Source organism: Molossus molossus, unplaced genomic scaffold, assembly GCF_014108415.1.
Source record: "Molossus molossus isolate mMolMol1 unplaced genomic scaffold, mMolMol1.p scaffold_m16_p_22, whole genome shotgun sequence".
Classification (NCBI taxonomy): Eukaryota; Metazoa; Chordata; class Mammalia; order Chiroptera; family Molossidae; genus Molossus; species Molossus molossus.
The window spans coordinates 9,963,861-10,075,099 of NW_023425358.1; the positions used below are offsets into that span (position 1 = coordinate 9,963,861).

At 43.4% G+C, this 111,239-nt stretch overlaps 1 protein-coding gene across 4 annotated transcripts; it reads right to left on the reverse strand.

Annotated features, from left to right (window-relative positions):
- Positions 1-14,438: 14,438 nt before the first annotated feature.
- APLP2 (amyloid beta precursor like protein 2) lies at positions 14,439-90,238 on the reverse strand. 4 transcript variants are annotated; one of them, XM_036277324.1, is made up of 18 exons: positions 90,047-90,238; positions 48,934-49,107; positions 47,949-48,072; positions 38,375-38,487; positions 37,394-37,593; positions 36,815-37,023; positions 35,497-35,664; positions 32,322-32,452; positions 31,339-31,413; positions 29,714-29,872; positions 28,724-28,852; positions 25,087-25,186; positions 23,393-23,545; positions 21,924-21,959; positions 19,040-19,125; positions 18,259-18,333; positions 17,874-18,029; positions 14,439-15,855 (listed from the first exon to the last, which is right to left on the reverse strand). In XM_036277324.1, the coding sequence occupies exons 1-18, from the start codon at positions 90,230-90,232 to the stop codon at positions 15,754-15,756; spliced, it is 2,376 nt and encodes a 791-aa protein (XP_036133217.1). In that variant the 5' UTR covers positions 90,233-90,238; the 3' UTR covers positions 14,439-15,753. The 4 variants fall into 4 exon arrangements, with proteins under 4 accessions (XP_036133217.1, XP_036133220.1, XP_036133218.1 ...); XM_036277327.1 differs by lacking the exon at positions 35,497-35,664; XM_036277325.1 differs by lacking the exon at positions 21,924-21,959.
- Between the last annotated feature and the right edge of the window lie 21,001 nt (positions 90,239-111,239).

The following is a 111,239-nucleotide window of genomic DNA, read 5'->3' on the forward strand; positions in this document are numbered from 1 at the left end:
GCCGCTTCGCGGCTCCCGCCTCCCGCGGAGCCTCGGGAGCCTCCCCCCTGCGGGACAGGGGAAAGAGGGCCACCGGCCTGAGGGTGGCGGAGCGTAGCAGGGGCCCCCTAACTGCCGGTGGCCATTAGCGCCCACTGTGCCCGCACGCAGGGGACGGCGCCTAACAGCAAGCTGCCCGCGCGCTCGTTCTCCCCGGGAAGAAGTGCCTTTTCCCTTCTACCCACTTCCCGATGCCAACCATGGTTCCTCTCCCTCCCTCTTGAAACTTCAGCCTCCACCGGCTGCATGGCTAGGTCTCGATTACCACCTCTCCAAACCCAAACAGAACCGGACTGCCCGGGCAGCCGCCCCGTGGCCAGCAGCTGCCCCTTTGTCATTGTTAGAGGCCTGGCTGGCCTGCTTCCAGCGCTCCCCGGGGGAGCCACCCGAATCCTCAGCTGCCCAACCAAATGCCCTCTTGTCTGTTCCCAGCGTCCTCCACGCGCTTGCAGCATCTGACAAGGATCGATCCCATTCTCCATGCCCACCCGCCCTGGATTCTGGTCCTACTCTCTGGCTGCTAAACCCACGATTTCCAAAGTCCCCACCCCCCTCCGGTTCCTCTACACATTCTTGGTTTCTCCTCTTACGGCTTCAGCTAAGTAACACTGCCTTCCTAGCATCAACACCATGAAGCACTGGCGATTCTGCACTAACGATGGCCTGGGAACCTCTCCATTTGTGTTCTACTGGTATTACGTAGTCAACAAATATTATTGAGCACATATTATATGCTAAGCACTCTTCCAGGTGCTGGGAAACAAGAGTAATTTTTTTTTTTTTTAATCCTGCTTTGTAGTCCACAAGCCCGGGCTTCCTTTCCAGGTTAGCTAGCCCATCTTTCAGTTTCCTCTGGTTAGAATAGCATCATCCCCATAGGCTCAGAACCCTGGAATCATCTTTAACGCCACCTCCTCCTTACATCTGCTTTTGTTGTTGTTGTTGTTAATCCTCACCAGAGGATATTCTTTTCATTGAGTTTTAGAGACAGTGGAAGGACAAAAGGAGAGACAGAGAGAGAAATATTGATGTGAGAGAGACACATCGATTGATTGCCTCCCACATGCTCCCGGACCAGAGCCAGGGATCTAACCTGCAACTCAGGTATGTACCCTTGACCTGGAATTGAGCCCTTGACCTTTCAGAGCTCGGGCCAAGGCTCCAATCACTGAGCCATACCAGCCAGGAACCCTTTACATCTTATATCCAATGAGTCCCAAAGCTGGTCCAGCCTTTCTCTCAAGTAGCTGATATGTGGAGGTCCCCCCCCCATTTAGAAGACTCCTGTTTACACCCTCATCACCCTTTGCCCAGAGTTGTGTAAGAAGCAGTGGATCTGCCTCCAGCTCGCCGCCCCCTGATCTCTTCTGCACACAGCAATCAGGTTCATCTTCCTCCGCCACAGCTTCTTGAAAACCTTCAGTGTCTCCTGGATCAAGGCCAGCCTCCTCAGTAAGGCTCTCACAGTGTCACCTGCCTCCTTTTGCAACCTTGCTTCCCAGCATTCCTAACTGGGCTCCTCTGCAGCCAGGCTCTCCCACCTGTGCACCTTTCCTCATGCCTCTCATTCACTGGGAAGCCCTCCTCCTCCACAGTCTCCTCGGCGTATTGAGACAGTCACCTACGGTAGTCATCAGCAGTATTCACTAATAGTTTCTAGCTTTCTACTTTCTGGGCACAGGCTAGGATGGCACTCCCTCTCCTTTGAAGTTAGGTGTGGCCATATGTCTAGCTGTGGCCAAGGAAATGTCAAATGAAGCGATACACACCACTTCCAGGGAAGAGCATGAGGAGGCAATGCATAATCCTACTCCCCTTCCCCGTGCAAAGTCAGCCTGGGAACACATATTGAGGTAAAACTTCTATGGCCCTATGACCCTAGGTAGCTGCAATGTGCAGAGACCTCCATGCTGTGCACTGGACATGTAACATAAGTAAGAATTAAGCTTCTGGGACGTTAAGCTACTGAGAGTTGAGGGTTGTTCATTATTGCAGCAAATCTAGCCCATCCTAACTGATATTCTGTCTTCTCTATGCGGTTTTCCTTCCCTCTAAACCACAACTAGGTCTGTTTGTACCTCTGTCGTGGAATTTGTCACCTTTGCGGTCCTGTCAGTGTCTTACTCATTCTTCGAGTCCTCAGAGCCTAGCACAATGATTAGCATAATAAGGTATGTCAGTTTTATAATAGAAAATAAACCTGCTACCTTCCATCATAGAAAGCATTCCAAAACTAAATAGAAGATATTAAAAAATGATTTTCTGTACATTGAGACAAAGTTACTTATGGTCCTTCGTAGGTAGTATGTTGGTACAACAATTACCAATGGCATAATAGCTTCCAGTTAATGTGGATGATTGACAGTAGCTGGTTCCAACGTAACATGAATGAGGTGTCACTCAGGGCACTAACCTGCTGCTCTGCTGCCAAAGGAGTGTCTCATATTGTCTCCCAGGTTCCTAGGGCGTCATCTTTTATCTCTTGGAACTAATAAATGCCTTGCATTTAGAAGGCACTCAGTGCTGTCATTTGGGTGCAGTACACATGCAATGCATTTACCGCGAACCCAGATGACAAGAAAATGGTGCAGGTCATGACCCTTCCCCTATGGCCACCATGTTATGTCCACTGACACTAAACCCATTTGGTTTAATCCTCATAACATTATATATGTGAATTAAGTACTCTTATTTCTAAACTGTAAGTGAAGAAACCTGAGACCACAGAACCTAAAGGACTTAGCCAGGTTCTCACAGTCACAGGGGTAGATACAAACTCAAACCCAGATTTCAACCAGAGGCTCGTGTCATTTGTAGGCAGCAGTGACCAATTTGTACAACCTCCATCGCCATTCTCCTCTATGCCCCCAAACCTGCCATCTCTCGGATGAGTCCTTCTCTTCCCTTCCCCAGGACTCTGCCTGCTGGACCCCCTCAGAGGGCTGCTCCAACTGGCCCCTATGACTTTGGGACCAGGGCCTCTTACAGGGTGTACGTAGAAGTGTGGACCTGACCACAGACCAGAAGACACCAGCTTCTACTGGTAGTAACGTGGGAGGGTGGGGCACATCCGGTAGACCCAGCCCAAGTTTGAAGTCACAGAGCTCTGTGAAAGGGCGGCAAATCCTGCTCCCGCGAGAAGTCTGCAGACCAGGGGGGTGGAGAGGGTTGGAATGAACGGGCAAGGCAGAGTGAACTAGTTGTGGGGCTATCACCCAGGAATGCATCTACATCTTCTGGAACAAGGTTTATATGTTTGACCTGCCCAGTGGAAGGTGCTTTGTGGAAGGTAAAAATGCACTTTTTAATACCAGTTGTTTAGTAGCGACGAGGGGATGCTGCCTTCTCCCTGGAGGACCCCAGCCACCATCACCCAGTGCACAGCTGGAGGAGACTGAACACTGTCCCAGGGCCCCGGCCTCTCCAGTGCCAGCCCATCGGCCTGAATCCTTCCCACTGCACTCCAGGCCGCTTTGTCCCTTCTCCCAGTGAAATCCAAACCCGGCTAAAACATCACTTCTGCGGCACTTTCTTCCTAGTACATCTCTTCTCAGTTCCCGGGAAGCAGTTCAGCCCTCAACCACAGCTCATGTTACCGGCACTCCTGATACACACAAGAGCTCTCTGAATAATGTTGCAAAACAAATGGGTGAGGACAGTCTGTGAAGCCGATGAGCACGTTGTCAGATTAAGCGTGATCTCAGACTTGTGTTCTTGTGTTTCTTCATTTAAAATGTAAGAAGAAAAGCACTTACCTCATATGTCATCAGTTTATGAGGATGCCCTGGCCAGTTTGGCTCAGCGGTTAGAGCATCGACCTGCAGTCCAGAGAGACCCGGGTTCGGTTCCCGCTAAGGGCATGTACCTTGGTTGCAGTTTGTCCCTGGCCCTGGTTGGTCGTGCAGGTGGCAGCCACTTGATGTGTCCCTTTCACATCAATGTTTCTCTCTCTCTCTCTCCCTCCCACTCTATCTGAACAAAAAATGGAAAAAAATGTCCTCGGGTGAGGATAAAAATAATAATAATAATGTTTATGAGGATTAAACGGAATGGGTTTAATGGAATGACATATTGTTACACTTCCTCCTCTGTCACACACACAGCACGCACTCAGTAAGTTGACCTGACTCTGTGGTCACAGAGGAAGGGTCCTGACCGGTGCCACTCTCTCTTCGTCTGGATTGGTGGCGAGTGCGTTGCACGTGCACTGCACCCAAATGACAACACCGGCACCTTCTGAGTGGGAGGCATTTATTAGCTCCAAGAGATAAAGGACGATGCTCTGGGAACCTGGGAGACGATCCGAGACACTCCTTTGGCAGAACAGCAGGTTTTAGTGGCCTGAGTGGCACCTCATGTATGTTACCTCAGATCCAGCCGTCTTGGTAAATGGCTTCATCACCCATTGAGCCAAACAGTTCTAAAGACAGCACTGACTTCTTATGCCACCCCAAACAAACAAACAAACAAACAAACAAACAATCAGATGTCTGTCAGCTCCATCTCCAGAATACGTTTGGGATCTATCTACTCCTCTCTTTCGCTACTGCAGTCTCTCTTTCCCAGCTGCCATCACTTCCCCCGGACTCCCATCGCCTCCCGAAAGCTCGGCCTCCTTCCACTGGCCCCACTCACCGCGGTCGCCGTGGAGGACACGAGGCCTGCCGCCCTCCCCTTCGGAACACAGGGCTCCTGAAGGCAAGGACCAGTACCTGTTCCTTTCTCCAGCTCGTACTCTTCAAGTGTTCATTAAATTATTAAAGGAACAGCCTGGCCGGTGTGGCTCAGTGGACTGAGCATCGTCCCATGGACTGAGAGGTCTCAGTTTGATTCCCGGTCAGGGCACGTGCCAGGGTTGCGGGCTTGATCCCCAGTGGGGGGTGTGGAGGAGGCAGCCAATCCACGTTCTTCTCTCTTTTTTTTTTTCCCTCCGTACGTGCCCCCAGCAGAAACCAAACCTGGGACTCTCTGGTCCGCAGGCCCACACTCCAGCCGCTGAGCCAAACCACCCAGGCTCGATGTTCCTCTCTTATATCCATGTTTCTCTCTCTCTCCCTTCCTCCCTCTAAAAAAGTCAATAAAAACATATTTAAAAAATAAATCATTAAAGGAAAAAATGATTCAGTGAAAATGTAAGCAAATGTTTTGTTATCACTTAAAACTTTTTAGTGTTAAATGTAACACAAATATAAAAAATGTTAAAACAAACATACAGCTTACTGGATTACTCTAAGGCAACACCCGTGTCGCCGCCATTCATGAGAGGAAGCTTGCTGACCGCAGCCTCCCATGTGCTGTCCCCGGGACAGTGAATCTCCCGTGGGAGTTACTGTCTCCTTTTTCCTTCATGTGGTTTTATTATCCAGCCCCGAATCTCTACACACTGCGGTTTAGCTTCGGTCTGCTTTTTGTCTGTCTGTTTAAATACATCTGTCACCTCTCCTTCCCTGTACTGTTTATCTCCAGAGGAAATCACTTCTTCTGCAGACTCCCCGCAGTCGAGTTTTGCTGGTTGTGTTCTCAAAGTGCAGTCTATTCAGAGAGTTTCCTGGCCCTTTGTAGTTCCTACAAATTGTAGTATTTAGAGGCTTAATCAAATGGTTTGATTTTTTTTTTTTTTTTGGTCAACAGTTGAGCCTCGTTTGAGCGTTTTGTTCTGAACTGATTTTAGAGAGAGAAGAAAGGAGAGGGAGAGACAAACATGGAGGTAAGAAACATCAATCAACTGCCTCCCATATGTGCCCCAACCAGAGATCGAACCCACAACCCAGGCATGCGCCCCAACAGGGAATCAAACCAGCAACCCTCAGTGCACAGGACGACGCTCAACCGACTGAGCCACTTTGGCCAGGGCAAAGGTTTGATTTTTTTGGAAGACAGATAACTTCATAGGTGGTGGTGTGGTTTCAGCATGTGGCACGTACCTGGCCATCTCCTGGTATTTCACTAGCTCCATGCTTCCATCCTGATTTCAGTAGGAAATGTGAACATAGCATTTCCATTTATCCCTCATTTTCTTACTTGCAGAATACTTCTATGAAGAGAAATTTCTCATCTGTGTAGTAACCCAGTGGTAAAGTTTATATAGAAAAAGAAAAAAGAAAGGCCAGAGTCTTTCCCTTTATTTAGCAGTTTTCAAAATAGTTAATTTCCTAACATCTTCCAAAGGGAGCAATTGGTTTTTGCTAATTTTTGTGTTATTATGAACTGGATTTATGCACGTTTGATATGTTTTGGGCCATTGCCATGTTTACGCTCACTGATGTTCAGAAGTTCTCTTTGGCCAGTGGGCGCCTCCTTCAGTTGCTCTGAATCCCTTGAACCCAATCCTACTCAATTTTGATGGTTTCTGTGCTTTCCGGTAAGGTGTGCCAGGTTCAGCTTGCACCTTTCTTGCCCAGGCATGTAGTTAGCCATTTCTGCAAGACATTCTACTGTCTTGCAATGGAAAATGGTATTTCAAGACAATTTTGGCACAAGGGATGTTCACTACTGAGCTGGTCAATGCTTCTGGGGCTCTTGGTGGACAAATCTAGACATTTTTAAAAGAGATGAAATACACAACTTCATATTGATACTTTCAATTCAAATATTGACTGAATTTATTCTACTTTGTGTCTGTATTTACTTTTTCCCACACTGAGAGTCTTTGTTCTCACATCACTTTTTTTTTTTTTTTTTGTCATTTCTTTAGTCCTGTCTCCTTTTTTTTTTTCCCTTTATTTATTTGAGAGAGAGAGAGAGATAGAAACATCGAAGAGAACATCGACTGGCCGCCTCCTGCATGTCCCCCACTGGAGATCAGGCCCACAACCCGGGCATGTGCCCTGACCGGAATCGAACCACACCAGCTGGACTTGGCCCCATCTCCTTTATTAAATGACAGCAACCGGTGCAATTTTCTCATTAGAGTTCAGTGAATTTACCCCTCATGGAGTTTTTGTCAACTTGCCAGCTCACCAACAGCAGCATATTCTAACTAATTTGAGCAAAAAAAAAAAAGGGGGGAAATTATTAAAAGCTTCTTAGGAACCTCACAGAACCTCTGGGAGGACCAGAAAGGCCAGAGGGGAGGAGACGCAGCCAGGAACAAGGCCAGTTAAACCAACCGCAATGCTGCTCCCCAAGCCCCCACTTATCCCGTCCCAGGGAGACACCCTACAGCTCGTCCCAGTGAGACTCACCTGGACACCAGTAATGCACGCCTCTAGCCAGAGTGGCCTGTGTTCGTTCTTTGTTCCCTCTTGAACACGTTTCCTGTGAGTGCATCTCATTGGCCTACCTACAGCCTGCGGAGAAGTCAAGTTCTGGTTCCTGCCTCGGGTAGGCAGAACTTAAATACGGAAATCCTCCAAATATACGAGGGCTGTTCAAAAGACACCCTGACCCACGGGGCCCGCAGGCACTTATTATTATTATTATTTTAAATCTTCCCCCAAGTATAATTTTCTATTTATATTCAGACAGAATGGGAAGGAGGGAGGCAGAGAGAGAGAGACACATGGACTGGTTGCCTCCCGCACAACCCCGACCAGGGCCGGCGACCGAACTGCAACCAAGGCACGTGCCCTTGACCAAATCAAACTGCAACTCTTTGGTCTGCTGGCCGATGCTCTAACCACTGAGCCAAACTGGCCAGGGCTACAAGCGCTTTTTAATGATCAAAGTAGGCTGACTCATTTGCTTACATTCTGAGCTCAATGCTCAAGTGCTGGTTAAAGGAACTTAAGTTTTTTTTTTAATTTTGTATTAATTTATTTTTGTTACAGATGTTTCTCCTTTTTTTCCCCATTGACACCCTCCTCCCCACCCCATCCCCGGCTTTGTTGTCCATGTCCATCGGTTATGCGTACGTGCATATAAGTTCTGTGGTTTATCTCTTCCCTCCCCTGACCACTTCCTCTTCTGAGGGTTGTCAGACTGTACCCTACTTCCACGTCTCTGGGTCTACCCAATTTCTCAGACTGTTATGTTCATTATATTCCACAAATAAGTGAGATCATGTGATATTTGTCTTTCTCTGCTTGGCTTGTTTCGCTTAGGATAATACTTTCCAGGTCCCTCCATGTCGTCTCAAAGGATAAGAGATCCTTCTTTCTTACAGCTGCATAGTACTCCATTGTGTATATGTACCACTGCTTTTTTATCCATTCGTCTGATGGACACTTGGGCTGTTTCCAGATCTTAGCTATTGTAAATAGTGCTGCTATGAATATAGGGGTACATATATTCTTTCTGATTGGTGTTTCAGGCTTCTTAGGGTATATTCCTATAAGTGGGATCATTGGGTCAAATGGAAGTTCAATTTTTAATTTTTTGAGGTAACACCATAGTGTTTTCCATAGTGGCACCAGTCTGCATTCCCACCAGCAGTGTACTAGAGTCCCCTTTTCTCCACACCCTCCCCAGCACTTGTTGTTTGAAGGAACTTAAGTTTTAATTAAACAATGTAAATATGTTTGTCTAGATTTTAAAAATTCTTTCAAAGTACTGTCTTCACTGTGATTGAATATGAATACTGCAAGCATAGAACAAGATGGTAACCAAGGCTGATATTTCTACTCCTCGTACAAGCTGTTATGAAGTTAAAACAATTATCACCCAATAAGTTGGCAAAACATGTTTTAAATTAGCAAGACCACAAATTTACATTTACAACCAATAATCACATTACTCTCTCAAAGTGTACTTTGGGTTCTGAGTTGTTAATGAGTATTATGAGGCCAACCTCAATAATGAGACTTGAAAAATATCAAGTATATGAAGACAAGCCACTATAATTTTTTCAGTGCTTAAAGTGATGTGATACTCAATTTAGTAAGTTACAAAATATCATTTAAGGAATAATGTACAGCTTGAGGTTTCTTAATTATAAAAGCCAAAAACCACTACAGAAGCATTTTTCTTGCCACAGTACAAGTGGCTGAAACAATGCAGAGAAAACAACATGGCAACATTGTGATCCATTCTTGTCAGAAAATGCTGTTGGAAGATGCAGAGATTTGAAGAAACTAACAAAAACAATGTTAGAGTAGGAAAGGTTCAAGTAAAAGTACAGATGTTTCTATTGTTGACCCCAAGAAAGAAAATCATTACAAATAAGGGCTCCTGGTGGCTTACAGAGCTCAAATTTACAAACAGAGCCTAGGAGGTGTTGCTAAGCAGAAGCCTCTCATGTAAGCCTTGCTTTGGGGAGAAAGAAACCTTGCTGCCTGCCTGTCCTATGGCCCTGCCTTCTGAGCCAATCTTTATTAAGGAGTTCCTGGAATCATATTTCAACCAATAGGACTGAGACTTTCCCCATCCAATCAGACCTGCGCAGCTGTATCCTCATTAACATGTTCACTGACCAATCAGAGCTGCTGCCTCTGAACAATCAGGAGTGCCTTTTGGACCAGTCAAAATGAGGGTGTGGAGTTATTTGCATGAGGACAGGCCAAGCAGGGACCGGGGGCAGGGACTTCTATGTGAGTGGACTGTACCTGAGCAGGGCTGAGCTGTCTAGCTGAGGGGGCCTCCTCCTAGCTGCCTCAGTTTCCTCACAGCTGTGCTGCTGTTCCAGTCATGCAGTATCACAACTGAACTGTTTGTACTGAACACACTGCTTTCTTCACTGCACCTCAAATTTAAGATTCCTGTTGACACTGAACTGGTGCCAACGACCAATGGTTGACACTCTCACAGCTCAGCCAATTGTATTAATCGTGAAGTACACAGTACCGATTTTTTAGCGAGCACTGGTCACCAGTCTAGGTTTAGGAGCTTGACCGGTGGGTTACTCCCTCCTCACCAAAGAAGTAAGTACTATCGCCCTGGTCGGTTTGACTCAGCGGTTAGAGCGTCGGCCTGCGGTCCTGAGAGACCCGGGTTCGGTTTCCGCTAAGGGCACGTACCTCGGTTGCAGTTTGTCCCCAGCCCTGGTTGAGTCGTGTGGGTGGCAACCACTCGATGTGTCGCTTTCACGTTGATGTTTCTCTCTCTCTCTCTCTCTCCCTCTATCTGAACAAAATATCGAAAAATGTCCTCGGGTGAGGATAAAAAAACAAAAAACAAAAAATAAGGCACGGGGAAGCATAACTCTCCACTCCTTAAGTGTGGGAGGCACAGTGACCTCCTTCCAGAGAAGAGGTAGAGGATAACCCGCACAGTGGAGACACTGACAAGCACTGTTTCCCTTCTCTCGCTGTCTAAACCGAAGTCCATAGTTTATTCAGATTTCCTTAGTTTTCTCCTGATGTCCTTTTCTTTAAAATATTTTTTTCTATATTGTTTAGAGAGGGGAAGGGAGAGGGAGATAGAAACATAGATGAGAGAGAACATCGACTGGCCGCCTCCTGCATGCCCCCCACTGGGGATCGGGCTCACAACCTGGGCATGTGCCCTGACCGGGAATCGAACCGGCAACCTCTTGGTGCATGGGTTGACACTCAACCAGGGAGCCACACCAACTGGGCTCTCCTGATGTCCTTTTTATGTCCAGGATACCAAATTACATTCTGTTTCCATAAGCTCCTGTGGAGTGTAGCAGTTTCTCACTGTTTTGGATGATTTTGGCCATTTGCAGGTGTACTGGTTAGGTATTTTGTAGGAAGCCCCTCTTTGGGATTTTTCTCCTGACCCTGGGGTTATGTTATTGGGGAGGAAGACCACAGAGGTAAAGTGCCATGCTCATCACACCGCATCAAGGGTACACGCTGTCACCAAGACCTGTCACAGTGGAGAGACTGGCCTTGACCACCTGGCTGAGCCAATCACTTTGCTGGACTAACTGGTAATATTTCACTGGACCCAAAAGGCTTTGTATCCCAAATAAACTTTAGGGGAAAAAATAATCTTTTTATGTTTCCCTAGTTTTTATTTATGATAGTACATGTATATAATTTTAAAATAACAATACATATAAAGTACATACTAAAAGTGTTTTATTGATGGAGGCTGCTGCTCTAATCACAAAGAACCACTGATTTAAGTATTTTAATTTATTATTATTTTTATATGTTCTTACTGATTTTTTAGAGAGGGAGGGAGTGATAGAATTGGCTGCCTCCTGCACGCCCCCTACCGGGGATCCAGCCCGAAACCCAGGCATGTGCCCTGACTGGGAATCGAACCAGCACCTCCCAGTCCATGGGATGATACTCAATCCACTGAGATACACCAGCAGGGCTCAATGTTTTTATTTCAACCAGATCTGGGTGAACGTGGCCAAAGAACTCCCAGATTCCTCAAGAAAGTCATGCCCCCACCATTCTAGAAAAAAAATTTAATTATGTCTCCTGTCCATTTTCTGCATTCTGGGGCTACTCCGCAGTGGGGACACACTAACCATCTGCGACAGTGAAGCCTTGCTTGATGTTAAGTGCCCAGAGAGGACTGACACAATTTCCCCCTTTTTCATAGTAGGTAACAAGGCAAAATACTGTCCTTCCTATTTTAAAAGAACTTTACCCTTAGTCTCAGGAACAGAACCCATTGCTCATATCAGACTTTGGCTCTGTGTGGCCAGTATAGCTGTAAAATGAGAGGACAAGCCATACGGGCCCTTCTAGTTCCTTCCATCCATTTTGTCTATCACTTCCTCTAACGAGTAACAAGAGACAGTAGAGTGGACCCCCGGACCTCCCCAAATCTTAGGGACTCGTCACATCTGAATGTGGGTCTCCTAAAATAAGAGTATCAGTGTCAGAGCAACCGAAACCAGAGCACATCACCAGGACTCCGGGCTGGCTCCGATCTGTCACCGCAAGGACAGGGAAGTGGGAGGACCTCGTACAGTCAGCTGAGAGCTGCCGGCAGGGTGGGCAGGACCACATTCCACAGACCGCGGAGCTGAGTCACCAGGGCAGAAACCAGCTGAGGAGGTTTTTCTCAGTACCTGATGAGGGGACCGAGTGGGGCTGGTCTAGAGCTAAGCATGCTAGCCAGTCCCCTGACTTTAATTTCCATGGAATTTTCTTTCAAAACTAAAAATAAAAAAAAGGACTTTCTCTCTCATAGCTGCAGTCCTGTTACCAATCCAATGTGGGCCTGGTTCAGCTCTAACCCTGAATGCCTCTGTACTGACCCCGTCTGGGTAGTGAATGTGTATAAACAGAAGTCACTGCAATTTCACCAGCCCCAAACTTCTCCAATGTCCTTCATCAACAGCAGTGTTGGTGATGGATCAAAGTCCATCATTGACCAGTGGATAGGTCCTAGTTGACACTCACCAGCTTGTAAGATGACTGACACATGTATACTGCACAGGGGACTGATGACAGCTGGGTTGGGCTCTCTGCTCCATCCCTTACCCCCAGACCGGGAAAACCTCAGCTTTCTGTACAAGAAAGCCTATGCTATACCGGTTAAAACAATTAAATGAGACACTTCATCATTTTTGTGCTAGCAGGTGGCAGGCACGAAAATAGATGAAGCTGGCCTGTTAGACTTGGAAGAATGATGCTGGATCTGTACGTTCCAGCTGGTTTTGCACAGGGTTAAGTGGCTACACTCTTCTGCACTCTGGCAGACACTGGATTCAAAAAGATTTTTTAGCCCTGGCCGGTTTGGCTCAGCGATTAGAGCGTCCGCCTGCGGTCCGGAGAGACCCGGGTTCGGTTCCCGCTAAGGGCACGTACCTCGGTTGCAGTTTGTCCCCGGCCCTGGTTGGTCGTGTGGGTGGCAGCCACTCGATGTGTCCCTTTCACATCGATGTTTCCCTCTCTCTCTCTCTTCCTCTCTCTCCCTCCCACTCTGTCTGTACAAAAAATGGAAAAATGTCCTCGGATGAGGATAAAAAAAAAAAAAAGATTTTTTAGCTCAGCCAGTGTGGCTCAGTGGTTGAACGTCGATCCATGCACCAAGAGGTCGAGGGTTCAATTCCTGGTCAGGGCACATGCCCAGGTTGTGGTCAAATCCCCAGTGGGGGGGCATGCAGGAGGCAGCCGATTGATGTTCTCTCTCATCAATGTTTCTGTCCTTCTCTCCCTCTCTCTTCCTTCCTCTAAAATAAAATAAATTTTGTTTTCAAGTTTCCTCTTTTCCACGACCTTCCTGGCAGCAACTTGGTGGCCAGCGCAGGAGGGAGAGGCAGATGAGGAAGTACTGATGGTTCCAAAGAACCACCTGTTTAACTGGTTTGTCTCAAGGTACTTTCTGCCAGAGGCTCTGAAAATGCACCCTCCCTATTCCACTATCCTAGGGAAGATATGCCGCGTGTGTACACACATTTACACAGGCACGTATTTGCATTAACTTCACCACATATGTGAACGGGCATTACACTCAGCACGACTGAAGACTCTGACTTTAGCCCGATTTCAGTCCCACACACTAGCTGGACTTCAGAGATGGACGGCACGGTGAGAACCGCACCCCGGCACACCGTGCAGAAAGCAGCGGTCAGTACGCGGACCTCCTCCAACAAGAACACATCGCCTCCTAATGGCAGGTTGTTTAAAAACTCAGGAATGAAAATACTGAATGTCAACTGTAATTGAAAAAAAAAAAAACCCTCAGAAATGGAAGCTGCAAACATTTCAGCCACAAGCCCTACTAATTGTGTCCAGTACCAAGAAAAATCTCATATTAATAAATGAATAAATGTTGCCATATGAAACTCTTGGCTGACTTTCTTATTTTATTTTTTTAAGCTAACTTGTATTCTATTATTTTTTCTTTATTTGTTTTTAGAGAGAGAGGAAGGGAGAGGGAGAGACAGATAGAAATTATCGATGAGAGAGAACATCGATTGGCTGCCTCCTGCATGTTCCCCACTGGGGATCTGGCCCACAACCTGGGCATGTGCCCTGACCAGGAATTGAACTGGCGACCTCTTGATGCATGGGTCGATGCTCAACCACCGAGCCACACCAGCTGGGCTTATTCTTAAGTTTGACCAAACAAATAATTGCTACACATTTACAATAGCTCAAAAGGAAACAAGTAATTTAGAGAAGGAAAAAAATCTTAAAAAATTTTAACACATACACTCAGATGGATTTACCATCATAAAAGAAGGAATGTTCGTAGAAATAGTAGAAGAAAGCAGCTCTTAATATGATGACTAAATTCACTAGAAACGATGGAAGACAAAGGAAAGGGACCATTCAGATTATACAACAAATCTAAAAAGAAACAACTAGGGAGGTTCAAGGTCAAATCAATTAGAACTTTAGAAAATGTATAAAATACAGTGGAGGAAAGCATTAACAAGAATGCAAGAATATTTCTCTGAGAGTCAAAAAAGACACCTGCCTTATGTTGGAATCACTTTCCCTGTTATTTGAATGGACCTCAAACCCAGGAGCCCCACCTGCTCGGCAATCCTGCAGGGAAGGGAGATTCCCATCATCCTGGAGGCAGGAGGGTGAAAACCTCATCACAGAGCAACGCCAGGCCAATAAAACAAGGAGTCTTGGTGGAAGTTAAAGTATTTATTGATGTGTTTAAACTCTGTACATTCTCCACAGATCAGATTAAGGAGTTTGTAGGTGAAGTTTATCTGTGCATAGTGGGAAGAAACATGGATAAGGTGAAGGGAGGAAAAAAAAAACAGTCACAGGGAAATAGAAAAAAAATACACCACAGGTTACCAGAACCTTCAGAATAAAAACAAGAAAAGGCTGTGAGCATCAACATCAACTATACAAGCATTACAAAGACTCGTGGGAAGAAAACAAAATCTCACCGCTTTGCATGGTGTCTACGGACCATCTCAATATCCTCCCACCACAAAAGCAAACCTCCCACGGTCTCTCCTGGGCCACTGGCACCTGCGACAGTAGTCTTCTGCGTGAACACCAACAAGGCTGGTGACGGGAGGGGAGGGCAGGGAAGTCAGGTACGGCAGGAGGGATGGGATCAGTGCCTTCAGAGGGAGATGTCCAAGGAGGTAAAGACAGCACATTCGGACATGACTTGGGAGGGAAGTGAGCTGTAAAAAGCTATGGGAAGTCAACAGTGGACAGTGAAGAAGGTCATATACAAACTACAGGCTAATATCCGTGGAAGAACTGGATTCTGAAGGAGAGCAGTAGTGGACGCCCTATTCTGTATACATGAGGCTTGCTACAAGGTGCGGAAACGCAAATGCTTTTAACCTGCTTGGTGACAGGGCTTATGTGGAAACACCAAGGTACCCAGCAGTGGGAACACCAGACTCCCAAGAAACTGGTCCTTTAGAAAAATTTTGGGAGGGCATCAGATGTGCTCAATGGTCTTACAGTTCCCTACTTTTCTTAGTTTCTCAGCAACTTTCTGAGAGCTCATTTAAAAGGGAAATACTGCCTTTTAAAAAAATAGAAACCAGGACAGGGAATGAGCCTTAGTGGACTTATACAATGCAACTGGAACAAACGACCTGCATGTACAGTTTATCACTGCAAATCAGATGTCCATGTCTACAGGGCATGTGTGAGACAATACGAGAGAAGTGGGATGCCTGATTAATTTAAAAAAGAAAACTACATCAGTCAAATATCTGCAATAGATCATTTTCTCATTTCACTTAAGGTTTATATATCATATATTGTTATATTAACATTTTTTCACCCATTTAAAAGAATGGAAATTGTGATCCTACAGTAGTACTTTATAGTCTTAATCATCCAAGAGGTCTGAACGTAACATGAAATCCTCTGGAAGTAACTGTTGGTCAGCAGTCGATCCAAAACACTGGACCTTCTGGCCCACTTGCACCCCAACTCCAATGGGGGGATGTGCGCCTTCTCCCACTTACACCTGCATCTGCTCCAGATACTTGTAGGTCGGGTTTTCGTAACCATGGTTCTGCATCTTGTTCAGGTGACGCTCTTCAGGGGTGAGCATTGGGTCGACCTGGAGGAGCAAAGGTTGTGGATCATGCAGTGAACCTCAGAGAATGGCAGAGTCCAGACCTGAGCTGGTTGCTGTGCCAGCCCCTAGGGACCAACCAAAACCAGCCCAGCATCCAGTTTCTTTCTTTCTGTCTTTCTTTCTTTTAAATATGTTTCTATTGATTTTTTTTAGAGAGAGAGGAAGGGAGAAACATTAGTCGGCTGCCTCCTACACACCCCCTACAGGGGATCAAGCCCGTAACCCAGGCATGTGCCCCGATCAGGATTTGAACTGGGACCTCTCAGTCCATGGGACGATACTCAATCCACTGAGCCACACCGGCCGGGCTCAGCGTCATTTCTATTGGGTGAACCAAACAAGTGGAGGTGAGGACACAGGATGAGGAAAGAGAGGAGGGTCCGAGAGGCAATGCTTCTGAAAGCTAGAGTTCTGAAAGCTTAGTCCAAGTTGGAGAACACAGTGAACTGAATTTCCCAGCTCCACAGTAACAAGCAAGTCTCAGTTCTGCTGCTAACCATCTGGGGCAGCCTAAGTGAGCAGCCCTATAAAACAAGGACTGAGGCTGGATGATACAGGGCTTTTCCAGCTTTGAAATTCTAAAACTAGGTCCCTACCCAACAGGAGACGAACCTGATAACTAAGACATACATCTGAACTAATTTTCCAGAGCACACTATATTCTTCTTCTTCTTTTTTTAAGAGGAAGGGACATGGAGAGAGAGAGAGAAAAAAAACATTGATTGGCCGCCTCCCGCACACCCCCTACTCGGGACTGAGTCCACAACCCTGCCATGTGCCCTGACCAGGAATCAAACTGGTGACCTGTCAGTGCACAGGTCAATGCCCAGTGAACTGAGCCACATGGGCCAGGGCACTATATTCTTTTATTTGAACCCTCACCCGAGGACATTTTTGCATTTATCCTCTGAGTGGGAGGGAGAGCGAGAGGAAGAGAGGTAGAGAGAGAAACATCGATGTGAGAGAGACACATCAATGTGCAAGAGACACAATGAATGGTTGCCACCCACATGACCCCAACCGGGGCTGGGGACAAACTGCAACCGAGGTACGTGCCCTTAGCGAGAACCGAACCCGGGACTCTCTGGGCCGTGGGTCAACGCTCTAACCGCTGAGCCAAACCGGCCAGGGCACTACATTCTTTATTGTATTCATTTTCTAGAATCAAGAGACTGAACATTTCCACTACCCACGAAAAACAAGTGGTAAGCAATTCTAATTGCCAATCAGCAGAAGATGAAAGAGAAACAGTCTGTTCTGGCTTTCTAAATTTTCTGTTCCTTTTTTTCTCCTTTAAAAAAGATAGCCCTGGCCAGTTTAGCTCAGTGGTTAGAGCGTCGGCCTGCGGTCCAGAGAAACTCGGGTTTGGTTCCTGCTGAGGGCACGTACCTTGGTTGCGGTTCAGTCCCGGCCTGGTCAGGGTCGTGTGGGAGGCAGCCAGTCAGTGTGTCTCACAGCGATGTCTCCCTCTCTCCCTCCCACCCTTCCACTCTATCTGAAGATAAATGGGAAAATATCCTCAGGTAAAGATTAAAAAAAAAAAAAGACTATTAGTCCTAGTTCATTTTTTAAGATTTAGCTCTCTCATGAGTGTCATTGTTGCCTGATCTGTCACAGACCTGGTTTGTTCCTTAAACAAGTCAACAACAACAAAGAAGGTATTACAGCCTTTCCTTCTCAAATATCTAACATACCTGGAAAACGGAAACGCTAAGGAAGTAATCCGAGAAAATAAACTCTCTGCAACATAAAATGCTTTTATGATGTCCTCACATTCACAGTCAAAGCCCAAAATTAATATTAAAAGTCGGCAATAGCCCTTTGCCATTGAATCAACATAATTCATTTGGGGCTGACTTCTAAAACGTGACCAAAATCCAGAGAGTGATCTAACTGCCGCGAAGTACCCCGAACAGACACCGGAGCCCTGTAAGCTCCCGACAGCAGCGAGCGGAGCTCGGCCAGCGCAGGCCAGGTCGGGAGAGTGCCCAGCTACTCACTTCCACGATGCCATGGCTGATGGTGCCGTACTGTCTCTTCCTCAGCATCACCAGGCTGATGACTATGACCGTAGCAATGGCCACCGCAATGACCAACAGGCCGATGAGGGCACTGCTGCTCAGACTGAAGTCCTCTCGCAGTGGCCCCACAGATTCCTAAAATAACAAAGGAGATGAGCTGCAAAGCCCGGGGACCATCTGCGCAGTGTGAGAGGCAGCAGCCCAGGGACAGGCTCACGCAGGGCCGCGCTCCTTCCGTCGCGTCTCTAAGACCCAGGGAGCTCCCAGACCTGGCTTTCCAGGTAACCACCCACAAGGGAGAACCCCGCTGTCCCAGTCTCCATGGAGATTAACCTGGCATTGGGTTCTGGAGCTAAACACATACCGGCTCTTCCTCAAGGCCTCCAACTCTCTCAGAATTGAAAATCATTTCCTTAACATCCAGAGTCTCGTCAATGACCTGAAACAATATGAAAGTGTCAGCAAGTGGGTGGGAGGGGAAATCAGTGTGAACAGAAATCCATGTGTATCTGGTGGCGGGAAGCAGACACCGACGGGCATCCACTACCCATCAGTTCCGTCACACCCATCTACATCCACTCACCAACCCCCACAGGAAGAAGCAAGTGTGATGCGAGAGTACGTAAAGCAACGGGTCCCTTGAGGGCCTCCGCCTGCACTTTCCTTTAGGTCACTATTGTGGAAGAGTATTTCAGGACAGATTACCAGGAAGCCAAGTTGAAACATCAAACTCAGTTAAGAATAATCCGGAACTGTAAATGCTAGAAAATGCCCGAATAATTAACAAGAGGTATAAACCTAAGGCAGTAATTAGAATCAACACCAGTTCTACTCCATGTTCAAGTTATGAAATCGCCACTCACTTAAAAATGGCCTCTCATAGTTTATTCATCTCTTTAGTTGTAAATATATTTTCCCACTTCATAGTAAGAAATGAGCTACTACTGAAAAACACTTCTTTATTCTGTTTCATACCCAGAGGCTAAACAACAAGCAAACCTGTGGGAGCAGCTGGAGCCCGCCCACCTCCTACCACATGGACAAGGAACACATGGCGGGGCACCTGCAAAGCATCTCAAACAATGTCACTCACACCAATTATTCTCAAAATTAAAACAGGGCAGGGCAGGAGAGAAATGACTCACCATATTTTCATCCACTTTATTTTTACTGTTAATCACTTTCTCCTCGGCACCTATCAATCTTCCGTCCTGCTCTCCCAATCCAGAGCCTGTGTGGAGAGAGATCACACTTGAATCTCCGAGACTCGCAGACCTGTGCTTCTCACAGAGTAGCCAACTCCCTCCTGAGGGTGCAGAGCCCACGGAATGCCTCCCCCGGCAACTCAATGTGCTACTTGGCTCCCATGTTTGAGGAAGCACTGTGCTCTACTCTATAAGGATGAATGAAACAGGCATTTTTCAAAGGGCTGATGGGAACAATGAAGAGAGAGTGCTTATCTGTACCCAGCTTGGAAAGATGGAATGCAAGCCTTCGGAAGACACTGTTCACTGTAAGAGAAACGGAAGCTGAGCCCATGGGCATTCCAGCATGGAACCCATGGAACGCCCTAGGTGACATCACCAAGCATCTCCCCCTTCCGCAGCTGGGGTTCCCTTCCAACAAACAACTGTCAGATGAGCAATGAATTTGCATGTTTGCCTCGGGCATCGTATTTTATCCCACAGGCAATTCGTTCTGCCTGAAATAACCTCCCTGACCTTCAACCATTCCTATCTGTCCTTCAAGCTACAGCTCCTCTTGGGAGATATGCCCAGGTTACAGCACTTTAAACCACTGTCTGTAATTACTGATTTTCTCCTGTGTTTCCCACCAGGCTGTAACCCTCTCAGGGCCTAGATCATAGATGGTCACATCCTCAATAGTTACTAGACAATGAACAGGACGAGAGTATTCCATAAAAAGGCAGAATCCTAACACCAGGGTGGAAGGTTTACCTTTCTATAAATGAAGCAAGAAAATAGCAACACTCCTCTTGTCAAGGTCAGACATGGCCTGAGCCAACGTCACTTGTGCGTGGCACTGCAAACCATATCCAACGATGCAGCATGACTGAAGCCAGCACAACCCCAGTGAGAGGAAAGTGAGGAGCAAGCCTCTTTATTTTTAGCTCCAACGCATGTGATTTCCAGCTATCCTAACACTTTCTCATTAATAATAACCACTACGGTTCTATATAAACGTCTATGATTTGAACCTTTTATAAATAGACCAGCCCGACAGGATACTCGGCATTCAAAGTGACCACCTGCAAGTGAGTAACAGTCACTCGAGAGCATATGCAAAGCACTGCTGTCTCCGGGCTTGCCAAAGGCAGGTGGCAACACCAGGCCGGCCTGCTGTCCAGCTCACAGCAGACTTGTTCTTGACACGGAGCGATTCAAACAGCTGCTGCAGAGGCCCATCCTGCAGGCCAGCTGACGCGGTAACTCGGGAGAACACAGCAACGACGCACGCTTTCTCTAAGGCTTTCATTTTGAAGAATAATTTCACAACTTGATTCTAGGGTAATTTAAACCAGGGGTGGCTTCTGTAGTCTCAAATGCCAGTGAAACAGCAACAGGGCGCTTCCACTGACAGAGGAACGGTGCTGCCTCAGCAAGGATGCTCCTGCTCCAGCCTGACCCCCGTACCTGAGCTCCTCCCACCACTGCTTCTCAGGATCGCCTCAAGGCTGTGAAGGCCGGAAGGGCAGGATCCCACCTGGAAAATAATGTGGCACTGGACCTGCTACTAGTCCAGACTGTTCTAATACTTTTTGGTGGCATAACCCATGTGTTTCTTAAACGCTAAGCAAAACCATTTTGATCTTATAAAACACATAAACAAGCATCTTTAAGAGACCAAAAGTTAGTGTTTAAATTATCCCAACTAATTTAATAGCAGTTCAGATATGAGAGCGAAAGCCAGTTAACCTTCTAAAAAATTCATCTCGATCTATAATCATCTTAAGATGTGCTGTTCAGAGGAATGTTACCATAGTGATGAACAGGTATGTCCTAGTAGAATAAAATGAAGCATTAACATAGAAGCAACTTTTAGAAGACGGAAATCGTGCTCTTAGGTCCTGAGAATCAGCTGTGGCACACCCACCACCACAGGCTTGGCCAGGGAACACCACCTGCCCACCCACGGCGGGCCTGCAAGCCTAGAGTGGGCTCGCCGAACACACACTAAGAACACAAAACATCTGAACTGACTCACAGAGACTGTGGACAACCCAACAACCTGGGGGAATTCAGCAGGTGACACTGGCCTTTTAAGTAACAGAAACAGCATGGGCTATGAAGACAGAGGAGCTGGGTTCAAATTGGTTTCTGCACCTCTTAAACTCATGACTTTGAGCAAGTCCTGTAATTTCTAAGGCTTCTTCAACCACCTACTCTATAAAAGAGAACTAAAAATCCCACCTACAGTGCTTACATAATGTTGACTTTTTCTGAAAACTGGAGACTCACTACCGGCAAGAGTTCACCAATCTCCACCTGTTTCATCCATCAGTTTTGATTAATTCTGTAACTCAGGGGCACAAGACAACTGGCAATAGAGAGCTGGGCACAGACAAAGGGCAAGGAAGAGCTAAAAAGGGGAAAAATGTAAGTGGGAGCAGCAAAGAAAATAAGCGATAAAAAAAAAAGAGACTCTCTACCTGACCTGAAATTAAGCCTATTTGTTTGCATACTAGCAACCTGCAACCAACCTGTTTAAATTGGACCTACTTTTCAAAGTCTGCCTGGATTACAAGGACTTATGAAAAATCTCTTTGGTTACTGTGGTGTTCTCTGGATGTCCAGAGGGAAAGCTCAAGGTGGCCACCTTGTGACCAAGATCACCGACCCTGAATTCTAGATGCTGGAGACAGGACTACTCTGGCCCCACGCACAGCCACATCTGAAGAAATGAGGTGGAAAAAATCAGTGATGTTATGAAACAGAACATGAGACTAAGGACACACTGGGGAAGTGACAGGAATGAGGATCTTAAAGGGAACATCTCTAACAAACCAACCTTTTTTCATTGGGTGGTACAACTCCGGCTGGGTGTCTAGCAGAAAAGGAAAACAATAAAAACAAAATAGCACAAAAGGAGATTAAGAAGGAAAGTGGCTTCTTTCAAATTCCTGCTTTAGAATTCCTCTATAATGGAACTAAGTCTTCTTCCTTAAAAACCTGGCCTGAAATATCCCATAAACAGAGCAGCAGTAATGGCTGGACGGTAGGAGAGAAAGTAGGTCTGTCATGGGTCTTTCAGGGATAACTTTGTGAGATTCCCAAATTATTTAGCTAAGTCCATAGTGTTCTTTTCCGTAGAAAATCAACAAAATCAGAAGTTGGTACCAATCATGGTTTTTCTGAAAAGGACTCAAGGTCCTATTTCAGATCTGTCCGAATGACCCCATCCAACGAGCTGCGTAAGCACGACCACTGGGGCAGTCTGGGGTTCGCAGGGCAGGTTTAGGAAGTCAGTGGTGCCTCTTCATTGAGCTCTTTCTCAGACTCTGTGTGGTACTGGAGGGTCAACTGAGTTGGTAACTAGTTTAAAAGGCGATTAAGGTCTGAAGGCTCCCTCCTCCCCAGTAATGCCTTCCTCGGGCCGCCCAGCACTACTGTATCTGGTAACAGGACTGCAGGACTGAATCAGCTTGGGTTCAAATCCTTACTCTCCACCTACAAGCTACATGACCCTGGGCAGACACGTAACCTCTTTAAACCTGGGAACCCCCAAATGGGGAAACTCTGGTAGAGGGTTATTTTGAGGATTAACTGACAGCATCCACGAATGACGCTTAGCTAAAGCTGGCATTCGCTAAGGACTCCATAGCTGTGGCCACTACTCTTATCACCACCACCATCAGCAGCAGACAAATAGAATCTGACTCTGCACCCTGGTCTCAGGGAGCCTGTCTCACTCAGCTTGTTCATTTCCGGTGCAGACTGCATTTTGATACCAAGAACCAGCAAGGAAGCAGGAGAAAGCACGCCCGACTGGAAGGAGAGGGACACAGCCCTTGCTCCCACCTAGCACCAGAGCAAGCCGTGCCCTCTCTGTGGCCTCTCCATTACCTGACTCCCAAGACCACTACGAAAAGATAAGGACATAATTAACATAAAAGTGCTCTGTAAACGGTAAAGTGACTTCCACGTGTAAGGTTTTACATATACTGGAGGTAGCTGATAGGCCCAGAAAAAACCGTGGTCTTTAAGCAAACCATCTACAAAATGTGAGAACTTAACTAACTTATGGTGATATTGAAACAACTATCTGAAAGCCCCCACCATGGTGCCTGCACACAGTAGGTACTCAATGAATCGAGTCTCCCTTGCCCTGCCTGACTTTCACTAGGAACACAACCTCCCCATCACAATCCAGGTTCAAAAATCTGACTTCAATTTTCTAACCGGTTTTCTCCCTCTTGCCCCCACCCCTCCCTCGCCCCCACCCGACCGCCAAGGAGTTGCACTGCCAACCATACGCACCTTCGTTCTCAGGTAAGGACGGGAAGGGGTGGAAGGGGTGGAATGGCGGGATCTCGTCACTTTCTTCAGAGCTCACCCGGACGTCCACAGGGGACTCTGAGATAGAGGACGTGAACTGGTCCATGTCTGCACGCTGTTCCTGAAGCAGCTCATCTGACAAAGACAGACATGGCAGGGAACCAGGTTTTCAGAAGGATCTGGAGTCTAAGCATAGGGCCAACAGTCTGAACAAGACTAATTCATGCCATTTTATAGCACGTGAAGAGCCAAGAGGGGCATCTCACTAGCTCACAACAGTCGGCAACTACCTGAAATACCTTCCCAATTTTGTGGCACTATAGAACCCTAACACTAGAAATCCCCGGGCTCCATCCTGGGCACCCCTCTTCTCTATCAACTCACTCTGTTTAAGTAATTTCATCCAAGGCACAGTTTTAAATACCACATACCATGACTCCCAACTCTGTACCTTATACCTAACGCCCGAGCTCTGGCTCACCAACCTCACGGCCTACCTTACACCTCCACTCCACGTCCAACAGCAACTTCTAGTTAGTGTGTGTGAAGACGCTTTACCCCAGTATCGTCTGACACCACCATCCACTCATTTGTTAACAATGAGAACCTAGGCACTACCCTTGATGTTTTCCTTTCCCTCACTCTCCCATCCAGCCCAGAGCACATCCTGTTCATCTTCTGAGCTGTTCCCTGAAGCCCCCCTCCCTACCCCTCCAGCATCATCTCAGTGCGCTCAGCCACCAGCTCCCACTCCCTCTTGGGTTTTTACAGTCGCTTCCTGGTGGTTTCCAATTTTAACCAACTCTCCACAGAGCATCCAAGTAATTTTTGTTTTTAAATTCATGTTCTTTTTAAAAGCATAATCCTGATCTAGTCGCTCACTAGTTTGAAAGCCTCTGATGGCTTTCTAGTATCCTGGAACAAAATCCGAACACCTTGATTTTGCTAAAATCTCTTAACAAACTGGCCTCTGCCTACTTCTTTGGCCTCATTTCTCCGAATGTTCTGGCCTCCCTGATCTACTCATGTGCCTGCCGCCTGATTTAGACTCCAGGCCTCTGCAGGCGTCACTGCCTGCGACAATGACATTTGCCCCCTTATGGTCTCAGGTTACTGTCCCTGAGACGGCCTCCCTGACCACCCAGCAACACTACCACTTTACCCCCGTTTAACCTCCCTCCACAGCTCTCATCACCATCTGATACTTGTTTTCCTGTCCATCTCTCTCCTACAATAACATGAGCTCCAGGAGATAGTGTCTGCCTGTGCACCGTTTTACACTGTGACACAGCAGACACAATAAATATTTGTTAAATAAACAGAGAAGACAGACCAGAAGAGGGAGAGGAAATGAGAACGTGTGTAAAATAGGTGCCTTGAAATACATCAGGAATCAAGGGGGAAAAGGTAACAGAAGACTTCCCCCAGTCCCTTGCAATTTTATACCCTAGAGCTTTCTTCCGGTAACAGAATGAAGGTCAATGAAACTCAAGGCTCTGTGGCTCATAGCCAGTACTTGACCTTGACACGTGAATTCCAGACTTCTGAAACCCTGGTGTGCTAATGCCCAGCTTCAGGGCCTCACTCGCCCTGTTTCTCTAATCCTTCACGGCTGTCACTCCCGAGCCTTAGCAAGAATCCCACCTGACTCTGACACAAGTACAGTCAGCACCCACCGATTTCCTCTTGGATTTCCTGGGCGACATAAGGTACTTTGTAGAGCAGAGAGAGGCTCTGGTTCCTTCTTTCTTCGATCACGTGGAGATGTGTCATCACCTGGAGTACAGTACGGAGAGAGGCCTTGTCATCAGCACAGCCAGACCAGCAGGGACAGCCACACACAGCCCCACAGGCCAGCTGAAAAGGCCCATTCTCCACTATGTCTGGCAAAACAGTTGGTCAGAGAAAAGGTAATAATCCCCACACCATGTTCACTGAATACTGAAGTGTAAGTATGTGTTCATACTGCAATAACCCCTCAGTGGTCTGAGAATTTATCCAGAGTCCTCCAGGTTAAAAGAAAATGCAAGAATTTTTACTAGCCAGTTGTTGATTTAATTTTAATATTAGGAACTTACTAACTATACTGAATGAGTTAAAAACAACCCAAGTTTGCACAATGCCAAGTACTCAAAAAGTTTTTTCTGAGTGAAAACAGGAAAGACTTGGCCAATTTTTACTGCTGGTCAGATTAGATGGGATAAAAAGAGAATGAAATCACTGGCTAAAAAGTAGATTTGGGGGGGAGATGGAATCATGCATAGACTTTGCTTAATGAGTTAATTGCTTAAAATTATACTATCACGATAGTAACTAGTTTATTCCTATTTAAGTAAATTAGCTATTCTTTCAAAAATGTACACTAACACATATACAAACCTGATTTTAAGGGTTGTTAAAGAAGATTTATCTACCATCCATCTTCCATGGCTCACTACCCTTTCTGAATGAAAAATTTCCAAGGCAGTTAATTTTTTTTTAAAGCCCTGGCTGGTTTGGCTCAGTGGTTAGAGCGTTGGCCTGTGGCCCAAAGAGTCACAGGTTTGAGTCCGGTCAAGTGCATGTACCTTGGTTGCGGTTCAGTCCCTGGCCCTGGTCAGGGTGGTGCGGGAGGCAACCAATCGATGTGTCTCTCTCATGTTGATATTTCTCTCTCTTTCTCTCTCTCTTCCTCTCTCCCTCCCACTCTATCTGAAGATAAAAATGGGAAAAGATATCCGTGGCAAGGATTAAAAAAAAAAAAGCCATTAAAACTGATCACTTAGTTCAAAGCTTTTCAGGGTGGAAAAGAAAGGTGATTTGGGCTACCTCCCACACAGTGAGGCACATCGTAACTCATACAAGCTATTCGAGAAGGAAGGTTATTTCATCCTGGCTACACTTGCAGTTATCAAGCTCTTCCTAAAGAGGGCGAGCTAAACCAAAGGATTAATAACATGGGCTTGACTCCATTAACATGAGGGTCAAAAATGGGAGGGTGGGGGAGATAAATGGAAAGATGCTTTTATTGTAGATTGATATCGCTCTGACCTTTAAAAGCAAGGATGAAGCAATTTAATTTTATATCTGCCATTCTTTCAATCAAGGAAATTGATGGGAAAGCACAAGAGTGCCCCAGAGAAAAATGCAAACAAAAAGAAAAACATTGCCCACCCTCGGTCTTAGCATGTGTTGGCATTGTTACACGTCTTCAGATGAAGTAAGGAGTCACTGGAGGGAACGGTTCATACACCCACATGAGGACAGGAACCATGGGTGGAATACTGGACACTGTCTGCACAGTGACCCTCTGAGCTGCAGCAAGAGAAGGGAAGCACACCACTCACGCCCAAACCAAACCTGCAGCTTGTAGTAGGCTGAATATATTCAGGGCTCTCTAGAGTTTAGATAACAGAATAGGGAACAAAAGGTCTGTTCAGTGGCACTAAGAGCAGACAGTAAATATCACACAGTAGAGCTGTGTTTTCCCAGAGATTTTCTTAGGAGGGTTCTACTTCCTGTGTGACTTGGAGTGGCACTCTGGTCTTGCTCGCAGGTAACGCATTCCCTAGTTATTGATTTAATATACCGATCAGGTCTCTCCTTCTATTCTCATCACACAGAACAGGCCATTTTTCTCTGTAAAATCCTACACAATAGTCTAGTTCTTCCACACACACTAGTTATTTAAGTGATTAAAAAAAAGCAAGCAGATCTGAGAAACCTAACTCTGTCAAGACGCATGCTGTTCCCCCAAGCTTCCTGGAAGCCACTCTAGGAGGCTTTTGGCCTTTTCTCCTTCTCTCCTACTCCATCCAGCTTAAAGCAAAGCACTGAGCTCCGGGCCCATACCACAGTCCCCTGATGGTCCCCGGACTGGCCCCTCTCCTTCTTCCCATCCTGTAGGCGCCCGAGTTCTTTCACTACCCCAAACATCCAACTGCTAAAGTGAACCTATGTTTGAACACAATTATTCTTCCTTTATAGTTGATACAATTAATTCTGTACCAGACTGTGAGCTACTCAGGAGTACACAGGGATTCAACCCTGTATCATCAGATGCCAGGGCAGTTTGGCAGGTGGACAGGAAGCAGAGCACACAAACATCTGCTCAATGAATGGAGCAGTAACCTCAATGCAGAACTCCTAGGACTGTTGGGCATATTACCTTCCAATCATAGCACACATACAACAGAGGCTGGGAGGGGGAGCTCCTGGGGTGATGGGCAAGTATCCATACTTGTAAGTGCCTCCCATACACACTGGGTACCCACAATCAGCATAGCACTATTTTTCTATGAACACAAGAGTAAAACTCAACTTAACACATAGATAATATCAAAATAAGAAGGAGGGTCCAGAAACAAACTTTTATAAATAACTATAAAGAAAAGCTAAACCCAGCATGGGACAAAAGCCAGGAATGTAAGTGGCTGTCTAAACAAAAAGTATATGTACAGTGGATACCAATTTTTAAGATCTGCTTGATATATTTGCCTAGAAAAAGATTTCAAATATTAATTCTAGTGTTACCCTAAATCAGAAATAAATTGTTAGATACTGACTTACTTCTTCAATATAATCATGCATTCCTAAACTTTCAGATCTATTTAAGTATAAAATAGTTATATGGCGCTGGCCAGTGTGGCTAGTTGAATGGGTGTTGTCCCATGCACAAGGAGGTTGCTGATTCGATTCTCAATCAAGGGCATGTGCCCAGGTTGTGGCCTTGATTCCAAGTAGGAGGTATACAAGAGGAGGCCAATCGATGTTGTGCTCTCACATCAATGTTTCTCTCTCTCCCCCTTTCCTCTCTCTATAATAATTAATAAACTTTTTTTTTTTTTTTAAAGTATGGAGCCCTGGCCAGTTTGGCTCAACAGTTAGAGCATCAGCCTGTGGACCTGAAAGTCCCAGGTTCAGTTCCCACTAAGGGCATGGACTTCGGTTGCAGTTTGTCCCCAGCCCTGGTTGGGGTTGTGTGGGTGGCAACCACTCAATGTGTCTCTCTCACATCGATGTTTCTCTCTCTGTCTCTTCTTCCCTCTCTCCCTCCCACTCTATCTGAAGATAAATGCAAAAAAAAAAGTCCTCAGGTGAAGATTAAAAAAAACAAACCAAAAACCAAAACAAACAAAAAAGTATGGAGAAGATATCTTTTTAAAATAGTACCTTTGCAAAAACCAACTCTTATACTTAATGTCTTTGGAAATAACAAATCATTTTTTAATGACTGATATCACAAACAACTATCCATGCTGTCCAGCCGTCGATCAAAGCAGCCTCTCCTCACCAGAAACACTCCCAAAGCAATTTCTACTCTGCCCAGCGTACCTGGGATTTCATCTGGGCTGCCTTTTCTGGGTCCACAGCCAGCACATGCTGGTAATGACGGATGGTATGCAGGCGATCTTTGTTCTCGGCACGGACATACCGCCGCAAGGCCTGGAGAATGCGATGAGGCTGCAACAGAGAACAGTGGTTTTAATACCTAGAGACGAGGGGATTGAAAATAGAAAAACAAGACTTCAAAAATTCTCTTAAGAACGTAAAGCTCAGTGAAGCACAAGAATAAAGCTATACTTTCAAAAGCTGTTAGCTAACTAACCAGTAACAAGCAGCTACCTTCCTAGTTAACAAAGTCTGGGTTCCAAAGTTGTATTGGGGCTTCTTAACAAACAGTATTTTCCATAATTTCTAGCCCACTGCCTTCTTCAACGGGTACTGTTTTGCTGGCTTGGCCTCCGACACCTTACTTACAAACCAGGCAGTCTCTGTGTCACCCAGAAATGGCTTTACTTGCTCACCTAACAGGGATACAAATATCCTCCTTTCCAATACTTCCCATCCCCCAAGAGCAAGACAGGTTAGACAGAGTTAAGGGGTAAAAAGTCTGAGACTACTAGCATAAAAGGGTTTCTATAGAAACTTTACCTTTTTCTTCACAGCTATATTTAAAACAGAACAGGTTCAAAAGCCTCTGTCCATGGAAGGCATGTTTTCATTCTTCGAAAGTAAGGCTTTACAAAGATCCAGTAACTGGATCCCTACCAACCAACATCCTGAGGTTGTGCTTCCTTTTGGTCAGATGTTTCCGCATCACAGGTGGCGTACGCAGGCACAGCGTAATGCTAAGCTCAGGTACTACAACGTAACACCCTTTCCTCCCTCCTCTTCTTTCCTTAATTCCAGCCTTAAGAACTTGTCATAACACTACTCTTACTGACCTGTGGGTCATCTGTGGGTCCTACCCAAACAGTGCGTCAGGGCGGGCCCCACTGAGGACACACCCACCGCACCAGTGCCCTGCTCGGCACCACTCACCCGTGGCGGGTCGGACTGCAAGGCAGCCAGGTAGTTCTCCAAGGCCATTCGGCGGCGGTCGTTCAGCATGGCTTCCACTCGAGCCAGGTGGGTTTCCACCAGCTGCTGCTTCTCGCTGGCTGCTTCTTTCTCTAAAGCTTTCACCATAGCTTGGAAGTGCTGCAGCCAGGAAGTAGACAACATGTAATTCATGGCACCCTGGAGTCTAGGCAAACAACTTCAGAGCCCAACGCTGGCTTCTCCCTGCCCAGAGCCTATGTGAGCCGGCAACGGGTTCGAACAGTGGAGGAGTAAGGTCAAGACCTAAGTACTGTATACAGTAAGTCCTCACTATCATCGATAGCCTCTGTGACTTTAAGCAAAAGCACAGGACACCGATTTTACCGCAGGCTAATTGGTTTAAACAAGGGTTAAGCTGCTACAGCATCTCACCAACATCACAAAATGATGGCCAATGAAATGACATGATTCGAGGACCTTGCTGTGCTTGGTTGGATGAGTTGGGATAACTACTTCCTCGTCTAGTGATGACATGGTAAAGCGAGTCAGAGGAATCCTGGGCATTCCCCTGACATTAGTGGCTTCTCCCCAGGCACTGCAAGAGGCCACGCTGTGCTCCCCGCCCGGCGGGCAGGTGCCGACGGACTAATCCGAAACCACTGCCTGGTAGGAGCTGCATTCTGACACATACCCCAGGAACACGGTGAGCTCTGGTGAGTCATCCCACTGAAGTCCTGCAGGGCAAGTGGCTAGCTGTGAGGTACCTGGCCACATTTAAAGGTACTGTTTAAGGCTGTTGGATTCGATTCCCTACACAGAATGCACTGGCTGTACAGAAATGAGCGGTTCTCAACCTGGGGATCACCACCCTTTTGGGGGTCGAACGACCCTTTCATAGGGGTCGCCTAAGACATAACAGTTGCAAAATTACAGTTATGAAGTACTAACAAAAATAATGTTATGGTTGGGGTCACCACAACATGAGGGACTGTATTAAAGGGCCGCGGCATCAGGAAGGCTGAGAACCACTGCTCTAGATGTTCTGAGAAAGTGTTATCATGAGGCGAGGTTTGTGCTAAACATAAAAACCAACTGACTTAAAATGTTTAAAGTTTCATGAAACCCAAACCTGTCTTGTAGATTGCTACCCCTTTTCCTATCCACACTCTCTTCTAGTCAAGGAGACGCTGCTGCTATGATTCTAAGGTTACATTCTTACAGTTAGAGATGAACTGGTATCAGGGCTTTCTTTTCTGCCTTTTGACTTTTCAATAAGTCTGTAGAAAACAGAATTCAGTCCTGCTGAAAAACAAGTCACAGCCTAAGAATGAAGATGACTGAGGACGTTTGCCAGGAAAGCAGAACTAACAAACACAGCCGAGCTAAGGTTACTTCCTGGCATGAATTAGGTGTGCTCTGGCTGGGGATCTGTTTTCCTTCTACCATAGGTGGGCTATTCTAGAGCACACCAGTTGGGAGGTTTTAAAAAAAGCAGGCCAGTTAAAACTTCCTTGTAACATAAGCTCTCGACTAAAAGGAGGTGTCAAGCTCTAACTTCCTGGGAGTTAGGCTCTGAGCACATCTGAGGGCCGGGCTGGGAGCTGTCCCTGGAGAGCACGTCTTACCTGGATCAGAGTCTGCCTCTCTGCTTTAGGGAGGTTCTTTGCTTGAAGCTCGGCTTCTTCCCATTCCTTCTTTACCTAGAACACAGGTCAAAGCACTCTAACCAGAGAGTAAAACTGAGCAAAAGGAAATTGCACATATGATCCCGCATGAGCTCAGGGCATTTTTAACTCGTTCACAGAACTAGTGACTCAGAAGGGCCTATGCCTCAAGTATCCTCAAATGGGAGTCTCAATTCCATGACCTCCTTATTCTGTAACCTTGGACAAGTTATTTAAAAGTCTCTGTACCTTAGTCTTCTCAAAAATAAAAAAAAGGAGGGCGGAAGGTAGTTAATACCTATTTCTCAGAACCGATGTGGATAAAATAGAATACTGAGCATTTCTCCCGAAGTACAAACCCACTCAGGTGATGTGTGAGATTTCAGGTGGTAACTCAGACCTAGCAAGGAATCCCTTTTTGATTTTCTTTCAGACCTTCTGAGTAAGTCTAGGAGAAAGATGCACTGTGGTGCTCATGTTGCTCTAACACTTAGAACCCTTTTAAGGAGAAGAAAACATCCCTGAGATTTGGAACCTTCAACAGGCAACTATCTAGCTAGTATCTTGCTTTCATTTAATACATTTACCTTGTTCTAATGACAAATGATACTAGCCATTTACAACTGTGACAGTGTAAATTGTCCTTCTTTAAAAGAAAACTTTTAAGTTAATTGCAAAAAGTAATAATAATCACAAGAACATAATGGCAGTGCTCTTTATAGAGGGTGGGACAGGAGCATGCAGAGGGTAGTCATGTTACCATGGAGCTAGGGGAAGGGGGGAGGGCCCAGTCACACCGAGACGGTCCCCTCATACTCCCTCACCTGTCCTTGGCGACGTGTTAGCACGACAATCTAGGGAGATGGTGTCCTTTTTCTACAGCTATGAAAACCATGTCACCCAATGCCTACCACCACAAAGATAAGGGAGGTGAAGAGGCTTACCCTGTCCATCCGGTTGCGGTGCCGAATTTCTAGCTGCTCCTTAGCCTTCTGGAAGCGAGCATGCTCGTTGTCATCTGCAGAGGTCTCGAAATACACATCAACATCATTGGTTGGCAGAGGAGTTGGAGGAACTGAAACAAAATGACAGAGGGAGCTGTCTTCGGGGCGAGGCCCCACGCTGAAGCTGCGCTGTGCTCCGGGAAGAAACCAGCTCAGGACCGCAGAGCGGCAAGTCTGCCGAGACCCAGCTCTGGTAGATTGCACTGGTCCACCTGCCTTACATGAGATGCACCCACCAGGCCAGTCCAGGTACCCTGGTAACTGCAGGATCAGCAAGGCATTTCCTGAGGACTTCAGGGGCAGAAAGGGAAACCGCTTCTTCTAACTGTCCCTCAGTTCTTGAAATCCTAAAAACACTGCCTTAGTGCTGGCGCCGACACCTGACCAGAGATGAGGGCTGAAATCAGACCAGCAGAGGCACTTCCACAAATTCTCTATTTTGAAAGGAACTTTAGTGCTCAGGCCTCCTTTCCTGCTACTTTCAGGTAAGAACCTACTTTGGGGAAGTAATTCAACTGAATGTTCTTGGCATATAGACTGAGAAAGCCCAGACTGCTCAGGCTACGGTTTTTCCGTTTTTAGTAGCACTGAAGTACTCAGCCCCACCCTGCAACAGAGGTAACGGGATAAAACTAAGTTGCTGTATGTGACAGGACAAAATTGCTATATTAGACAAGGATTTACCAGTGTGAAGATACCTTGAGCTTTTCAATCCATGATATTCATTGGCCTTTAACAGGCCACCACCCAGAGAACAGACACATCAGAAGAACCACTCCTCACCGCTAGTGAAGCAGATTCCTCGTGGCCCCGGCGGGGCAGTCCCTGCACAATGGAGCTTAGTCTCATACAGGAAAGGACTGAGATAACAGGTTACTCAGTCCACCTCTCGAGATTACCTATGGAAACTCGTGTGGGCCCAATTCCCTCAAGATGTCCAAGCTGGTGAGGACCGACATGCAGCCTGCTGTCCAACTTTCTGAATCACAACATAATGTTAGAGCAAAGTGGGTAGCAAATGCCCAAGTTCAACACATTTTAATTCAGAGACAAATCCACCTAACTTCCCAAAGTGCAGAACTTCAACTGACAATTGTTAACTACAATTGCATCAGCTACTCCAAAGCTTTCCATCAGAGCATCTCTCATTTCCTTCATTTCAGTTCCTAAACCTAAAAGATACAACTAAAACCTTCTGAGGAATAGCTGGCTCCTACATACTTATTTAAATAGGATCTCAACAGCCAGTTTTTAAATGAACTAAATTAGGATATATAGCCTCCCAAACCACATGCTCCATGACACTCAAAGGTTCAGCTGGGAGAATTTCAAAGCACTGAAGTCCATCCGTGCCACTGAACACGTCACCACGAGCGATGCAGGCCTGCAGCTTAAAGGCTTATGTGTTAGGGACAGAGTCTGGATCACCGGGCTGGATCAAGATAATACCAAACACGAGCTGCCCGCCCTCTGGAAACAGAAAGGGAAAGGGGCGGCAGGCCGAGGGGTCTGGTTCTGGAGACAGGATGGGCTCACACCTAGAACCGCACCCACCCTGTGGGTGTGAAAACAACTCACTCATCCACCCATCTCAATCCCCTTCTAGGGACACAAACTTGACCACCAGAACAGTAATACTTCTGGGCTTTCAAAGCAGAGCCAGGGTCCCCAAAAGTACATGAACATACGCTGCTCCTTGGCTAGTCTCCCCTACCATAAGTAACAGGAAACTACAATTTTGGAGACTTTGTTAATGCTCTGAAAAACTGCCATTTCATAGTGTCCTAAGGCAGCTGCCTCTCTGACGCCGTCTGCACATTAGGTAAGAGCTTATCTGATCCCTGATTCCTGTTGTTTTGTTGCCTCTTAATTTAAGTAGTTTTACAAAGCAGAAAATATCAATTCCTATCTCTACATCTTTCCTCAATAAAAAAAAATTTTCTGCCAAAGTTCACTAAGAAGTCACTTTTTTTCCACCTTTTCAATCGTATCAAATAAAAACAGCCTTTCTGCAGAGGAGCAGCTGGAATGGACGCGCTCAAAGTATTCTACACGATATCAAGATTCTAGAAACCTTTTGCTGGGATGGGGGTGGGGGGACCATGAAGGTATCTGAATGAAAACCATCAGAAGCTACACCCAAATACCAGGAACAGGCAGCAACTCATCATTCTAAGCAATTCCAGAACAGGAACCAAGAAGAGACTGCCTTGGCCTGAGGCTTTTCCAAACGCATGGGTTAGTACTGCAGAGTATGAGAAAGGGGGTCTGTAAAAGGACAAGGGGTAACCGTGGAGAAAAGCAAACCTTTTCCTACCTCGGTAAACCCAGCTCAACTGAACCACTGAATTTCCTTGTGAACCAAGGACAAGCAAACTACAATTCCTTCACTACCCAGATCTCTGCATGACCAGGGCTGATAAAATACCGGAGGAACAGTTACTACCACCTAGCTGAAAGGCTCTCCCCCAACACACATAAAGCAGATATTTCAACATTCTGGACTCCCCAAAGTATCCCCATCATCCCTGCTTTGGGGAGCAAACATCACAGGGGTTGCCAACAGAGTAGTTCAAAGACAAGAATGAGAGGCAAAGCCTGGAAACGATCATGTGCAGAATTCATGGCCGTTCGGCTTACCCTCTTGTGCCTTTCAACTAGAGACAACTGAGGACATGGCTGCCTGCCAAATCAACACAAAGCGCTCTGGGAGCCTGCAGACTAATGGAGGGATGAGAAAGAACGAGGCCCTGGGGACTCCCGTGGAACCAGGGAGGAAAAACACCGCCACACCACCACCACACCACACCACCACCACAACATACTACCACACCATCACACCACCACCACACCACCAGACACCACACCACCGCACCACCACACCACCACCACCACCACCACCAGACCCACGGTGAGCACAGGACATGGAGAACTGAGCTTCCAACTGCCCACAAGAAAGCAAGTCTAGATCTAGAAAGCACAAGACGAGGGAAAAACAACCGACAGCAAACACCCACGTGGGCAGGGACACTACATAGATCAGTCACGTAGACGGCCGGGCAAGACAAAATGCTGGACAGGACGGTCTGCTGCAGAGCCAGCGTGGCGGACTTACTCATCGTTTTACACACAGCCATACAATAATCCTCAGACTCAAAATTGTTCCTGTTGCCTCCGCAGCCGCCATATATAAAGCGCACGCACTTTCCCTTGGAGAGGTCGAAGTACCAACGGGGCATCACGGCCCGGCAGGGCCCCGTCATGGCCTCCTGGGAGCAGACAGCTGTGTGAAAATGGTCAGAATGTCAGCGGGACAGAGGCAGCAGCTTCAAACGCTTCACAAAGCTATAGACCGCAAGTGCTGGGCCAGTGGGGACAAAGGCCTGGGGGACACTTAGCTCGGTGAAGGCTAAGTGCACGCACCCTGAACGCCCGGCTAACGGCCTCACCAGCTCAAGCCAGTCGTTTCTGACGATGCAGTCATTTTCCACTCGAAGGCTGTACAGAGATTTAGGAATGAAAATATTTTTGTGCTGTCTTGAGTCTAGATCAATGTACAGGTTGGCACAGAGGACTTCCCTATTCCTTAGCTCTGTGAGCCCAGAGTGCTGTCTGTTAGGTGGAGGTATTCGCCGACTTTGTCTATCTTCGTGCCGTCAAGGCCCAGGGGAGAACACAGGTGAACAGGCTGTGTGAGTGGTGACAACCACGGTAAATGCTACTTAAGCATCTGGGAAGGGTGGGTGCTCATTTTTATGTTCTCCAAGATGAATCATAAATTTCTAGACTCATTAAAAAAATTTCCCCCTAGTTGGGTCCTAAATAAGTCTTCAGACCTTAATGGGTTTCAAATACACAGTCAGCAGAAGGCTGTGTGGAAATAGAACTGTCACAACCTTTTCTTTCAATTGGCAGGATGAAAATGCTGCTAGTCCCAATCCCTTACCAGCAGGTCATTCAACTCCACCCTCCCAGTGACACACACCTTTCTGATGGCCAAACAGGGCAGCCTGCAGATCAGAACCCACTCAGAAAGAGAAGGGCCAAGCAGGTTATTTCCATTCCACGAAGTCAGAGCTTTAGCAGTATTAGGGGTGGGGGCTCCCCCCAGGAGAGAACATTTCAGGTTGAAACATGGAAGAACCCTCCCCAAGGGTAGGCCACGTTGCCTCTCTTCTCCAGTTAAGTCCTCACAGTGCAAAGAACAGTTTTCTGGTTCAATTCTTCATCTCTCCCTGGATGTGTCCAGTGGCAGACCCTGCGGTGGCCCAGCCGCCACTGCTAAGCTGACAGCACCAGCACACTGAAGAGCTGGCTTCCTCTTCAGCCACAGAAGCACCAGCTTCTTCTGAAACTTACCTGTGATGAGTGCAGCACACAATTCTAAGTAATTCCCATGTAGACTTTACTACTACTGCTCTATATCAGGTTACCTTTAACATCATGAGTAATTTCCTTTTCTGAAATGGCTCCATCGTTGCTGGGTTCTGTTGGGTTCTCGTCATTGTAGTCATCTCCTTTAAAGGTATCGTAGTAGTAATCTCGATCTTCCACCACTTCCTCCTCCTCTTCCTCGTCCTCGCCATCCTCATCCACAGCTGCTTCTGTGAAGTCTTCCAAATCTGCTTCAGTAGGAAATTCGCTAAAGGCCACAATAAAAGAGGAAGGTTAATACCAGTTCCTATGCACAAGCACAACAATGATCCCCTTCCCTATTCTGAAACACACAAACAGAGACAGGAAACAAGCTCAGCTCGTAGTTAACTGTGCCACCAAAGCCCTCGGCCCAGCTACATCAGCAAAAGGGAAGAGTTAGTGACCAGGGACCACATCTGAAAATAATGCAACCCAGAATAACACGAGGGTGGAAGCCACGGGTGCTCCTGCGTCAGCCCCAGCTGGAATGAAATGCAAGCTGGCTCAGCCCCAGCGTGAAAAAGGCAATGCCCACTTCATCCAACAGCCCACGGCCCCTGGCAAAACCATCTCACCGATTCAGGACAAGAGTTCACCTTTTATAAACATCATAGTCCTCCTCCTCCTCCTCCTCTCCTTCCTCGTCGTCGTCATCGTCGTCGTCTTCTTTTGACACAGCCGACTCCACAGCCTTGGTCGGAGGGCAGCACACGTACTCGGTGCCGTGGAACTGATCCACGCCACAGGGCAGCAGCATGCCGTAGCTGTACAGAGTCAGTCCCTGTGTCAGGCAGGCCTAACAGAAAGCCACAGACCAACGTCAGAACACACCCCGAGATTCCTAGCTCTACCTAAGAACAGTCTTCCCCAATCACTATTTAATCCAACGCTTTCTTTCATGGACACATAGATTTTCTGTCAAAAACTTGTGATGTTATCATTTTAAGATTTACAAATTTTGCTTAACTTGCAATGGGAAAACATCATTTGGGTCAAAAACCATGAGAGCCCAAAGCTGGAAAAAATTAAGGAAAAGGGAGTTTCTTCTAGTAATTATCAATACCAGACAGAGGTGGTCAACGTTAATTTACACTTGTCACTAGTGAGGGAGGGCATGCTTCAGAATTTGACCAAAGGAAAACAAACGGACCGGAGAACCCACTTAACTAAAGGAGACAAGCATTAAGAAAGGGTACTATTTCTCTCCACTAGAAGAATGAAATGACATCCAATCCTGTCAGTATATGTGACCAGAAAGATTTTCCATAATTGGCAACTTCTACCGTGAGGCCTTAGGGTTTAGGATGGCCTTCTTGGGAGCCCTGCTGATAGCATCCTTGCTTAACAATCTTTTTTAATGTCCTTGACTTTAGGGTCTGGATTGTTAACACTGAACTTCCCTACAAAAATATCACGTCTTCTCCCAAATATTTTTAATTTAGAAGATACAAGCAACTGCTAACTTTGAAGAGAGAAAGGGAAAATAAAGAGAATTAATTAAAAATCATGGAGGTTTGGAGAATAATGCTACCTTCTCTCCTAGCAGAAAACCCCGACTGTCCCCGCCGCTCCTGTACCTCTTTGACCACAGTGTGCCAGTGCTGGTGATTCTCGCACACATCCATCCGCTCTTTGTGGAAGAACTGGCACTTCTCCGGGACGAGCAGAACGTCACTCACAAATTCACCCACTGGAAAAGAGACACTGTCAACAGCAAGTCTGATCATGACTCACGGTGAAAACAACCCTCACTGCAGATTCCCACAGTTACACTGTCAGGTGCAGACAGGTGCAGTGTCTCATCTTCAAAGGCCAACTGAACGTCCAAGCAAGCTGCCACAGAGCTCCACATTCTGTGACAGCCATTAAGCCCAGACTGTCCTCTTTTCCCGGACTCCAACCCCTTCCAGTCGGCAGGCTGCACATACATGACAGAAGAACAGGAATGGGATCCCTCTTCCTGACCTCAGACACACACACAGGTTCTGCCCCACTGATTTCACATAAACAACAGTCCTGGCCTCTTACTTGCATATTTCTGTCCATATCGGTTCTAACAACAAAATGCCCAGGAAACTAAGACTGAGTGTTCTCCTAACGTACAGAATAATCTTACATGAGCCCTTTGTGTACCTAAGAACACCTAGCTCTAAGACCAAGTGCCACTGCAAGAACTGATCCACGTAAGAATCATCAATGGAGAGCTAATTACGAACGGAAACAGATGCCTTGGCAAGGGAAAGCTGGCAGACACTACCTCAACCAGACTTAAAAATCAAAGTTTAAAATAAAAATTTTTTTTAAAAATCCCATGGTAAACCAGAATTTGCCTCTACTGGAAGAGACAATCTACTTAGCTACTTAATCTAAGTAGAATTACATAAATTCTTACATCCAAACACCAACTCACATTGTTTAATGTAACTATTGCATAAGAGGCAATTTTTGTATTTGTTAATTTATGACAAAAAGCACAAAAGAGGCAGTGTGTACAGGACTAAATGCCAGGGTTCAGTCTGAGCACCATCATTCCTAGCAGAGTGGTCTTAGGCAAGCTACTCAACATTTCTGTGCCTTGCTTCCTTATCCTACTGTTGAGGATGAAATGACAACAGACACGGCGCATGAAGAGCTTGGAGCAGAACCTGGTGCACAGTAAGCACTATGCCAATGTTAGCTCTAACTTCTGATGTGAATGATGTTGTTCAACTAGTTTTATATAAAACAAACCATACAACCACAGTTATTTAAAAAATCTATAGGTAGGCGAGTTAATATACTTTAATTTATAAAACCTCAATTTTATATGTACAATAGCAACACCAGAAAAAATGTAAAACATCAATTTCATTACTAGATATATATTCTATATAAACAATAAACTAACTGGGTTTAAAAAAAAATAGCCCTGGCTGGTTTGGCTCTGCAGTTACAGCGTCAGCCTGCAGACCAAAGAGCCAAGAGTTCGATTTTGGGCAAGGGCACATACTTCAGTTGGGCTTCGTCCCCAGCCCTGGTCGGGGTCATTCAGGAGGCAACCAATCGATGTGTCTCTCTTGCATCGATGTTTCTCTGTCTCTCTCTCCCTCCCTCCCAATCTATCTGAAGATAAATGGGAAAATATCCGCGGATGAGGATTATAAATAAATAAATAAATAAATAAATAAATAAATAACAGTGTAATATTACATCAGGTTAAAATTGAATTAAGTAAATCTACTTATATCACACCTTAGATAAACACCAAAATGATATAAAGTAAAAGCAAGTTGTCAAAGGTCAGTACAGTATACCATCAATGTAAATTTTGAAACAAACTGTTTATATAGCAAAAGCATAAACACATGCATGAGAATGATTCATGCTAACAATGGCGTGGTAGTTATCTCTAGAGATAGAAAAGGAAAAAGGAGGAAGAGAAAGGGATGAGAAGCTGGGACTATGGAACATCTAAAGCCTTTATTAAAAAATAAGATGGAGCCCTGGCCGGTGTGGTTCAGTTGGTGGGAACATCATCCTAGACACCAAAAGGTCACGGGTTCAGTTCCCAGTCAGGGCACATACCTAGGTTGAGGGGTTCTGTCCCACCTGGGGCAGGTACAAGAGGCAACCAATGGATGTTTCTCTCCCAAATCAATGTCTCTGACTCTGTCTCCTTTCCTCCCTCTCTCCCTCCCTCTTCCTTCTTCTCTGAAATCAGTTAAGCATGTTCTAGGGTGAGAATTTTTTAAAAAGAGGGAAATGTAGCAAACATGGCAAAATGTTGAACTTAAATCAGGACGGTGAGTGCTTGAGTAACCATATTATGTTATCTTTGGAGTATGCATGAAACATTTCAGAATTAAAGTTGAAAATAAAAACTTCTTAAATGCCAGAAATTTGATAACTAACTCCATGTTTAACTGTAAAATAAAGTGCCACTAATTTTATTGTTTTGTTTTTTTTAATCTTTCAATCATAGTTTACATTCATTATTATATTGTTTTAGGTTCGGGTGTATAACAGTGGTTAGATAATCATACACTTTACAAAGTGGTTTCCCCCATATTTCAAGTACCACCTGGCACCATACATAGTTATTACAGTATTATTAACTATGTTCTTTATGCTGTACTTTACATCCCTGTGACTATTTCATAGCTACCAATTTGTATTTCTTTTTGTTAATCCTCACCTGAGGATATTTTTCCATTGATTTTTAGAAAGAATAGAAGGGAAGGAGGGAGGGAGAAACATGGATGTGAGAGAGAGACATCCATTGTTTGCCTTCCGTAAGGCCGAACCTGCAACCCAGGTACGTGCCCTTGACTGGAATTGAAACCGAGATCCTTCGGTCTACGGGCCAATGCTTTAACCTCTGAGCCAACGAGCCAGGGTCCAACTCGTACTTCTTAATCCCTTTAGCCTTTTCACCCAGCCCCCAGCCCCTCTGGCAAACCATCAGTCTAATCTCTGTATCTATGAGTCTGTTTCTATTTTGTTTATTCATTTACTTTGCTTTAAAAAGATTTTTTTTTCCTTTGATTTTTTTTTTTTTAGAGAGAGAGGAAGTGAGAGGGAGAGAGAGATAGAAACATCAATGAGAGAGAACATCGATTGGCCGCCTCCTGCCTCCTCCCCACTGGGGATCAGGCCCACAACCTGGGCATGTGCCCTGACTGGGAATCAGACTGGCAACCTCTTGGTGCATGGGTCAATGCTCAACCACTGAGCCACATTGGCCAGGCCAAAGAGTACTCTTTGAGTCTATAATTCCAATTCTAATAATATATTCTAAGGAAATATTTAAGCAAGTGAACAAAAATATTCATTAGTGTTGTTAATATTTAAAAAAAAAAAAGAACCAACCTAAATACCTAAATGTCCACTAATAGGGAATTAGTTAAATAACAATATCTATATACAGTGGAATACCACGGGGTCATAAGAAATATGGTTTATGTGTGTGTTTAACATGGAATAACTTCCATGATTTTTTTTTTATCCTCACCCAAGGACATTTTTTCATTTTTTTGTTCAGATAGAGTGGGAGGGAGAGGAAGGGAGAGAGAGAGAAACATCGACATGAAAAGAACACATTGAGTGGCTGCCTCCCACACGACCTAACCAGGGCTGAGGACAAACTGTAACCAAGGCATGTGCCCTTAGCGGGAACCAAACCCGGCCCTCTCTGGACTGCAGGCCGACGCTCTAACCACTGAGCCAAACTGGCCAGGGCTATGATGTTTTAATAATATTAAAGATTATTAAACAAAACAATACCCCTAATTCCTCATATCCCTAATCCCTCCTCCTTCAGCCTGGCTAACTCCTTAAGTTTGTCTTTCATTCTAAGATAAAAGGGTTTAGTGACCCTCCCTAGAGGATGTCTTTGAGGTAAATCGGCTCTGAGAAGCTAATTGTCACGAGCAGAAACATATACCATGCAGTAGCATCCACACTGGGAACAAGGTGAACTGCTGATGGGCTATGGTGAATTCAAAGGCAGAAGGTGACTTGAAAACAGCCACCTGCAATGGACGGGTGAGCAGCTCTGAGAACCAAGGTGCAGTTGCTGAAGAGGCATCTCAAAGCTTGATACGCAAATTTCCTTTGGAGTCTTCACACCACTGTAACACTCCCTATCCAATCTCCTTCCAAAATAACCAAACACAAAACTGTCCTGAGCTTGCACAGCTCTCTTCTTTTAGTACAGGAGCCAGTCTCTATATACACATCAAGGATGACTAACTCCTTCCCCACAAATACCAGCAGTTTTGCTTCTTCACACATCACCAACTCCTGTCCTAGTCGGATCATCCTGTTTATTTAGATAAAACTTTTATAGATAAGCTGAAGGCAATTAGTAGTAATGGGAAATATAAGGTTCATTTTGAGAAGACTGAACTGTAACTACTCACCAACTCTAGTAAATATCAGTTAAAAGAATCACACCGATGGGTAATTAAGCATGCCCTCAGAAGAGAGCAGAGGTGAATGACGTGGACACAGACGTCTACAGAGAGTGTGACATCAGATTTGATGCAAACACTGCTAGCAACTAAAATTCATCCTCAAACTGTTTTCAAGCATCCTAACCAAGACACACCCTTCCCCTCAAACTCGCAAAAATAACAAAAACAGTGCCTGAGTACATAGATAAGTCCCCTGGAACACCCAAACTAATGAACAATATAGACACATCCTATTTTCCCCCAGTTCCCATCGCCCCGCCCTCTGGCTTGCCTATGATTTGGGTTTGCTGGGCAGTAATATTTAAAAGGGCTTTCAGGGCTGAAGCTAACCACACTACCATCTCTTTACGGCAACATGTGGTATTTACCTTAATATGTATAGAAGGACTCACTGTGGTAACTCCTGGTGAATAAAATATACAAAGACTCTCACATTTTACTGTATTAATTTTCACTACAGTTTGTATATTAAAAGAATTGAGTATGGTTGCATAACTCAGTGAATGCACTATAAACCATTAAAGGATGGGTGAATTACACAGTATGTGAATTACATCTCACAAACCTACACTTAAAAAGCAGAGAGACTATTATTTATACAGATATTGAGAAAAATGAAAAACATACTAAAATAATGGAATTGTAGATATCAATGAGCTCATTGTTTTTAATTTACACACAGATATAGCAAATAGATTTGTGTGTGCGTACAATGCATATACACATATTTCTTAGCTCTGTCTTCTGAGTGGGCCTAGAAGCAATGACACTGTAATTGCAGTAGGCACACCTAATGTCCAGATCTTAGTGTCTAAATATTCTTTCCCACTAAATGAAACCAAGGCTTCTTAGAAAAATGGCTGAGTCCAGAAGTGAGGTAGGGAAAATACAGGATGAGCCTAGAGCATTTTTTGGCACAAGAAAGTAAGGAAGCTTTCAAAGAATGAAAGCTTGAAGGGCCTCCCACTGGACGAATCTGGATGAGGAGTCCATAATGAAATAAATGAGTGCTGACACCATCTCAGCCATGTGACAAAAGTGAGGGCCAGCAATGAAACAGCTGACACCACAAAACTCCTAATCTAATGCAGCAAGACCATTTCTGTGATCACACCCTCAAAAATGCATAAATAAAAAGGACATAAGACACCCAAACTGCAAGGTATTCTATAAAGTAACTGGCTATACTTTATAACAGCGATTTTCAACCGGTATATTACACAAATTCTTGTTGTTATTGTTAATCCTCACCCAAAGATATTTTTTTCACACATTTTTTAGGAAAGAGAGAGAGAGAGAGAAAAACATCAACGTGAGAGAGACATTGATCGGTTGCTTCCCACACGCACCCCAACCGGGGCTGAGGATCAAACCTGCAACCCAGGTACATGCCCTTGACTGGGAATCAAACTCTTTGGTCTGCAGGCTGATACTCTAACTGAACATCACCAGCCAGGGCACCTCAGGAATTTTTAAAACATGCAATATCTGACTATTTAGTCTAGGGCACTGATTTCTTTTCCCTTAGATTGTCAAATTAAAAAATGGCAACGGCCAACACAACAGCCGTTTGGTGTGAACGAACCAAAATTACACCTATTTATTTGTCAGATTGGCAAAACACATTTTTGGTGTGCCACATAATTTTAGTAATTAGTTTTCGTGTGCCATGAGATGAAAAAGGCTGAAAATCGCTGCTCCTTGAAAATGTCAAGGTCATGAAAGACAAAGGAAGGATACAGGGAAAACTAAATGCACCACGAGATCTCAAATTAGATCCTGGTATTTACTGGAACAAGAGGTGAGACTAGAACAGAATCTGTAGATGAGATACTGCATCAGTGGTAATCTCCTGGTTTTGATGATTGTACTATGGTTATTTAGGAGAATGTCCTGTTTTTAGGAAATGCACATTAAGGGATAAAAGGACATGCCTACAACTTAAATGGCTGAAAAACAAAAAAACTAGTAGTTAAGATTCATTTTACCAAATTAACCAAATGTCAACAGTTAAAAAATCTAAAATCTAAGGAAAGCTCTTTGTACTATTTTTGCAGTCATTCTACAAACTTGAAATTAATTTTAAATTGTTATCATTTCTAATTTAAACAGGCAAAAGTAACTCTAAAAGTCTGTCACCAAAGGCGTTCTAAGGAATCTATGGGTAAGAAGAAGGCTATGCTGCTGATCAACCAATGATGTTCTACCCAGGCACTCTAGGGAGTGGCTGGGCGGGGAGAGCGGCCAGACGTTAAAATCTACTACTTCACTGACAACAGGAAGAATCAGCAGTGTCTCCTTCCTACCGCCACCTTAAACTTCAGTTACTGGTCCCTCACTAACTTAGGCTCCGGCAACTGTATTACTGGTTAAAAGTTGTCCAAATGAGCCCTGGCCGGTTTGGCTCAGCGGTTGGAGCGTCGGCCTGCGGTCCAGAGAGACCCGGGTTTGGTTCCCGCTAAGGGCACGTACCTCCGTTGCAGTTTGTCCCCGGCCCTGGTTGGTCGTGCGGGTGGCAGCCACTCGATGTGTCCCTTTCACGTCGATGTTCCTCTCTCTCTTCCTCTCTCTCCCTCCCACTCTGTCTGAACAAAAACTGTAAAAATGTCCTCAGGTGAGGATTAAAAAAAAAAAAGTTGTCCAAATGAATGTTGGTGTGAACATGAATAATGGTCTGAATTGTCTGTGGCAATGCAAAGAAGGCACTGATGGTTTATGGTCAAATTGTCTTTATGCATTTAGTTAATGACATTCTCATTTCATTGTTTGGTTCTATAACACACTGATAAATTCAAACGACAGAATTTGAAAATAAAGCAGTAAAACAAAAATTTTTTGTTGGGTACTAGCTGTGGTAGCGGCCTTACGTTGTAATTAGCGTAAGGAATGTATCCTACGTTCTAGGCACTGCATGGTGCTGAGGCGACAATAAACTAAAGCAGGATCAGTGTTTTCAACCACATTGGAGAAAGACACATAAACAGAAACCACTGACTGTACAGTGTGATACGGGTAATGGCAATAACATGGAGAATTTCAGAAATCTAGTTATCTGGATAGAAAATAAAACCAAGAGAAAAAGCTTCCTTTAAAGGAATCACCCACTGAGATAAGTCTTAAAGGGAGAACTTCCCAAGTAGAGAAAAGCTGTTCCAAACAAGAAATGGATGGACGGTAAGTGCCCAAGGGCCATGAGATGTCCATGCTGATGAAGAGTCTGAAGCACAAATGAGGTATGGGTGGGGTAGGGTTGTAGGAAAAGCAAGGGCCACATTATGGAGTTTTAACCCATGCTAAGGAGCTTAATTAAATGTTACGTTTCAGGTGAAGAAGAGCTACTCAAGGGTTTTATACGCAGGAAAGACAATTCAATCTTCATTTTTGATCAGAGGGGAACACAGTGGTCAACAGACCTGAGAGACATGCATGGGGGCCCTTGTCACAGCCTAGACTAGGCGGGAAATGATAAAAGGCTGAACCAGAGCAATGGGAACCATATGGAGAAGGATATATAAGCCAGAGGTTCCCCAACTTTCAAGTCACAGCACCCTGAGTGTCTCAGTAATTTTTTTCACAGTACTCCCAGGCCAAAAGAATGCCCAAAAGTCAAGTAGTTAGGGCCAAACTAAAAAAAGGACTTGTGTCCTAACACCGTAGGGCCTGTTGGGCCCTATACAACTCCTTCAATGTTGCAACTGGCTGAACATCATCACCTTTCTTTCTTCTATAGTGATTTTGTGTGATGCTGACTCTATCACAGGAACCAGTAACACAATCAACAAAGATACGCGGTCACAGAAGAAATAAAATGATCAGATGTTGAAACTGTGAATACCCCACGCTAGCAGTTCAGGGATGTCTGACAGATGTTTCCCCTGAAAACCAAAACATCCCACAATGACCCTGTGAGTCGCCTGCAATGTCCTGGAGTGCCTCGGTGCACTTAAACATGGCTGTAAGCCATACCTGAGAGGTGACAACCAGACTAGCTTGAAAACTGACTGGATGTGGAGATAAAGATCTCCCAGATCTCTAGCTCAAGAGTTCTGGGTGGGTAGTGGAGCCAGCAAGTAACACAGAACACACAAGAGTGGGGCCCTGGCTGGTTTGGCTCAGTGGTTACAGCGTCAGCCCATGGACTGAAGGGTCACGGGTTCAATCCCTGGACAAGGGCATACCCCTGAATTGCAGGTTCAACCCCCAGCCCTGGTTGGGGTTGTGCGGGAGGCAACCAATTGATGCATCTCTCTCAATATAATGTCTCTCTCTGTCTCTCTCTCCTTCCCTTCCTCACTCACTCACTTCCACTCTATCTAAAAATCAATAGAAAAATTTCTTCGGGTAAGGATTAACAACAACAAAAAGAACATACAGGAGGGGGAAGACCAGGCTACAAAGTCTTTAGGGTTAAAGATGCAAAAGGAAGAAATTCCAAGAACTATCGATCTACAAATATTCAAGAGTACTCTTTCATTTTGTTTGAGAATTTTATAGAGAATGAATGAAAGCTCATACCAGAGATTTCGTGGAGCCATATGGAATAAAAGAACATCCTTAAACTACATCACAAAAATCTTTCCAAGTCTCACACTACTGCATGATGCTCAACGTTAAAGTAAATGGTGTTAAGGACAGGCAGCGTCCCTCTTTTCCCCAGTGAGTATTTTTAAAACAAAGTAATTGCTATGTATTTTAAATACTGTTACTCAGTGCTGACTCTTCCTGTTATTTTGCTACATGTGAGAATGAGAAAAGCAATGTATTCCATTTTAGGAAAAGGAAAAAAGTTAAATTCACGGCTAAAATTACATACATCTGAGAACTACCCAGAATGTCTATATTACTGCTGTATCTATGCGCTCAATAATATGACTGTAACACTTCACCCTCTCCGAGGGAGGTAAAGCTGGACTGCTCTGGGGGCAGCACTATGATTCAGTGTTATGGAAAAGACTCATCCTTAAAAGACAGAAGGATGCCCACGATGGGAGAGGGAGAGTTAGTGACCATATTAGAACAAGTCAATTATCGACACAGAAAGCAATAAATATTCAAAAGATAAAGTCCCACAATAAATTCTTGTAGCCCTCAGGTTCTTAACAGATGTAGATAGTTCACTATGAGCCAAGAGAAATTAAATTTAAAAATGAGAGACCCACTTCCTGAGATGTATCAAGAATGTCTACAGAACACTCACCGAGACACTTGAAAGGAGTCACCGTGTGGCTCTTGCAATGCCTTTTGTCCCTCTGGCACCAATTGTCCACTCGGGCTTGCTTGTTGGCTTCCATCACATTGGTGATCTGCAGCTCTGGATACATCTACAAGGGGAAAGAACACACTCACAATAAACCGACTTGGTCCATATAAACGGACATTCACTCGCAAGGAAGGATGAGTGCCTATGTTTACTCAGAGTCACTGTTACCCTATATGAGTCCAAAGTTCCACTCTGCTGCTACTGCCTCCAGATAAACTCTTCAAGTGAAAAGATAGTGTAACGATTAGTTTTCTTGTGACAGACAGATTTCTAACTAACGTGTTCACTTACAAAAAAAGGAGTCTTTATTTAAGGACATACAAAGCAGCAAGCTTTCAGCCCAATAAATCCATTAGGTATCAAGGCCACTTGTAGGATACATGTAAGTAGCTGAGTTAATAAACGAAAACATTCAAGAGGCAAGTCTATAGAAATGTCTGTTAATAAAATTATAGAATAATGCTTTGACCCTGAACTTATATGCCAGTCTTGGTAAGTAATAAGTTCAAACATCTTACATCCTTTTCTAGGTAAAATTTTGACCCAAAACCAAGTTGAATCAGACCCGAGATGATCATTTGCAGCAAGTGGAAACCACAAGCACACACAAACATGTTTTGCTTCACATCTTCCCATAACAAATGGAGGCCGAGAGAACCAGGCTGCACTTCTGTGGTGCCTGCCAAGCTTCTGCAGTATCCCTTCCTGAAAGAACTGAAGTTCAGAGCACACAAAGGCAAAAAAGCCTTGACAAGTCTCAATCATATCATACGCTTAAAAACAAAAGGGCCTGGTGCACCAGTCATTAGCAACCTGGTCTGAGGTCATGAGAGGAGAATGATAGAATCTCCATTTCTAAGGCAAATAGGTTCAAGTCTGACCCAGAAACAAGGTGGTTTTAACTTTCTGGCAACACTCTTACCTCCTGACAGTACTGAAGAACTTCTTCTTTGGTTCTAAAGCAGCTCTTGGTGCCTGTTGGGTCAGGTTCCCATTCCCCAGTCTGAATGTTCACGTGCATATTTAACTCTCCACAAGACATTGCAATTTGAGGCTCGGCGACAGCAAATCCTGTTCCAGCATTGGCTGCGAGAGCCTACCAAAGGGGGACAAAAAAACAGGTTTACTCCAAAAAGGCTGGCACAAAGGTATAGTCATCATTCAGTTGTTTGTGACAGTAGAATTGCCTTTTTTTTAATATATATTTTTTCTTTATTGATTTTAGAGAGAGGAAGGGAGAGGGAGAGAGAGAGAGAGAAACAGCAATTGGCCACACCTTGCATGTCCCCAACTGGGGACTGGGCCCACAACCTTGGCATGTGCCCTGAATGGGAATCAAACCGGCGACCTCTAGGTGCACGGGTCAACGCTCAACCAGAGCCACACCGGCTGGACGCAGAACTGCTCTTTTAAAGATCTTCACTGTTTATTATTTTTATGTCATAAACAAATCCTTTTCCCAGGAGCTAGGCCAGAATAAAAAATGACCTTTGAATGTACATGATCAAAGTGAAAGATCAATGGGAAATCTAACCCCGACTCTCCATCTGGATACTGCTGTCTTGGGAACCTATAACCTAACTGTGTTCTCCTCTATTACAAGCAAATCTACTTTCCATTCCTTAATATATCAAACCACAAAAGCATAAAATACCTGAAGTTCCAGTAATTTTACTCAATTCACTTACACAAAATTTTATTGAGCAGCTATTATTATGCAAAGCAACAAGCTAAATGCTTAGGACACAAGGGTGAGCAAGCTATGGCCCCAGCTCTCATGGGGCTTGCGGTATAGTGCAAAAAAAGTGTGATCACATGCCCAGACATCCTAAGAAGGAAAAGAACACAGCATTGAAGAAGCATATAAAAAGGGAATCTGCCTGAGGCTTAGATAAGGTGATCAGGAAAGCTTCCTGAAGAGAATGGCATTTGAGTACAGCCATGCAGGGACAAGACTGAACCAAGAAAGGATTCTGGTCTTTAATACTGGAAATGTGGAGAGGTTTCAAGCACAAAGTTAGTATTTTCAAAATGCTGCTCTGATGCTTTCCCTGGCTGAGGATGAAGAACAGAATGAAAGGAACCAAGAGTGCATGCAGGGGAATGGCTCAGGAAGCTGGTGTTGCACAGTCCAAAAGAGAGATACAGCAGCTTGAGCTAAGGGAGGGTGGTAGAAAGACAGATTCAAGAGATCACAGAGAACAAAACATGCAAGACTTGGAGACAGATTAGCCAGGGGGATGAGGAAAAGGAAGGTGTCAAGTCTGGTTAGTGTTAGTGATGGTGTCATTCGTGGAAATAGACCACTGAAAGGGATTTCATGAATAACTGTATCTCATGTTAGGTAAAAATAATCAACTATTGCAGAAAGTCTTTTTATGGCTAGTATTCTCTTTTTTGAGAACAATCATAGCTATTAACAACTCACAAGTTACAGGTGAGAAATAACATCTACGCACGATAACAGTAAGGCTTCTGCAAAGTCTCTCATACTAAGAGAAAACACAGGCATCCCAACATCTAGAAATAAGCCAACACCAATGGCTAAATCCACAATGGAATTCTGTGGTCTTTCCCACTGTAAAAGTTCATTCAAAATGAAAATTAAACAGCATTTTTAAAATGTTAAAACTTGGGGGGGGGGGTGTAAGGGGAGGTACAGTTAGATTGTCTGGTTTATTTATTGTTCCTATTTTAGAGAGAAAGATCGATTTGTTGTTCCACTCATTGATGCACTCATTGGTTGATTGTTGTATGTGCCTTCACGGGAGATTGAACCCAGAACCTTGGCTTATCGAGATGACTTGTTAACCAACTGAGCTACCTGGCCAGGGCTACTATATTGTTCTTTTTAAAAAGAGCAATTAACACAAACTGGTTTTCCTGTAACAGAAAGGGCAGACCTGACTTAAGTATATGGAAAATGTGTGCTTCCTAAGCAATTCATATTTATCTATGCTGATGGACGACACAGACACAAATGGACAGTCCAATCAGGAGCCCACATCAGATTTTGAAATACATTATGATCTTCTTCCAGGACAAACTTACCATTCTACATGTTTTGCTTTGAAACATGAAAATTAGCCTGCTTTCTACTAGTACAAGAGAAGGCATCACAAACACCTGTTGGATAGATAGGAGAAAACTTTGGAACTAAAATATTGCCTAGATCAATCCACGTGGAAAACCACCTATTAAATCCAATGAAGAGCACCCTGGCTGGTTGGCTCAGCGGTTGGAGCATAGGCCCTCAGACCAAAGGGTCTCGGCTTCAATTCCTGGTCAATGGCAGGTACCTGGGTTGCAGATTCGACCCCCGGCCCCGGTCGGGGTCGTGTGGAAGGCAACCAGTGTGTCTCTCAAATCGCTCTCTCCCTCCCTCCCATTCTCTCTAAAAATCAATGGAAAAATATCCTCAGGTGAGGATAAACAACAACAACAACAACAAACCAATGAGGAGAATAATCAGCAACCATATTAACTAGAAGTGATTGTAACTCTACTGTGATTAACCATTTGTAAAAGCAGAAGGCAAACCCGACGCCTTCAGTGTAACGGCACATGAAGCTACCAATTGGTCCTCTCTTTCCCAAAGAAAGAAAAATACTTATAAAGATATCTGTGAAAAGGAACACTAGTGGTGTTTAATCAACATAAATCATTAAACAGTATAAGGATGCACAAGACAAATGTGTTAATTCTCAAATGAGTTCGAGATGTGCACCAAAATGCCTCGTGGTGGCCCTGCGTCTTTTGGGAGCCACATCTAAGGATTATGGCTAGAAATGTAGATTATGACGTGGAGGAAAATGTGCATATATAAATGGGTACAGACATGTAAAGGCAAGAAACCACCAGGGACACTTTGTGTATTGATACCAGTGGGTGCTCTCCCCAAATTCTTTCCTCACTTCAAAAGCCCAGGCAGAAATAAATGAAAAAAATCCAGGAAGATAAATATGTGTGGAATCAAGAAAGCCAAATTGGCAGGTCCAAAGCATCTCCTAAACCTGCTACATATGAACTGCCACAGTTAGATCTGAAAGATGTTGGGCAGTCTTTCCTAAGTTCTCTCTGTGGCCCTGTATATTTCTAACAGCTATTAAATAAATAGCATTTTGGGTGTGATGTGTAATCTTTCAAGTAGACGGTGGGAATTTAACTCTTAGATTCCAAAAATGAATACAGGAAGACCCAGGGTCAGCTAGTTAGGTGAGGTCACCCAAGCCACAGCCTTGGAGTGAGCGAAACTGTGCAGGCAGCCATTTATCAGCGCCAAAGATTATGTTCCATGTGTTACTCATTATGATTGTTAGCGAAAAGACCGCAAGAGTTCCAACTGCATAAATGTTCAGTGTATGGGTCAACCACTGAGGTCAATACAGCAGTGGTAAGTGCATTTGATCTTTGTGCTGAGATGGTCAGCATTATCTTCCCTAAAGAGAATCTAAAATACCAGAGGTTAAAGCAACAGGAAGAGGCAGCTAAGCAACGGCAGCTCTTCACATCAGTTACCACCAAGAAAAAGGAGAGTACATGGAATCATTCCAGACAGCTAATATGCTGTAGTGATTCACTTTTGAGTTCAGAAAGATTAATCCTTGCGGTCATAAGAGACTCTCAAGAAGGTATCATCTGAAATATAAAAAGCCTCTGTGGACCATGTCTAGGAATCAACTAATCAAACATACCCCAACCTTATCTAGAATATAATAGGATCTTTTTTATGTTTGTACTTCTTTACTTTGAAAATGCTCTTATTTAATGGGCTCTCTATTTTCTTAAGCACACACTGTGCCTTGATCCATTACATCAACGTATAAATCAATCTGTTTCCTAATCTAACATGTTACAAATGGGATTTCACTGCTAAGTCAGCAGTTCTGATATCCTGTGAACCTGGAATCCACTCCAAAAGAAAATTAATGCCCCGTGCTTTGGCACTTAAGCCAGTACTTGTGATCTATGCACGTTGCAGCACTTTGAAGGCTTCGAAAACAAATTACACCAATTGCTTTTCTAGCCCAGTGCTTCCATTTTACTTAATAATTCATTCTTAATAAGAAATTCCATTGTATTAATTTGGATCAGGTAAAAGAGTTTAGCTATCTAAGGACAGAAATTCAACTTGGTAAAAAGTGCTTGTAGTAACTTGGTTGAAAACCTGAAATGGCTTAAAGCAATAAATAAAAGTCTAAACTTCACTTATCCCCAGCCCTTAATCATCACTTGCAACGGCTGGGCCCACCTAAACCCTTCCTCCCTTCACAAGGCCTCTTAGGACCCCTGCAGCACTCCCAATCCAAGCAAGTAAGTAAGACCTTTAGTTCCTCCCTCATTGAAGATACTGCCCCAGAATATAATCTGGTTCTAGAGTTTGTGAAAAGCCTGCCATGGAGAGAGCTGCTTCTTTCTAAAGAGGGATTTAGCCTATGACTGAATGAACCATTTTTTCTTGGATAGGAAGATGCTGCATTACTGCGTCTCAGGTGTCCAAGCTTCACCCTGAGAAGTCAAGTTAATACAGCAATGTTAAGCACGCTGGAACATCTACTTACTACCTGCATGCTAGGAATATTGAAAGACACAGCACTGTTACTCAAAGACCTCTTAAAAATTAAACTCAGTAAAATGACAACCTATTAATGGATGCAAAAACCCTCTATAATTAATCTATTCCTGTTTGTTCAAAGCGGTAAACACTACTTTCATGATTTGTAAATTAAAATGACTTAAATCTGTGTCCATAAAACTGTACTTAAAATTTACTTAATTGAACAAAGTTTAAAAAATCTAAAATTTAGCCCTGGCCAGTTTGGCTTAGCGGTTAGAGCATCGGCCTGCGGTCCAGAGAGACCCGGGTTCGGTTCCCCCTAAAGGCACGTACCTAGGTTGCGGTTTGTCCCTGGCCCTGGTCGGTCGTGTGGGGTGGCAGCCACTCGATGTGTCCCTTTCACGTCGATGTCTGTCTCTCTCTCTCTCTCTTCCCCTCCCACTCTATCTGAACAAAAAATGAAAAAATGTCCTCGGGTGAGGATAAAAAAAAAATCCAAAATTTCAAGATAGCCTCCCAAGATATTTACTAACTACAAAAAGAAAGTCAAATTGCTTCACAATGGAGGCACCAACATTAACCTTATCAGCAATAAGACATTTAAGAATACCAATGAAGACAGACTTGGGGAAAGACTGAAGGACTGTCATCGACTGAAAAAGACTAAGAAATGAGAAGTAAATGCAAAGAGGGGTCCTGGAACAGAGAAAAGGCATTAATGGGAAAACTGGAGTAATTATTGGAATAAGGTCTATAAGTCTGCTAATGGCGCTGTACCAATGTTAATACCTATGTTAATCCCCCAGTTTTGATAAATGCACTGGGGTTATGTCAGATGTTAATATTAAGGGAGGTGGGGCTAAGGTTTGCAACTTTCTTTTAAACTCTAAAATTAGTTCAAAATAAACTGGTTTTGGTTTTTAATCCTGTTCATTATCTGCCTAGATTTCGATTGTGATTACATGGTTTCAATCTGTTAAAAAGAGAAGGACTAGTAAGTACAATCAGAGCAGGCCCAATACCTCAAAAACTTACTCTTTATTCTGAGCATATATTACAATGTGGTAAAATCCCATGTGTACAAATATTAAGTTTGATTTCTCTCCAATGGGAGGACTATTACAATTCTGCCCATAGCCTAAGATAGAAGAAATTCCACCTTCGTTACTGTCAAAGAGGTGCCTATTGTTTGGAGCCTTTAGAGTGTCTTCATCAACTGTACGAAAGTGAAGCTTTAAATAAAATAAAATAAGAATCTAAGCTTCAAACATTAAAGCCACTATTTAATAAAATAGCAGGATTCTTGTCATACATTTTCCAGTTTTAGCAGCAAACTAAGCAAAACCTTTTCTTAAAAGTAACAGTGTCATTACACTAGCTGAAAATTACTGACCTCTTTTTTTACATTTGAACTTCTAATTAGAAGCTGGCAAATTAGGGTTAGGAGAGAAAAATTCCAAATGTAAAAGGCCATTATCCTTCCACTAACATATACCAACTGTTAGATATTATTTTCATAAGCAGTAATTTATACAAATGGTCCCTGCTTGCATTAGAGCTCTAAATATGAAAGCATAAATGAGGTATCATTTCCAAGACTGGAAGTGGTTTAGACTGTCTCCTAGGCTTTCTACAGGATCATGGTAATTTATCCATCTGGGTTACACTGGTAAGGATCCAAGCACCAAGATTTAAGAGAGGTCTGCCTTTCTATATGTCTCTGAGATGAGAGCACGAAGTCTTTTATAAAAGTTACTGAGAAACACATTAAATACTTTTATATATTTTTTGAAAAGACACAGAACAGTGTTTACAGACCTAAAATTCTCAAGTTCTTTATTGGCTCCTATTTCTTTGCAATTTCCCCTAATAAAACAGGAATTCTAAGAAACTGATTTCCACAGGTATGAAGACACTAGGGATGCACCCTGTCCAACCCTCAGTTTTCTGCTCATCCCACTCCTGATCTCAGAACTGCGTGATGTGGTGGCTAAGAGTATAGGCATGACTGAGTTCCAGCCCCATCAATGACTAGCTATGCCACCTTTGGCAGATCACCTAACCTCTTTGGACCTCGGTTTCCTCATCTATAAATGATGACAACAGTAACTACACACCATAGTGTTGTTCTGAGGTTTAAATGAGTTAACACATGTAAAGTACTTGAAAGAGAGTGCTTGTTACATAGAAGTTCTTCTGTTGGTGGCTATTAATATCAGGCTTCAAAAATCGCTTTTTCTGTAAAACAGAGTTACTAACATACACATTCCTCCCAGGCTTGTTGTGGGGATTAACTTAAGATAATACACTAAGCACAATGCCGACCTCAGAGCAAGCACTCAACTGTTAGCATCGTTATCATAGAGCTGGTTCCTAAAGATTTAATTCTCTGTGGCTGGGACTTAAATCATGGGCACACAGGAAAGAACACATGAAATCCTTACATGACCAGTCATCCTCCCCAAATCCAGGATAGCATGAAATGGGGTTAAAAGACAGCACATTGCTTTTTTTTACCTATTAAATTGAGCATGCTTAAAGCAGGCTGCAATAATACTCTACATTTTATGCTGAACTATTTAATGCTGCCCTACTATTTATTGAAAGGAAAATCACCAGGAGCTGCTGGCTTCCTGTCTCCAGTCTGGCTTTCAACTGGCACGAAAGTAAGTTCAACACGAATCCACAGTTAATATTGAGTCACTGTTGTGATCAGAAAAGCACTATGTAAATTACTTCTCTAAATGAGTTTCTGAAGGGATATTCCCTCTACTTACCAACTATGCAACCTCATGGAAGTTATTTACTCACTCTCTTGACCTTAGTTGTCACTTGTGTGCAATCTAAATAGGGCCCTACCCAAATTTTAGGTATTAGAATAAATGACACATAACAATATTAACTTTGGACTTTGGTTCACTTCAAACAGATAGAACCCTCCCTTCCCCAAACTCCTGGTATCTCAGAAACGTGGCTGGGAAACAAAAACAGCTTCCTTGAATAAGATTCTGCATTATTCCAAAGCTAACAGTAATCTGTCATACTTTGAACACAGAGGTCAGAAAGCCAGGAGGCTTGAGTATTAACATAAGATGATCTTAATGGTATGAATTTGAGCTTAACCCTTGAACTCAGTGGCCAGTATTACTTAAAACAGTTATTTATTGAGAGTGTACTCAATAAACAGTGTGTGCAAGACCGGGAGAATTTATATAGGGATGTATTTTCTAAACCTTCAAAGAGAAAACGATTCAATTAACAAACACCCAGAAGTACTACTGATTAAATATTAATAATTAAATATGTTCATTCTAAATCATTATTATTGAGTCACAGATGATAGAACTACAAATGATGGGAGGTTTTCTGTGAATTCCAAGCACAAACTTGGCAATATTATCAGAAATTATAAACATACTTCTGGCTGACCTGAAGCTCTACGATACTGTTTATTAAATTCATTGTCACAGCCATTAAAAATTAAACTATCCACCCTGGCCGATTTGGCTTAGTGGTTAGAGCGTCGGCCTGCGGTCCAGAGAGACCCGGGTTCGGTTCCCACTAGGGCACGTACCTTGGTTGCAATTTGTCCCCGGCCCCAGTTGGGGTCATGTGGGTGGCAGCCAGTCAATGTGTCTCTCTCACATCCATGTTTCCTTCTCTCTCTCTCTTCCCCGCTCTCTCCCTCCCACTCTGTCTGAAGATGGATGCAAAAGTGTCCTTGGATGAGGATAAAAAAAAAAGAAAGAAATTTTTAGGTGAATAACCTTTATCTTTGTTTATAAGACAATATGCCAAAATGACTTTCACAGGGCAGAAGGCGGCAGATTCCCATTTTGAAATTTAAGTAGCAATTTCTATATGCTATTCTACTAAACGTTTTACTATACTATTTACTAGGTGCAAAAGCAATCTTCAGATACCAGTATTTTATTTTTTTAAATATGTTTTCATTAATTTTAAGATAGAGAGGATGGGAGAGAGAGAGACATCCATCAGAGAAAACATCGGTCAGCTGCCTCCTGCATGCTCCCCACTGGGGATCGAGCCTGAAACCCGGACATGTACCCTGGATGGGGACCCGGACCAGCAACCTCTTGGTGCATGGAACTATACTCAACTAACTGAGCCACACCAGCCGGGCCAGACACCAATCTTGATGTCACAACTCACTGTTAACTTCTAATATTCAATAAAACTGTGAAGAAAAAAAAAACAAAAACCCCACCCTCTCCAAGTTCAAAGCAAGTCAAAGGCATCTTTCCTCTGATTTATATAGCATTTAAATTTGAAAGTAAATACAGGCTACTTTATCAGCTCACCCCAGATCTGCTTGCAGACAATAATTCTTCCTGTCTGGGACCCATGCCCATGCGCATTACTGTAATTATCAGCAATTTAAAAAATAAAGTAATAACGCCCTGGCCGGTTTGGTTCAGCGGTTGGAGTTTCGGCCTGTGGACCAGAGAGTCCCGGGTTCGGTTCCTGCTAAGGGCATGTACCAAAAATATATACATATATAAAAAATAAAGTAATGAAGCTAGTATGAGCTGCGGTCAGTATGTTTACTGTATGATGCCACTGAGGCAGGACAGTAGAAGCTAGGGAAATTCCTTGACATGTAGAATGGGGAAACTGAAACAGCTGAACAAACTGGCCTGGCAATTTACAGCCAGATACAGAAGGTCACCTCCCTGGAGATAACATCGAGGCCTCAGTTGTATTTTAGCTTCAGGTACCAGGCTCAGCTGCAATGACTAATGACCCCCGCCCTAGCAAGGACCAATCAGTGGAGAACACAACTCTGAAAGGGCACACTTGGAAAAGCTGATGAATATTCTATTAAGATCCTCCCCTAAACTCCAGCCTTTAAAACAAAGGATCCAGCAAGCACTCTCCCTACCTGAAGCATACCTGTACCTTTCCCTTCCCCCTCTTCTTCCGTGCATCTCCTAAACTCTAAGGGACCCCACGAGACTTGCAACTAGGGAAGTGATGGGCAGTGGCAGCTCGTCCCAGGCTAACCCATCAACCTGTCTCCAAGGCTCCTTTTCCCTGACTTCCTAGTGAGCCAAAGCAGCCCTGCCCAGGCTCTCTTGTTGCTTCTTCTATGCTAAGCCCTTCCTTGTTTCACTGTCCCCAGCTTAATAAACGTTCCCTCAGTCACCTGGACTTGTACTGTGAAATCTTTCCTACACGAAGTCAAGAACCCCACACTACAGGCCGTCCCTAGGCAGACCCACTCAGGGACAGGTTCCCTTTCCAGTAACATGACAACCATTATCCTACGATCAAGCCATCTAACTACTAAATAAATTAAGTAGAAGAAAAGCTACACTCAAAAAGAATGAGCCCTTGCCAGTTTGGCTCAGCAGTTACAGTGTCAGCCCATGGACCAAAGAAAGGGTTGAGGGTTTGATTCCTGGTCAAGGGCACTTGTCTGGGTTGCAGGTTCAATCCCCAGCCCTGGTGGGGGTCATGTGGGAGGCAACCAACCGATGTGTCTCTCTCACATCCATGTTTCCCTCTCTCCTTCCCTCCCTTGGAAAACTATCCTCAGTTGAGTATTAACCAAAAGAAGAAGAAATAAAAGAGATGTAAATGTGTACAACACACACACACAGTGAAAAGTACAACAGCACTATTGTTCTCCTTGTCACGTGGGCCTTTGGGGATCTGTGATCACACTCTTGCCCTCTATGATTCATTCTCCACACAGCATTCAAAATGATCTCAAAACACATCACTCTTCTGTTTAAAGGGATTACCAGTCTTTTTTTTTTAATCCTCAGCCCAGGATATTTTTCATTAGGAGGCAGGGGGAGGGAGAGACAGAGAAACATGAATGTGAGAGACACACACGATTGGTTGCTTCCCACAGAACCCCAACTGGGACTGGGGATCAAACCTGCAACCCAGGCACATGCCCATGCCTGGGAATCGAACCTGAGAACCTTCGGTCTGAGAGCCAGACCAATGCTCTAACTGCTGAGGCAAACCAGCCAGGGCGGATTCCCACCCTGTAAAGACTCCTGCCTCACTCCATCACCCAACCTTGTGCTCAGCACCACCCTTTGTGTGGCCCTCTGTCCACATACCAGCCAGGGTCTTCCAGCCTCAAGGCTCTCCACCTAGAACACCCTTACCCTGCTCTTCCTGAGCGGACACACTGCCTTTCAAGACTAAATGTGCATCCTCTGAGGGGGCCTTCCTAAGGACAGCCCCCAAACCACTGCTGTTGCCCCTACCCAAGCAATCTGAAACTACCTTGCTTATCTGGTTTTCTCCAACTCCCTCCATCAGAATTTAAGTCCTCAAGGGGAGCCCCTCACCTGTTTTTCTAACCACAATATTTGGAAACAGCACCTAGAATAGGAGGTAGTAATCATTTATACCCAAGTAAGTGTCTGACTCTAAAGCCGGGGTTCTTGGTTTCTTCAAGACATTTAGTTCAACTAGTATCAATTAGCAGATATCACTAGCAGCAATTTCAAAATAAGTAACACCATACTAGGCTTGTTTTGTTTTGTTTTATCCTCACCCAAGGACATTTTTCCATTTTTTGTTCAGATAGAGTAGGAGGGAGAGAGAGAGAGAAACATCGATGTGAAAGGGACACATCGGCACCCACACGACCCAACCAGGGCCGGGGACAAACTGCAACCGAGGTACATGCCCTTAGCAGGAACAGAACTCGGGTCTCTCTGGACCGCAGGCCAATGCTCTAACCGCTGCACCAAACTGGCCAAGGTCCACTATACTAGGCTTTATATAAGTAGATTAATAATGAACAAACTAAATTAAAAGAAAAAAAGAAACTTACCCAGTATGGCAAGTTTTAAAATTTAGGAGGGGGGTGGGCAGGGGCAAGTGAATCCATGTACACGGCCTGAAGGCCACATACGCAAGGCTCACGGGAGAACACAGTCCTCCAGCCCAGGCCAGCACGTCCCCCAGAGGCAGCACTCCAGCCCGTTCATGTGCCATTTACCTCCACTACATGCTGTATTTCTGTATCTTTTTAGTCCAGACATTATCAATTTTCTATTAAAAAAGGATTTACCTTTTTAAAACTTTTCATTTAATTCTCACTTGAGGGTATGTTTTTATTGATTTTAGAGCAAGAGGAAGGGAAAGAAGAGAGACATAGATGTGAGAGAGACACATCAATCGGTTGCCTCCGGCATGCACCCGACCAAGGATCGAACCTGCAACCTAGGTATGTGCCCTGACTAGAAATCAAACCCGAGACCCTTAGATGCACAGGATGACGTTCCAACCAACTGAGCCACACCAGCCAGGGTAAAAGGATTTAACTCTTAAACCAGCATACCCTATGTTCATCCACCCAGGTCCCCTTGCCCGGTTCATCAAATCCCACTTACATTATAACATTAAAATGCACCACATATAGTTCCTTCCTTAGGTGTCTATTTTCCCTCTTAGAGTTAACATCTGAATACTTTACCTGCTTGGTTTCCTACGCACTGATCACTCAGACTGTCAGAAACTCTGTAGAGCCGCCTTTTGTGCAGACATACACGCTGGGCGATCCTGGTTTCCATTCCTTTTCTCTGGAACAGTCCTCTTTTGGCCCCCCATTTTCCTGCCTCACCTGCACTGATTATTCTCTAGGCCTGAGCACAACCGCTATTCCTGGGACCATGATTATAACCATCCTGAAAACCATCCACTTTTCTCCTGTTTCCTGACTCAGGACCTTCTTCTTTCTTGACTTACTGCCTGTTTAGTGGCTCGCATCTTCCTGAGAAAGGGTACGTGAATGCTAAGTTTCAAACATGGCAGGTCTCAAAAAAGGTTATTTTGTACATAGACTTTATGAGTAATTTTGACAAGCACTAAATTGTAGCCTGGACAGACTCCTCCCTCAGAATTCAAGGTATGAAGCTACTGTCTTGAGCTTCCAGCACTGCACTGACTGACCTAGGACCAATCTGATTCCAAATTCCTAGCCTCTGTGCAGGTCCGCTTTTCTTGCTCTTCCCCACGTGGAAGTAAATTCTAAGACCTTACCAAATTCTGGCACTCTGAAATGTGAATATAACATGCCTGGGTCTGGGTTTTTGTCATCTGCTCACCTAAGCTCCCAGAGGGGCCACATCAACCTGGACAGACTCAGTCCGGGGTTTCCTCGGTTCTCAGCCCAAAATTCTTATTGACTGCCTCTTGGATTGCCTATATTGATGCTTTGCCTTTCTTATCTTTTCCTTTCTAGTTTCTTTTTCTTGTTTAATAATTTTAAAAATTGATTTGAGGAAGAAAGGAGAGAGAAACATTGATTTGTTGTTCCACTTAGTTATGCATTCCTGGTTGATTCTTGTATGTGCCCTGACCGGGAATCAAACCTGCAACCTTGGGTATCAGGACGACGCTCTAACCAACTGGGCTACCCAGTCAGGGCTCTAGTTTCTTTTTGTTCCCTCTTTCTGAAAGATTTCTACATTTTTGAATTTATGGTATCATGTTTCTAATCCCCCAAAACTCTTCCTTATTCTCTGAAAGACTTACTTTATTGCAAACTATTATATCACTGATGTAATACCCTCTTCTCTTTGAGGTAAATATCAAGAACTTATCAAAAGTTACTTTTCTTTTCCTTGCATTGTCTTCAAGTGGCCTTTTTCATGTTTTGTTCTTGTTCATGTTCAAGGTGTTCCTGAACTAACTGGTGTCCTAAGCCATCGAATTGAATAAATAGTAAGAAGGGAGCACTAAAAAGCTGGTTAGGAGTCTTCTGTACATGGACAGGCCTTGTCAACAAATGACCCTCATTCACCAGTTCAGAGTGGAATCCCACAGTTCCTAACTGGGGCCCAACAGCCTGGCTGTCAGGGATCTGGGGGACCTGGTTAGGGAGACTTTCACCTCCCTGTGCCTCATCTTCTGCTGGGCCTTCCATCCCCGAGTGGACTGTAAGTCTTTTCCCAGGGTAGACAGTGGGCAGGGGTACTGAGGGGCTAATCAATCATATTCCAATCCCTTCCGTGGTCGGCCACACCCATGCAGAGCTCTGATGCTTCCACCCCTCGGTTAAGTTCTGCTCTGCAAACCAGGGTGCTTTTAGTGGCTTTCCCCCTGCATTTAGGTATCAGCTGTTTCTGGTCTACTAGCTCAGTTACTCGGTCCATCTGCTTTCTATCCTCGACATTTGTGGACATCTTTCCTTTGCTCCTGTTCTGTCCTTGTCGGTTAATTCTTGCGTTAAATGGATAGAAAACAATGCAGCATTCGCTCATCAGGACGGAGCTAGAGCAACTACAATCCTCCACCTGCACATGTGAGGGGCAACAGTTCAAAGCTACTATGAATATATTTGAAGACTAGAGATGGGAAAGTATTAAAAAGAGCACGAGCTTTTATCTTTTGGATTATTTAAACATAATGCCAGTTAAAAATAAATAAAATTCTGATCCTTTACTAACATTATTTCATCCAATCATTTTACAACTGTTAGTCAACATGCCAGTCACTAGGTATTATGGGTTGAACTGTGTGTCCCTGCCAAATTCATAGTGAAGTCCTAACCCCCACTACCTCCAAATGACAATAATGTCATTGCAGATGTGATTAATAAGACGAGGTCATACTAGAGCAGGGTGGGCCCCTAATCCAATGACTGGCACCCTTATAAAAAGGGGAAATGTGCCCTGGCCGGTTTTGCTCAGTGGTTAGAGCATCGGCCTGAGGACCAGAGAGTCCTGGGTTCGGTTCCCGCTAAGGGCACGTACCTCGGTTGCAGTTTGTCCCCGGCCCCAGTTGGGGTCATGTGGGTGGCAACCACTCGATTTATCTTTCTCACATCGATGTTTCTCTCTCTCTTCCTCCCTCTCTCCTTCCTGCTCTATCTGAAGATAAATGAAAAAAATAAAAATAAAAAGGGGAAATGTGAAAAGACAGACACGCACACACAGGGAGAACACCACATGAAGACCGAAGAAGAAACTACCAAAAGCCAAGGAACTACCAAAAGCCAAGAGAGGCCTGGAACAGATTCTTCTCTAGCACCTTCAGAGGGAGCATGGCCCTACCAACACACAACACCTTGACCTTGGACTTCTGGACTCCAGAACAGAACAGGGAGACAATCCATTTCTGTTGCTTCAGTCACTCAGGATGTGCTACTTTGTTACAGCAGCCCTGGCTGGGTAATGCAGTGGGCAAACTAAGACTCAGTGTATGTATCTGGGGAGCTCACAGTCTTAGAGACAGGATCCTGACAGAGAAACCCAGAACCACAATACAACGCACACAGTATGAATGAGAGGTGAGGAAGTAGAAACTAAGAGCACTGTAATCTGAGAAAAGCTGCAGCAGAGGTAGGCACAGGGCTTAGCAAAGAAAACAAACAGCTATGGGGCAAGGTGAAGGGCAGTCTTCAAAACCTCTTCTCCGTGGAAACTGTCCTTTGGCTCTCTTCCAGGATGAGTATGTCCTTGCTAGGCATACTTTAGCAGGCGAAAAGGTGCAAGATTACGTAGGGACAAAGAGGCCAGTTAGGAAGGCATTGCACTCATCCGGGAGAAAAGTGATGAACGGCGTAAGTAAGAAAGGGACAGGCTGAAGAAATGCTGATAGGATTTGAACAGGAGGCATGAAAAGAAGGGTCAAAATGATTTCAACTTTTGAATTCTGACAACTAGGGCAGTAGTGGAGTTAAAAAATAAAATAAAACAGCAGAGAACCTGAAAAGGGTGGGTAGGGAGGAGACACAGGGGAGGAGACATGGGATAGGAGACTCTCAGATTTGACGGTCAGATTTCAGATTTGGATGCATTGTATTTTAAGTACTTGAAGGTTATCCAAGTGGCAGTAGTGGAGATATTTACCGGACAAAAATACAGGTCAGGAACTCCAGAGGGTAATGTGGACTGGAATTATGAATTTGCAGTTCAGTAACAGGCTGAAAGAATTTTAAACCGAGAGATTAGGTAGGACAGAACCGTAAGAAATATCAACATCAGGGCAAACAAAAGAAAGTCCATTGCCGCGGGAGAAGAATCGGGGAGCTAAAGCAGTAGCAACTGAAATGTCAGCCCAAGTTGTCAGTGGTTCTGAGCAGAAGTCACTTCAATGAGGCGGAAGTGAAAGAAACAAGGCCACTATGGGCCAGAAGACACATGACAGGTGAAGAAATAGTCTGAGTACGCAGACAGAATAAGTTCACTTGTACAACTCTAAAGTTTATAGAATCTAAATAATGGATCAAGATTTTCCAATGATGATTGGCATCCAAACTGAGGTGAGTCCATAAATGTAAAATATATGCTGAACTTCAAAGATTTAGTACATAAATTTAAAAATGTAAAATATCTCGCTCTGGGCGGTTTGGCTCAAAAGTTAGAGCTTCGGCTCACAGACCAATAAGTCGTGGGTTCAATTCCAGTCAAGGGCACATACCTCAGTTGTGGTTCAGTCTCCGCTCCTGGTCAGGGTCATGTGGGAGGCAACCAGTCGATGTCTCTCTCTCCCTCCCACTCCATCGAAAAAAAATTAATAAAAAGGTAAAATGAAAAAAATAAAAGTAAAATATCTCAACTTTATTGCATGCCGATTTTATGATTATACATGTTGAAATGGTATCTCAGTTATATTGAGTAAAATAAAATATATTGTTAAAACTAATTTTACCTATTTTTGCTTTGTAAAAAAAAAAATGCCAACTGGAAAAATTTATATTACACATATGCCTTGCATTTATTTCTATTGGACGTGCTGTGCTGAATGTTCATTTAACACTATGCTAAGAAAGACATGACCCGGATGACTTTTTTTCAGATGACTTTTTTTCACCTGCAGATGCTATTTAAATGCACTTTCCTTTCTTCCATCGTGAAGACTAGTAGGCATTTATAGTAACTACAAGAATGAGGTACTCACATAGTTCCTTGAGGATTGAGAAATCCTTAGTTGCTAAGAGTTAAGTGGGTGAGAGCGACAAGCTTGTCTGAAGAGGCCAGGCTAGCTCAAGAGACAAGTGGTTACAAGTAAAATAATGAACAGGAATTAAACAGGAAAAAGGAACTTGAGACATTTCTTCTTAAAAAAGGGATTCAGTATGGGTTATGTGAGTAAAGTTCAAAGAACCTAAGTTGTTCTTATTTTATCCAACTGCTAGACCAGGGACCGACACACATTCTCTCTCTCTCTCTCTCTCTCTCTCTCTCTCTCTCACACACACACACACACACACACACAGCGACACTCTCCTCTGTCCCCCAACTCTTTAGATTCACTTAGATGTTTACATCTAGTTGAAACAAACAAACAAACAAAAACCCTCTCCCAGGCTTCTGACAACCACAGAACAAAATCCAAAAACAAATAATAACAATAACAACAAGAAAAGATAAAGTATACATGATATACTGTTTACACCAGAGAGGAATTGCTGCTTCAATAAACATTTGTAAGGGCTTTACAAGAGTAGGCTCCAGAGATAAAAAAAAAAAAGGGTCACAAGCCCTCAAAGTCCTCAACTGCATGGAGGCTTGGCGTGACAGGGGCGACAACATGCAAACAAAATAGTCCTAATAAAAAGGAAAAGATGCTCAAACTCTGTCACATAAGAGAGATCCCCAATTACTGTCTGATCACTTCCTAAATGGCAGTAAATTGGTGGTACCCTATTTTGTAGAAGCGTAATATTACAAATTGAAAGTCTATTCCTAAACAAATGTAAAAATAAAAAGAAAATAGACACAAATGTTGTTATAAACTTAAGTATCTAGATCATGAAAGTTATTTAAGAATGTCTCCTTCATTGGTGAAAGTGGCTGAAGCTTTTTAAAATCTAGTGAAGTAAAGAAAGATGACTTCTTTCCCTTGAAAACTTCCCTGGAGCAAGCACCAGTATCTTTTGTTGCTCTAAGAGCCTGTTGTTTCCTTCGAGTTTACATGCCTAATGATTCTCATTGCTAATTCATTGCAGTACCTGAATGCCTCAATCATGTCAAGGAGGGAGCCAGGCATTTTTCCAAAAGGGCAATTCAGTGATCCCACACTCCCAATTTCTACTAATTTTCCTGGACAACTCTGTGATGTTTCTGTACCAATGCTTGTAGCCTTCCCCAAACACGATTTTCCTAAAATCCATCTATTCATTTTTTTCCCCCTGTAATAATCAAACCATCCCTTCCCTTCTGCTAAAAATTTCTTCCTTTGATGATTTACAGCCAATTACTCTGTATACTAACATGCCATTTTTATTTGAATTCAGATACTCCATAAAAGCAAATCAATAAAAAGCAGATGAGTCCTGGCCAGTTTGGCCCAGCGGTAGAGTGTTGGCCCACAGACCAATGAGTCGCGGGTTTGATTCTGGCCAAGGGCACATACCTCAGTTGTGGTTCATCCCCTGCCCTGGGGTCATCCCCTGGGGTCGTACAGGAGGCAACCAGTCAATGTGTCCCCTCTCACATCAATGTTTCCTCTCTTTCTGCCTTTCTCCCCCTCCCACTCTATCTGAAGATAAACAGAAAAATATCCTTGGGTAAGGATTAAAAAAAAAAAAAGCAGATGAGAGCAGGGCCAACATCAGCAAATTCCAAACTATTATATTTATTAAAAAATGACAACCAACTTGTTAAATTCATTTTACGTATTTTATAGTTAAAAACTCCCAAATGGGCCCAGCCAGTGTGGCTCAGTGGTTGAGCGTCGACTGATGCACCAAGAGGCCGCAGATTCAATTCCTGGTCAGAACACGAGCCTAGGTTGTAGGCCAATCCCCAGTGAGGGCATGCAGGAGGCAGCCAATCAATGTTCTCTCTCACTGATGTTTCTTTCACTCCCCGCCTCCCTTCCTCTCTCTCTAAAAAAACAAACAAACAAAAAACTCCCAAATGGTCTTTATTCTGTATTTTAATATCACTACAATCCACAACCATATATGTGTGTGTGTATATATAAATATGTGTATGGTTTTTCAAAAACATTCTACTAAAATTGTTTATATGTCCTTGGTAATAGATCAGCCCTTAAATGACACATCAATCCAAACACTGTAAAGAGAACGGAGAAAATTGTTTCTGCCAATATGTATAGTGCCTTTATGCCCAGCCGGTGTGGCTCAGTGGATAGAGCGTTGTCCCATCAACTGAAAGGTCCCGGTTCAATTCCCAGTCAGGGCACACACCCAGGTTGTGGCCTTGATCCCCAGTAGGGAGCATGCAGGATGCAGCCAATGGATGTTTTTCTCTCACATCAATGTTTCTCTCCTCTCTCCCTCCCTTTCTCTCTAAAAAAAATTTTAAAACATTTTTAAAAAATTGTCTCCTCAGTATTTAATCACAGCAGTAATTTTCAACAGCATGTGTTAGCAAACACACTTTGTCTACAAAAATGAGAATGTGTATAGCACACATACTTTGTCTAAAAAAATCCCTCCTTGAAGAGTCTTACAAAGTCATCAGAAATAGTTCACCTTGAAGCCATCAGAAACTGGCAAGTCAAGCAGCTATTTAGGTGTGTAATACTATCTGGTAACTTAGTACCCAAGCCAAATTTGGGCGATCCATGTTGACTTGTATTAGAATGATTCTCCTTTGCCCTGTTCATCTCTTAGAAACAGTTATTAATAAACTCAATGGAAAAGAGTTTGCAATTCATTTGTAATACTTAATGCCAGGATGAAAACACATGTTCATATTAGGTTAAAGTAACTTCTTTAGTTCTGTAAAAAAATTGATTTCAAACATTTCCAAACGTATGTAACTCTGACAGTCAACTACATAACATCACAGAAGCCTTATCTTAGTCTCAACAATATTTAGCACGATAAAATTTTTCTTGGCCAACAATGAACTCTACCTATACTCGTATAAAATGATGTAATCTTATCTATATTTGTATAAGACAGTTTTTACCTATCTGGTCACTTTGTCTATTTGCTTTCTTCCAAACGTTTTCTCCATTAAACTCCAAAATGTTCCAAATATTGATATGATGTCCAAAACAAATTTATCTTTACAAATTACTGAGTGAAAAGAATGCTACAAGGGGTATACCTCTTAATAATGTTTACTGAAGCAACCTTCATTACCTCAAACTAGACTTGGAGTTTATGTTCCATGTTATCGTCTACAGCTTTTCAGAGACAGACATAGATACTGCTCCCATAATGATCAGATCACCATAGGGATATGTTAATGAGGATCAATTCATCCAGTAAAGACTGGTACTAGATTTGCAATATGCCTTACACTTTCACTATTCTATGACAAGTTCAGATTCTTCACTCACTACACACATACACACAAAATCACATGCAACTGCTCAGCCTGGCTGGAAGTTTATCAGGTTTGAGTCTGTGCTTTGAATGTTATCTTTTACAATCAATACTTAAAACATTTTAATTTGAGCCCTGGCTGGTTTTGCTCAGCGGTTAGAGCATTGGCCTGCAGACTACAGAGTCCTGGGTTCGGTTTCTGCTAAGGGTATGTACCTCGGTTGCAGTTTGTCCCTGGCCATGGTTGGGGTCGTGTGGGTGGCAACCAGTCGATGTTTCTCTCTCTCTCTTCCTCCATCTCTCCCTCCCTCTCTATCTGAAGATAAATGTAAAACTGTCCTCAGGTAAGGATAAAAAATTTTTTTTTAATTTTTTAAATTTGATTTTAATCTGTCCCAATTAGTATTTCCATTGTTTAAAAACAACACTAGCCAACATTCAGACTCAATAACTTGTATGAAATCACAAAATTCACCTTTCAAAATAATAGCCCAGCTGGATATTTTATTAATGCTGATCCTGTGGAAGCTAATCAAGCCTTGAATAATCATTTTTCATAAAAGTTGCCAGGGGTTGGGGGTGGGGAGAAGGAGTTTCCATAAAGAAAAACATTCTTATAGTATTAAGCAGAAATCTTCAAAAGGAAGTGGGCAGGGTGGAGTCCACTAGCCACTCAAAGAAAATTGTGTTATCAAATGTGGCTTTTAGTTCACTTGAAATCTGCTGTAATAAATATTTACTGCAAGCGGTAATTTCGAGCCAACTTTCTGTCTCCTCTTTTCAACAAAGGTTGAAACTTCATAAGAGCAGACAGAGCTATAAAATAAAAATGGCACCCTGGCCAGTTTAGCTCAGTGGTAGAGCATCGGCCTATGGGTCGATGAGCGGACCAATGGGTCATGGGTTCGATTCCGGCTAAGGGCACGTACCTCAATTTTGGTGCATCCCCGGCCCCGGTCAGGGTCGTGCGGTAGGCAACCAGTCGACGTGTCCCTGTCACTTCAATGTTTATCTCTCTCCCCGTTTCTCCCTCTATTTCCCTCCCACTCTATCTGTAGATAAATTAAAAAACAAAAAAAACAAAAACCCTCAGGTAAGGATTAAAAAATATAACAATAATAATAAAAATGGCAACCCACACTTACCCACCCCCAGGGAGACCACAGCATCCCTGACCACCAAAGGGGGTTGCTACTCCTTCAGCACTGCTACCCGATCTTCCCATTTCTTCACAGAATGGAAAGGAATCTCTACATAAAAGTCCATGTTATTTGGAAATGGTGATGTTTAATTTGAATTTTAGATATAATGAAGCCCAGCACGGCCAGTGTGGCTCAGTGGTTAAGCGACAACCATGAACCAAGAGGTCGCTGGTTCGATTCCCGGTCAGGGCACATGCCCAGGTTGTGGGCCCATCCCCAGTGGGAGGCATGCAGGAGGAGGCCAATCAATGTTCTCTCTCATTGATGTTTCTATCTCTCTCCCTCTCCCTTCCTCTCTCTCTAAAATCAATAAAGAAAAACATTTTTTAAAAATTCTAAAGTGTGTTTTGGAAGAAAAATGTTATCTCAGAAAGAAGGTGAGACAGAAGGCATGAAGAATAACAAAGAGAAAATGTAAACTTAAATCAGTCTCTCAATCTCACGGAAAATTTGAATTACATGAGGAATACTTATAAAACACAGTCATGGCCCTGGCCGGTTTGGCTCAGCGGTTAGAGTGTCGGCCTGCGGTCCGGAGAGACCCGAGTTCGGTTCCCGCTAAGGGCGCGAGCCTTCGGTTGTAGTTTGTCCCCGGCCCTGGTTGGTCGTGCAGGTGGCAGCCACTCAATGTGTCCCTTTCACGTCGATGTTTCTCTTTCTCTCTTCCTCTCTCTCCCTCCTGCTCTGTCTGAATAAAAAATGGAAAAATGTCCTCAGGTGAGGATTAAAAACAAACACACACAGTCATGACAGGGATAAGTTCTGAGAAATGTGTGCTCAGCAATTTCGTGCTTGTGGGAACATCGAAAGTGTACTTACACACACCCAGATGGCACAGCCTACTGCTCCTAGGCTACAAGCCTGTACGTGTTACTGTGCTGAAACTGCAGGCAACTGTCACCCAATGGTGAGCACCAAACCCTGAATAGTCCTGGCACAGCAGTAGGTTTGTTTACCTCAGGATCGCCACAAACATATGAGTAATGTGTTGCACTATTATGACCTGGTCACCAGGACAGTGTCTGATACACTAGGGGGACAGGGGTGTACCTTTCTGCTTGTGAGCAGGTGGCTCCTCCCCAAATGTACCCTGCACAGTGTAGGAAGAGAAAGGGGGAGGGAGGAGGGAGGGAGGAAGAAAGGAAGGGGTGAGTCCCACAAGGAAATCAGGTAGAAAGTTCCAGGCCACCACAAAAGACACACTCTGAATTCCGCTGGTGCTATGACATTAAGATAGCTATGTTGTCACTAAGCAATAGTGGCACACGACTGTACTAACACCTGACCCCTCCCCAGAGAGCCCCTAATGTAATTTAACTGAACTGAAACCCAGGTGTCAGTGTGTTGTAAAGTTACCCATATGACACCAGTGTGCCTCTAGAGTTGATAACCACTGATCTAAATTCATTTGAATGTATAAAACATGGCTTACTTAATGTCTTATGAGGTTTAAAATAACATAGATAACAACAATGGCAAAATGTTGAGTGGGGATTAAATAGCATTAAAGTGTTCTAAGGTCCTTCTGTTTTCCACGAAGAGGGTAAAAATACAAATTAATATAGAACATTGATAAGTGTAAGACTGAAATGTCTAAAGTAACCACTAAAGGGATAATATGTGTGTGTGTGTGTGTGTGTGTGTGTGCGCGTGTATTCATCTTCCAAAGTAATAAAAGTAAAAATAATAACTAATCCCAAAGGAAATAAGTAAAAAGATAAACAGAGCAACCTAAGTGTTAATCCAATTGTTGGACGGAATGGCTAAAGTAAACATAGGAAATAATAATAAATAAATTTCCATAAAAAAGGAAACCCAGCCACTGCAACAGCATAGATGGACAGTGAAGGCATTGTGCTAAGTGAAATAAGTCAGACACAGAACGATCACTGCTGTATAATCTCATCTGTGGAGTCCTCAGAACACTGAATTCACAGACACAATGAACAGCTTGGTGGTTGCCAGAGGCGGGGAGAGATGGGCAAAATGGGTGAAGGGAATCAAAAGGTATAAACTTCCAGTTATAAATAAGCTCTGGGGAAGTAATATACAGCATGGTGACTACAGTTAATAATATTGCATTGTATATTTGAAAGTTGCTGAGAGTAAATCTTAAAAGATCTCAAAAAAAGTATAACTGTGTGGTGATGGATATTAACTAGACTTATGGGGGGGGTTGATTATTTCACAATATATACAAATACTGAATCATTATGTTGTACCCCTAAAACTAATATAATGGTTATATGTCAATTATATCTCAATTAATAAAAAACATAGAACTGGCAGAAGAAACAAGCAGCACAAAATAATGAGGCAGATAAAAACCCAAGTACTTTAGCAATCACATTAAATATAAATGCACAAAATATTTCAGTTAACATACAAATACTGCCTATCAATTTAACCAAAAAAAGCCATAAACACCTTTAAAATGTAAAAATGGAAGTATCAGAGACAAAGACAAAACATTACTTGAGATAATCAAAAGAAAAATTATGTGAGAAGTTCAATTCTACAGTAAGAGATAGCAATTTTAAGTAACTTTTTTTTGTTGTTTGGTTAATCCTCACCCAAGAATATTTTTCCATTGATTTTTAGATAGAGTGGAAAAAAGAGAGGGAGAGAGAGAAACATCAATGTGAGATGTTGCCTCCCACACGACTCCAACCAGCACCTGAGATCCAACCACAACTGAGGTACGTGCCCTTGACCGAGACCCTTTGGTCCACAGGCCGATGCTCTAAACTCTGAACCAAGCCGGCCATGGTGAGACAGCAATTTTAAATTTGGACACATCTAAAAACATAGCAACAAAATAAGCAAAGCAAAAATTGTCAAAACTATAATGAGAAAATTTTCTTTATCCAAAACCAAAGTAGGACATTTTTAACAAATATTTCTCTATAACTGAAAGAAAAATAAATATCACTAAGGCCCTAGCCGGTTTGGCTCAGCGGTAAGAACATCAGCCTGCGGTCCAGAGACCCTGGTTCAGTTCCCACTAAGGACACGTACCTCGGTTGCAGTTTGTCCCCGGCCCTGGCTGGGAGGCAGTCACTTGATGTGTCCCTTTCACATTGATGTTTCTCTCTCTCTCTCTCTTCCTCCCACTCTAACTGAACAAAAAATGGAAAAACGTCCTCGGGTGAGGATAAAAATAATAATAATAATAATAATAATAATAATCACTAAGAAAAAAAAACTTGCCTGGCCAGTTTGGCTCAGGGGTTGGAGCATCGGTCCACAGACCAAAGAGTTGAGAGTTCAATTCCAGTCAAGATCTGGAAACAGCCCAAGTAGATAAGTGAATAAAAAAGCTGTGGTACATTTACACAATGGAATACTAAGCATCTATAAAAAAGAAGGAACTTTAACCCTTTGCAACAGCATGGACAGACCTGCAGAGTATTATGCTAAATGAAATAAGCCAGTCAGAGAAAGACAAATACCATATTATCTCACTAATGTGTGGAATCTAATGAACAAAATAGACTGGTGACAGGATAAAGGTGAAGGAATCAGCTAAAGAACATATATACATACCCCATGGACATGGCACAATAGTTTGGTGAAGGCCAAGGAGGAGAGAGGTGGGGATGGCTGGAGATGGGCAAAGGTAGGGGGAAACGGGGGACACCTGCAATGTCAACATTAAAAAATTTTAATTATACAAAAAGGCTTAAAAATAACCTTCTTAACTAAAAAGGAGTCTTGATGGGTTAGGCTGGTATCTTCCTTGGCAAAGGTCAATCTTTACTTTAACTGAGCCCATCTTCTGTCTTTTTGCATCTAAGATAACATAACTTTGGAGTGTCTGAGTAATCCCTTGGGGCACAACCTCCCAACAGAGCACAAGACCGTGGAACCCCTCACTGTTATCTTGTTCTCCCACATACCATCTCTGTGTGTCATAAATGTTAATTGTCAACTATCCTATAACAACCAATGTAAATGCCATTTGTCTCTTCATTTTACTTTTTTTTCTTAATTGATTTTAGTGAGACAGAGGAAGGAGAGGGAGAGAGTGAGAGAAACATCAGTGAAAAAGAGTATCAATTAGCTGCCTCCAGCATGCCTCCCACTGGGGATTGGACCTACAACCTAGGCACATGCCCTGACCAGAAATCAAACAGAGGACCTCTTGGTGCATGGGTCGACACTCAACCACTGAGCCACACCAGCCAGGCTCTTCATTTTACTCTTTATCCAATCCCAGAGACTTCCCCATTTTGCTTTCTTCTGCATCCCTAGTCTATCACCAATGAATTTCATGTAACCCTCTTTGTGCCTCCTCCTTTGATTGTGATGTATAAAGTATGGTGCAAAAATGCCATTCTCGCCCTGGCCGGTGTTGCTCAGTGGTTAGAGTGTTAGCCTGAAGTCCAGAGAGACCCGGGTTCGGTTCCCGCTAAGGGCACGTGCCTCGGTTGCAGTTTGTCCCCGGCCCTGGTTGAAAGGGACACATCGAGTGGTTGCCACCCGCATGACCGACCAGGGCCGGAGCCAAACTGCAACCAAGGTACGTGCCCTTAGCAGGAACCGAACCCGGGTCTCTCGAGACCGCAGGCTGATGCTCTAACCGCTGAGCAAAATCGGCCAGGGCTTGGATATTTCTTGCATTGACACACTGTACACCTTAAACTTACAAAATGTTGTCAATTATATCTCAATTTTTTAAGTTAATTAAATAGAAAACTTGAAAATACTTGTGAACTACAGCTCAAGCCCTGTTCAGAATAAACTTTATAGCTGTACATAAATACATTAGAAAAGAAGGCTGAAAAAAAAACTGAATTCAGCAGCCATCTCAAATTGTTAGAAAAAGAACAAATTAATCCCATGAATTGTAGAAAGAAGAAAATAATGTGCAGAAAGACTACTAAGAGGTACAAATGGAGGCAGCAGAGATGGATGCTGAACTCACCCCCTCCCAGGAGCAAATTCAAATACATAGGAATATAGACAGCAATTACTCCTGTGAGACAAACTGAGGGCTGAGTCAACAGCTTCTGAACAACAAATGGAGAGCCACTGTTTACAAACGATAGGGCTGGCAGGAGCTCTACTTGGGTGCTTTAGCCTACCTGCAAGATCAACTGAAGAACATTCCCAGCTACACTGCCTGGAGCCTTTTGGCTCCAAACAAAGGAAGCAAGCAGGAACATGGTCCTGGCCTCCCTGCTGGGAGCCAGACCAGCCTGGAAAGCCAGTGCCGCAGGCACCATAAGAACCTGCTCTGCTCCAACTGGCTTCCCAAAACTATCAGACACATAAAGTCTACACAGAGGTCACTTCTACACAAGACCACTTTCTGTACAAAAGAGAGACTACAGGAAAGGCTGAGGAGCCCCGGGAGCTCTCCAGGGATGTGGGAACACTCCAGGATTAAAGGTGATTTACGTCCTCCTCTACCACCATAGGGTGGGAGGGGGATCTAGGGAGGTGCTCTGGCCTGCCTGCAGTCACCGCAGCCCATTCCTAGACACAATGCCCAAGCTCATTTCAGATCAAACAAACACAGCAAGTAGGATCAAAAGGGCATTATTATACCTGACCACCCCATCCAGAGTTGCTCCTGCCTGGTAGGCCAGTAGCTCCGACACCTTGGCACACCCTCATATCCTACGGATCTGCCAAAACCAGTTGGCACAAAGAGCCGACAGAGGCCCCTTCTACATAAGGCCACTTTCTCAAGACTTGGAGAAATACCTATTTTGTCTAATTCACATAAAAAACACAGGCAGCCAAACAAAATGAAAAGATGCAAGAATCTCTCTCAAATAAGGGAACAAGAAAAATCCCCAAAATAAAACCCTAAAGAAATGGACATTGCCCTGGCCGGTTTGGCTCAGTGATTAGAGCGTCGGCCTGTGGTCCTGAAAGACCCGGGTTCGGTTCCTGCTAAGGGCACGTACCTTGGTTGCAGTTTGTCCCCGGCCCTGATTGGGGTTGTGCAGGAGGCACATGTGTGCCTTTCACGTCAATGTTTCTTTCTCTCCCTCTCTTCCTCTCTCTCCCTCCCACTCTATCTGAACAAAAATGGAAAAATATCCTCGGGTGAAGATAAAAAATAAATAAATAAAAGAAATAGATAAATTGCTAGAAGTAAATAATCTTCTATTTATATAGTCATCCCTCACTTCGAGTTTTGTGGCTTCACCGTGATAGAGTGAAGCTGTGAAAGTCGAAGCGCAAAGTTGTGAGGGACCATTTATGTAAATAAAGAATCCTACTTCACAGAAATTCATTTAGAGTCTGGAACTGATTAACTGTGATCAATGAGGGCGGACTGTAAACTGATTACTAGCAATGAAATTGAAGCCGTAATAAAACCACTTCCAACAAATAAAAGTCCAGGACCAGACAGCTTAACAGGTGAATACTACCGAACATTTAAAGAACACCTAATCCTAAACTCGTTCAAAAACTTGGAGAGAACATTTCCAAACTTTGCATAACAAAACAAGACAAAGACTTTACAAAATAAAATTACAGGCCAATATCCTTGATGAACCTAGATATAAAAATTATTAGCCAATAGATTCAACAACACATTAAAAGAATTATACACCATGACCAAGTGGGATTCATCCCAGGGATGCAAGGATAGTTCCACATCCGTAAATCAATCAATGTGATATACATATCACATTAACAAAATAAAGGATAACCATATGATCACCTCAATAGATGAAAAAAAGCATTTGACAAAAACCAACATCCTTTTATGATAAAAACTCTCAACAAAACGTGTATAGAAGGAACATATCTCAGCATAATTAAAGTTATATGTGACAAACCCACAGCTAACATTATTCTAAATGGTGAAACGTTGAAAGCCTTTCCTCTAAGATCAGGAGCAAAGCAAGTACCCATACCCATTATCACCTCTTCTATTAAACATAGCACTGGAAATCATAACCACAGCAGAGAAGAAATAAAAGGCATCCAAATCAGAAAAGTAAAACTCTCATTATTTGCAGATAACATGATACTATATACATAGAACACCCTAAAGACTCCACACACAAAACCACTTAGAATAAATGAATTCAGTCAAGTTGCAAGATACGGTATTAATATACAAAAATCTGTTACGTTTCTATACACCGATAACAATCAGAAGGAGAAATTAAGAAAACAATCCTACTTACAATTGCATCAAAATGCATAAAATACTTAGGAATAAATTTAACCAAAGAAGTGAAAGACCTGTACTCTGAAAACTGTAAGACGCTAAAGAAAGAAATTGAAGAAAATACAAATAAATGGAATACACCTTGCTCATGGACAGGAAGTATTAATATTGTTAAAATGTCCTTACTACCTAAAGCAATCTATAGTTTCAATGCAATCCCTATTAAAATAGCAATGGCATTCTTCTCAAAATTAGAACTACTAATCCTAAAATTTATATAGAACCACAAAATAACCCAAATAGCTAAAGAAATCTTGAGAAAGTACAAAGTGGGAGATACCATGTTCCCTGGTCTTAAACTATACTACAAAGCGACAATAACCAAAACAGTATGGTACTGGCATAAAAACAGTATGCAGATCAACAGAACAGAATAGAGAGCCCAGAAACAAATCCTCACTTACATGGTCAATTAATCAACCACAAAGGAGGCAAGGATATAAAATGAGATCAACAGTCTCTTTGGTAAGTGGTACTAAGAAAACTAAACAGGAACATACCAAAAAAAAAAAAAAAAGAAAGAAATTGGACTACTTTCTTTGTTTTTTATCCTCAATGGAGGACATTTTGTATTTATCTTCAGATAGAGCGGGAGGGAGAGATGGAGGAAGAGAGAGAGAGAGAGAGAAACATCAAAATGAGAGAGACACATCAACTGGTTGCCACCCATGACCTCAACCAGGGCCAGGGACAAACTGCAACCGAGGTACGTGCCCTTAGAGGGAACCAAACCCGGGTCTCTCTGGTCCGCGGGCTGATGCTCTAACCGCTGAGCCAAACCAGCCAGGGCAGGAAAAAAAATTAAAATAAATAAAACTTAAAGAAAATTTTTTTAAAAAGTTAAGACCTGAAACCATAAAACTAGAAGAAAATAGGCAGTAAACTCTGACACAGCTCTTAGCAAAAAAATTTTGGCTATTTCTCCTCAGGCAAGAACAAAAAAAAGTAAACAAATGGACTACATCAAACTAAAGTTTTTGCACAGTGAAGGAAACTATCAACAGAACAAAAAGACAACCTATTAAATGGGAGATGATATTCAACAATAATACATCAGAAAAGGGTTTAATATTCAAAATACGTAAGGAACTCAGAGAACTTCACACACACACACACACACACACACACACACACACACACACACACATTCTGATTAAAAAATAAGCAGAGGACCTGAATAGAAATTCCTCCTACGACATTCAGATGGCCAACAGACATATGAAAAGATGTTCAACATCAGTAATCATCAGGGAAATGCAAATTAAAATCACAATGAGATATTACCTCACACCTGTCAGAATGACTATCAGCAATAAATCAACAAACAAGAGCTGGTGCGGATGTGGAGAAAAGGGACCCCTCACGTGCTGTTCGTGGGATTGTAAGCTGGTGCAGCCACTATGGAAAACAGTATGGTGTTTCTCCCAAAAAGCAGAAATAGATGGTGGGGATAAGATGAAGAGGGTAAAGAAGGCCAAATATATGACGACAAAGGAAACTCAACTTTGGGTGGTGAGCACACAATGCAATATACAGATGATGTATTATAGAATTGCATACTTGAAACTTATATAATGTTATTAACCAATGTCACTGTAATAAATTGAATTTTGTAAAAAACTAGAGCTGCCTGGCCAGTGTGGCTCCGTGGCTGAGCATCGACCCATGCACCAAGAGGTCGTCAGTTGGATTCCCCGTCAGGGTACATGCCCAGGTTGTGGACCCAATCCCCAGTAAAGCGCATGCAGGAGGCGGCCAATCAATGTTCTCTCTCATCGATGTTTCTATCTCTCCCTCTCCCTTCCTCTCTCTCTAAAATCAATAAAGAAAAAAAAATGTTTTAATAAAAAATAAAAATAAAATAGAAACTAGAGCTACCATATGATCCAGAAATTCCACTTCTGGGTATTTGTGAAAGAAAATGAAAACACTAACAAAGTAGAAACAGACTCATAAATACAGAAAACCAGACAGTTTGTCAGAGGAAAAGGGGACTTGGGGGCTAGGTGAAAAATGAGAAGGAATTAAGGAAAAACCAAAAACAAAAAAAACCTCAGACCCAGAAAACACTGTATTAATGACCAGAGGGAAAAGGGGTTGGAAGGAGATAGAAGGTAAAATGGGGGGCAGGGGAGAGATAAATAGTGATGAAAGGAGACTTGATTGGGGTGAAAAAACAATATAACATACAAATGATGTATCATAGAATTGTACACCTGAAACATATAATTTTATTAACCAATGTCACCCCAATAAATTCAAATTTTAAAAAGATATATGCAAACTCATGTTCATTGCATTACTAGTAATAGCCAAATTATGGAAACAACCAAATGTCCATCAATAGATGAATGGAGCCCTGACCAGTTTGGCTCAGTGGTAGAGCGTTGGCCCACGGACCAATGAGTCATGGGTTCAATTCCGACCAAGGGCACGTACCTCGGTGGCGGTCGTCCCCGGCCCCGATTAGAGTCATGTGGGTGGCAACCAGTCAATGTGTCTCTCTCACATCGATGTTTTTCTCTCTCTCGTCCTCTCTCTCTCCCTCCTGCTCTATCTGAAGATAAATGCAAAAAAAAAAAAAAAGGTCCTCAGGTGATGATTAAAAAAATAAAATAAAAATATTCCAGAAAACATGAAAAGAGTCAATGTCCCCTCCCCCAACTTCTTTTCCTAAGCATATAACAAAAAAGAAAAAAGTATAGTTCAAACCTATAAGATCTCTTTTGAGCAGAGGCAAATTTCTTGAACAAAATTTTAACAAACCAAACCCAGAAAATAAATAAATAAGCAAAGTTTGGTTTATTTCAAGAATAAAAAGTCACTTGCATATTTTAAAAATCAATTAATACATTTTACACTATCACCCTACCGGTATGATAGTGCAGTGGTTGAGCACTGACCCATGCACCAAGAGGTCACCAGTTCAATTCTCAGTCTGGGCACATGCCAGGTTGTGGGCCCAATCCCCAGTGGGGGGCTGGTCAATGTTCTCTCTCACTGATGTTTCTGTTTCTCTTTCTCTCTCCCTGTCCCTTCCTCTCTCTCAAAAACCAATAAAAGAAAAAAAAATATACATTTCACACTATCAAAATTAAAAAGAAAAACCAGCCCTGGCCGGTTTGGCTCAGCGGTTAGAGCGCCCACCTGCAGTCCGGAGAGACCCGGGTTCGGTTCCCGCTAAGGGCATGTACCTCGGTTGCAGTTTGTCCCCGGCCCTGGTTGGTCGTGCGGGTGGCAGCCACTCGATGTGTCCCTTTCACATAGATGTTTCCCTCTCTTTCTCTTCCTCTCTCTCCCTTCCACTCTGTCTGTATAAAAGGTGGAAAAATGTCCATGGGTGAGGATTAAAAAAAAAACAAAAAACACCAAATGATGAAAAAAAGTGCTTCCAAATAATAACATTCATCCATGACAAGAATCTTTGGCAAACAGAATAATCTGATAAAGCATATATATACTATTTACAAAAAACCTACAAGTATCCTTGAATGGTGAAATATAGTTTCCCTGAGGTCAGGAGTTAAGACAAAGATACCAGGTAATACCACTTCTCTTAACATCTTACTGGAGTCCTAGTCAGTGCAGTAAGCAAGACAAAGGAAATAAAAGCTACAAGGATTGGAGGAAAAGAAATAAAAGTGTCACAATTCACAAAATATACTAAAAATTTTTCAAAATTACAGATAAATTATTAAAATTAGTACACAAGCTGAGCAAGACTCCTGGATACAAGATCAATTTGAAATATCAACTGCATTTCAACCACAAGAAAATGACAACAAAAAAAGAATTTTAAAGATGCCATTTTTAAAAATCAAGTATCTGCCCTGGCCGGTTTGGCTCAGCGGTTAGAGAGTCGGCCTGTGGTCCCAAGAGACCTGAGTTTGGTTTCTGCTAAGGGCATGTACCTTGGTTGCAGTCTGTCCCTGGCTCTGGTTGATCATGCGGGTGGCAGCCACTTGATGTGTACCTTTCACGTCGATGTTTCTCACTCTCTCCCTCCTGCTCTATCTAAACAAAAAATGACAAAATGTCCTCGGGTGAGGATAAAAAATAAATAAATAAATAATCTGCGTATTATATTAAAAGGCATTACAAGTTTGCCCTGGCCAAGTGGCTCAGTTGCTTACACCAAAAAGGTTGTGGGGTCAATCCCCAGTAAGGGTGCATGCGGGAAGACAACCGATTGGTGATTCTCATACTGATTTCTGTCTCTGTCTGTCTGTCTGTCTCTCGGGTGCGCATCAATAAACATATCCTCGAGTGAGGATTTTAAAAATGCATTAAGAGTTTTTAAAAAGCCATAGAAAATGTAAAACATAAAGTCCCCTGTAATTACATCCTTCAAAGATAACCACTTAAAAGTTTGGTATATATTGATTCATGGTATGTAGCTGCTTCTATGAAATTAGTTTCTTTCGAAGAAAATACTCCTATGGAGCTGAGATGGCATATTGAGGGGCTCCGCGGAGAGCTGGCCTTCTGGCCGCTCCCCTGCTTCTGCTGGTTCATGCGAGGAAGAACATTTTCCTTGACTTTCAGGTGCTTCTATATTCATCTCGAAAAGAAAAAATTCAGAACTCAGGATTTGGCAGTATTTCTGTGTTGTATCCTGGAGTGGGGAGTCCTGCTTCTTCTATCCAACCACTTTCCCTCATCTTGAAATGTGGATATCCCTCCTCTACACTTTTCCTCCATGATTTGGACTGGAAAAGGCTGCTTTTCTTTTTTCTCCACCTCTCAAGTGCAACACAGAAGCTCTGAGGATGCAGTCATCCTGCCAACTTCTCCAGGAAGAGGCAACTGACATGTTTCTTCCGTCATCTGCTTGCTAGTAAAGAAATTATTTTGCAAGCTGCAGGGTGATATTTAATTTGAAACTGGTGCTTAGATGGTGGAATTTGTGCGTTTTTTACCTTTTGTTCCCAGCAGCAAGTATGGGTGACATCTGGATTTTTTTTAATGTCTTCCAGTTTTAGCCACCATCATAAGCACAGTTGAGACTGCAGCAGTAAATTCCAGATACGTGTTATAATTTGAAATGAAAGAGATCCTAAAAATAAAATAAATATATATATACATGTGTGTGTGTGCGTACACACACACACACACACACACACACACACACACATAAATCCTGGTTCATCCTGTGACATAAATTAACTGGATAAGAACAAAGGTCCAGTTTTGCAGTAAATCCTTTGATGTGATAAAGAAGCATAAAAACAAAAGGTTAACTTCATATGTAAATAAGCCATCACAGTCTCTATATAAGTACATATTTTAACATGTGTAAATCCATATTTTGGATGAAAAGATGGCTTTTTCTCCTACAGAAGGAAACCATTCTTTCTCAGAAGTCCTTGGACATTTGGTATTTTTTAAATGTTTTTCTTCTTCTAAGGATGATATTGTGCAGATACGAACCCAGTGAATGCATGCTTGGGTTTAGTGAAAGGTTGATAAAAGGAAAGAAAAGTTTTGAGTCCAGTGATGGAACCTGTTCACCTCCCTAGGATGAGAGGTTGCTATATTACAAATTACTTCATTCTTTTTTTGTGGAGCACTTGGGACTTTTTCCTTGCTGCTAAGGCTGGAAGGAAGTGGCATAAGTGGTTTTTCTGTTCAGAAGATGTGACGGACCCTAGAGTATGACCTGCCTTCAACTTTGGAATGGAGAACCAGGAAAAAAGAGAAAACTTTCCATATAACTCCCTTCTAAGAAAAGAAAGCAAAAAATGTCTTTTACTTTCACCTGACTTTATGGCGTTTTAAACTCTATAGCTCTGTTTTTTGTAAAAGTATAAATAACTTTTTCCTTTGAAAAAAAAGATAAAGAAAATACTCCTATCAATAAGGGTTTTGTTTTGTTTTTGTATCCTCACCCGAGGACATTTTTTTCATTTCTTGTGCAGATAGAGTGGGAGGGAGAGAGAGAAACATTGATGTGAAAGGGACACATCGAGTGACTGCCACCCGCATGACCCAACCAGGGCCGGGAACAAACCGCAACCAAGATACGTGCCCTTAGCGGAAACCGAACCCAGGTCTCTCTGAACCGCAAGGCCGACGCTCTAACCGCTGAGCCAAACCGGCCAGCGCTCAATCAGGTCTTTTGGTATGGGAAAAGACAGATAGACATGCACAAAAAGAAATGTGCAACCAAAAGGGAAACATTATGAAACATCCTGATGCAGAGAAAAGAAAGAACAACAGACTGAGAATAGGACAGATTCATACCTTGGCTCTGCTGCAAGACCATAAACCCTTGGCCTCTACTGACTCCATTTTTAGGTGGAGATAAGAATACCTAATTCACAGATTGTTTGGGAACTTATATAAGATAGTGTACCCAAATGAGTTCTGTTGGGGTTTTTTGTTTGCTGGAGTTTTGTTTTGTTTTTCTCTACTTGCACAGAAGAATCACCTAGGAAGAGTTTGAAAATGAGAATCCCCAGTGGCCCAGAAGTCACACACAAGCGCATTTAGTAGAGTAAAAGCACTATGCATGCCCTGGCACATATGGCTCAGCGGTAAAAGCGTCACCTGGGGACCAAAGAGTCCCGGGTTCGATTCCGGCCAAGGGCACCTACCTAGGTTGCGGTTCATCCCTGGCCCCAATTGGGGTGGTGTGGGTAGCAACTAATCGATGTGTCTCTCTCACATCAATGTTTTTCTCTATCCCTCTCTTCCTCCTTCTCTCCCTCTAGCTCTATCTGAAGATATATGTAAAAATATCCTTGGGTGAGGATTTTTTAAAAAAGCACTATGTGTTATTTGTTTTTACTACTATACTGATTACCATCTAACACCAGTAGTGTGAATAACAAATGAAAACTCCTATTTTAAAACAGATTACAGTTGTTTTAAAAGATTTAATTAAAAAAGACTCCATTGCCCTGGCCGGTTTGGCTCAGCGATTAGAGCGTTGGCCTGCGGTCCAGAGAGACCCGGGTTCAGTTCCCGCTAAGGGCATGTACCTCGGTTGCAGTTTGTCCCCGGCCCTGGTTGGGTTGTGTGGGTGGCAGCCACTCGATGTGTCCCTTTCATGTCGATGTTTCTCTCTCTCTCCCTCTCATTCCTTCCCACTCTATCTGAACAAAAAATGAAAAAATGTCCGTAAGTGAGGATAAAAAAAAAAAAGACTCCATGGGCCCAGCTGGTGTGGCTCAGTGGTTGAGCGTCGACCCATGTACCAAGAGGTCACCAGTTCGATTCCCAATCAGGGCACGAGCCCAGGTTGGGGGCCCGATCCCCGGTGGGGGACATGCAGGAGGCGGCTGATCGATGTTCTCTCTCACCGGTGTCTCTGTCTCTCTCTCCCTCTCCCTTCCTCTCTCTCTAAATCAATTAAAAAAATTTATAAAAAGACTTCATGGGCCTGGCCAGTGTGGCTCAGTGGAGTGACCGTGATCCCATGGACTGAGAGCTCCCGGTTCGATTCCCAGTCAGGGCACATGCCCTGGTTCCAGGATCTATATCCCCAGTAGGGGGACATGCAGGAGGCAGCCTATTGCTGTTTCTCTCTCACATCAATGTTTCTATCTCCCCTTCCTCTCTAAAAAAATCAATAAAAACATATTTAAAAAAAGAAAAAGACTTCATGGTACTTGTGTAAGAAAACTTCTTCTAGCACAAGTAATTAGTTATACTTGATACAAAGGACTGGAACTCATTTCTATTTGAGTGCACCCCATGGTTCACCTTCCATCTCAGGGCACAAATCAAGGTACACTACATGAAATATAATTAAGCATTAGAGTAATCTTGTTTATCTCATCTTTAAAAAAACAACTCATAAAAACTGGATAGTGGGAGATTTCAAATTCTCTCTCAAATTGCTCCCTCCATAGAGACTACAATTACTGTACCAATAGTTATCCCTACATTTTATCATACAACTTTATTTTCTTTCACTAGTTCATTTTAGGACAATTCAAAATAATGATTGTTAGGTACCAACTTCAATATGCAATATAGGCCACTTTTATGAAATGTGTGTACCTGACAGATCCAAAAGGATAGATACCACCAAAATGTTTACTATGAGGTTTCCCTGAATAATGTGATTTCAGATTGCTTTTCATTTCTAATATTTACATGTATTTTTTATTTTTACAGTGAACAGCACTACCTATATAATATTTATTCTGTTATTTTATGAAAATGCAAAAGCCTGAGATTTCAGTAAGAGTAAATAATATATTTAAAGAATCTTGAAAAGTTGTGGGTTTTTTTACCCTCAACGAAGGACATTTTTGCATTCATCTTCAGGTAGAGCGGGAGGGTGAGAGGGAGGGAGGGAGAGAGAGAAACATGGATGTGACAGAGACACATCGACTGGCTGCCACCCACACAACGCCAACCGGGTCTGGGGACAAACTGCAACCGAGATACATGCCCTTAGCAGGAACCGAACCCTGGTCTCTCTGGACTGCGGGCCAACACTCTAACCGCTGAGCCAAATTGGCCAGGGCGATGGATGAATCTTTAAAAGTTTTTAAATTTGATTTTCCAAGTCAACAATATCAGTTAAGTTTTAAATCTGATTTTTTTTTTTAAATCCTCATCCGAGGATATTTTTCCATTCATCTTCAGACAGCGTGAGGGGGAGAGAAAGAGGGAGAAGAGACACATCGATTGGTTGCCTCCGGCACAAGCCCGACCAGGCTCAAGGACCGAACCGCAACCGAGGTACCTGGGCTTGACCGGAATCAAACCCACAACTCTTTGGTCAGCTGGCCAATATTCTAACTGCTGAGGGTTAAAAATCTGATTTTTATTTTTGGAAAATATTAATAACCCTTCACATATTCCTGCCAAGAATTCTAAAGTTCTTTAGCTTTAAAAAATAACTGTTTTCAAATGCTATAAAAGATATCGAGTCAACTGACAAACTGGAATACAGACAGTATTTGATTTGATTAAAGCAATGTATCAATATTAAATTTCATTAAGTTGATAACTGTTATGTAAGACAGTGTCCTTGGTTCTTCGGAAATACACAACTGAAGTTTTCAGAGGTAAAAGGGCACGATATATGAAACTTAATGTCAAATAGTTTAGCAAAAAATGCATAACAATGAATGATAAAGCAAAGTAGGGGAAATGTTAACAACCGCTGAATCTGGGTAAAGAGCATGAGAGTTGTTTATACAATTTTTGCAATTTTTTGTAAGCTTGAAATGATTTCTAAATAAAACTTAATTGAAAAAAAAAAAGTGCCCTGGCCGGTTTGGCGCAGCGGTTGGTGCAAAGGCCTGAGGACCAGAGTCCCAAGTTCGGTTCCCCCTAAGGGGCACATACCAAAACAAAACAAAAAAGCAACAGAGAAAAAAATAACATAACATTCAAAATTGTCCTAAGAGAACACCTAAGATCACGCTGGACCAACATCAAGCAGGAGTTTATTGGGGGGAAAAATAGCAATATATTTTAAATTGTGCTAATAAAAATACAGGCACTACCAACTTCTCACAAAATGTACAGTTTAAAATGTACATTCATATAACCAAGCTGTTTCAAACATAGTTAAAAATTTTCCAATCACTGATTTGATTATCAGTCTTTACATGTAAAATTAATTGCCCTGGCCGGTTTGGCTCAGCGGTTAAAGTGTTGGTCGGTGGACCAATGAGTCACAGGTTCGATTCCAGTCAAGGGCACATACCTGGGTTGCAATTCACCCTTGGCCCTGGTTGGGGTTGTGCAGGGTACAGCCACTCAACGTGTACCTCTCACGTTGATATTTCTCTCTCCCTCTCCCTCTCTCCCCCCCTCCCTCCCACTCTATCTGAACAAAAAAAAAGGAAAAATATCCTCGGGTGAGGATTGAAAAATAAATAAATAAATAAAATAAAAAATAAATGTAAGATTAATTAAAATTAAATACGACGGAAAACACATTCCTCAATCACACTATCCACAACTGCAAGCTCTGTAGCCACATGTGGCTACGCTATGGGGGAGACAGGTTTAGATGATGAAACACATTTCCTCTATAAGAGGAGGTCCTGATTGTTAAAATTCAGTTTATCATGTTTATCAAAAGATTTTTAACATAGTTATGATAAAATAAGGACTGATACTTTTATCTCCAAGTCATAATCAGACATTCCCTATACCTCCACTCAGAAACATACCAACACAGTCTTCTTTACCTTCTGCTTGCAGGTGTCATACTTTGACTTTCATGAACACTGGCCATCAAATGGCCCACTTATTTCATTTTATTTATTTTTTTACTTTTTTTTTTAACCCTCCCTTGAGGATATATTTTTTTCCACTTATCTTCAGACAGAGTGGGAGGGGGGGAGACAGAGAGAGAGACATCGATTGGTTGCCTCCCTCACGACCCCAACTGGGGCTGGGGATCAAACTGTGCCCTTGATCAGAATCGAACCCAGGACTCTTTGGTCTGCAGGCCGATGCTCTAACCTCTAAGCCAAACTGGCCAGGGCAAGTGGCCCACTTATTTTTAAATGTGGCAGAAAGAACTCAAGTTCTGGATCTCATAAGCTTCAATGTCCACTTATAGAGTGCAGAGTTTCAGCAAAAATAACGTTTGAGAATTCCAAACGGGAGCATGCACACAACAGGATTCGTCTTGGATTTAAAAGAGGAAGTGACTCTGAATACAGAGGTGTTTTTTTTTTTCTTTCTCCTTTTAAAACAGGTGTAAGAGATTAATTCAGTCAACACCAAGCAACACCAAAGATTCTCCAATTAATAATTCTGTGCCAAGCAACTTGATCAGAGATTTGGCTAGAATCCCTTTGGCTAATCTCAATCAAGACCTTCCCAAAGACATCCACATCTAGGCCATTCTCATCTAAATTAAGGTTTAGGCAATCCTTTGCCTGACAATAAATAAATAAAATCAAAACATATAAATAAAATTCTGCCTGCTTGACAAAAGAAAACCAACATTCGAAAAACAATTTAGTGTGGGCAAAAATACAGTTCCGGAAAACAGGAGGTTACCATAAAATGGCATTTAAAAACCGTTTCAGGGAAATGTCTAATTCCTACTTTCTGTCAAGCCAGATTTTTCAACTTAAAAATATAGTAGGTAACAATCAAAATTTAATCCAAAACAAATTCTGATATTGATAGTTCTTTCTCTGCAGGCATACCAGTGTTAATATTCTGCTTAAACTTGAAAGGAAAATGCTCTTTAAAACCGATGAATCCTTTATTGTGAATTCACTAGTGCCTGAAGTTACTCATACTCCTGGGAAGTGAGGTAAGAATGTGAACAATGGTTTTTGTAAGCTTTAAGTTCTATATTCTATACAAATTATTTTTTCCCTTCCCCTCCCATCTCATTAATCTAACTTGCTTTCATAAGACATCATATCGGGGATCAAAGATATAAATCTAACTAACCATTGTGTGGAAGCTAAAATAATAGTAATCTAAAAGCATTTTTTTTAACTCCTGTATCGCTACTTAAACTTTAACTTCCTTTTTCTCCCTAAAGAATCATTTTTCCTAAACCTTTCCCTAAAGCTTTAAGCAGAATAAATACTAACGTTTTAAGCCATTCCATCTGAAAAAGTTTGTTCTTGATTAGTTTTATTTTATGCGTGGAAATATTCAGACATTCTGTAGAACACATTCTAACTTGCGGTTTTTGTTAGAAAGTTCTCTCAATTCCTACGTAATCAAATTCAGTCTCACTTATCTCTAAAAGTAGCTAAATACGCAGAAACCAATTGTAATTTTCAAAATAGTTAACAGGGGAAAGAAATATAAACGACACCACCAGAAACACTCATTCCAGTCCAACAGTTCAAGCGCCATTTCAAGAAGGCAGGTAAAAATAAAGCCCCTCGTCCCCCAGGAACAGAAGGGTTTCTGTGGAGCGGCGGCGCCCAGACACGCTGCAGAACCCGCACCGACCCCAGCGACCAGCCTGTTCCCGCGGCCTCAACTCCAGCGAGTCGCCCGTGAATCCAGGCCACTTAGCCACCTCGCAGCACAAAAATGTTTACAGGGTTATCAGATGCAGAACTACTTAAATTCTGACCCATAAAAGTACGATTAGAAATGAAGAGTTTTTACCTTCCCTACTTGCTGAAACCCACTCTTAAAAGGGAGCAACACCGCCACCAGAGAGGGGTGTCCCCTTTTTACTAGACTCGGGCAAACAGCTCTTGAACAATTCCTCTCGCAGGCCCGGTGCCAGCGCGGTGGACCTCCTGGAGCGGGAGGCAGGCGAGCTGGCAGCAGAGGTACACCCGCGGCCGGGGCAGGCGCGCGCTCGCGGTGCAGCCCGAGCGCTCGCCGGAACCTCGGCACTTCCACCGGGCCACGCTGGGAAGCCGCATCCCACAACGGAGCCCACCTCTCCAACAAAGGATGGACCAGCCGCTTCCCGAAGGGGAAGCCCAACACCGTCTGCGGGGAGCGCGCTGCCCCTCAGCCCGGGGCTGCCCGAGGTCCGGAGCTGCGGACCGAAGCTCGCACCGTCCCAGGGGAGGGCGCGGTGGGCGTCTGGACCGCGCGAGGTGCCCCGAGGAAGCGGCGGGGTCGCGGGCGGGATGCAGGCTGAGGCGGCCGGGGCTGCCCGCCGTCCCCCGCAACCTCCCGCAGCCCCCCGCAGCCCTGATGCCTTTCATTTGGCCTCTGCGGCGGCCGAAGCAGCCCGACCTCCAGCGCTAAGCACTGCACCAAACAGGGGCGGGGGGAGGGAGGGCCAGACCCGCCGCAGCGCCGGACCACCACCTCCCCCCGCACGCTCGCCCCCAGCCCGCCCGCCCGCAGGCCGCGCTCCCAAGGCAGATGAAAAAGACTGTGCTTGGGCGCTCGTCCGCTCCCCACCTCGATGTAGCCGGCCAGTGCCGCGGCGGGTGCCGTGAGGCCGAGCAGCAGCAGGACCAGGAACCTGCCCGTGGCTGCAGCGGCCGCGTTCCCGGTGGCCGCCATCCCTCTCCGGGTCGCTCTACCGCTGGGTCTGAAGCTCACACACACAGAGCGAAGACCTTTCGCACCGCGACCCAGAAGCATCTGAAGCCGCTTCGCCGCCGCCCCGGGGGTTTTACACCAACCGGAACTGACTTCATAAAGCTACGCCTCCCTTCTCCACCATCCAATGCCGGCCTGTAGAATCTCTCCAAGACACTGCCTCTTGGTCATCCCAGACCCAATCAGGGAACGAAAGGGCCTGCCCAGCCGCGCGCCAGGCCCCGCCCCTGCCGCTGACAGCCCCGCCCCCGCCCCGACCCTAGGCCCGGAGGCGAGGGGCTGTGAGCCGAGGTGAGCGGCGGAGGGGCTCCCGGCCAGCCTTGGCCTTGGTCTCAGATCGCAACCACCGCCTACACCCCGTGTGGTTCAGTCGGCGCTGCGCTGGTCACGCCCCGCTCCTCCGCCCTGCGGGGTATTTTCAGATTCCTTTGGGTACCGCCCTCTTTTTGGTTCTGAAAAAATGGTTTTATTAAAAACGGGAATAAAAAACCAGGATACATTTTTCCCAGTCCTGACAGGTTACCGAGGGCCCGCCCCCGAAGCAGGGGAAGTGCCAAGGAGGCAGCCTCCTCCTCTCCCGACCTCTGCACAGGGCGCGCCCCTTTCCAGCGGCTCCCTGGGAGCCGCCTTCGCCCGGTCCTCGCCGCGGTTCTTGGCGCTGTTTTCCACGCTTTGACCTCTGTTCCCTAGGCCTTACCCTTCCTTCCCAGGCCACTCGCGCCTCATTTAGCTGCCTCCCACTGGAGGCCAGTGGTGCAAGGGCCACGTTGGACCTTAAACCCAGGTCCCCTTTCCTGCGTTATAGGAAAAGATCATGTTTCTTTCTTCCTCGGGTTAACATCACTAGCAAGAGAACTGCTCCCCCGTGCCTTCTTGCTCCACTGAATTTCAACTGGGAAAACGTTCTGCTGCCCCATTTCACAGCTGGCACGCCCTCACCACGGCTTTGTTTTCTTTCAGCAGCCATGTGATTTATAACCCACCCTCTGTAGAGTCGTTGCTATTCCCTTTAGGTTCGACCAAATAAATAGAGAGCAAGGCCTCTACCCCAGAAAACAGTAAAAAGGAAGAGACAGTGTCCATAGATTAAACAGAGTGGAGCAATGAGAACACTGGATTTTCCAGTCTTATTGCGTGACGTGCACAGTTCCTGGTGGTTAAACAGGCTCTGCCCCATTCCCCAAGACAACCCATACATTTCCATGAGAGCCCTTCTAGGCCTGCAATGTCCACTCTCCAACATTTACCTGTTGAAGGCATTTGCATTCTTCCTCTGCTTAACTGGATATAATGCCATCACCTCTGGCACCCCCAGAGTGCCTTTCCCATTATAGCATTTGCTCCCTTAGTTAATTCCGTACTTCTCTTATGCCACTGATAAGACTTAAGTAAGTTTACTGCAGGGCCCCCTCACAGTGGAGATCTTAACATGTTTGTGTAGTGTCATTTGTCAACCAATAGTCATTAGAACCAATTCAGCACCAACAGGAATCCCCAGTTTGGGGTCCAGTGAAGAAGGAAACTATTCAGTGTGAAACAGATCAGTGGTGACCCCGCAGGGCTGTGAAAATAGCACAGCTGTGAGGCAGCTCTGGGGCCAGGTAGCCCTGGAGCCAGCCCCCTGCTTCAGCTCGGCAGCTCTGTTCTGCTCTGGTCTAGTCCACTCCACTCTGCTCTGCACTGCTCCTGCGCTCCAGACTGCTCTAGCCAGGGTAACACAGTCTTTAGAGGAAAGGGCAACTGTATTCCCAGAGCCAGAGGGGAGCTGGCTTATATAGACAGCCTCCTGGTCCCTGATTGATACATCCTCATGCAAATGAGGACTCCAAATCCTCTGGCTTTGGTCCAAAAGGCACCGGTCTGATTAGTCAGAATAGAGACGTCTCTATTGGTCCAAGCTGTGCAGCTCCAAGTGGATGGGGAAAACCTCAGTCCTATTGGTTGAAATAGGATTCCAGGAATTCCTTTATTTATTTATTTGTTTAATGTTATTTATTGATGTGAGAGAAAGAGAGAGAGAGGAAGGCATAGAGAAAGACACACTGATTTGCTGTTCCACCATTTATGCATTCATTGGTTGATTCTTGTATGTGACCTGACAGGGGATTGAACCCAAAACCTTGGCATGTTGGGACGATGCCATAACCAACTGTGCTACCTGGCCAGGGCAAGGAAGTGCTTTGTAAGGGCTGGCTCAGATGGCAGAAACAGTGCAGGCAGGCAGTTCAGTACAGAGGATGGTAGTTCAGTGCAGGCTTCTCCCTGACATGACGTTTTTGTGAAAGGCCCCTGCGTAGAAATGGCTGTCAGGCTCTGTTTTGTTTGTTTGGTTGGTTGGTTGGTTGGTTTTGTTGTGTAAATTTGAGCACAGTTAACCGCTAGGAATCCTCCTTGGTAGGTATCTTCTTTCTCTGGGTCCACACACTGAAACCAATTACACTTGGTCCTGGTCCTAGTACTGTTGCTATGGACTAAAGTGTGTTCTCAAAGTGTGCATATGTTGAAGCCCTAACCCCACTGTGGTGGTGTTTGGAGATAGGGTCTTTGGGAGGTCATTAGAATTAGAAAGTCCTGAGCATGGGGCTCTTATGATGGGATTAGTGCCATTATAAGAAGAGAACAAAGCCCGGCAGGTGTGGCTCAGTGGTTGAGCATCGACCCATTCACCAAGAGGTCACCTGTTCCATTCCCAGGCAGGGCTCATGCCCCTGTTGTGGGACAAATCCCCAGTGTGCGGCATGCAGCAGGCAGCCAGTCGAGATGTTCTCTCTCATCGATGGTTCTATCTCTCTCTCTAAAATCAATCAAGAAAAAAAAATATTTTTAAATATGTTTAAAAAATAAAATAAAATTTTCTTTTTTTATTGATTTTTAGAGAGAGAGGGAGGGAGAAAGAGATAGAAACATTGACCCACAGACCAGTGAGTCGAGGGCTTGATTCCAGCCAAGGGCACGTACCTCAGTTGCGGTTCGTCCCCAGCTCTGGTTGGGTTCCTACAGGAGGCAGCCAGTCGATGTGTTCCTCTCATGTTGATGTTTCTTGCCCCCTTCCTCCCACTCTATATGAAGATAAATAGAAAAATATCCTCAGGTGAGGATTAATAAAAAAGGAGAGAACAGGGTGCTTGCTTGTTCCTCCCACTTTTCCCCAAACCCTCTCCCTTGTGAGGACATAGAAGGAGGCCAGAGCTGACCAGCACAGCTGCCTTACTATGGGCAAGCCAAGCCCTTCCTCATTTGGACTCTCCTTCTCTGTCAAGTGTGAAAATTAAAAACCTATCTCACTTCACCAATTTGTGTAATTCCATGAAAAATGAATGTGCAATAGTGGAAATCATGAAGAAACTTAAATCTAAGGGGTGGAAGGAGGGTGAAGCAACACGTTACCAAGTACAAGTGCTTCTGTGAAAGTATGCGTGGAAACAGTATCACGTGATTGTGCAAGTCAGAAGTGGAAGTTCTGCTGTGCAGCCTTGGGTGCGCCTTCTAGTTCCTCTGGGGCTTGTTTCCCTGCCCACACAACCGGGCACTTGAACTCAGGGATCTCTAAATTCCTAGGAACCTAAATGCTGAGAGAGGAAAAAAACAAGTGAAGTTCCCCGAGATCCACGCTTTTAGGGCTCTCTATTCAAAACTGAGCTCTGCCCTGGCTGGTTTGGCTCAGTGGTTGGAGCGTCGGCCTGCAGTCCAGAGAGACCCGGGTTCGGTTCCCGCTAAGGGCACGTACCTCGGTTGTGGTTTGTCCCCAGCCCTGGTTGGTCGTGCGGGTGGCAGCCACTCGATGTGTCCCTTCACGTCGATGTTTCTCTCTCTCTCTCTTCCTCTCTCTCCCTCCCGCTCTAACTGAACAAAAAATGGAAGAATGTCCTCGGGTGAGGATTAAAAAAAAAACACAAACAAACAAAAAAAAAAACTGAGCTCTGCTATCATGGGATGCGACAAGGAAATATGGAAAAATGATGTAGGGAGTGTTCAATCTAAAATTAGTTAGGTCCTGAAAAAAGTTTATTTGCATTTTCAGGTCACTGACGGATCATTAATGGGCGTTTATTGCCCCGTTTGTCATTGTTCTTGACTTTAAAATGTTACCCTCTTTTTATTAAATGAGTAGCCCGTACCTAGTCTTGCAATTCTCAAATAACAATTTTTCATCCTAAATATGCTCATGTCAGTTACCAAGTCGTTTGAAGAGTACTGTGTTTTCATTTTATTGCCCTTTGTGCGTAAAAGTAAAATGCCCTCCTGTTTCTTCTGTCTTCTTAAGAATCAGCCATTCTGCCCTGGCCGGTTTGGCTCAGCGGTTAGAGCATCGGTCGGTGGACTGGAGAGACCTGGGTTCGGTTGCCGCTAAGGGCACGTATCTTGGTTGCAGTTTGTCCCTGGCCCTGGTTGGGGTCGTGTGGGTGGGAAACAGTCAATGTGTCTCTCTCACATCGATGTTTCTCTCTCTTCCTCCCTCTCTCTCTCCTGCTTTATTTGAGGATAAATGCAAAAATGTCTTTGGGTAAGGAAAAAAAAAGAAGCAGACATTCTCCTACGAGTTATCTTCTATGTACACTTAAGATGTTTGCATTTCACTGTTGGGAAATAAGTAAAGTTTATGTTCCTAAATGTACACTTAGCACCACTTACTCATGTGGGAGACAACCAATCGATGTGTCTCTTACATCGTATTTCTGTCTCTCTTCCTTCCTCCCTTCCACTCTATCCAGAAGTCAGTGAGAAAAGTACCCTTGGGTTGAGGATTAACAAACAAACAAAAGAACAAAAAATATTTGTTGAATGAACAAATAACTAAATGAGCTTTACAGTCTGGCAGAGGGGATAAAACTTGTACGTGTATAAGTATAGTACTAGGTGCAAAGTCATCAATGGATGAGAAGAGAGCTGCCTAAATTTTTAAGTCCTCACCCGAGGATCTTTTTCTACTTATCTTCAGATAGAGTGGGAAGGAGAAAGAGGGAGAGAAAGGGAGAGAGAGAGAAATGTCATCGATGTGAGAGGGACACATCGACTGGTTGCCTCCCGCACGACCCTGACCAGGGCAGGGGCCGAACCTCAACCGAGGTCTGTGCCTTTGACTGGAATTGAACCTACAACTCTTTGGTCCATGGGCTGACATTCTACTGCTGAGCCAAACCACCTACATTTTTAAAACTAAATTTATTGGGGTGACATTGGTTAGTAAGAACTGCCTACAATTTTTAGGGAATGAAGAAGAGAGAGAAGTTGGTTACATCTGGCTGAGGACATCAGGCACGGATTATAGAGGAGGTAATATCTGAGGTGTCCTGGGATGTACACAGGATGCGCATTTGCAGTGTCAGGAAGGATCAGAGAATGAAGGGAACGATGTGAGCAAAGGTATGGCTCTGGAAAGACATGAGGCCTGTAAAGAAAATGTGTTTCTCCCTGGCCGGTTTGGCTCAGCGGTTAGAGCATCGGCCTGCGGTCCAGAGAGACCTGGGTTCGGTTCCCTCTAAGGGCACGTATCTCGGTTGCAGTATGTCCCCGGCCCTGGTTGGGTCATGTGGGTGGCAACCACTCAATGTGTCCCTTTCACGTCGATGTTTCTCTCTCTCTCTCTCTCTCTCTCTCTCTCTCTCTCTCCCTCCCTTCCTCCCTCTCTATCTGAACAAAAAATGGAAAAATGTCTTCGGGTGAGGATAAAAAAAAAAAGAAAATGTGTTTCACGTAATTGGAGCACAGTGTAATAAATAGCAGAGGTAGGATGGTAGGTAGGATCACTGCCTAAAAGATATTGAGGAGCCATAAAGTCTTTGGATAAAGATATCACTAGAATTAGCTTTTAGGCAAACTGAGAGTGACAGCCATATGAGGAATGAGCCTAGAAGCAAGGAGACCAATTAGGAGCCTTTTGTGATATTGGGCAAAAAATAAATATAGGTAGAACGAAGAGAGGTACAGTGGGATTGGAAAGGAGACAGGTGCAAAAGGTAAGTCATTCACCCCAGAAGTCAATGAAAGGGAAGAAGAGGAGGAATAAAAAGAACCTCAAGTGTTCAAACATAGTGCCCGGGAGAATATGATGGCAGTGCCATTGGCAGAAATGAGAAGATTATGGAGATGGGAAGAGAACGGAGATAATAAAATGCCAGCAAAATCTCCAGCATGAGGTGCAAGGTAATGACTTTAGAAAAAAATCAGAGAGAGGTTGGAATTAGAATTGGAATGTGGGGAGCTCCCCACACAAAAATTATCCATTAGACCCATGAGATAGCCAATGGGGCCGGCAATAAGAGAGGCAGGAAGAAATTCAGAAGGATACACTATTTTATGTGTCTTATCACGGCATAGCATCAAAAGCTAGAAAAGGCCAAGTTGGATGAGGACTGAGAAAAGAACTCTGAACTTGAGACCATTAAACTTGGTCATTGGTCATTTCTTTGTAAGAATAAAAGCTGCTTGCAGAAAGTAAAGGTTTAGGTAACTCATGAGGGAGAGCTACAAGTACAGTCGTCTCTTCTAAGACGTTTCCTGTTGAAAGAGCAAACTAGTAGAGTAGGCTCTTGTGGGTGTGGGTGGAGAGTTTTGCCCTTCCTGTTGCTATTTGTCGTTGATAAGAAGATGGGTCGGGCAGGGTTGTAAGAGACCATTGAGATTTGTAAGATGAGTTTGTTTGTTTGTTTGTTTTTATCCTCACCCGAGGACATTTTTCCATTTTTTGTTCAGATAGAGTGGGAGGGAGAGAGAGGAAGAGAGAGAAACATCGATGTGAAGGGACACATCAAGTGGCTGCCACCCGCACAACCAACCAGGGCCGGGGACAAACTGCAACCGAGGTACGTGCCCTTAGGGGGAACCGAACCCGGGTCTCTCTGTACTGCAGGCCTATGCTCCAACCGCTGAGCCAAACCGGCCAGGGCTATAAGATGAGTTTTATCTTCATTTTACAGATCAGGAAGCTGAGGATCAGACAAGTTAAATAATTTACCCACAGCCAAAACCCAGTCACTAGCAGAGAAGGACATTGACTTCAGAGACTTCAGATCTTCTGCTCACATCATGTTAACAACTCCCTACCAGACATTAGAAAATATTAATCTAAAAAAAAAATCCATCAGTGGAAACATGGAAGAGATGTCAATGACTGGCCATTCTTTTTGCTCACATTTTAATGTAGCTCTGAGATATTCTTCAAAATCACACTTCTATTAATAAACACAGAGGCCACTCTATAAAAATGTGACTCGAGGAGTTAGAAAGTTACCTAGCTGTCCTTTATTTCTCTTCTGCTGAGAAGGCTTCTGTGCTCCCTGTCACTGATGGAATCACTTTCAGAGAGACATTGGGCTTGAAGCAGAACAGGTTTAACCTTATATGATTTATATCTTTTCCACATGAGTAGGTAATTAAGATTTAAATATTTTAATTTATAAAGTCTTTTTCCTGCCTCCTACTGGTCTAGATTAAAACAAGGACCTGGTTTTCAAACAAGTCAAATAGACAAAAAGATCAACTATTTAAAAATTAAGACTGAGCACCCAAATTCAGTAATGCCAGAGCAGGGTCTAGACAAGGGAAAGAATCTGGCCCGAGAGTATACATGTAAATATCTTTTCTTTCCAAAGATACTATTGATTAAACTGATTGCAATCTGGGTGTGTAGGTGTGTCTGAAAAACAAGGCTTGAAAAACAATTTTAAACACACTACACATATACTAAGTTTTATCTTGCCGGTGAACTGGTTTACAGGCTTAAAGCGAACAAGGATTGTAAGGCCTAAAACTTATTACACTCTTGGGTGCCCTGGTAAAGACAAACAGTGTAAAATTGTTAGGGTCTCTGCCAGGGCGTTGGAGGAGACTGGAGCAAGAGTGGCCCCGAAGCTTAATCTTTATTAGCTCTGAGAAAAGCTGCCTCTGGCTGCGAATCACTTTTGGAGGAGTTGTTATTGCATGTAACCCTGTCTGTTTACCTACCTTCATTTGTTGTTGTCTCAGACAGAGTCTTCATTTGAAAGAAGCCATCCTGTTGCTTGTCATTGGTCTGCTCTGCCTCTATGCCATGGCTATTTTCTCAGCTGCCCAGTATGATGCCACATTTTTTAGTGCTCTCATTTGGTGTTTCTTTGAATGATTTTTTTCTGTGTTTGGTGGAAAACACATAAAATGATGATTAAAAAAAAACCTCAGTGTGGGGAACTCCTTGCACTAAAACTTCTTATTGTTGGTGATTTCTACATGGTAGTTGCTTTTCAAAAAAGCTGATGAGAAGTTACTCAGCGTGAGAAGCCCCAAATCAAAGAGTTTGAAGATATTTGGGTCATCTTTCTACTCTGTGCAAATGTTCTTTTTTTTTTTTTATATATATTTTTATTGCCCTGGCTGGTTTTGCTCAGTGGTTAGAGCGTCGGCCTGTGAACCAGAGAGTTGCAGATTCGATTCCGGTCAAGGGCACGTACCTGGGTTGTGGTATGGTCCCTGGCCTTGGTCGGGCTGGTGTGGGAGGCAACCAATCTATGTGTCTCTCTCACGACTATGTTTCTATCTCTCTCTCCCTCTTTCTCCCATTCTGTCTGAAAATAAATAGAAAAATATTCTCAGGTGAGGATTTAAAAATACATATATTTTATTGATTTTAGAAAGAGAGAGGGACAAAGAGAGAAACATGGATGTGAGAGAGAAACATGGATCGGTTGCCTCTCAAATATGCCCCAACTGGGATCGAACCTGCAACCTGGGTATGTGTCCTGACCAGGAATCAAATCAGCGACACTTTGGTACAGAGGATGATGTCCAACCAACTAAGCCACACTAGCCGGGGCACAAATGTTCATTCTATAATATCCATAATGGAAGGCTGGAGAAACTCACAGCTCCATGGTTAGAAATTTTGTCCTTTTATTGAGCTAATTTTCATTACATATTTGAAGGTGGCTGTCATATCCTATTCTGCCCTCTCTATTCTCAAAGTCTTTTCTCTAATGTAAACAGACTCATTTCTATAATCATTTTTCTTGTGACATTGTTTCTAGACCTTCTTACCATCTGTATGCCTCTGTATATACTCCAATTCGCCAGCCTCTAAAAATGTGGATTCCAAAACTGAGCACAATATTTCACATGCTATTTGGAGCATACAGTGGTCTTTTTCTGGACAGTGTGTATTTCATTAATACAACCTAACATTTCCTGATGAGATATCAATGCCAAAGTCACATAATTCATTCAACAGATATTCATTTAGCACCCACAGCATGCCATGAGCTTTACTTGGGATATAAAGTGAAATAAGATATGCTCCTTGTTCTCAATTTGCTTAATAAAGAAAGACTCTTTGTTCAATTTTTTTTTATCCTCACCCAAGGACATTTTTGCATTTATCTTCAGATAGGGTGGGAAGGAGAGAGGGAGGAAGAGAGAGAGAGAGAGAGAAACATCAATGTGAGAGAGACACATCAATTGGTTGCCACCCACACAACCCCAACCAGGGCCGGGGACAAATTGCAACTGAGGTACGTGCCCTTAGTGGGAACGGAACCTGGGACTCTCTGGTCTGCGGGCCGACGCTCTAACCACTGAGCCAAACCGGCCAGGGCTCTTTGATCAATGTTAAAAAGTGTCACCACAGCCCTGGTAGTTGTAGCTCCCTGGTTAGAGCATCGACCCACACACAGAAGGGTCTCAGGTTAGATCTCTGGCCCTGGTTGGGGCACATAAGGGAGGCAACCAGTCGATGTCTCTCTCTCTTTCGCTTTCCCTTTCCTTCCCTCCCTTCCACTCTCTCTAAAAATCAATGGAAAAAATGTCCTTGGGCGAGAATTAACAACAACAACAAAATGTCACGCTAACAAGGGAAACTTCCCAAAGGGAAGATGTTTTAACTCAGTTTGAAAATATAGGAATCATATGGACAAAGAAGGTGTCTATGGTTAGCAGGTATCAGCCAAGCAGAGGCATTGGTCTGGGTATGGACGAGCAGCATGTATCCAAATGGGAACGACAGAGAAAAGACAGGTCATGAGAAACAAGGGTGCTCAGCTAAAGATTTTGAACTTTATCTTGACAGCTATGGGGAACCACTACATGATGGTCAGATTTGCATTTTAGAAAGATCACTCTGTCAGCAGGAGGACAGAATAGGAACGGGCAGCCCAGGAGACTAGTGAAATGATCCTGGGGAGACACAGTGAGGGCCTGACACAGGGCAGAGGAAGGGAAATGCAAAGGAGAGTGACACAGAGGTTAGAAACTGCCCCACTCAAAGACCTGAGGGACACAGAAGAAATGCACACGGAGGCGAAGGTGGGGTATGGCAACAAATAACACGGTGGTCAAAGCAGGCACTTTAGATTCAGATAGATACATTTCAGGGTTTGCATCCCTGTTCTAAAATTCCTGGTTTTTGTGACTTCATTATTTTTTAAATATATTTGTATTGATTTTTACGGAGAGAGAGATAGAAACATTGATGTGAGAGTGCAACATCAATCAGCCGCCTCCTGCACGCCCCCCACTGGGGATCAAGTCCACAACCCGGGCCTGTGCCTTGACCAGGAATCGATCCAGGACCTCTCAGTCCATGGGTTGACGCTCAACCACTGAGCCACACCGGCCAGGCATGGTTTTGTGACTTTAAATGATTTAATTTCTTCAAAGATCAGCACTCTCTTTGCAAAATAAGATGCCACCTGTTTAGCAGGGATTCCTGTACGGACTAAACGAACAATGGATAAAGCTCTCACATGTTTTGCCCAATGTATAGCACATAATAAGTGCTTGATACTGGACAGTAGGCAATTGTGGTTGGTTGTTTATGGTGGTGATTATGTTGGTGCAATTCAGCAAAAAGGAGAATTCAAGAGGAGAAGCAAGTTTGGGGAAGAGATAATGAGATTACAATAGGAGCTCATATTTGTGTAGCGCTTTTCAATTTTCAAATTTCTTTTGTATCCATTATCTCATTTCGTGTTCAGAAGAACCCTGTAAGTTCCAATTATTTTATTTTTAGGACTCCGTTCTAGGAAAATAAATAAAAAATATGAATAAATAATGGGAAAATGCTTATGAGGTATGGTAAATTTTTAAAAATCAGAATGTAAAATTGTATATATAGGATTATTTCAATTACACTTTTTTTTTTTTTTTTTATCCTCACCTGAGGACATTTTTGCATTTATCTTCCGATAGAATGGGAGGGAGAGAGGGAGGAAGAGAGAGAGAAAAACATCGATGTGAGAGAGACACATCAACTGCTTGCCACCCACACGACCCCAACCAGGGCTGGGAACAAACTGCAACTGAGGTATATCCCTTGGCGGGAACCGAACCCAAGACTCTTTGATCCGCGGGCTGATGCTCTAACCTCTGAGCCAAACTGGCCAGGGTTTCAATTACACGTTTAAAGTAGCCTGGAAGGAAAAAACAATCAACATGTAAATTTTTTTCTGGATAGTTGGATTGTAAATAATTGTTTTATTCTTTTTAATATATTTCTGTGTATTTCAAATTTTCTATAATGGATATGTATGGAAGGAGGAATGGTACACTTCTCTCTCTCTCTCTCTTTGTCTTATTAACAATGCCTTTGTTAGATAGATTAGTCATTATTATCTCCATTTTATAATACTAGCATTTCTATTGATAATAATTATACCTAACACTTACATAGTACTTACTATGTACCAGGTATTGTCCTAAGCATCTTAACAGATATTAAGTTTAGATATGAGTTTAGAATTAGAATTATCTCATTTTTATGTAATTTGGTTGTAAATAATAGGAATATCTACTCAAACTGGCTTAAACGAAAATAGTATTTATTGGCTTACATAACTGGAAAAAATCTAGAGGTGAAGGGGCAGAGAGCAGGCATGGTTCCAGTCCGGAGTTCAGCTCGTCTCTGTGACTGTCCCGGTCCTCATGTGGCAGCCTCAGCCACAGGCTAACAATGAGTCATCAGTGTTTTTGGATCCCATGCTACATCAGCACAGGAAATTGTCCAGAAGAAAAGAGAGCTCCTCCCCCCGCCTGAGATTCTCTGATTGAACAAGGTAGGTCCCATACCCACTCCTGAATCAATAACTGGGATATGGTGTGGGAGGAGGGGCAAAAAATAGGACCTGCTGAGTGTCCTAAGTCAACCAGGACCTCCCAAGGATATGGAGGTGTGAGAAGCCATTGGGGGAGGGGTGATAACTGAATGAAAATCAAATAGAAAGGGAGAATTGGGAAAAGGATATCGGATAGGAAACTGACAATGTCAATGACTCTATTTCTCAACATCCAGTTTCATTTGGATCTTACTGCCAGGTTAGCAACAAATTTCATCCTTCCTTCTTCCCAAATGTCCTTCCTGAGACCCTTTTTTGGTACTCTATCTGTTATTCTGGCATCATTGACAATATGTTGATTAGGTAGTCTATGAAACCACTCAGCTTTGAATTACTTGAAAACCTTTGAGTTGAAGATAAGATGTAGAACAAGCTAACAAGTCATTTTCTTCTTCTTTGACTTATTGGCAGTGTCTGTTAATTTGTTTGTTGTTACAAATTGTGGTGATGGCCAGAGGGAAGGGGGGCAGGGGCTGGGTGGAGGAGGGCAAACTGGGGGAAAATGGGGACATCTCTAATAGTGTCAACAATAAAAATAAAGATTTCACCCAAGTAAAGAAATAAATAAAATAAAATAAGTGAGTGAATGGAATATGGAATAAAAAAAAGAAAGAAATGTCAGAGAGCGAGCACAGCTGTCCAGAAAGAGCCTCATAGAGTAAGAAGGGCTCCGTGGGACCCCCAAGCTCTACTCCTGGGCTTTGTTTATTCGCTATTGTTCTATGTGATATATATATACATATAAAATAGCTTTATTGAGATGTAATTTACATACCATACAATTCACCCACTTAAAGCCTACAACATTGTTTTTAGTATATTCACAGAGTTGTGCAAGTATTATCACAATTTTAGAACATTTTCATCACACCCAAAAGAAACACTAAACCCATTAGTAGTCATTTCCCATTTCCCCCAGCCTCCCTCCCCCAAACCTTAGATAAGCACTCAAATACTTCCTGTATCTATAGAATTGCCTCTTCTAGACATTTCATTTAAAGGGAATAAAATATGTGATCGTTTTGTGACTGGCTTCTTTCACTAAGCATGTTTTCAAGGTTCTGTTACGTTACAGTGTGTATTAGTACTTCATTCCTTTTTGTTGTGGAATAGTATTCTCTTCTATGTGTATACCACATCTCATTTATCCATTCATCAGTTTTTTCTCCTTTTTGGCTATTATGAATAATGCCTTTATGGACATTTCTGTACAAGTTTTTGTGTAGACATAAGTTTTTATTTCTCTTGGGTTCTGCAAGTCAGAAATTTGATCTTATCAGAACCCTTAAAGTACTATCTTAAGGTAAGCAAACTCAAAAGAGCTTGCCGCATAGAACTAAAAGATAACATACCAATTGACAATGGGGTTACAGATTTCAGGAGACCAGAAAAGTCATACTAGCTATTTGGGGAGCACTTTTAAATATCAAGGTATATGAGAAACTAAAAATTACTTCACTTAATTTTTAATTTAATACTAACACCAACTCTCTAAGGCTTAGAGAGAGATACGATCATTTGTTCCATGTTACACAGAAATTAGGTGGAAATGAGGATTTGAACCCAGGTCTGCCTCTTTACAGAACTGTCTCTAAGCACTACACTAGATACATACTGCTTAAACACTGCCAAATATTTCACTGTCCATTTGTTGGAAATTAGTATTTCCCATATTTTCACCCACAACACTATTCCTTCTGCAGGGGACTACTTTAAATAAATGTATACTGCCCAACTGGTGTGGCTCAGTGGTTGAGCATGGACCCATGCACCTAAAGGTCGCTGGTTCAATTCCCAGTCAGGGCACATGCCCAGATTGTAGGCCTGATCCCCAGTGGGGGTCATGCAGGAGGCGGCCAATCGATGTTCTCTCTCATCAATGTTTCTATCTCTCTCCCTCTCCCTTCCTCTCTCTCTAACATCAATAAAAAAAAAAAAATTTTAAAGAAGAAATAAGTACATGCTAACTCTCAGTAGCTTTATTCTCAAAAGGTGCCCTGGTATCCAAATTCCAGGGAAGCTGTAACGTGGTTCTCTGCTTGTTCGAGTCGCTCGTGGTCACAGTTCCTGGCACACCTCCTTGAAAGCACAGTCAGCAGCATTCAGAGCCGCTCCTGGATGCCTGCCCTACGGGGACATTTGATGATGTCTGTACTATTTTGGGATAGAAAGAGCTCTGCATCCGGCAGTGCAGAAACGTATTCTAAAGCAGCTTTTAAATCCCCTGTTGCATTTTACATGATGGAGGTTGCTGGAGACTTGAGTTGTTTCCAGATATACCATAGTAAACCGGGTCTCGCTCCTTTTTTGGATGGGTTGCAGACCAGACAAGAGCTAGTCACCGAGTGGTGATTAATCCCACCATCATGCCTTCGGATGTTGCTAATCTCAGAATGACCAGCTTTGCTTCAGATCTTTTCAGAACACCGGTGCTGTGCCATCTGCTTGCTGGCGCTCACACCCTGAATTCACAGCCGTGAGAAAATACTATGAAATGTAGATTCATCTGAGTTTGGTTAAATTTGTTAGCTACAGTGGTATTGTGGTTATGTGAGAAAATTTTTCTCCTTTTAAATTAGATGAAGAGCCTGTGAGAAGCAGACAGAATGGAATATTTGATACAAGTACAGTTGACCCTTGAACAATGCAGGGATTAGGGACACCAATCCCCATGCAGATGAAAATTCACTTATAACTTTGACTTCCCCCAAATTTAACTACAATAGCCCGCTGTTGACCAGAAGCCTTACCAATAATATAAACAATTGGGCCCTGGCCGGTTTGGCTCAGCAGTTAGAGCGTCGGCCCACAGTCCAGAGAGATCCGGGTTCGGTTCCCGCTAAGGGCACGTTCCTCGGTTGTAGTTTGTCCCCGGCCCTGGTTGGGGTTGTGTGGGAGGCAGCCACTCGATGTGTCTCTTTCACATCGATGTCTCTCTCTCTTCCTCTCTCTCTTCCCACTCTATCTGAACAAAAATGGAAAAGATGTCCTCGGGTGAGGACATAAACAGTCGATTAACACATATTTTGTATGCTATATGTATATGATATGCTGTATTCTTACAATAAAGTAAGCTAGAGAAAAGAAAATGTTAGTAAGAAAATTGTAAGAGCTGGGCCAGTGTGGCTCAGTGGTTGAGCATTGACCCATGCAGCAAGAGGTCGCCAGTTCAATGCCCAGCCAAGGCACATGCTCATGTTGTGGGCCAAATCCCCAGTGTGGGGCATACAGGAAGCAGCCAATCAATGTTCTCTCTCATCGGTGATTCTGTTTCTCTCTCCCTCTCCCTCTAAAATCAATAAAGAAAAAATAAAAATAAATAAAAAAACCTGTAGTCCGGCCGGTGTGGCTCAGTGGTTGAGCATCAACCCATGCACCAAGAGGTTGCCGGATCGATTCCCCATCAGGACACATGCCCAGGTTGTGGGCCTGATCCCCAGTGAGGGGCATGCAGGAGGCGGCCAATCAATGTTCTCTCTCACTGATGTTTCCATCTCTCTCTCCCTCTCACTTCCTCTCGCTCTAAAATCAATAAAGGAAAAAAAAATTTTTTTAATTGTAAGAAAAACAATATTTTCAGTATTTATTGAAAAAAATCATATCTAAGTGGACCCACACAGTTCAAAACTGTGTTGTTCGAGGGTCAGCTGTAATTTAAAAGTGCATGACCTGAATCACTGAGATTTGACTGTGTGTGCAGTCTTTCAGATTTGCTAGAAATATTTACGCTGAAGTGCACAGAGAACAGTAAAGATAAACTGTAAGGCAAATGTAGCAACCAATGTGTTTGGTGAGGATAAGTGATACTTGAATACTAGAAAATCAAGTTAACATCACTAAATAAAAAGATTCTAACAGTTTCAAGTCGTACAAACGATGTATGGGGCAATAACCCATCCTTGCGAGAATTATTCTTGTCATGGTTGTTTTTAATCTTTTGCTCTTGGCTGCTGCCCTAGATAGATTATGGTTGAATTATCAGTGATAAAGGGTGCAGATGGGAGGGGGGGATGAGGAGGAGGGTGTCTGGGGGGAAAGGAGAAACATCTGTAACAAAAACAAATTAATTAATAAACTTAAAAGATAAAAATAAAAAAATAAAGGGTGCAGATAAATGTAAGGACTCGTGCCTTCAACAATAGGTTTTCTATGTAATTCTTCATCATGCCATATCATTGTTCTTTATGAAAAATTTTTGGGTGGTCAACCTTGAGTTCTGTTTTTTCTATCACTCAGCTATGTTTTAAGTCAATTCTAATTTGAGTTAAGAGATGTCAGATGACATGGAGGGACCTGGAAAGTATTATCCTAAGTGAAAGAAGCCAAGCAGAAAAAGACAAATACCACATGATCTCACTTATATACGGAATATAATGAACATAACAGTCTGAGGAATATAGTAGACCCAGACACGTGGAAGTAGGGCACAGACTGACATCCCTCAGAAGAGGGGATGGGGGGTGGGGGGGTGGGAAGAGATAAACCACAGAACTTATATGCATGTATGCATGACCAATGGACATGGACAACTAAGCCGGGGACAGGGTGGAGGGGGGGTAGGATGGGGGGTGCCAATGGGGTAAAAAGGTAAAATATCTGTAACAAAAAAATAAATAAATTGAAAAAAAAAAAAAAAAGAGATGTCAGATGAAAACCAAAGTGAGCTCTCAACTATCCATCTACTTTATTTTATTATTATCTTTGTTGTTGTTGTTAATTCTCACCTGAGGATATTTTTCTATTCATTTTTTTTTTAAGATAGAGTTGAAGGGAGGGAGAGAGAGAAACATCAATGTGTGAGAGACACATCGATTGGTTGCCTCCCGCACAACCTTGACTGGGGCCAGGGATCGAACCTGTAACCCAGGTACGGGCCTTTGACCGGGAATCAAACCCAAGACCCTTTCTTTGGTCAGCGGGCTGACACTAACCACTGAGCCAAACTGGCCAGGGCTATCCATCTACTTTATGTTATCCATGACCTCTTTTAAGTCAATTTCCCCCTGCTTGAGAAATTCTGTGAAAAGGAGATCTGGGAGTGACAAAAGGAAAGAAAGGGACAGAGGCGACAGAGAAAATCATGGTGAGACAATTAGTTAAAGTGAATTTTTGGGATTGTTTGTGGCTTTCCAGTATTTCAGTTCTACTTCTTATAAAAAAAATAAAACAAAACTGCTGCAGTTTTTAAAGTAAAAAACATGTAGTGCCTTTTGGCTTGACTATGCTTAGTAAATACCTCAAAATTTCTTTATAGTTAGTAGCTATTTCTGCCTGCTACTAAGTCACTTTGAATCATTGAGTATTGTCAACATTAACAGAAATGACATTCTCAAGCAATTGCTGCCACCTTGAACGCTAACAGGCCTTAGGTACCAACTTCCTGGGGTAAGGATATTCTGTGTTTGTGTGGTGATCATATTTTCCGAAGCTAAAATTGAGACATATAATCAGATAGTGAGATAAAATATTTTAAATCAGAACATTTAGCCACCACACGTACTTGACTGTTAAAATAATATTTTCCCATTCCACCTCCTGTTCATAACTGCCTTCATTGTTATGTATTGGGCAGCCTTGACTGTAATCAAACCTTTCCATTAAGATAGAAACACAGTCCGGCTGGTGTGGCTCAGTGGTTGAGCATCGATCCATGCACCAAGAAGTCACCGGTTCGATTCCTGGTCAGGACACATGCCCAGGTTATGGGCCTAATCCCCAGTGTGGGGCATGCAGGAGGCGGCCAATCGATGTTCTCTCTCATTGATGTTTCTATCTCTCTCTCCCTCTTACTCCCTCTCTCTTTCTAAAATCAATAAAGAAAAAAAAAAGATAGAAACCCAAAGAACATGTTAAAGAGGAAAAATTATGTAAAAATAAATAGCAGTAATAACATTGGAAATCATGGCGCTTAGATATTTCATATTCTTCAGCAATGTTCAGTCATTGTTTTTTTGTTTGTTTGTTTTTTATCCTCACCCGAGGACATTTTTCCATTTTTTGTTCAGATAGAGTGGGAGAGAGAGAGAGGAAGAGAGAGAGAGAAACATAGAGTGAAAGGGACACATGGAGTGGCTGCCACCTGCACGACCAACCAGGGCTGGGGACAAACTGCAACTGAGGTACGTGCCCTTAGCGGGAACCGAACCCGGGTCTCTCTGGACAGCAGGCTGACGCTCTAACCGCTGAGCCAAACCGGCCAGGGCTCAGTCATTGTTTTTAATAAATTTTATTGTTTAGAACAGTTGTTAAGCTATTTTTAAAAAAACTGGTTTACAATCTGGCAGATCTGACTTGCAAGAACTAAAGAGTGAAAAGCAACCCTGTTATATTCAGCATTGGGAAGATTATTCTTAGGTATTGTGTACAATTTTGGTTTCTCTAATTCAAGAGAGATGTGCATAACTTGGGAATAGTCCCAAAAATATCAACCAAAAACATGCAGAGGCTAGAAAATGAGCCATATGGAATTTATCTTCCAGATATACTCACACAAATAGGAAATGATGAATGTTCAAGTGTATTCATTACAACATAACGAATGACAAAAGACTGGAATGCACCTAGGAGGTCATCAAGACGAAACTGGTTAGGTGAATTATAGTGCAGCTACACAATGGAATTTACTAAAGCTGTGAAACAGATTCAAGAAAGTCATTTAAAAAAAATTTTTTTTTCTTTATTGATTTTAGAGAGAGAGGAACAGAGAGGGAGAGAGATATAGAAACATCGATGAGAGAGAACATTGCTTGGCTGCTTCCTGCATGCCCCCCCACTGGAGATTAGACCCACAACCTGGGCACATGCCCTGACCAGGAATCAAACCGGTGACCTTTTGGTGCATGGGTTGATGCTCAACCACTGAGCCACAATGGACAGGCTGGAGAAAACTCTTTTTTTTCTTAATTTGTTTTTGTTACAGATGTTTTTCCTTTTTCCCCCATTGACACCCTCCTACCCATCCCCCCTACCCATTCCCCAGCTTTGTTGTCAATGTCCATTGGTCATGCATACATACATATAAGTTCTGTGGTTATCTCCCCCCCCCCAACTCCCTCTCCTCTGAGGCTTGTCAGTCTGTACCCCACCTCTACATCTCTGGGTCAATTTTGTTTATCAGTTTGTTTAGTTCATTATATTCCACAAATAAGTGAGATCATGTGATATTTATCTTTCTCTGCTTGGCTTGTTTCGCTTAGGATAATATTCTCCAGGTCCTTCCATGTCATCTCAAAGGATAAGAGCTCTTTCTTTCTTATAGCTGCATAGTACTCCATTGTGTATATGTACCACAGCTTTTTTATCCACTCATCTACTGATGGACACTTGGGTTGTTTCCAGATCTTAGCTATTGTAAATAGTGCTGCTATAAACATAGGGGTACATATATTCTTTCTGATTGATGTTTCAGGCTTCGTAGGGTATATTCCTAGAAGTGGGATCACTGGGTCAAATGGCAGTTCAATTTTTAACTTTTTGAGGTAATACCATAGTGTTTTCCACAGTGGCTGCACCAGTCTGCATTCCCACCAGCAGTGTATTAGAGTCCCCTTTTCTCCACACCTTCGCCAACACTTGTTTGATGATTTGTTGATGGTGGCCATTCTGACAGCTGTGAGGTGATACCTTATAGTTGTTTTAATGAAGAAAACTAAGTTGTGTGAGGAAAAGCTCTCCAAGATATATTAAGTGAAACAAGTTCAGAATAGTATGTTGAAAAGTAAAAGAAAGGATAATATATACTTATATTGGCTTGTGTGTGTGTAAAAATAATTTCTGGAAATATACACAGGAAATCAATGAGAGTGGTTACTTATAAAAAGTAGGTAGGAATTGAAATGAATGGTGATGGAAAAGAAAAGAGACTTCATATTATAGTTTTTTATACTTTTTGATTCTTGCAAATGTGTTATTTATTTAAAAACCTAAATAGATCACTTAAAACAAATTGCAAAAATGGAAAGAGCCCTGGCTGGGTAGCTTAGTTGGTTAGAGCATCATCCTGCTAAGCCAAGGTTGTGGGTTAGATCTCTGGTCAGGGCACGTACGAGAATCAACCAATGAATACATAAATAAGTGGCCCTGGCCAGTTTGGCTCGGCGGTTAGAGTGTTGGCCCGCGGACCGGAGAGTCCCAGGTTCTGTTCCCGCTAAGGGCACGTACCTCGATTGCAGTTTGTCCCCGGCCCCGGCTGGGGTCATGTGGGTGGCAGCCACTCAATGTGTCTCTTGCATCGATGTTTCTCTCTCGCGCTTCCTCCCTCTACCCCTCTCACTCTATCTGAAGATAAATGCAAAAAATTAAATTAAATTAAAAAATAAGTGGAATAACAAATTGATGTCTCTCTCTCTCTTTCCTTTCCTCTCTCTCTAAAAAAGTAATAAATAGCCCTGGCCAGTTTTGCTCAGCGGTTAGAGCATGAGCCCATGGACCAAAGAGTCCCAGTACGATTCTGGCCAAGGGCACGTACCTCCATTGCAGTTTGTCCCCAGCCCCGGGGTCATGCGGGTGGCAACCAATCAATGTGTCTCTCTCACATTAATGTTTCTCTCTCTCTCTCTCTCTCTCCCTCCCTCCCTCTTACTTTGTCTGAAGATAAATGTAAAAAAATAAAAAAGTAATAAATATTTTTTAAATGGTAAGAAATAATATGAAGAATCATGAAAGGAATAAGGTGTCTATATTTATGAAGAGCCCTAAGAAACACATGTTATCAAAATATCTCCTTAATTGGTGTCAATTACCACATGGTTAATTCAATTGCAAAGGCAAACAATGAATGAATTGATTGTACCATAATATAGTTCACTCATGATTCAAAGACATGGCCCTCATTTACAGAAGAGAAGATTGAATTAACAACTGATTTTTCCATAATGACAAAGATTAGTCAATGAAAGAATAATACAATTCACTGTTCTCTGGACCCAATAATGTTTGTAAAGCACTTTATAGTTTGCAAACTGCTTTTAAAT

Bases quoted from the DNA above. Each gene is read 5' to 3' on its own strand.
- APLP2 (XM_036277324.1), bottom strand. From the start codon at position 90,232: ATGCTTCTGGGTCGCGGTGCGAAAGGTCTTCGCTCTGTGTGTGTGAGC. The intron at 48,073-48,933 runs GTAAGAGTGTTG...TTCCCCTTGTAG, and splicing joins TTCTTCAGTACTGTCAGGAG to ATGTATCCAGAGCTGCAGAT. The intron at 19,126-21,923 runs GTTGGTTTGTTA...CTCTCCACACAG, and splicing joins GTACCACCCAATGAAAAAAG to GCTCTGGATTGGGAGAGCAG.